General features: G+C 35.6%; 1 protein-coding gene across 2 annotated transcripts; it reads left to right on the top strand.

The window, feature by feature from the left end:
* Positions 1-27,570: 27,570 nt before the first annotated feature.
* On the top strand, positions 27,571-114,650 carry TECRL (trans-2,3-enoyl-CoA reductase like). 2 transcript variants are annotated; one of them, XM_036335258.1, is made up of 12 exons: positions 27,573-28,041; positions 56,857-56,908; positions 79,120-79,164; positions 84,963-85,066; positions 92,513-92,628; positions 95,747-95,852; positions 97,262-97,334; positions 97,697-97,740; positions 110,084-110,141; positions 112,451-112,536; positions 113,065-113,110; positions 114,020-114,643. In XM_036335258.1, the coding sequence occupies exons 1-12, from the start codon at positions 27,808-27,810 to the stop codon at positions 114,145-114,147; spliced, it is 1,092 nt and encodes a 363-aa protein (XP_036191151.1). In that variant the 5' UTR covers positions 27,573-27,807; the 3' UTR covers positions 114,148-114,643. The 2 variants fall into 2 exon arrangements, with proteins under 2 accessions (XP_036191160.1, XP_036191151.1); XM_036335267.1 differs by lacking the exon at positions 79,120-79,164 and having other exon boundaries at positions 27,571-28,041; positions 114,020-114,650.
* Positions 114,651-144,179: the final 29,529 nt, after the last annotated feature.

Raw genomic sequence — 144,179 nt, 5'->3', positions numbered from 1 at the left:
CACCACCATTCTTATAATTATGGCCCAAAGTTGTTTTATACTTTCTAACACATTTACAATTTCTACCCATATTACGTAAGTATCTTGCAACCTATAAAATATTAAAAATAGAAAAGTATGTCTACTAGCAATTCATTCTCAAGAACACCCTTACTATCAGTTTTTGGTTTTGTCTGTTGAGCATATTTCATTTACAGAAATGTTTTTATGAATGCATTTTTACTTTTAATAATTCAAAAAGAGAAAAAAATTAAGATTTCTATTTGAAGATTCACCTTAATTTGACAGGTAATTTTAAACTGTGGCTAGCCAAGTAATTCTAGAGTACTGATAATTATTACATGGAATATATAGTCAGGAACCACATAATGATATTTAGGTCAGTGATGGACTGTATATACAATGGTGGTCCCAAAAGATTATAATGAAGCTGAAAAACTCATATCTCCTAGGGCCATCATAGCCATTGTAATGTAGCATAATGCATTGCTCACGTGCTTGTGGTGATGCTGGAATAAACAAACCTACTGTGCTTGGTGTTGTATAAAAATATGGTATACTACATTTTTATTGTCCTTCTCTCTGTTTAGATATGTTTAGATACACAAATACGTACCATTGTGTTACAATTGTCTACAGCATTCAGTTCAGAAACACTGTCCAGGTTTGTAGCCTAGGAGCAATAGGCTATACCAGTGATCGGCAAACTGCGGCTCGCGAGCCACATGCGGCTCCTTGGCCCCTTGAGTGTGGCCACGAAGTTTCGATCGCACTGTACATGCGCGCCTGCACGTGGTATTTTGTGGAAGAGCCACCCTCAAGGGGCCACAGTTTGCCAACCAGTGGGCTGCACCATACAGCCTAGGTGTGTAGAAGGTTTATGCCAGTGCAGGCTGTGGTGTTCACACAGGGATGAAATCACAGAGCATTACATTTCTCAGGATAGATCTATCCCGGTCGTTAAGTGATGAATGACTGTATGTATATATGTACATAAATGAAAAAAAATTATTAGATATGACTAGGCAGTAACTAATTTTCTATGGAGACTTCTCAACAAGTAATTTTATGAAGTATTCTTTTTAAAATTAAATTAGCAAATAGTCATTGCAATTTTCTAACAGCACCTCATAAAGATTTCACAAAAATATTTTAGATGAAAATGCTCTATTTTAGCCTATTAAATGAAAGATAGCGGAGAATATTTCTGTATCATAACATTTCACAATAAATATAACATAAATCAATGATATTGATCTGCTCTTAGATCTTTGTATTAAAATGGGGGAATATATAACCTCACCTCTATTTTCTTAAGTTGTAAAAATTACAATGTTTTGCATCACGAGAAACATACTAACTTCCTTTCTCTTTTGTTATAAAATCTGTTTTGTAGCACTAGGGAGGCTACTCTCATTTACATGTTAATTGAAAAGAAAACAGTGGAAAAATGTTAGTATGATGATAAAAAAAAAAAAGAAGCCCATTCATCCCACCTAAACTCGGGTGTCATTTGTTCATTCCTGTTAGATAGGAAAATGACAAGGCCATCCAATTAATTACTCACATAGATTGCAATTTTGTAGCTATATACTGGCAAAAATGAGAAATTTATTAATCAATGAAGATGAAATGAATCATAAGCTCCCCTGCCCGCTACACACAATTTAAAGTTTTGTCTGATATGAGCTGAGATTTTTTTTTATAGATTGAAGATGCAGAAGCTCATTTATTTAGTCAGATTTCGTTCATTAAATTGTTTTCATCCATCCCTGTTGCTATGAAATCAAACTACTCTGAATATAATCATGTTCAGTTTTTAAGAGAGCAGGCTTATTACCCCTAAAGAATGGCTAGAATGCTGAAAACAATTTTTGATATGTCTATAAATCCCTTGTTCTTAGTATAATTGAAAAAATACTATTTATAAAGTAGAAGGAACAATATTCATATATTTAATCATATTGAAAGAAATTCTGGTGAAAATAATGGTAATGTTTTCTATCTAATAAATTTGTGATTGTGGATGAAGTAGTCTAGCTAATTGTTGGCTAAACAAAGCACCTATCAATTTTTTTGGTGGGAAAATATATTTGTAAGAACATACTTGACATACTTAATTCAGGTTGATTGTTCTTCTAAACTCCTGCATACTCTTTATTTTGAGATAGACTTACAAATGTTTTCCATTAAAATCTGTAGGGTTCTGTGCCTGATTGTAACAGTAATTTCAATATTACATCAAAATAATTAAGTGACATATGTATGACTCATCCTAAATTTATGATAGAAACCATTGTGACTTAGAAAGGGGACAAATAGGAAAATACCAGATCATTCTATCATACTGAAGGTAATATTATTAAGCAAACTATATAAAAAAAACAAGGTGTAAGGATAATATTAGTGGTCAGGAGATAAAACTTAAATAGTAATATTTCTATCTCTGGAACTTCATAAAATATATTAACATCGAGTAAGTCTATAAATAGCTTTTGGAGGTTTTCATTGAGCCAATTAGAAACATCCCCACAAGCTAGGCCTCTGAACAGAGTTTTAGAATTTAACAGTAAGAAAAAAAGTGAAGTCAGTAGCCAATCATTTCTATATCCTGGAAAAATTGTTCCTATTGTGCCAAATCTTGAAGGCAAAGTGTGAGCTCTCCATATAGTACCAATGCCTAAAGATATTCTCTAAGAAATGTGTCAACTCTCATGACCCCTACTCCTTCACCTCCATTGTGTATCCGTGCAGATCTTAATGGATTCCCCTTATTTCAACTCCCAGACTGCTTGAAGTCCACCAGCTCCCCTTTGATATTTCTGTGCTACCCGTAGGTTTAAAATAATTGTTCTCCTGGCCCAGTACTGGTAAGCCTGTGAGGTTAATATCTGTCTTCATAAATGCATGGTAAAGTATTGCTTTATCCTTGAAGGCTTTGCCGGCAATTGGGATAATACACCCTGTTTCATTGCACAATTGTTTCTAAAACCTTTTCTTACTCCTTGGTTTTTAGCCTGTGGAGCAGCATATAAAAAACTATGTCTATTATCACAACATAACTCTCATCTATCCATCCATCCACCCATCCACCCATCTATTCATCTATCCATCTATACATTATGTTAATATTTGTTGACCATCTACTGTATGTTAGGTGATGTTCTCTTCATAGGGGCTACAACATTACACAAAAAAGATCAAGTTCTGGCCATCCTGGGTCTCACCTTGAGGAGGGGTAAAGGATAGCAAATAAGGCATGTGTGATATGCAGTTATGTGATTCCTGGTAATATGAATAGGGATTCTTGGGTGTGTCTAAGAGGGTGATTTGTGAGAGTCTCTATAACAAAGTCACAGTGGAGCAGATGAGCAGAGAGAAGTGTGGGAGTGAGCATCTACAGTGCATGGAGAGGGTTTCAGAGAGAGGAAAGGACAAGTGCAGAGGCCTGGAACTCAGAGCCTGCTTGATGTGACCCCTGCCCAGAACGGAAACAAATATCACTGGAAGAGAATAAGCAACAGGGGAAAAAAGGTTAAAAATAAAGTCATAGAGCTGTGTATGTGGTGGGAAGGTCTCATGTAGCTTTGTGGATCACTGTAAAGACTAACTCACAATGTAAGTAAGATAGGAAGCCATTACAGTGCTGTTGCTATGCTTTCACTTTGTTTTAAAGATCTCTGACTGATATGTGGCTGTATGTTGGAAGCAAGGAGAACAGTTAAGAGAATACTAAAATAATCCAGGAGACAAATAACCTTGGTTTGTACCAGAATGCAGGAAGTCATTGGAGAGTGTGTGTATGTGAATGTATGTGTGTGTCTATAAACTTTTGAAGGAAATATTTATTGGCTATCATGATGATTTTCATGTGGGGTAAAAGGGAATATAGTCAAAGATAGCTCCAATTTGCATGAGTGTATTTTTGGGTTTATATGTGTGTGAATGTGTGTGCCATAGTAACTAGTCAATGCAGTTTCCATCAACTGATATGGCAGATTGAGAGAGAGCAGCTTTACAGAAAGAGTACCTGCTTTAGGGGATTTATTAAGTTCAATGTAAATGGAGATATCATATTTGCAGTTTGACACATAAACCTGGGTTTGAAGAGAGATTCTAAGTTGAAGGCTCACCTTTTGAAATCTGTGGCATGTTCATGGTATTTTCAATGACGAGATTCAATAAATTCAGTGTTGAATGCAAATAAAACAAGAGAATGACCTCTTCCTTTGCTCTAGACATTTCTAACATTTAGAGACCAAGATCTGAGAAGTTGGATAATAACCTACAGAAGAAACTGAGTAAAAGTGACTCATGAGATAGGAAGAAAACAAAGAGACTGGTGTTTCTGAAATCACATGAAGAAAGTTTATCAAGGAGGGAGTGATAAACTCTGTCAAATGCTGCTGACACTTCCAGTCAAATGAGTGCTAAACGGTTTGCATTGGACTTGACAATATAGAGGGCATTTGTGAAGAATAGACATGAAAGTCTGATCAGAAGGAAAGAGAGAGAGAGAGAGAGAGAGAGAGAGAGGGAGAGAGAGAGAGAGAGAGAGAGAGAGAGAGAGAGAGAGAGATATTCCTTTTCTCTAGTGGTTCTCAAACTTCCTAATGCTGCAACCCTTTAATACAGTTCCTCATGTTGTGGTGACCCCCAATTTCATTGTTACAAATTGAACACAATTAAAGCATAGTGATGAATCACAAAAACAATATGTAATTATATATGTGTTTTCCGATGGTCTTAGGCGACCCCTGTGAAAGGGTCGTTCGACCCCCAAAGGGGTCGCGACCCACAGGTTGAGAACCGCTGCTCTAGACTGTTACCATTCTTTTTTTAAATTTTTATTGTTGAGATTATTACAGATGTCCCTTTCCCCCCTGCCATAGCTCCCCTCCACCCAGTTCCCACCCCACCCCAGACCCTGGCCATACAACTGTCTGTGTCCATAGGTACTGCATACATGCATATAAGATCTTTGTCTAATTTCTTCCTGCAACTCACAACACCTCCTTCTCTCTGAAAATTGCCAGGCTGTTCCATTTCCATGCCCCTGATTCAATTCCATTCACCAGTTTATTCTGTTCATCAGACATTTTATTCATTTGATTTTTAGATTCACTTGTTTATAGATATGTATTTATTGTCACTTTGTTGTTCATAATTTTCTTCTTCTTCTTCTTCTTCTTCTTCTTCTTCTTCTTCTTCTTCTTCTTCTTCTTCTTTCTTCTTCTTCTTTTTCTTTATCCTCCTCCTCCTCCTTCTTCTTCTTCTAAAAATCATTCAGCATTTCCTATAATACTGCTTTGGTTGTGGTGAACTCCTTTAGCTTTTTCTTGTCTGTGAAGCTCTTTATCTGACCTTCAATTCTAAATGATAGCTTTGCTGGGTAGAGTATTCTTGGTTGTAGGTTTGTGCTATTCATCACTTTGAATATTTCTTGCCACTCCCTTCTGGCCTGCATAGTTTCTGTTGAGAAATCAGGTGACAGTCATATAGGTACTCCCTTGTAGGTAACTAACTGTTTTTCTCTTGCTGCTCTTAATATTCTTTCTTTGTGTTTTGCCCTTGGCATTTTAATTATGATGTGTCTTGGTGTGATCTTTTTTGGATTCCTCTTGTTTGGGGTTCTCTGTGCTCCCTGGACTTGTAAGTCTATTTCTTTCACTAGGTAGGGGAAGTTTTCTGTCATTATTTCTTCAAAGAGGTTTTCAGTATCTTGCTCTCTCTCTTCTTCTGGCACCTCCATAATTCAGATGTTGGTACGCTTGAAGTTGTCCCAGAGGCTTCTTACAGTGTCTTCATATTTTTGGATTTTTTTTTTCTTTTAGCTCTTCCTGTTGGGTGTTTTTTGCTTCCTCGGATTTCAAATCATTGAGTTGATTCTTGGGATCCTCTAGTCTACTATTGAATCCCTGTATATTATTCTTTATTTCAGTCAGTATATGCTGAATTTCTGACTGGTCCTTTTCCATTTTTTGGCATTCTCACTAAGATCCTTGAAGGTCTCACTAAGTTCCTCGGAGATTTCTAGAAGATTCTTGAGTTTTGAACTTTATATTCAGTATTTTGCTTTAATCCATTTATTTCATTTGTGACATGTTTCTTTGTTTCTGCATCTTGGCTGCTTCCCTGTGTTTGTTTCTATGTATTGGGTATCTGCTAAGTCTCCTTGAGTTGATAGAGTGGCCTTGTATAGTAGGTGTCCTATGGGGACCAGTGGCTCAGCCTCCCCAGTCACCTGAGGTGGACACTCTTGGTGCACCCCTTTGTGGGCTGTATGCACAGTTTTGTTGTAGTTGAGCCTTGATTGCTGTTGGTGTCAATGTGAGAAATGGACCTCCAGGCCAATTGGCTGTGGGGACCAGCTATGACTACAGTGGGAGAGCTGCTGTGCAGAAGACACCTGTATGGAGCAGGACTTGCTTCAGTGGGGCTTTGGTGCTCACTGAGTCTGCCCCTTGAGTGTGTCACTTATGGATGTGAAGAGTTGTAATATGGTATGGTCTCACACTGACCTCTGGGTACACTGGCTCTTGGATCTCCAAGGAGGTGCAAAGTCAGCAACTGCCTGGGGCCACCCAGCAGGAGCTACAGAGAGATCTGCAGATTCTTCCTCTTTGTATAGGGTTTGGAAGTGCCCAGATGAGGCCCAGCTGTGAAGCAAGGCAGGCTGGTGCTAGTGCTCGCCTTGGGCCTTTTATTGATAGTTTTGGGGCTCCCTGACCCAGCTGCAGCTTGTTTGACAGGTTTTAGGTTGAGAAAGGACAGGCCATTCATATGCAAAAGCCACTGCATATAGCTTGGCTGGGGTTGTAAATTGGGTGGGGCGGGGTCTCAGGTAACCATCAGGGTGGAGCAAACAGAAATGGCTGCCATTCAGCCCTGCACTGGGGAGGTCCCAGCATGGGAACAAGCCCTGCACTGGGGAGGTCCCAGCATGGGAGCACCACTGTCTGGAAGGAAGCTGTCCCCCACATTCCTGCCCCGATGTCATACAGTCCAGTTTCTCCCCATATGTGTCTGAGTCCCCCAGAGCTTTGCCCTTCACTGGAGCTCAGAGGAAGTGGGAGCTTGTAAGTTCAATTTACAGTGCTGGCCTTTTAAGAGGAGCAGCTGGGTCTCCAGTAGCCTCTGTGTCACTGATCCTCAATCCGCACGGGTTTTTACAGTCCTTAGTTCTTACTGCCTATAGCGACTTATTTCCCCAGCTCTGGGACCCTGGGCTGGGGGATCTGGTGTGGGGCTGGTACTCCTTGCTCCTCCAGTCGGCCTCCAAAGAGGTGATCACCCTCCTGATTATAAAAGCAGCACACCCGGGTACCAGACCAGCCCATTCTGAGCCTCTGCACCTCCTACCAGTCTCAATGCTCTTTCTTCTTTACCTCTCTAGTTGTGGTACTTCCATTCAGCCAACTTTCCCATGATTCTGGATGATAGTTGTTCTGTATTTTAGTTGTAATTTTGATGGGGTTGTGGGAGGCAGCAAGTACAGGTGTTTACCTATGCCGCTATCTTGGTTCCTCCTCTGTTACCATTCTTAATGCAATGTTATTTTAAGGCTTGATTGAAGCAATACTATTTCCCACCCCTGATTGACTTTGCATATATGTAATTTTCCTAATTTAATTGATAGACTTTAGATCAATCCTAAGACTTTTCCTTCTGGCTTTATACAATAAAATTCTCAATCACTTCACTTTTAGTTCAAATTAAAGTTATTTTAGTGATTAAAACAGCTACCCATGTGTAATAATTAATTATATAGGTTAACTTTGGTTGGTCATGATACCCAGAAACTACCAATCTAGATGTTTTTTTCTGTGAAGGTATTTTTAAGATAAGATTAACATTTAAATTCATGGACTTTGAGTAAAGCAGACTACCTCTGATTATATGGGTGGGCGTCACAGCAATCAGTTGAAGTCTTTAACACAAAAATGATAGTTCTCTGGAGGAAGAGAAACTGCAACTCTTCCTGGGGTCTACAGCCTACTGGCTTAGCCTGCAGATTTTGGATTTCTCAGCCCCATGATTATATGAGGTAATTTCTAAAAATCTCTCTCCTGATAGATAGATGATAGATAGATTGATTGATAGATAGATAATAGTTAGACATAAATATATATATATATACACATTACATACACACACATCCTATGCTCTGTTTCTCTAAAGAATTCTGGCTACTACAGAATAAGCAAACTCTGAATTCCATTTCAAGTGAAATTTTCATTCTCTTTTTTCCCTTGCCTGTTCCATTCTGGACACCTGAAATGGGTATAATTGTTTTTTTCTCTAATTTCCACCACTCTTATGTTTCTTTTTCTCGAAAGTTCTCCAGCTCACTAAGCATGGCTAATGATTCTTTCAGTGTTGGAGCAGTGGCCTGGCCAGGTCCCGGTTGACCAGTACTGTCATGATCTGTCACTGATGTTCCCTAAATTTAGTAGGTAATCAGACTCTATCACTTGTGGAAAGATTTGTGAACTTTCAGAAGCTGTCCTCCACTGGGGATCCCTCACCTGTATTTCGCTTAAGGGAAGTTAATTTTTAACCTGATGGCCACTTAAAATTCCTCCCCTATCTCTTCTGATATGCTTCCTCAAGGGGGCATTTAAAAATAGCTCCCTCAGCAAAATCCTCTTTTTTACTCGTGAGATACGGCTTAAGCATTCTTTGTCCCAACACACTCTAGGAGCTGTCATCATGAATGTACCTTTTATGACACTCTCTTCAAGTCCTCATGACCCCTCCTGGTTCAGTAAGCAGACTGCAGCAGACGAATAGCAAGTTCTCTTTGTCTTTTCATAAAGCCCCTTGGACTAGACTTGATGTTAAATTAAAAATAATTCTGTTCCTTTTCCCATTGTGAGAAAAGATAATATATCACAGAGATGTGACATTTGCCAAAGAAATTCTAACATTCAATTTACTAAGGTTTTAATTTACATAATTTTATATCCACAATATGAATGAGCCACTTGTGTTACAAAATATCATTGTTAAATTAAAATGAAGCAACATGTTTTCTTTTTATAATGTGTTTCTTCTGTGTACCTCAGAATTATAAATTCTAATTATAATGCTATAATATGTAATTTTAAATATAAATATTTATCTGATTCTTTGTATTCCAAATAAGAATACTGATTACAGAGTACTATTTGTTTTTTGGTGTATATGTGTGTGTTTACTTCCACTTTTAAATTTGGTCATTTCTGGTTTAACATTAGTCTCCTTTATTTCTTTAGAGTTTAATTATGTAATTCCATCAACCATTTTGAAGAAAAGTACATAAATACATAATGAGGATAAACTTATGTAATTTAGCAATTGTGTAAGGATCCTGGCAGTTTATGCATAGGACCTGAAATATGAATGAACAATGATGAGTGACTTTATGGCCACTCAAACTTAGAGAATGAAAGAGGGACTTGGGCATAAGGAAGTTTATAAAAAGAATGAATTTTTTGCCCTAGCCGGTTTGGTTCAGTGGATAGAATGTCGGCCTTCGCTGAAGGGTCCCGAGTTTGATTTTCGTCAATGGCAGATGCCCAGATTGCGGGCTCAGTAGGGGGCGTGCACGAGACAGCCAATCAATGATTCTCTCTCATCATTAAAGTTTCTATCTCTCCCTCTCCCTTCCTCTCTGAAATCAATAAAAATATACACTTAAAAAAAGAACGAATTTTTGAGACATTAATAATAAATGAAAAATGAATTTCTGTTAAAAACTAAAATATACATTTCTCTTTTTGAGTGCTAGAATAGATACTTCCTTTCTAAGAAGTTTTCATAAAACATTTTTGAAAGGACTTTGTAAGAGGGTGTTGTTGGTACCTACATTCACTTAATCATATTATCTTTATTTCTGTGTTAAGATTATGATGGAAAAAATTCTCAACTGGAAATAAAATCATTAATATATGCATTATGAGCATGAGCAATTCTTTAAAAATATGCAATTAGTACTTCTCACAGCCTGTGTTTTCATCAGACTGTAATCAGATGCCTTGTCTTCTAAACTTACCCAGAAGATAACCTGTTTGTCAAAGAGTAGAAGAAGGACAAGGAATAAATTTCTTTAGTAAAATTGTACAAAGATAAAAAAACATTTATATATAAAATTAGTGTATCGATTTATTTGGCTTAACTTTAAAGCAAAGGGTATTTTGCTGCCTATGCTACCATCATTACTGTTAAGATATAAACTGACAGTCTATTTTATTTTTCTTCAAAGTAATCTATCCCTCTCTCTTTTTCTTTCAGGTTGCTTTTATTTGGTTCTGAAGTTTCACTAAGATATATTTGGCTGTAAATTTTTTTTTTAATTCATCACTTTTGGGAATCTCTTGGTTAACAAACTGTGAGACTTGGTATCATTCAGAACAGAAATAAATCAAATAGAAACTAGAAAGATAATAAAAAAGCTCAACAAAACTAAGAATTTTTTTCCTAAAAAAAGATAAAAGTGACAAATCTTTAGCTAGGCCAAGAAAAAAAGAGAAGACTCAAAAATAAAAATGAAAAGGGAAACATTACAACTAATACAGAAATATAAAGGATCATAAGAGACTATTATGGGCAATTATACACCAACAAATTGGGTAAAACCCTCCCCCCCCCCAAAAAAAAAACCTCCTAGACACATACAACCTACTAAGACTGAATCACAAATAAATAAATTTAAAAATCCAAACAGATCAATAATGAGTAGAGAGACTGAAGCAGCACAAAGAAATCTCCCAAAAACAAAAAATCAGGAATAGGTGTCTTCTAGAAACTAATGCCAATCCTTCACACACTCTTCTAACAAATTGAATAGGAAAAAATAATTCCAAACTCATTTTACAAAGCCAGTTTTACCTTGATACCAAAACCATGTAAAGAACTACAAGGAAAGCAAACTATTGGCCAATATGCCTGATGAATATAAATGCAAAAACCTTCAGGCTGGCCCAAGATGCTGGTGCCTTGTGCTTTTCTAAATCCCTGCCTTTGTTCTTTGTGAGTCCTCAGAAGATCAGTGTGTGCAGAGTCCAGTTAGTGCCCCAAAGGAGGGGAAATCCAACATGCACACGCAGGCTCCCAGAGGACTAATCGCCTGCCCTGTCAGCTCCCAGACACAGGCTAATTGGAAGCCTGACTGTTAGGCAGCAACTGTGAAAATCCAGGACATCAGATATGCAGTCTAGCTTCTCTGAGGGAGGAGCAGGGAGCTGGGTGTTTTTGCCTACTAGCTCTGTGCTAAGCCTGGGGAATAGCCACTAGAAGTGCTTATGTGTCCATATAAAACCGCCTCTTTGTTTTCTGTGTCGTGGGGGACTCACAATTACAGAGCTCTGTCAGTTCCCAGAGCAGCGTGATTTGGTAATCAGTCCCTTGGGTGGCAGCCTTATTAGTTGGGGCTCTTTTCATGTGGACATGCTCCTACCAGGGAGAAGCTGAAGACTGTTTTATTACTGGGGAGCGCTTAGAAGAGAAAGCAGGGGAAGTGTCCACAGCCCTTTCAGGCTCTCAAAGGATTTAAGTCAGCTCCCAGCTGAGGGCTGATGAGAACCTGAACACTGACAGCAGCTGGGAAAGTTTGCAGTCAAACCCCACCCTGCTTGCTCTTTTTTGCCCTGGTGGTGGTGGTGGTGGTGAAGAATTTTGTATAAAGCTGCCTCTTTGTTTAATGTGGTCCCTGAGTGCTTTGCAAGTGCAGAACCACATCAGGTTGTTATCATCATAACTAGGTAGTTAATATTTAAATAGGAAGAAAGCAAAGAGGAAGCCAGACGTTATAAGCATGGTCATCTGGGCAGCTTCACCAGGAAGCTGCAACTTTACACTCCCCAGGGAATCACAGGCACATTCCCTACAAACCACTGGGGTAAGGAATATGAAGTGGGGTACACAAGGAAGGTGCTTGCCTGTAAGTCTAACCTGGGGAAAAGATAATTGCCTAGAATGGTGGAGCTGCAAGCAAATGAAATCCTGAAGGATTCATTGGTTAAACTCCTAGTGAACATCTCCAGAAAAGAATCATCTCTCTCTTGTTCCTCCTGCTTGTTTGCTCCTGCATCCTTGCACTCCCTTGCTCTGTGAAAGGGGTGCATGGCCCATGGCTCATGGCCCTTGGCCATGAAGACCCCACACACTTTGGACTACAGCTGGGAGCACAAGCTAAGCTGGCCAGATGCTGGACTGACATGGATTTTAATATGGAGCTAAGAGTCTGGGCAGTGGCTTTAATCCTAGCCCTGCTGAAGATAAGATGGGACTTCTTTCATGGCGAGATGGAGAGAGATGGGTCCTTGGAAGGGAACCCCCTTAATGTTACCTATCAGTAAAGCTTTCTGCAGCACCTTATCCTCCCATGGGGCCTCAGGAAATTCTTGTTCCTGTGGCACCCCAAGAAGCCCACGTTCATCAGTGACAGTTGGGGACACAGAGGCTGCCCCATGATAACAAGGTGATTTGGGAGCCAGTTCCTCGAGTGGCAGTCATAAAAGTTGGGATGCTAAATGTGCAGTCCAAACCCTTTTCTCCTCAGGAAGAAGCTGATGGTTGAGGGGTTCTCTTTGAGTGTGAGGCTCTTCATGGGGGGTGGGGATTATATTACTAGCCTGTCTCAGCTTTTCCTACTTTTTCCAACGTTGGTATTTTCTTAGTCACCCAATGTGTAGAAGTCACCCAACTGGTTTTTGGATTTTTCTCAGAGGGAATTGATTTATTCATGTGTGGATGTTTATTTTCTGTGTCTATGAGAGAAAAGAAAGTCAGGACCCTCCTACTCCACTTATTCTACTTTCTTGCTGGCATCTCTCTTACAGTTTATTTTTAAAAATGAGTTATCTCCAACTCAGCAAATTAAGAAAAAAAAAGAAAAGAAGAGCAATGTAATAATTAAAAGTATTATGAGAAGACAATTCAGAAAAAACATATGAATTATAAGAAAATTATTAAAATGAATAAAATATTTTCTCCAAATTTTAATTACAACACAAACCTACAGAATTTTTCAAAAAATTGATAGCATAATTCAAAAATTAATATAAGAGAAAGAAGCCAAACATACACAGGGTATACCTACAGGACAACCAAAGAGAAAGATTTTTCCTAGTTCACATTATGACTACTTATATGGCGATGGTAATAAAAAATACTGTTATAATTGTGCAGGAATGTGTAATTCTTTAGTTCATAGAATCAGGTCATCATTTATTTATACAGAAAATTCATATATACAGAGCTGTTATTACAGTGGAATAGTGGAGTATTAAATAAATGGTGTTGGATCCATTTGTTACCCATCTGGAAAAAACATGAATTTTTCATTATAACATAAAAATATCAATAACTAATGAATATCCATATCTGGAAGGCCAATTTAAAAAATCTTAGAAGGAAAGCTTTATTAATTCAGCAAATAGAAAGACTTATTAAAGATCCCAATATAATTAGGCAAATAAAAAAAAGATTACTTTGAAATTAAAAATTTATGCCTAATAAACACACTATCAAGAGCAAGATGTGACAAGTCAAAAGACTAATGAAGATATCAACAGTACACATAATCAATAAAGGATTTAAATACAATAACTATAAAGAGTCACTACAAATTATTTGAAGGTGCATTCAAATCAACAGAAAATATTAATAAAATATTGAGCTTGCTTTAATAAAAAAGAAAAACACATAAAATTTTGTGAGAATATGCTTACCCTCATCAATAATCTCAGAAATGAAAACTCAGATCACAGTAAAAATTATTTTACACACACTGTGTTGAAAAAAAAAACCTGTATGATAACATTAAGTACAGAAAAGGCTAGGCAACAAAGGCAATTTTTGACACCTCTGCTGAATGTTTAAATTCATGCAGCAACTTTGGAAAACAATTTTCACTTCACAGTACAATTGAACATGCCTGAATTTATGACACAGCCATTGTATTTCTGGGTGTTCAATGTAGGAAAATATTTTCCTGTGCATACCAAGAGTCATGGACATGCATTTTAATTGCAAATTGTTTGCAAAAGAAAAGAATTCAAAACAAAAACCAAACCCTGACAAACATAATAAAAACAGTGTCACACTTAAGTAAATTTTACTACATACGGGAAATGAAATGATATGCTCTGACAATGGCAAAGTCTAATAATTGGTGGCCATTTTTTCTATTGGAGTCACTGCTGACAACATGTGTGAATATATCTAACTCTCAAAAATGGAATGTTTGTGAGAGCATTCAAATCACAAAAGAATAAACACTGTTCATATAAATATCAAAAAGTGGCCCCCAAAACTCCACACAGTATGTTGTCTAGGGATAAATAATTAAAAATTAAGGAAAAATTAACTGAGGGAGAGAGCAAGATGCTTTTGTGGAATAGCACAAAGAGATCTTAAAATGTACAGGGTGGGGCCAAAACAGGTTTATAGTTGTGAGTACATGAAACACCGAGTTTATTCTTGATTTATTATTATTTAATTATTGTATTATTTTCTATATAAACAACTATAAACATAATTCCCCAAACCCTGCATTTTAAACAATGTTGTGTCATGTGCTATGAGATAATTCTTGCTTTTAATATAGAAAGGAGTATAGCTATGTTCTTGCTTGATGATACTTGATGATACTTGTTTTATTAATACACTTTAAACTTTAAAGCAATGTTATACATTGTATTTCATATTTATAATATATTTCAGAAATAATTGAAAGCCACATATACAATCACATGTCTAAATATGTATATCTATTTACACTATACCAATGTAAACAAACACAAACATAAATCCTTAACATATAGCTTCCATCATATAGGGAAATCTACATTTTGCTTATAACCATTTTTCACTTCTTTGCTTAGTTTCTACTGAACAAAGTTTGGAGTTGAAATACTTTTTACCAGGAAGTCATTAATTTTTTCCGAGAAAACTTGGCGTACAGCTTAGCTGTGCCCTCTATATGTTCATTAACTTGCTTAACCATCCTGGTTACAGTATCTAATTCTATTTAATAAAGATAAAACCAATTACACATGATTGCTTTGAGGGGCAGTAAACATGATTGTTTGTTTGGGGTGTATAAGACATGGCACCACAAAAAGTGTACAGATTTTATTTGCTATTTATTTTCCCACATTGGGACACCTCAGCAATGTGTATTTCTCAGCAAGCTCTATCCTTTCCTGCAGTCCATTTTGAAATTGTATTAACATATTCTGAAGCAAGAACATAGCTATTCTCCTTTCTATATTAAAAAACAAGCATTATCTCATAGCACATGACTTAGTCATTTGCTAAAGTAATGATGACACAATCAAAATATCTCAATGTGCTGGGAACATTTCCACACAGTGGATTTTTCAAAGTGCAACATGAGCTGCCACAGACAGTTGAAGATTATGATTAATGATAGTGCCTGAGAACTTATTAAAAAATGTCAGTTTATCTGTTTCATATTGGCAGTGGATCTTTAATCAAAATGTGTAGTTATAAAGTATAAAATCAGAAAAATTACGTATTTCAGTTTTTCAAAAACACAATCAGTGAAATAGAATATACATTCAAGTATGCTGTTTAAATAATATTTTTTAAAAGGAGCTTAGTTTTTTCTAATTAAATTTCAATCAGAAGAATAAGATCCTATTTTTGATAGGACTTTCCTGAAATCTCTTCAGACTTAGAATTTATAAAAAACAATATAAATGAATATTAATTGTTCTACTAATCTAAAGAGTATATCTTAAAAATATTAGCCAGACTTTTAAAAGTAGACAAAAAGTAACGTAGAATGAAATGATGATTTTGAACAGCATGCTTGTATAATGAATATGTTATTTTACTGATGTAGAACTTTAACACTTTAAGATAATACCATTATATACCATAAGACCACTAGAGATGAGCTCATAGGGGAAAGCAATTTCAAAGAGAAAATTCTGAATCTTCTGAAGCAGCCTTTACTACTAGCTTTGACTCTAAAAATACATGATCACTCTGAAAAGCCTAAGCAATCAATTTTTTAGTGCTGGGGGAATAGTTTCATGTCTCCATGTGTCCCTTACTGTGTCAGGCAGTATATTTATTTTTCTATATAGATTCTAAATTTTCATGTCAATATTTTATTCAATAAAATAACTGGATTAGAAGATAATTTGGTTTTGTCAATACAATAAGCACCAATGTTGAAAATATAAAATACTGAAGAATGACTGAGGATGAGTTTTATGATAGCAAAATTAATGTTTAGAAATGTGGTAAAAGAACTGTTATATAATTATGATGTGGATTAGGGGAAAATGAGAGGCTGGGAGATGGTGCATTAACTAGAATATGCATTGTATAATTTTTAAAACTGTTTTATAATTACTAAAACTTTTTAAATGAATTGTGACATATAAACATTTTTAAAAAAAATTTAAACTGTTGCTTTTGTGTTTGTTCTTAAAACCAGGAGGGCCTATATTCTTGTTTATCTCTCTTATTTTGGGGGGAAATTCAAGGTATCTGCTTACATTGATAATCAATAAATATTGTTATTCTATATTATTCTCTTGCATAATATAGTCTGCCAGAAAAATCAAGAAAAATATTCTAGAAACTCTTTTTAAAAACACTCAAAGGTATGAGAAAAATAATAGTTTCTAGACTAACAGTTTTTCTTTTCTGTCCACTCTGATAGCAGCAAAACAACTAATCTTAAGACTATCTTCAGCCATAGTGATTTATAAATCATTTAAACTTGTCTGCTTTGCTTCTTATGTAATTCATTTATGCATCCAATAAATATTCTTCATATGGCTCCTATACCCCTGGTAATTATTCTTGGTGTTGAAGATGCAATAAAAAATATACTAATTCCCTGTGGAGCTTACATTTGAGTGGAGGTGGGAGGGAGGTTTTAAAAATCCGTGTTTAGTGTTTCAAATGGTGATATGTGATCACAAGAAATAAAGGAGGACAAGGACTCAGACTTGTGGCCAATAGAGATGGACAGGTTAGGAAATGCTTTCTCTGAAATAGTGATATTTAAGCAGAATCCTGAAACAAAAATGTTTAAGTAGCCTTGAATTTCTCTGAGAACTGTACTCCAAGAAGAGTGAAGGCAATTACAAATCTGAGGGGAGACTTTCTTGGTGTTTTCTCCAGACAGGTAGGCCAGAGGGAAGGAGTGGAATGAGAAAAGGGAACAGTGGGGAACGACTGGAGATCAGGCCTCAGCAACACAGGACTCTGCAGGGGAGGGTGTCATTTTCATGTTTACTCCTCTGGGAGATGAGAAGAGCAATTGGATTACGCTGGGATTGGCTTTAGAGAAATAGGATTAGATGAAGGGATAGTGGTTTGGAGACTAATATCATATTCAAAGTGAGAGATGATGACGTTTTCTGAAAAGGTTGTGAAAATGCTGAGCCTCTACATATCCAACAGCATTTCATATGGACTAGCAGGTGGGTGTGGGAAAGTAGAGAGATTAGGTTGATGTATAAATTTTGGTCAGAAAAAATGAGAATAATTACCATTCTCTTAAATTTGAATAACTACCAGGAGAACATTTATTGAAGAAACTCAATTTTTAAAAAAAGTTTTATTTTTAGAATGTTGTATTTGACACGCCTCTTAGGTTAGCAATCCAAGCAACGTCAGTGACAAAACAGAACCAGGGAGATGGGATCCTAGAGAACAGATGAAGGTGCTTTGGGGGATGTGAGTTAACTTGGTTAAAGACTGCAGACTGGTTCAAAACTGAAGACTGAGGCTTGAAGATTTGATTTGCAAAAATGAACATCAATGATGATCTTGTTAAAAAACAACTGGGTATCAGCAACAGGCATGTTACATGATGCCAAAAGGGAATAAGTGTAAAGGAAATGGGACAAAGATTCCAGATAAAATTTGCAAGAGTTTCTATATAAAAAAGAAAATAAAACTTAGGAGTAGCTAGCTGAAAGAAGATATGGGGTAAAGATATTTTTAATATAAGTGGTATTATGATATATATATGTGTGTGTGTGTGTGTGTGTGTGTGTGTGTGTGTGTGTGTGTGTGTTGATATTAATGGATGAGTAAAAATTAAATTATAATACAGTAAAGAAGGGTTAATCGCTGGAAAAATGTTTTCCAGGAAAGAGGAAATGGGATTCAGTGTACAACTTGGAGGTTTTGACTTCAGGTGGAAGAATGGACAGTCTTACAATGTGAGTACAAAGAATTAGGAATATAGAGGCACAAAACTGGTTTATTGACAGGTATGGAACTTCTCTTACCACTTCTTCTATTTTCTTTTTGATATGTGAAGAGAGGAGTGGAGTTAAAGAGTTGGAAGAACAAGAAATGAGAAAGTCTCAGACAGATGTGTTCTGCAAAATACTGATGTGCAGGAAGTCAAGTGTGAAGTGCAAGGATTAACCTCCAAACAAAATTTCTTCCTATACATATTGGAGAAAATAGAAATTATTTTATAATACATAAGAACTTTCTGTTAACTTTGTAATTAAGAAATAATTTTGTATCTACACTTTGATAAATGTGAATATTTTACATATGTATAAACACAAATAATATTTTCTTTTTATTAGCATTTATCCTTCAAAGTTTTCATTTATTTTCATTGATTTATTTCAGTTTAAGTGCTTTTATTCCTTATTAGTTGGTATTCTAGTGTTAAAAAATATTCTTCCTTATTTATGTGATTGCAAAGACCAATAAGATAGCAGATACAGAAAGTGCTGAAATGATATGTCTTCCTGATACATGATTTTTAATTCATCTATTGTCAGACCACAAGACAGGCATGGCAGAGTTAGCTTGACTATTCTTGACTGGGTATTTCTTTTTTAATATAATGAAAGGAATATTCTGCCGGAACCGGTTTAGCTCAGTGGATAGAGCGTCGGCCTGCAGACTGAAAGGTCCCAGGTTCGATTCCGGTCAAGGGCATGTACCTTGGTTGCGGGCAAATCCCCAGTAGGAGATGTGCAGGAGGCAGCTGATCGATGTTTCTCTCTCATCGATGTTTCTAACTCTCTATCTCTCTCCCTTCCTCTCTGTAAAAAATCAATAAAATATATTAAAAAAAAAAAGAAAGGAATATTCTGATCCCACATACATTTTAGCCCAATATTGGTATTCGCTGTGCTTATTAACATAAAACTACATTTTACCCATTCTTTCTATGCTGTCTGAAGCATAATTATTATATTCCCATTTATTCATTAAACTTACTTGAGTGCTTGACATATTACACACTAAGTATTGTGCTGGATTCTTTCAAAAACAGATTAACTAAGATAAGTCCAAAGATTTAAGGAAAATATATTTCCTTTATAAAAACTATATAATACACCAACTAAATAAATAAAGTTAATATTCAGAACAGGGCAGTTTTGTATATAGAAAACATAATGACCCTGTGGTGGTCTACTTCAGACCTTAAGAGAATTATGTAACTCTAGGGATCATTGTGGCCCAAGAAATCCCTGAATGACTGGCCCCCTATGAATAGGGGAAAAGTGACTAATGGGGAAAAGTTATAGTGAATGATAGAGAAGCATGAACCTATGTATCAGTCATAGGTTTGTATTTTATTAAAAGCAAGCTCTCCAAAAAGCAATACACACACACACACACACACACACACACACGCATTTGTACACAGAGACATACACATAAGTGTTGTGTGTGATGCATCCCTAGATTTTGAAATTTTGCCACTTCAAATGTGTTTGTGTTGTCTACCATTTTGCAGTCACCATTATATTTTGATAGTACATACATACATCTTGTTGAATAATTTTAACTATGTAATGATGCATACTACACCTCTACATATATGCATTTAGATATGTATGTGTATGCTTGACCATAAAAGATGATACTGGGAAGTGAGTAAGTTTGTGAGCAATTGTGCAATTTTTTGACTATATCGTTTCGGTCAAGTTTCTTAAACTCTGTGTGCCTGTTTCCACATCCATAGCTTAAACCACCTTACGTAGTTGCTATGTGTATAAGCACCGAGTCCATTGACTGGAACATAATACACCTCAGGTGATCATTGGCTATTTTTTGTGAATACCAAGTACTTTAGTTTAAACATAACTTTGTTTTCCAAATAGATTAAATTATGCAAATTGTGGCATACGTGTATAAAAATAAAAACATGACAATCCCAGAGAATTTTAAAATAAGATGATATTTCAAATACTGAAAGTCAATCTCTTTGCCTCAAATTTTCATTTGAGGTGAAAATGTACCTCAAATATCTCAGTTCACCTTACTTCTTTAAAATGTTCATTGAAAATCTGAACAAAAATAATATTACTGAATTTTAAATTATGAGGCTGTACTGTTTTAGTCATACCTATTTGATGCATTTTAAGTTTTCTTGAAGACATATGAAACCAAAGAAATGAGCTGTCCTCAATCCCCAAACCCCCCAACAAACAAATAAACAAAAATAAAACCCCAAACAAATACATATAATAAAAAGTAAACAATGTTGTTAATTAACAAATTGAACCTTAACTTTTCACTTGATTATGATTTCCCCACAACTTACCAAATTCAGAGAAAACTGCATAGAGGATGTTTAATTTTGTTTCTAAATAAATAGGTCCCAAATATTGGAACGGTTTTTCAAGTTCTTCTTTCAACCTTGGTAAAGAAGCTCAACAATCCACATTATTCAAGGTAAGAAATCCCTGAAAGGAGGAGAAATAGGCATGGTCTCAGCTCCCAAAATAAAGGGCAGTATGTGCCAACATGGCATCAGAGAATGACTGTGATCACAAGACAGGCCTTGATGAGGGGCAGGCCTGAAGGATCTGGAAACTCTCCAGGGATGATTTAGAGAACACAAGAGAGGGCAGAGACAACCGCCCTAATGAAAGCATAGCATGCAATTAAGGACAATGAAGCAGGCAGAGCTGAGTTAAAGATTGAGATTAAATGGTGTTTTTGTGAGTTATAATGATAATTTTTTAAAATTTCATTAAATTTATTGGGGTGACATAGGTTAATAAAATTATATAGTGTCCAAGTGCTCAATTTTATAACATACCATCTGTATATTGTATTGTGTGGTCCCTACACAATAAGTTTGTAATTTGTATACATGGTTCAAAGAAAACATTTTAGTAAATATTTAAAAAAAGACAAAATAAACACAAATACATGGAACTATAACCTCATGGTTCATGGGTCAATGCTCAACAACTGATCCATACTGACTGGGCTGTACTGTCTTTTTAAATAGAGCAGCTACCATCTATAATAATAAAAGGGTTATATGCTAATTTGTCTGGACGTCTTCCGGATATCATTCTGGATGTCCTTCCTGACAAAACCAGGGCTGAGGGAAGCCAGCCTGGGTCCCAGGTGCCAGAGGGAAGCCAGTACTGGCAGCACAGGTCCTGGTTGCCAGAGGGAAGCTGGTGCTGGCAGCGGGGGAAGGAAGACCTACTCTTGGACAAATTTTTGTGCATCTGGCCTCTAGTTTATCTATAATGTGAGCTAATTTATTCATCATTATTTCATATTTATGATTATTTTAGATCAACTATCTTAATCTATTTTCCAAAAATGTAAAACTGAAACTCTGTCATAGTAAGTATACCAGTTTTTACTCTTATCCTTTCACAAGTGATTTATTTTATGTAACCAAAATAATTTTTCAATTATTATGTATAATTTTTCAATTATTATGTTTTAGTTGAAATGATAATATTAGTGGTTTTAACCACCTTGTAGTTTCAGGACTTTCAAAAGTTTGAGTAACAGTTCAGGCCATAGGGAAAGCACATATACTCTGGAGCAGGGGTCCTCAAACTATGGCCCACAGGCCACATGCAAATACAAATATTGTATTTGTTCCCCATTTTGTTTTTTTACTTCAAAATAAGATATGTGCAGTGTGCATAGGAATTTGTTCCTAGTTTTTTTAAAACTATAGTCCCGCCCTCCAATGGTCAGAGGGACAGTGAACTGGCCCTCTGTTTAAAACGTTTGAGGACCCCTGTTCTGGAGACTCAGAGAATAATTTATTTTGTATTGCTAAGTCCTTTCTATTCACCTTAAGCTTGCTGTTTTACAGCCCATTTCATAGTTCATTGGTATCACCAAAATTGGGAAAATTGAAGGAAAAAAATAAGACAATATAAACTTTATAGGGGAAGAGGATGTAATATACTTGCAAATATTTGGGGGAGTCAATTGAACTAGGTTAGGACCATGTCTGCGCATCAATGTGGTTATTATGTAAATGTCACTTTCCTGTGAACTAGTATAACCATTTGGATTGAGAAAGGTAGAAAACAGGTATAATCTGAATGCTTGAGTAGGGTGATAGGGTGAAGAAAGGCTTAGATTTAATTTGGGGAGGCATAAATCTGATTTTGGAGGCCAATGTTTAGGAAATACATTGTATGTACATATTGAATGGCTTCTTTTTTTAAAAGAAACTTATCTATTAGCTTTGTATGTATTCTATTAGATTTCATAAAAGTCTTTTGAAAGTCATAATGTGATCAAAATGACAGATAATGAAAAGCTGAAGATTACATATATGTTTAATTAAAACAAAAAACATCTTGAACTCATACTGTTTCCACTAGACAGTGCTATTTCCTAGACAAAATTACTGCTTATATATTTGCCTAGGTCCAAATATAGTGTATCTTCATATATATGTTGACATTCTCCTCACACTTGAACTTCCTAAACTCCTATTCTTTGTACCTAACATACAAGATTTTTTTTTCATGAGCATTGAGAAAATAAGTACCTAGGACAATTGGTTTGTCTTTGGCTTTCTATTTTGCTTTCACTTTCACCCACCTAACCCCAAGTTTGGTGACCTCCAGGATTTACTGTGGTAACATTTAGCATAGATTAAAAGCATCATTTTTATTATGAGGTCCTTCCTACTATCAAAGATGTTCTTAAATTCTGTGGTCACCTTACTGTGATATCATTGATTAATATTTAAGAAAATCCATTCATGTGATTAATCATTCAATAAACAATATTATGTACTTACTGTATACCAGGAATTATACTATTCCTTGAAGGTAGAGGGATGGGCAAAATTAGATACAGTTTCTTCCTCGTGAACCTTTTGGTCTGGTGAGTGACAGAATCATTTGTTAAATGCCACAAATATGTATGGATAAGTAGAATTCCATTATTTGACTAGAATGTTGATAAAAAATGTAATTATAACCTGGCTGATGTGGCTCAGTTGGTTGAGCATCGGCTCATGCACCAAGAAGTCACCGGTTCTATTCCCAGTCAGGGCACATACATGCCTGGGTTTCCAGCTCAATCGTCAGTACGGGGCATTCCGGAGGCAGCCAGTTGATGATTCTCTCTCTCTCCCCGCCCCTCCCGCCCTCCCCCCCTCCTTCCCTCTCTTTATAGTCAATAATAACAACATTAAAAACCTAAGCTTAAAAAAATAAATTACAAAATATACAAAAGTTCTGAACACATACCTCACCAAAGAAGATATAAAGATGGAAAATAAGCATAATAAAAGCTACAAAAAATAAAAATAGAAAACAAAAAAAAACAGATTCCTACTAGCTGGTTTTGCTCAATGTATAGAGCGTTGGACTGCAGACTGGAAGGTCCCAGGTTCGATTCCATTCAAGGGCATGTACTTGGGCTGCAGGCTAGATCCCCAGTAGGGAGCATGCAGGAAGCAGCTGATTAATCATGGTCTCTCATCATTGATGTTTCTATCTCTCTGTCCCTCTTTCTTCCTTTTTTAAAACTATAATAAAAAAGAAAAAAAAACAGATGCCTCCCATCATTTATTATTAGAGAATTGCATATTTAAAAAATTAAAATATCATGTCACACCTATCAGAATGGTGCACATCTGGAATACCAACAATACCAATACTGGAGAGGATGTAGAACAATAGGGTTCTCTCATTCACTGCTGATGGGAATGCCAAATGGTACAGCCACTTAGGAAGGCAGCCTGACAGTTTCTTACAAAGCTACACATAGGTCTACCATTCAGTCCAGCAATCACACTCCTAGTTATTTACTCAAATAAATTGAAATATATATCTACACAAAAACCTGAACCTGAATGTTTATAGCAGCAACCAAAATGTCTTTCAATGGATGAATGAATAAACTGTGAAATGGATATTATTTAGCAATAAATGAAAGAGTTTTTCAGTTGTGATAAAGCATGGAGGAAACTTAAATGTACATTACTAAATGAAAAAAGCCAGTATGAAAACACAACATATAGTATGATTTCAACTAGTGATATTCTGGAAGAGGCAAAACTATAAAGACAGCAAAAAGATCAGTGATTGCTAGGGGTTCAGGAAGCGGGGTGGGAGGAGGGATGTTTCAGTGAATTGCAGTGTATTTTCAGGTCAAACTATTCTATATGATGTATTGTGGTGGATACATGACTTTATGCATTTGTCAAAACCAATAAAACTATACAATATAAAGTCTAAACTTTAAGATATAGGCTTTAGTTAATAAACATCAATGTCGGCTCATCAATTGCAACAAATATTCCATACCACTGCAAGATGTTAATAGTAATAGCAAAAATTGTGTATTACGGGAGGGAGGAGGGAGGGGGGTTCTGTACTCTCAATAACTCAATTTTTCTGTAAATTTCTTTAAATTAAAATTGTTCTACAATTAAGTGTATTAGCTATTTAAAATGATATAAGAAGAAGTAGCACTTCGAAAGGAAAATAAATTGAAATAGAATGCTTTCTGTCAAAAAGATATGAAAAATACAAGGATAAAGAGCAATGATAGTCTAATTCACCTTTTACATTTTACTATTGGTAAATGCAACTAGAATAGAGATTCCCACTTGAAACTCTACCTTTTATAATAGTTTTTCATTTAAATATATTTTGATATTATAATCTAGTTTACAAAGTGATGTACAATTAAATAAACCTTAGTATTAAATAAACCTTAATTCAGGGTGTTATTTTCATTATGATCTAATAACCTTAGAAGAACACCTTAGAGAGAGAATATAAAACATTTTATTTTCACAACAACTTCAAAAATAATAATGAAATAATAAGTAGCATAATATCTGAAATAATATTTATTCTCCTCCAAAATGCTTTACCTTAGTTGACTGGTAGAGATTACAATTTCCTCCTGTTAAATAATGCCTTATACTCTCTTTTTTTTTTCCCTCCATTCTTTTGTGTGTGGGGAGTGGTAGTAGTGTTTATGCTATGCTTTTTATTTTGGAATAATTTTACAACAACACTGAAAAGAAAAATCAGAGGTTTTTTTGGGTGAACTTTCAACTCAGCTTCTTAATTTTAGCATCTTCCATAATCTTAGTATATCTACCAAAACTCATTACTTATCATTGATTCAGTATTGTCAATTAAACTATAGGTGTTACTCTTATTGTTTTTCCCTTAATTTATTTTCTTTTGTTCCAGGAAAAAAATCAGAATACCACATTGCTTTTTCTAGTCATGTATCCATATAGTCATTTTCCGTCTGTCACAGTCTCTGAGTTTTTCCACAATGGCAGATTTTTATTTGTTTATTTTTTTTTTACCACCCCAAGTCCAGCCTCCTTCCATCAGCATCCCAGTCAAGGCACATACCATCCCCTCTTTACCTCCTTCGACCTCCCCCCAACCTGCTCTCCTTCTGGTAATCACTGTACTGTCGTCTGTTTCTTTGAGTGTTTCTTAATCTGTTTTCTTTATTTTTTATATCCTTGACAGTTTTTAAGTGTTAGGTATTTTGTAGATTTCCTCCCAAGTAGTGTGTGCCTGATGTTTTCTCACGGTTAAGCTGAGGTCATGAACATTTGGAAGAATATGACAGATGTGAAGTTTCCTCAGTTGATATCAGTGGGTACATGATATCAACATGACTTTTCATGGTGATATTAGACTTGGCCTCTTGGTTAAAATACTGCCTGTCTTCCAGTTTTCTCCACTATAAAGTTTCTATTTTCTTTTTCCATTAATTAATTTCTGTCAGTTTGTCATTAAGTGAACACTACACTCAAGGGGGAAGTATCTCTATATATTATTTGAAGTTCTTGTGTAAGAAAATTCCATTTCTTGTCCCTATTTATTTATTTATTTATTTATTTAATCAAGTATACTAATAAAAGGGTAATATGCTAATTAGACCGGGAGACCTTCTGGGAGACCTTTTGGACATCTGTCTGGACAAAGCCATGGTGGCGGGACTGAGGCAGAGGTGATTAAGGGCGATCAGGCCGGCAGGGAGGGCCATTGGGGGTGAGCAGGCCAACTGGGTGGGGCAGTTAGGGGTGAGCAGGCCGGCAGGCAGAGGTGGTTAGGGGCAATCAGGTAGGCAGGCAGACAGGCAGGCAAGCAGTTAGGAGCCAGCAGTCCTGGATTGTGAGAGGAATCCGGCAGTCAGAAATCCCCTGAAGAGTCCCAGGTTGGAGAGGGTGCAGGCCATGCTGAGGGACACCCAGCCCCTCATGCATGAATTTTGTGCACTGGCCACTAGTGTATTTGTAATGGTATGGACTGTTGTTATTTGAGTTTATATTGTTCTTTGAATTAGAATATGTTATCATCAGTATTTATTTTCTTTCTTGAATTATTGCAGCTTTGTTAAGGAGAGATCTATAAATTTGGCTCCTGTGTCCTTTTGACAATTCCCTTTTTTAAATAGAAACTGTCTGTAAAGATACATTATATGAGCTGTAGTTATGTCATTTTAATATAATGCAATAATAGTTTACACAAGCCTTGCAATTAGCATCACATCTTTCTCCCCATACCCTTAATATACACTTATTAGTGATTGATTGATTTAGTACATGCTTATTGTGCACCTACTGTGTGCCAGACATGATTCTAGGCACTGGAGATAGCTTAGGGGATGAGATCAGAGATTTAACAAGATGCTGATGAAGCAGATCCTTGTGGACCTTTGAAGAGAACTTTGGATTTTTTGTTACATAAGATAGAGAGCCCCTGCAGGGTGTTGAGCAAATCATTGCATCATCTGCTTTAATATAGATCACTGTAGTTGCTGTGTTAAAAAGAGACTATAGATGGGCCAATGTTGATGCAGGAAGACAAGTTTGGAAGAGCAATTATAATGCTTAGTACTGATTTTGCATACAAGTTCAATGATTTTCCAGTGTAGAAATGTTAAAATCAGGCTTAATTCTTTTTCATTAAGTTATAAAATTGCTTTCTGCATATTCTAATCTAATAGACAACTTGCCACCTTCTGATCCCTGTATGGAGGGAATAATTTATTCATTTTCTGTCAGATAGATGTACATTAAAACATGCCACAGGACTTTATCTTAGGCAGCATATATAAAAATTATTATATAATAATGTATTATGTGTTTCTAAATTTAACTATGAGATTGCACTAAGCTAATTTCCAATACTTTTAAATATGAATATGTGCATAATAATATATGTGTTTGAAGATTAGTGCATCCAGAATTCAGAGATAATAAAAAAAAATTGTCTAGCCCATTCTTGCTTTGGAATTTCAGATACCATTTTAAAAGCAGAGATAAAAGGAGAAAGCAAGGAACAACTTGAATGCTGGTAAAGTAAGCCTCTACACTGCAGCAGTTCACAACGGTGTGTTATATATAGAAAGAAGATCAGTCATTGGTTTTAATCCTGCTAAATAAAACGGAACTATTGGAATGGCATGCCACTTGACCTTTCGGATTTCAGAAGCAGTATATAACTGGTGTGAAGGAAAAACACTTGCAAAGTGTCTTCTCTGACATGACAGATTCTCCTGGAGGTTCACACAATGTTCAAAAGGCAGAAGTCCCTTGTTTCAGAAAGCAAGAGAGACCTTTCTTCCCCAGGAGCTACAAGGTTCACAGCGAAGAATGACATGAGAAAATTTCAGTCTTTTTCCCAACTTATACTTTCAGCGGGCCCTCTAAAGTCAGCTCCCGCAGTGAAACATTCAAAAGCAGCTCACTTTGAGATTGAAATACTTGATGCGCAAACAAGAAAGCAGATATGCATTGTGGATAAGGTGAGTTTGTTTATTTAAATGTCTCTTCTTTGCAACAATGATGATGAATCTCTAAAATGCTGACCAGACTGTAGTAAAACACATTCCTGGCTTTTAGTGCTTTTCTTTTTTTAATGAGCAGGATAGATACTTTATACATAGTTTCAGTAGAAGAAATTTACTGCATTTCGCATAATCAATTTAAATGGTAGCTAATAAATATTAACTCGACCATTGTTGGGAGGCAAAATTTTCACTGTTCGCCTTCTCATTGTACATGAAAAAAATGCCTCCACATTTTTCTCTTCATGCACTTGAATATTCATATTATCAGAGAGTTGTAATAGTATTTGTAGAAAATAGCAAGCAAAGGTCACTGAAATTATTAAAAATTCTATTTAACATATATGATGAAGTCTCTCCATTAAAAATTATTTAATATTGATTTAATTATTTGTCTTGAAAAACGAACTTCTTGCTTTTTATAAAAGGTTTACTTATTTCAAAACCACAGTTTCTTGCTTTATATTACCCACTTATATTCAGAGCACAGATGTTTCACTGAAGATAAAATATATACTTTCTAGCTTACATAATCTTGTGTACATTGTAGATAACATATGCATGTATAATATTTCAAACACTTTTAGTCTTTCAGAAGTTTGAAAAGACATGAGTAGTTTAACTTATTATGAGAAATATTGATATTTTAAATAAAATATTCATTTATTTTTCTTTACTGAAGTTAAGTTTTTGCTTTTGTTCTAAAAATAAAAGTGAATCACTGATTCCATTTAACTAATCTCTAGCCCTGTTTCTAGATAAAAATGGAAGAGAAGTACTTGTTTACTGTTTTAATTGCCAAGAAAATAATACATATTCTCTTATTTAGTAATTATAACTTATTATTGGTTTATTTTGAGGTAATATTAACTTTTAATTATTGATGGAAATGAAAAATAAAGCACTTTTTCAAGTTCATACAGGACATAAGTGCAACATAGAATTAAAACCATTTTATGCAACTCTGAATCATATTATTTTTATTTAGTACCATTGGGGCCATATATACATGATGAATATATATTTTATGTGTAAACAATTATAACTTATTAATTTCATACACAGCATAAGCTATTCTGTCATTTCAGTAAAGATTTTATATTTTTGCATTATACAAAAACAAGACAAAAATAATGTAATCTGGAAGTTGCTGACACGTTTTGAATGCTCACCATTCAAAAAGCTTTAAAATAATACACTTAAATTAAGAAAACATGGCAATCAATTTGATGCATGTTAAATTGGTCAAGGATTTACAAAGATGAAGATCCTAAAATGAGACTGGTTATTGTATGCTTTCTGATATGTATTTAAACCTTGACCAAAAATCCACATTAAAATACTGAAAAGCAGATGTGCTCCTAATTGTTTTCCTCACATTTATATCTCATGTTATTGTGATTTCATCTGAAGCTAAGACATGGTATTTGACATTCTAGCAATATTTAAATTGCAAAAAAATTAAGCATCCAGAAACCCAGCATTTTGTGGAGATATGTATTTCGCTCAGGAATCTCATATTTGAAATGTAAGATTCCTGGTATTTGCAATTCCAGTAGCAAACTTTTAGGGGAAACTCAGTAAGCTAGACAGGGGATTAGTTTTGAATGCCTTACCAACCTTTATTGGACAATCAACACCATATGATATACAACTTATTACATACAAATCTTTGTCTTGCCAATAGAATTGGATTTTATTTAATCTTATTTTAATTTTGTAATATGGTAAATTATCTCACAGTGATAGCATGACTTTTAAAAGAAAAAATCTTAATTAATTTACTTTTTTGTTGTTGTTTCATGATTCTTACTAGTTCAAATTTGTAACCATGAGAAATATTGAGTTTGCTCTTCAAAATATTGTTTTTCTTAGACAAATTAATAGTTAAATTAACAGTAAGGTCATGTTAAGTGCCTTTCATTACATTTAGCTCTATCCAGCATACAAGAGAAGTGTTGCTTATGACGTAGTCCTTATCTTTCAGTAAGTACTGTCTAATAAAGTTACAGGTCATGTACTTTGGAAGTATGCATAGCTGCACCAAATCCCTGCCACACCAATCACATTTATCAAGGTTCAGGAAAGTCACTGAGTTGCTGAACCCAGGGCCATTATTTAGAATATAGGTTAATAAACATCTATTTGTAAGTGCATAGTGAAGAGGAGGAAAATGGTATTTAACAGGCTTAGCATAGTGCCTTGCACAGAATAGGGAAAATATTTTTGTAGTTTTAATAATCATTTAGAGAGATAAATTTAATGTATGTAAAAAATCTAAGAAAAAATAGGTTCATCCTTGTCATACTGGCACAGAATCAGAATTTCAATTTGACTTCTTAATAATTATACATTAACATAATTTATTAAATGTAAATGTTTAGGTATCTTGAATAGGATGTATGTATCTTAGTAATATATGCTGAGCTCTGTAGAAATTGTGTTTGTATCTAAATATTATAACATCAACTTCAGAATGGATAAAGAATGTACTAAGGATATTCATGAGACCAAGCCATTGAGAGAATTCCCTGGATTAAAGAAAATATATGGAATCGTGTTCTTCTACGCGTGCTCGCGCGCGCGTACACACACGCACACACACTAAACACTTTCAATTGCCTTAAATATCTTCTTTAGCTTGTGCCCCATTTCCCTCACTATTTCCATTATTTTCATTTCATCTGCCCATCATTTATCTTCTATTTTATCCTAACCACACTCCATTCAGGTATCTTCCTCTGTTACTTTCCAGGATATGAACTTGCTGAGGTCACCAGAGTCAGTGGTAAATACCTTGCTAAATCCAAAGGTCAATTCTCATACTTCATCTTACTCAGTATATGAGGAACTTATGAGCATTTGCCATTGTTAAGTACATCCTCTTTAAGACACTTTTGCTATTTGAGTTCCAGGATAATACTACACAGATTGTTTAAAATCAACTTTATGGGCTCCTCCCTTTTCTCTTGCTTCTTCTTTATCTAACTTATTAGGTGTGGACTGTCACCAACTCAGTCATCAGAACTTCTCATATTAGGTAATCATCTCTCTCTCTCTCTCTCTCTCTCTCTCTCTCACTCACTCTCTCGTCTATCTATCATCTATCATCAATCTATTTAATCTAGCTACCTATCTATCTGAATGTTTATTAGGCATCTCATAGTTAGCATATCCAAAACTCAACATTTGATAGTCTCAAAAACTGTTTCCACAAGATTTTTTAGGTCACTAAGTGGAATCACATTTTTCAAATAGCTCAAGGCAAGCGCTTAGAGGCATCACAACTTATCTAATCTCACAACACATATGCAATCCATCCTCACGGTTGTGCCTTCACATATATCCAGACAATGAAAAATTTTAACCACCTCTCCTGCTAGAACTCCTGGTTTTTTCTTCTGTTTCAGTCCTTAGTACCTTCAAATATATTCCCTACACTGCAACAGAACAAGCCTGTTATATTGTGTCAGATAATATCATTCACTACTCAAAACTAGTCAATGTTTTCCTTTAGGTCTTGACTCAACTGTCACTTCCTTTCTTGTGGCTTTTCCTTACTACTTATTTAAAATTTCAAAATCTGGCAATATATTCCATTACCATTCCTTGCTCTATTTCTTTAATAGCACTTATTTATTTTTTTATTTTGTTTATTATTTTGCCTACTTTTTTATGCCAGCTTCACAAAATCAGGGATTTGGTTTTTATCATTCCTGTATATCCAACATTTAGAACAGTGTTTGGCACAAATAAAACATTTAACCAATATGTACTAACTAAAACAATTACCCTCTAAAAGATATGTGTTTTTTATAATGCACTCTTGTTTAGCACTGATAGTGTTAAGATAGAGAAATATAGTATTTAAAAATAGATTTTACTATTTTCTAAATCAACTTGTCAATGGAATAAATGTAAATATATTCCTAGAAAAAGCATTTAAATCATCCATTCTACTAAATGCCCAAATTCCTCTTGGCTTGCTACAAACAATGATGTATATAATTTAACTTTGATTTAGTGTATAACTTGCTAAACAGTTACATTATAATTACAAAATCTAACAAGATTTTCACAAAGGTGACAATACAGATGGGGATATTTAACTAACTTAGTTATTTCCCATGAATGATAAAAAAATGACTAACCAAGAATAAGGTAGAGAATAGATTTATATATTGTTAAATATCATTCTTAAATATTTATTGGAACATCAAAAATATAATGGAAATATTAATTTTAAAAATTTAACAATGAATTATTTCTAGTTGCTAATTATCTCTGTCTCACTTCTATTTTGTAAAATGTCAGAAGCTTATCTTGAGATAAGTCAATGATTCAAGAGCATGGCTAGAACTCTAAAAGCTTGGGTTGATAAACGTTTCCAATATCATCCCATTCTTTTTTCTTTAATTTTTTTTCTAAGGAACTTGACCACAGGAGCCCTCTTTCTCCTATTGTTTAATTTGTTTTATGTCAAAACTCTCAAAAGCCTTTCAAAAACTCTTACAAATAAAATAAAGCCCTCAATAAATCTCCAATCCTTCTTACAGTAAAATACCAGCTCTTACCAGAAAATAGTAGAGAGAATTTTAGTGCAATAAGACTACATAAAAATTGCACTTTTAATAGTTAGAAATTTTGAGAGTCCTTAATTTCTGACATTACCACTTTTAATATTGCCTCTTGGGCAAGCTACTTAGCACATCAATGCTTCCAGTTGTTCATCTGTAAAGTGAGAATGGCACCTGTTTTAAAATGGCCTCATGACAGTTTTCTGAATTTCACATATAAATGACATTACTTTCTTTTTTTTCTGTTCTTCTCCATCATCATCCTGCTCCTCTTTTTTCTTCCATATTTCCTACCCCACCCCTTCTTCCCATCCCTACCTCTTTTCCCCCTCCTCCTCAGTGCCCTTTCTCCTACTTCTTACTCTGTAGCGTAATATACTAATAGTTGAAAGCTTATAAACTTTGGATTGAGTCATAGCAGAATTTATGTCTGACTGCTTTATCTTTTTCCATGGACATAATCCAATATCTCTGCACTTTATTACTATTTTCTATAAAATCATTTAAGTATTATTATTGCCCTTTATAGAAGAGAAATTATGGTGCAGAGAATTGAAATGAAGAACTTAATGTGTGTTAGAACCAAGTTAGGAACCTGGCCAATGCATGTTCTGTGCCTTGCTCTCAACTATTATACACCCACTTGACAGATAATGAGTTGTCATGAGCCCAAATTCCCATGCTCAGTTTGATCTCATGACTGAACAGTCAGACTTCTGACACAGACATTATGTTTCAGGATAAAGATGATGTTTTTAAGGGATGTCTACTTGCCCTTTTATTTGAGACAAAAGAAAGTTCTTAAGCATTTTTTTCTATCCACACTAATAATAGACAAATATGTAAATTGGCCATACTTTCACAATGCCCCACAGCCAATCAGGAAGGAATATACAAATTAGTGGGACAAAGATGGCAGTGGCCACAGAGCTAGTCAGAGTTGGGGGAGGCTTGGGTCACCCCCGGCGATGGAGGAAGCCAAGCTTCCCGCCTGCCTGGGCCTGCCACTGAAGGAGGTGCCTGTGGGCAGTGGCCACAGAGCCTGCCTGAGCAAGTGGGAGGCTTGGGTTGCCCAGGCCGGCAGATGAGGGAGGGGCCTGCAAACAGCCCTCAGCCCCTCATCCAGGCTGGCCACGCCATCATCAGTGTGAGGGTCCCCACTGGGGGGCATGGCCAGCCTGCAAACAGCCATCAGCGCCTCACCCAGGTGCCGGGAGCCGGTCCATGCTTGCTGTTTCAAGGGACCTGGCATATATGGCATACTGTTCTTAATATGTTTGCTCACCTTCTTGGCACTATGTGTTTTAACCAAGGTCTCTGAGAAAGGTTGTTTCCCCAGGTAGGGATTTTCCCCTGAAGTTAGGGAGGGAATAAAACCTCTTAACTAAGTGCCAGGTGGGTAATTAATCACTTTAACTATGAACAATCATGCTTAAGCTACATAATCTTTACTCCCTGGAATGGAGATAAGAAACGCCCTAACCTTTGAAATAGAGATTGATAGGATTGGAATCAACTGGTATAAATACAGATGTAAGAAGACAGAACACACAGAACTAGAGACAGAAGAACTTCGCTGGAGAGAACATGGCAAAAGATCCTGGACTGAACCTGACTACAGAAATGGGCAAGAGAACCTGACTAGAACCTGATGACTGAACCTGGCTGGAGAACCTGGCGAGGGAACTTGGCTACAGAACCTGGCTGGAGAACCTGGAGAACCTGGCTGGAGAACCTAGCAAGGGAACATGGCTACTGAACCTGGCTGGAGAACCTGGACTGAACCTGGCTGGAGAACCTGGACAGAACCTGGCTGGAGAACCTGGAGAACCTGGCTGGAGATCCTAGCAAGAGAACATGGACACAGAACCTGGCTGGAGATCCTAAGCAGAACTTCGCTGGAGATCCAGACCAGAATTTGGCTGGAGATCCTGGCTAGAGATCCTGGTTAGGCTGCTGATCAACTGAACGCTGTCTCCGTGTCATTCCTTCTTCGCCGACTCCATCCACACCTTTGGGGACCCCTGGACCCGCTGGGGCTGGACCCCGGCATAGGGTTCTCCAGCCAGGTTCAGTCCAGGTTCTCCAGCCAGGTTCAGTAGCCATGTTCCCTCGCTAGGTTCTCCAGCCAGATTCTGTCCAGGTTCTCCAGCCAGGTTCTGTAGCCAAGTTCCCTCGCCAGGTTCTCCAGCCAGGTTCAGTCATCAGGTTCTAGTCAGGTTCTCTTGCCCATTTCTGTAGTCAGGTTCAGTCCAGGATCTTTTGCCATGTTCTCTCCAGCGAAGTTCTTCTGTCTCTAGTTCTGTGTGTTCTGTCTTCTTACATCTGTATTTATACCAGTTGATTCCAATCCTATCAATCTCTATTTCAAAGGTTAGGGCGTTTCTTATCTCCATTCCAGGGAGTAAAGATTATGTAGCTTAAGCATGATTGTTCATAGTTAAAGTGATTAATTACCCACCTGGCACTTAGTTAAGAGGTTTTATTCCCTCCCTAACTTCAGGGGAAAATCCCTACCTGGGGAAACAACCTTTCTCAGAGACCTTGGTTAAAACACATAGTGCCAAGAAGGTGAGCAAACATATTAAGAACAGTATGCCATATATGCCAGGTCCCTTGAAACAGCAAGCATGGACCGGCTCCCGGCACCCAGGCTGGCCAGGCACCCCAGCAGGGACCCCCACATTGAAGGGGGTGTGGCCAGCCTGAAAATAGCCCTCAGCACCTTACCCAGGCTGGCCATGCCCCCATGGGGTGAGGGTCCTTGCTGGGGGGCTTGGCCAGCCTGCAAACTGCCCCAACCCCTCACCTAGGCCGTCACTATCCCTGGTGGGGACCCCCACCCCAATGGGGGCATCGCTGGCCTGCAAACCACCACAGGCCCCTTGCCCAGGCTGCCCCACCCCACAAGGGAAACCCCACCCTGATCTGGGATACCCTTCAGGCAAACCAGCCAGCCGCCACCTGTGTACCAGGCCTCTATCTATACTAAGAAAAGGGTAATATGCTAATTAGACTGGGAGACCTTCCAGGAGACCTTCTGGACATTCTTCTGGACAAAGCCATGGTGGCAGGGCCAAGGTAGAGGCAGTTAGGGGCCAAAAGGGGAGGGCAGTAGTGGGTGATCAGGTCAGTGAGAGGGCCATTAGAGGTGATCAGGCCGGCACGGGGTCAGTTGTGGGTGAGCAGGCCATTAGTGGGGGTCAGTTGGGGGCGATCAGGCTGGCAGGGGGGCATTTGGGGATGAGCAGGCCAGTGGGGAGGGCAGGTGTTGGCAAACAGGCCACCTGAGGGAGTAGTTGAGGATGAGCAGGCCAGCAGTTGTGGACAAGCAGGCCAGTAGGCAGAGTGGTTAGGGGCAATCAGGCAGGCAGACAGGTGAGCAGTTAAGAGCCAGCAGTCCCGGATTGTGAGAAGGATGTCTGACTGCCGGTTTAAGCCTGATCACACAGGTATCGGGCCTAAACTGGCAAGCAGACATCTGCTGAGGGGTCCCAGATTGGAGAGGGTGCAGGTTGGGCTGAAGGACACACCCCACCATGCACGAATTTTGTGCATTGGGCCACTAGTTTTTTATATGTAGACATAAAATAACATTAGTTAACATTCAAACCTAGAAATTAAGAAATTTATTTAAAGTCCCTTTTAATAATAAGTTAAATACAAAATGTGCTATCAAGATCTGTATCATTAAAAGTTACAAAATTGAGATGTTTTTACCAAAAGAGATGATGAACAAAGTTGTTTTCGGTGAAACCAGGGGAGCTCCAACATCCACCCCTCTTTTTGGATGTACTTGGGAATTTCATAATACTGCAGGCAGTTCTAATTTTAAAAGAATTAGTGCACTTAGATTTATCTCATAAAATGTAATTTTATTATATTAACAGTTATATGTCATGAGAGGAAATGTGGCACAGTGGTTTATGTTCTGAGTGCAGATATATTTGTGCCTTTATTAGACACAAATAATTTTTTGCAAAATATTACGTAAATTTGCAAATTATTGTTTTGTTATCTATGTTACTGAACTACTCTGACTCTTGGTATTCCTTTATCAAAAGTAGGGCAAATATCTGTCTTCCAGGATTAAGTAAGGATTCTATATTTGTAACTAAAATGTAAAGCCATGTGTGCACATGATTAGTTGTGCACAAATGAATGTAATATTTTAGATAGTGCCAGCATATTACAAATATGATTATTCCACTGAAGTGAGGAAAATAATGGAATTAATGCATCTCTAATATGACTATAATATTTAAGCACTTTTAAAATGATAGTCATTATTAACATTTTTTGAAATGATTCGGAAGCATTTTAGAATTGGAAAGCATAGTCACAGAGTCAATCTTTGTAGTATCAATATCTATCTTTTTATAACCAACTCTCTTATCCTAAATAATATCAACCTGTTACTTATATTATGGTATACCATGAAAGATGCCAGTGAAGGTATAACCATTGCATACAATGTAACAGTAAGGAAAAAATAAACTCTAGAAAACAATGCATGAATAACATTTACAAAACAAATTTTAAAAAGCTATTTTTATTTATGCTTAAACTATAAAGAAGACATAATTTCTATCTACTAATACATGAGATACAATGATACTCTATTTAGGAAGTCTACATACATAAATAAGTTTTAGAGGATGCATCTAGAAGAGTTGAACTTTACCAGATTCAGTGGCTCTCAAACTCTCTGTTATGAGACTTTACAGGGGTCCTCAAACTTTTTAAACAGGGGGCCAGTTCACTGTCCCTCAGACCGTTGGAGGGCCGGACTATAGTTTAAAAAAAATCTATGAACAAATTCCTATGCACACTGCACATATCTTATTTTGAAATAAAAAAAAAAACAAAACGGGAATAAATACAATATTTGCATGTGGCCCGCGGGCCGTAGTTTGAGGACCCCTGCTTTAGAATATCATAATGAAGTATTTATTAGTTCTTTAGATATTTGTGGAGATACTTCTCTAGTGCTCTATTAGGTGTTTGAGATAAGGCATTCACTCATACAAATGCAGTTCATATCTTCATCGATTTTATTCTCTCCTGCAGAAGTCAAACAATGTAGATGTAATTCTAAGTGCAAAGATATCTCGATAGTGAGAGAAAAAACAAGGCAATTTTGAGTGGTAAACAGAGATAACTTTTTGGTGAAAGGAATATAATATTGCATTATCATTTTATTTAATTAAATTAAGTTTAAGTAGGACTTTACTGTTTGTATATATAATATATTAATAACTTCTATGTGTAAAACTGTTATGAAATTGTCAAAATAATAGTTGTTAAGTGGAGAACATGTTGCCAGAAGTTGAGCTGTGGTTCAACAATAGACAAGAGAAACTGAAATAGCCAAATTCTCACAGGTCCTGGAGGAAGTACACGCCCTACTCTGAGGGCTAAATGGAGGTCATGGCAGAGTGCAGACAGAGAGGAGGCAGGATCTGCGGCACATGCCTCTTTCAGGGTCCATGGATGGAATGCTTTCAGATTCCTGCGCTAAAACTGAATTGATCAATTCAAAGAGCAGGATTTTAGTAAACCCCAAAGGGGTCTTATCTAAGGCGCACACAAGGACAATGGACTGGGAAGCAGAGGGGCTGTTGATCACAGTGCTGCTGGGAAAATTATATCAGGAATGTACATTTACTTGTGACTCTGGGGGCCACTATCAAGGGCAGGGTTGGGCAACCCCTGGCACGCGTGCCAAACATGGCATGCCAGTAACTTTTGTTGGCATGCGAAACACTCTCTTATAATCTTCCATTTACAATTTTTTTCTTAATATTGACTTTTTTACTTTTCAGATAAATTCAGTGTAGGTGCATCTTAGATAAATAAATAATTTTACATAACAAGTTATCTTAAAGACCATAGGCATGGATTGACGAGAGAGGGGAAGAGCAATTTCTATGCCTCTGCCTTAACTCTCCCTGCCTTCCTAGATCCGACCAGTGTTTTGGTTTCATCCACATACACTTGTGAATCTTTGTTCTCAGTGATGAATTTTGTTAAATCTCGTAATAGGAGTAGCCTGACGGATGAAAGTAGTAGCTCGTGCATATCTCTGAAGGTCACAAAATATAAACCTGATGTAAAATCTCTGTCATCAGTGATACAGCAGCAAAAGTCCCACTGATAATATCAAACGGAGTCATAAAGTTTTCTGTCGGACTATCAGTGTACATGTATACATTAAAAAATAAATGTATTTTTCATCATCATATACTGTGTTTTTGTCACTCGAATGAATTTTATTATTTCTTCAAGGTTCTTCACATATGTACACCTTAAGAGATATCAAGTAGGTGTAACATGTTCTCAAAAAATTAGGGTTGGCATACAGAAGAATTTTGAGTCAGAGATTTTTCTGGTTTTGGCACGCACTCACAAAAAGTTTGCCCACCCCTGATCTAGGGTGTGTGCTAGCATGAGGGGCTGGTGTCAGTTTAAAGTCACTGTAGAACGTTGATACTAAGGCAGCAATAGCATGGAGTAGCTTAGCTAAACTCTTGATAAAACATGAAGATGTGCATGCTGTACAATTATCAAAAAGTTGATGATGAAGGGATTCATAGTTCTTTTGAGAACTAACAGCTCAAACAGAAAAGATAAAGACAGTGCTTACATAATACATTTCTGGAAAATACTTTTGTTTTGACCTTTTGTTTGATTTTTGTTTAGAAATTAAAGGCAAATGATATATTATGCATCTACCATGTTAAGATTAACATTTTACTGGTACTTTTTGGAAGCCTAACAAATAACTATCCAAATAATTACTTAATTTGTTTCTGTGACCTTAGTGAGTTCTTAACACATTTTTATTGTTCCTCTTATGTACCTTAGTGCTCAACGTTATTACTGACAAAGTTATTACTTCTCTGTAACTATTCCTCATAAAATTAGGAGTTAAAAAATGAGCAATAACTTAAGGCAAAATGAAGAAACACAAATTCCAGCCCTAGACAGTTGTCCTCTCACATCGATATTTCTCTGTCTTTTCCTTCCTCTTCCACTCTCTCTAAAAATCAATGGGAAAAAATCCTCTGGTGAGGATTAAAAAAAAAAAAAATTCCATTACTTTATATTTTAAACTAGAGGCCCGGTGCATGAATTTGTGCATGGATGGGGTCTGGCTGGCCCACCCTGATCTGGGGGAGGGGCCACAGAGGTTGACTGGCCAGCCCCGCCCTCGATCAGAGTTGGGGGGCTGAAGGGAGGGGCCATGGGAGTTTGGCCAGCTGCTCTGGAACCAGTTGGCCTGCCACAGTGCACATCATAGTGACCGGTCATTCTGGTCATTCCAGTCGCTTGGCTTTTATATATATAGATTATTTAAAGACTTCAGAGAGAGGTTTGAAGGGGCAATATTGCAGCAATTGGATACTAATATTTATATCACATTAAGACTTTTCATGCGCTCACACCTCATGTTTCTGGACACAAATGTGGCTCACTGAGGTCTTAAGTCTGCATTATCAAGAGTATAGGCATAATGAAATATATTTTTGCTAGAATTTGTATAATAACTGCATCTAAATTCAACATAGCCCTAAATTATACATAAATATAAGTGATCTTTGATTCATGTATATTAACATTGCATCTTACTTTCTGCTGTGAAAATTATGCTATTTGCATGACTACATTTCAAGAGCTCAAAGGTTTAGAGGGCAATCATTGTGTGAAGTTGTTACCCCTAAAATGTTTTCACAGTTGGTTATGATTAAGTACAAACTACAAGAATATCTTACAGGGACATCATCCTAGAACACTGTAAATCCTTCATGCCTCCTTTGCTCTCTTTTTTTCTTCTTTCCTGATTGTTTTTTCCTTCATATCCATTAAAAAATACGAATTTTTCAGTTGTTAGGCACAGACACTGTGAGCACCAGGATGAAAAACAAATCAAACAAACCAAATACAGGGTGGGGAAAAGTAGGCTTACAGGTATGAGTACATAAAACAGAGTTTATTTTTGTTTTATTGTTTATTAATTATTATATTGTTTCCATATGAATAAGTGTAAACCTACTTTTGTCATATCCTGTATATTCCTTTCCCTTAGATGTTCACAGTATTGTGATTGGTAATGACATGTAAGTAGTCCCACACAAGATAGTATAACACAAACTAAAATAGGTATGAACAAAGTGGTGCTGAGCCCAGACAGATAATATTCTTTTCTATTGACTACACTGTGAGTGGCTATAGAAATCTCTTCCAGTTATAAACAGTCCCAGCACACTGGGGGACCATCGTGGGGATATTTCTAAGAGTAAAGTGTCATCTCTTAAAGTAAACATGATCTCCTCTCAATGCCCTACATCCTTAGCCTCTCAGGCTTTGACTGAAGGCACATTGCTAGAGAGACCCCTATGGAGAATTTAGGAAGGGATGTGAAGATGAGTTCCCTACCCAGAAGTTTTTCAAAGGTGCAAATGTGTCAGGCTCCATCCCATTAGTATATTATATTTTATTAGTGGATTTTTTTATACTGACAATCATCAAATAATTTTCAATCCCTGTTGATCTACTGGGATTCAACTGAGTAATCTGAGCCCGGAAGTCTGTAGCCACATAAAGCCTATGAATGTCACACTCGTTTATTTCCCTATGAGAAGTTAATTCTCTTTGACAGATTTATTTTGAACTGCCTATTACATCTAGATAACAGATATTTTGAGACTTGATCTTAGTCTTATATCAAAGAAGGCTATACCTCTGCCTTCTTATAAACTCATCATTCTAACATCATTTTGTGAAAAGAGCAAATCCATTATTACCTATCCTTTTTTTCTTTTCTTATTGCAGTTTAAGTGTCTCATTCCACACTTTTACTGCCTCCAAACACTTAATATTGCTTCATGTTTGGGTGTTTCTAAGTTTGCCATTATTGGTTATTTGATTTTAAAAAATCAAAGTGTAATATAATTTGTAATTTATTTTAGCAAAACACTGGATGAGTTACTGGCTGCCTAATTGAGTCCTTCATGGTCAACACTGATCTCCCTGCCATTGAATATAGATTTATTACCTGCTTCTCATAAACTTCATTTAATAAGATTATGTTATAATCCAAATTTAATTTAATCAGGAGTTTAACACAGAACCCTGAGGCCTTTATTTAGATGACATGCTCCTCATTTTTATAGATAGGCAATTTCAAAAAGCTCTCACTCTAAAATTTTTCATAAATTACTTTGATTTAAAAAATATCTTATGTAGAAAAAAAATTAACTCTTGATATGGTAAGAAAAACATAAACAACAGAATAGCCACAACTGAGCTGTTCATTGCTGAAATAAAATCTGCTTTATTTTAAAATGGTAAGAAAACATTTGAATACCTTTTTATAATTAAAAATAGATTAATAAATACACTTACTTGCTTTTATTTTATTTTTAATTGATTTTTAGAGAGAGGAAAGGGAAGGGAGAAGGGAGAGACAGAAACATCAATGATGAGAGAGAATCTTTGATCGGCTGCCTTCTACACACCCCCTACTGGGGATCAAGCCTGCAACCCGGCTTGTGCCCTGACCTTTTTCATCTCATGGCACACAAACTAATTACTACAATTCTGGGGCACACCAAAATATATATATTTTTGCCGATTTGACAAAAAAAAAATGCTGTAATTTTGATTTGTTCACACCAGATGGCTACTGTTGTGTTGGCTGTTGCCATGCTTTTACCTGAGAATCTAAGGGAAAAAAGGTCAGTGCCCCTGGCTAAATAGTCAGTATTGCATGCTTTTAACATTTTTGTGGTACACCAGTCAGTTGTGGCACACTGATTGAAAATCATTGACTTAGAGGAAAAAAGTAAAAGTAAAACGTAAGTAAAAATGCTGTATAGAGACATTTCACTTGATAATTACCTGAATTAATCAATCTTAAAATATGATTCTCTAGGCTAGTTTAGTTCTATTTCCTGTGTCCCCAAACTGAGACATCAAGAGCTCTTGCCAGGTAGAAGCTGTGCACTGGATATTATGTGTGTATGTGTGTGTGTATTTTCACACCTCTGCAGCTAATTATTTCTATTCAATTTATCTTATATTTTATTTCTCTCTGTGTCTTCATTGTTGAACACATTCCTTTTCCTCGCAAAGTTTACTGACAGTTTTTGTATTGCACTTTGCCATTTTCCTGTAGAGTGAATTTCATGTGGTGGTTGTTTACTTTTCCTTACCAATTAAATTTCATTTCTCTAAGTAGGGTAAACAGTATTCTGGAGACATCTGCTCATTTCAAGAAGTTCCTGAGGAAGTTTTAAAATCAGCAATAGTACCAATTTTTATTTTTTATGTGTGAACTATTGCCTTTGCCTAATTATGTCTTTTCTAATTACTCACATATTTTGCATCAGTCCTAAAATGAGTAGACAATGTGCCCAGCTCTAAAATGCATAATATGTAGGTGATGGAATAAGCAATGTTTTAAGATATGCCCATGCTGTAGCCTCATGACTATTTATCTATGAGGTTGAAGAGGCAAGTGATTGCAAGATCAAAGTCTCTCTTCCAATGGAGAATCACCTATGGGACTAATTATTTAATGAGCTATAGAAAGAGTCCAACCTTAGTTTATCAAGCTGCCAACTCTCTAAAATCTCTTTCTGTTTGGACCATATCCAATTAAGCAATAAATAATTTTATTCTCTATCTCCTCACTGAACTGTTACCATCCTAGTCACCATCACCTCTATAAGGTGGACTGATCTAAATGAGTCTTCACTGAACACCCACAGTGTATGTAGGAACACAAATACATACGCTATAGTTTCTATCAGCTGTAGTTACAGCCCATCTGGTTCTACAATATCACCAGGTAAAATGCCTGGAATTCATCAGTGCAGATGAAATGGTTTTGTCATTACATGATCATTTTAATTGTCACCTAGATTCTGTTTAATTTACAGAAGCCAGATTGATTCTTTTGTAAACCTAAGGTATCATGTCATTCCTCTGAAAAAAACCCTCCAACAAGTACACAATTCACTCATATCTCATATTCTAAAAGGTTAGATCTTTGCACCCTTATCTCTCTGTTCATATCTTTATTCTATCTCTAAGTCACTCTACTGCAAACCCACTGGCCTGCTTGCCATTTCTCAGACACTCTTAGCATGGTGATCCCTTTGAGAAGTGGAGAAGAGGAATACAACAAACATTTGCCAAAATAATTTATTTTGCTATAGAGCTTCAGCTTCCAAGAACCATTTAAATTATTCTTCTCTTGTTAGGACAAGAAATATATTTTAGGAAAAGGAGTGTTCTAATTAGATGGATTATAATATTATTTTTAAAGAGGTAGGTAAAAATCTTACTTTTTGAGAAAACCGGCTACCCATATTAGCTCATTTCCCAAAATATACTCTCTGTCTTACTGTGAGCATTTCCTTGAATCACCAGTGGAATAAACTACACATTTTAATATTTTATGCATGATAAGTTTGTGTGTGTGTTTTTGCTGAAATTCAGTTTTACTGTATCGTGAACTTTTTCAAAAGCAAATATAAAGTATCTTGAATACTTATGTAAATGTCAAATATTTGTGAATCAGAAATAGTTACAAAATGAAATGCATAGCATGTTTGTTTCACAGTGATGCCATTTTTGTACATAAAATTTGAATTTTTAAGTGCCTTTTTAAAAGTTACATTTAATCAACATGTCTCTTAAAATACCATCAGTAGAACAAAAAATAAACAAATTAATTAAACAACAGAATTTTAAACTTATAGTTGATTTACAAACCTGATGTAAATTTTTGAAAGGTGAAAGTCACCCTCCTGAATTTTTTTGCAGCTTTTACAATGAAATAACCAAGCTACAGTCATGAACCACTTAAGTACAGGGATACCTTCTGACTAATGCATCATTAGGTGATTTAGTGAACATCATAGAGTGTGCTTACACAAACCTAGATGGTAAAGCTGACTACATACCTAGGCCATATGGAATAGCCCAGTGGTCAGCAAACTGTGGCTCATGAACCACATGCGGCTCTTTGGCCCCTTGAGTGTGGCTCTTCCACAAAATACCACGTGCGGGAGCACACGTACAGGGAACGTTGTGGAGTGAAAGAAGATGTAGTGTTGAAGATTGAAAAAGGTATGTTGAAATGGTTTAGACACATAGAGAGGATGAACGAAAGGAGATAGACGAAACAAGTATACAAGAGGAGTGTGGATGGGAGAGTTGGAAGGGGTCAACCTCAGCGAATGTACCTCAATCAGATTGAGGACATTTTTTAGCAAAGGCCAGCTTAGGAGTATCCTAATTAAGTTAATAGCGATGTGCCTACCTATATAGTTTAAGTTTAAAAAATTTGGCTCTCAAAAGAAATTTCAATCATTGTACTGTTGATATTTGGCTCTGTTGACTAGTGAGTTTGCCGACCACTGGTATAGCCTATTGCTTCTATGCTTCCAGCCTGTTAGGCATATTACTGTACATGGTAACATGAGATTATATTAAGCACAAGAGAAAATTGTGCAGTCTAGAGACGAGATGGACACAAGATGTATGAGGCATGCCATTTTACAGCAAACTTTTTAATATGTAGAAAAAATACACTCTACAATAATGATAAAATGTATAGTATAGTAAATACACACACCAGTAACAAAGTCACTTATCATCAAGTATTCTGTACCGGTAAACGATTGTATGTGCTACACTTTCATTTGCCTAACAGGTTTTTTTAAGCAGCATGATCACAAACACACGACTACTGTGTTGTGCTATGTTGTTAGGAAGGCTATGATGTCACTGGGCGATAAGAATTTTTCAGCTCCATTATAATTTTGTGGAGATCATCATCCTATAAGCAGATCATTACCAATTGAAATGTCTCTATACAGCATTTTTACTTATGTTTTACTTTTACTTTTCTCCTCTGAATCAATGATTTTCAATCAGTGTGCCACAACTGACTGGTGTACCACAAAAATGTTAAAAGCATGCAATACTGACTATTTAGCCAGGGGCACTGACCTTTTTTTCCCTTAGATTGTCAAGTAAAAGCATGGCAACAGCCAACACAACAGTAGCCATCTGGTGTGAACAAATCAAAATTACAGCATTTTTTTTTGTCAAATCAGCAAAAAAATATATATTTTGGTGTGCCCCAGAATTGTAGTAATTAGTTTGTGTGCCATGAGATGAAAAAGGTTGAAAATTCCTGCTCGAAATGATTAATTTTTAATAGTTCTTTAGTTTTTGATAGCGAACTACTGAAAAACTGAGTATCTTAAAACAAAGACCATTTATTTATATCATTATTCTGTCATTTTATCATTTAGTTCTCTGCTGGGCTCACTCAAGTATGTGCAGCCAGTTGCCAAGTAGCTGGGTGACCCTCATCAGGGTGTTAGCTGGGAAGCTAGGTCAGGCTTCTCCACATGGTGCTGATCGAGGGTGTGATCAGAAAGAGTAGAAATATATGTATGGCCTCTTGTGTCTTAGATTTCCAACTTGGACAGCCTCACTTCAACACATGTTTGTAATCAAAATACATCAGAAGTCAAGATAAATTTAAGGTCTGAGAAAAAAAATTCTACCTCTTTGATGGGGGAATCTGCAAAATACTGTGGCTATTTTTCCAATCACCACAAAAGTATAGCATAATATAGTATAGTATAGTATAGTATAGTATAGTATAGTATAGTATAGTATAGTATACATTTATTACTAATAAATAGTATATATACAAATACACAAAACAGATTGATAGATAATACTGTGACAATTATTTTACTCTTCCTCCCAAATCCTACGAACACTGAGCCAATTATTACTTATCACACTCATTATTTTCACTATATTTTTGCCTTTACTCAAAGTATAATTCATGGCAATACAATTGAAGATATGTATAAATGCTATATTTTCCTCTTAAAACTGAAGAAAAAGTGACTTAGCGAATATCCCTGTCATTTTCACTGCAAATCATCAAGTATAAACCAATTATGCTTTGATCCATATGTTTTCAACAGACTTACCATTTCTTATTCTAAAAAAGCCTTTTTTTTTTCTGGTTATCATTAGGCAATTATATCAGTTAAAATGAACCCTGAGATATTTTACAGATTATAATTAAGGAAATTCAAACTAGATTTAAAATTTACCACATAGAGATTTTCTCCCTCCAGTTTCATCTGCATTTACATTTTAATAAACACTATTAGATGTAGAATTTTTCTAGTTAATAAATATCACTTTTTCAACAAAATAAATATAAATTAACTTGGAGTATGCACACATACATTTTGTCCTTTTCCTATTATCATGATGCTAAATCATTAATCCATGGGTAATAGACCCAGTCGGTTGTTACTTTCTTATAATAATACCTATGAGCATTTGGGGTGGAAAAAATGACTGTCATTTGATTACTAGCGTTATTTTAAAACATATTTTTATGATTATTTCTTAGTTTCACAGAGGTAATACTATTTTATTTGAGATGGTCCTTCAGGGTTTATACAGAAACCATTTCATTTAAATATGGCTTGGGCTTACTTATTTATTTCAGTAATACCATGTTGCACTTAAACTTTCCTGCATGCAAGCACTATTTTCTTGGTTTCACAAGATGCAATAGAAAAGCATAATAAAAGTCATCTAAGAAGTAATTATAAATTTTAATTCCAGTAGGCTTTTATTTTATTCTTAAACATATGCTCTTAATTCTGTGGTCTTTATAAACTCATCCAGTCCTAAAGTATTCCAATCTAGGTTTCAAAACATAAATTCTAAAAATATTCACAAAGAGAATTCACCATGAAAAATTTTGTGTTCTTAAAATCTGAGTTAGTTTCTAATTTGTAAAATATTTCTCCTTTTTGTATTTTGTTAGGATCTCAAAATCTAATATCAATTACACTTAAAAATTTTTAAATATGTTATAATTATATATATGTGTGTGTATTTATTACAATATCAATAATGTCTGGCCTATATACCTAAATAAAATTTACATATAATTTATTGGAAATAAAAGTATTTATATAACTGAAATTTATTTAGATAAATATATTTTTAAATATATGGTGAATATTTTAAAGAAATTAATTTATAGGAGGAACCAAGATGGCGGCATAGGCAAATACCTGTACTTGATGCCTCTCACAACCACATCAAAATTACAACTAAAAGACTAGAACAACTATCATCCAGAACTGTGGGAAAGCTGGCTGAGTGGAAGTTCTACAACCAGAGTTAAAGAAGAAAGAACATTGAAACTGGTAGGGGGTGCGGAGCCATGGAACGGGCTGGCACCCGGGAGTGCCGCTTTTTTAATCAGGAGGGAAATACAAGCTCCTGCTTGCTCTCAGCTCCAGTGCCAGGCAAGACTCTGGGGGACCCAGAAACGTACAGGGAGAAACTGTACTGTTTGGCATCAGGACAGGAATGGGAGGACAGCTTTCTTTCAGACGGAGGTGCCTGCAGTAGTAATTTTTCCTGCTCTGGGACTTCTCTGATGCAGTGCTGACTGGAATCATTGCTTCTAGCTCTGCCCAGAAGATACCCTGAGAATCTGCCCCATCCAATTTACAACCCCACCCACGCTGTCCACAGCGGCTTTTGCATAAGAATGTCCTGTCATTTCTCAGCGTAAAACCTGTTAAACAGGCAGCAGCAGGAGCCTGCCTTGCTACACAGCTGGGCCTACTCTGGGCACTTCCAAACCTGAAACAAAGAGGAGTAATCTGCAGATCTCCCTGTATCTTCTGCTGGGTGGCCCTAGGCAGTTGCTGACTTTGTACCTCCTTGGAGATCCAAGAGCCAGTGTACCCAGTATTCAGTGTGAGACCATACCAGATTATAACTCTTCACATCCATAAGTGACACGCTCCAGGGACAGACTCAGTGAGCACCAAAGCCCCACTGAAGCAAGTCCTGCTCCATAGGGTTGTCTCCTGCACAGCAGCTCTCCAACTGTAGTCACAGCTGGTCCCCACACCCAATTGGCCTGGAGGTCAATTCCTCCCAGTGATACCAACAGCATTCAAGGCTTAACTACAACAAGACTGTGCACACAGCCCACAAAGGGGTGCACCAAGAGTGTCCACCTCAGGTGACTGTGGAGGCTGAGCCACTAGGCCCTATAGGAGACCTACAACACAAGGCCACTCTATCAACTCAAGGAGACTTAGCAGATACCCAATACATAGAAACAAACACAGAGAAGCAGCCAAAATGCAGAGACAAAGAAACATGTCACAAATGAAATAAATGGATTAAAGCAAAATACTGGATATAGAGTTCAAAACCACAGTTATGAGGTTTCTCAAGAATCTTCTAGAAACCTCTGAGGAACTTAGTGAGAGCTTCAAGGATCTTAGTGAGAATGCCAAAAAAATGGAAAAGGACCAGTCAGAAATTCAGCATACACTGGCTGAAATAAAGAATAATATATAGAGATTCAACAGTAGACTAGAGGATCCCAAGAATCAAGTCAATGATTTGAAATGTGAGGAAGCAAAAAACACCCAACAGGAAGAGCTAAAAGAAAAAAGAATCCAAAAATATAAAGATAGTGTAAGGAGCCTCTGGGGCAACTTCATGCGTACCAACATCTGAATTATGGGGGTGCCAGAAGAAGAGAGAGAGCAAGATATTGAAAACCTATTTGAAGAAATAATGACAGAAAACTTCCCCTACCTGATGAAAGAAATAGACTTACAAGTCCAGGAAGCACAGAGAACCCCAAACAAGAGGAATCCAAAGAGAACCACATCAAGACACATTATAATTAAAATGCCAAGGACAAAAGACAAAGAGGGAATATTAACAGCAGCAAGAGAAAAACCGTTAGTTACCTACAAGGCAGTACCCATACGACTGTCAGCTGATTTCCCAACAGAAACTATGCAGGCCAGAAGGGAGTGGCAAGAAATATTCAAAGTGATGAATAGCAAGAACCTACAACCAAGAATACTCTCTACCCAGCAAAGCTATCATTTAGAATTAAAGGTCAGATAAAGAGCTTCATAGACAAGAAAAAGCTAAAGGAGTTCATCACCACCAAAGCAGTATTATATGAAATGCTGAAGGGTATTCTTTAAGAAGAGGAAGAAGAAAAAGATAAAGATAAAAAATTATAAACAACAAAGTGACAACAAATACCTATCTATCAACAAGTGAATCTAAAATCCAAATGAATAAAAAAATCTGGTGAACAGAATAAATTGGTGAATCAGGGGCATGGAAAGGGAGTGGACTGACAATTCTCAGGGGGAAGGGGGTGTGGGGGTGTGGGAAGAGATTGGACAAAGAGCTTACACCTATGGATGAAGACAGTGGGGTTGCGAAGACCTGGGGTGGAGTAGAACTGGCTAGAGGGGAGCTATGGGGCGGGGGGAGAGGGACATCTGTAATAATCTGAACAATAAAGATTTAAAAATAAATCAATAATAAAAGCAAAAAAAGAAATTAATTTATATACTAATGCTATTTTCTTTTTGAACTGAAAGGACAATTACCAAATGTGTTATCTATAATAATAAAAGCATAATACGCAAATTGACACAAAGGCCAAACAGCAGAATAACCATCTGGACGACCATGCTATGACAACCACTGGAGCCAGGCCAGCCAAGGCGAGTGTGATGCGACTGGTCAGGGGCCCAGTCATCACCCCATGATCACCCTGCAGAGGGAGGCCCAGGTCAACAGCCAGCAGGGCAATCGATCAATTGGGGGGCTTCACGATCACCCCAAAGAGGGAGGCCCAGGCCACCGACCAGCGGGCTGTGGCAGGTGGGCTGGGCCTCTCTCTGTGGGGCGCAATCAACCACTCCAAAGAGGGAGTCCCAGGCTACCCTGTGGCAGCATAGTGGTGGGTGGGCAGGGCCTACCTTTTTGGGGCTATCCATTGCAGGGCTCCTGGACTGTGAAAGGGCACAGGCCAGGCTGAGGGACCCCCACTCAAGTTCATGAATTTTATGCACTGAGCCTCTAGTCTATATATATAAAAGTCTAAGTGACCAGCCAACTGGCCGATCATTCTACCGGCTGACCAGTAGCTATGACGTGCACTTGCCATCAGGGGGCAGACACTCAATGTAGACGTGGAAACCACAAGCATAGGAACATGGAACAGATTGATGAATCTCAGTGGGAAGAGGGTAAGGGGAGGGCAGAAAGAGATTAACCAAAGCTCTTATATGCATACTAGAGGCCCAGATTTGTGCACCAGTGGGGTCCCTCAGCCTGGCCTGCACCCTCTCACAATCCAGGACCCCTGGGGGGATGTCAGAGAGCTGGTTTTGTCCTCATCCCTACAGCCAGGCTGAGGAACCCCACTGGTGCACGAATCTGTACACCGGGCCTCTAGTTGCTATATATAAAGAAACATTTGCTATGATTAAAAAAATTAGCTGAGACTGGTTTGGCTCAGTGGATAGAGCATCGGCCTGCGGACTGAAAGGTCCCAGGTTCGATTCCGATCAAGGGCATGTACCTGGGTTGCGGGCATGTCCCCAGTGGGAGATGTGCAGGAGGCAGCTGATCGATGTTTCTCTCTCATCAATGTTTCTAACTCTCTATCTCTCTCCTTTCTTCTCTGTAAAAAATCAATAAAATATATATATATTTTTTTAAAAAATTTAAAATCTACTAGTATATCTGAGTGTGTGTGTATATATATATATATATATATATATATATATATATATATCCTATCTAATAAAAGAGAAACATAGTAATTGGCGTACGACCGCTACCCTTCCCATTGGCTAATCAGCGAGATATGCAAATTAACTGCCAGCCAAGATGGCGGCCGGCGGCCAGGCAGCTTGCAACTAACATGAGGCTTGCTTGCTTCAGTGACGGAGGACTCCAACGTTCCCCACCTGTCTTGCCGGCCTCTGAGCCTGCAGTTTAAGAAACATTGTAATGAATATAGAAGCTAAACAAAACCCCAGAAACCTGCTTTCAGGGAGGCCGGGTACTTAGAGCTGGAGTTATACAGTGTTTTGATTATAGAACCGAAACAAACCAGATACCTTCTTTCAGCAGCATAAGCCTCAGAGCTGGAGCCAGAGCTAAAGCTGGCCCAGAATAAAAAAGAAAAAGAAAAAAAGGAGCAGTTGGGAGCTTCAGTCGGCCTGAAAACAGCCCTCAGCCCCTCACCCAGACTGGCCAGGCACCCCAGTGGGTACCCCCACACTGAAGGGTGTGTGACCAGCTGCAAACAGCCATCATCCCCTCACCCAGGCTGGCCAGGCATCCCAGTGGGGACCCCCACCCTGAAGGGTGTGTTACCAGATGCAAACAGCCATCATCCCCTCACCCAGGCTGGCCAGGCACCCCAGTGGGGACCCCCACCCTGATTCAGGACACCATTTAGGGCAAACCAGCCAGCCCCCACCCATGCACCAGGCCTCTATCCTATACAGTAAAAGGGTAATATGTCTCCCAGCACTGGGATCAGCGGAGCCGAGAGGACTCCCGGCACCGGGATCAACGTGACAGGGGGCAGCGCCCAAACCCCCTGATCGCCCTGTGGCTCTGTGTGTGTCAGAGGGCGGGGCCACAACCTCCCTATCCGCCCTGCTCTGTTCATGACAGGGGAAGGCGCCCCAACCTCCTGATCAGCCCTGCTCTGTGGCTGATAGTGGGGAGCTCCCCAACCCCCTGATTGCCCTGCGGCTCTGTGTGTGACAGGGTGCGGCGCCCCAACCCCCCGCCCCTCACGGGCCCTGCTCTGTGTGTGATGGGGTAGAGCCATAACTTCCCCATCAGCCCTGCCCTGAGTGTGACAGTGGGGGCGCCCCATCCCCCTGATCGACCCTGCTCTGTAGGTGATAGAAGGCTGTGCCCCAACCCCCTGATCCGCCCTGCCCTGAATGTGACAGGGGGTGGTGCCCCAAATCCCTTATCGGCCCTACTCTGTGAGTGACAGGGGGGAGCTCCTCAACCCCCTGATCAGCCCTGCTCTGGGCATAACAGGGGGGAGCTCCCCAACCCCTTGATTGACCCTGCTCTGTGCATGACAGGGTACAGAGCCCCAACCCCTGATTGGCCCTGCTCTGTGCATGACAGGGGAAGGCGCTCCAACTCCCCAATCGGCCCTGCTCTGAGCCCAACAAGGGGCTGCACCTAGGGATTGGGCCTGCCCTCTGCCACCTGGGAGCAGGCCTAAGCCAGCAGGTCGTTATCTCCCGAGGGGTCCCAGACTGAAAGAGAGCACAGGCTGGGCTGAGGGATCCCCCCTTCTCCCAGAGTGCACAAATTTTTTGTGCACCGGGCCTCTAGTATATATATATAATTTTAAATAAACAAAGAACTCATTTAAAGAATCCATTGTGATATGTAAATAAATACAATTTATATGACATAATTTTCCAATTTCTTATAATTATAAACAAAATCCAGTTTAAAATATTTAAACCTATTAATACTGATTTTTTTTTGCACACTCATACTGTAGTATCAATTTTATTTATATTGAAAATCCTTGGTATTCCATAAAATACCATACATATTCTGAGTTTATAAACAAATTATATAGGCAGTTTATTTATATTTTAGTTACAATCTGATAATTATTATAAAATAATAGTTGCTTACTTAGAAAACTCCCTGCCATTCTGAGTTAAACTCTGGTAACTGCATTTCCTATTTACTAATGTAAAATATTCTAATGGAAATTCTCAGGGGTATTTTTCCCACTTTCCTGAATTAATCAATCTTAAAATATGATTCTCTAGGCTAGTTTAGTTCTATTTCCTGTGTCCCAAAAATGAGAAAGCAAGAGCCCTTGCCAGGTAGCAGCTGTGCACTGGATATTATGTGTATATGTGTGTGTGTGTATTTTCACACCTCTGCAGTTAATTATTTCTATTCAATTTATCTTATATTTTATTTCTCTCTGTGTCTTCATTGTTGAACACATTCCTTTTCTTCGCAAAGTTTACTGACAATTTTTGTATTGCACTTTGCTATTTTTCAGTAGAGTGAATTTCATGTGGTGGTTGTTTACTTTTCCTTACCAATTAAATTTCATTTCTCGAAGTAGGGTAAACAGTATTCTGGAGATATCTGCTCATTTCAAGAAGTTCCTGAAAAAGCTTTAAAAGCAGCAATAGTACGAAATTTTATTTTTTATGTGTGAAATATTGCAGGACCTATGTATGGGGGAATTTCAAGTAGAATCTAGTTTGTGAAAAATTTTTACTATATCCATCAACTTAAATGTTGGATAAAGGAACGATGATGACCCAAATCTCAAATATGAACAGTTAAAATTTAGAAGTACATTTTTTATTCAACTAAGAAGTATAATTTACTTGTCTACTTAACATTATAAGATGATTTTTTTCTGACGAGAAAAATGTTAATGAGAATTTCAGGATTTCAAATTTCTTCCATCTGCACAATTAATAGTGATATGCAAAAATGATAGTTTGTCCTTTCTAAGTGGTTGTAAAAGTGGCTAAAAAGTAAAAGTTATTATGAATAAACTTCCTGATGAAGCTACTGAGACATGAATCTAGTAATCATAAAGCTTTACATGCTCTATTAATTGTCATCCTTTCCTCTCTTCCTGCTCTAAATACAACTAAAGCCGTGAAAGAGTTGATCAAGCAGTCTTGTGGTTAATTAAGCTTAGTTGTCTAAAGCATTTAGTGGTTAATTATTACATTTTTTTTCTGCTGTATTTGACTAAAATTGCTACAAAAAGAGCAGTTTTCAAAGGTTTATTCAAAATCAGCACTTTTCTAACATGTGAAACTAAAATGTAATTAAAAATAAAGAAAATGTAAAACTTTGTTAAAAGCTTGCAATTAACAACCCTCTTTCACATGTAGGTTTCTTTCAGAAGTACAAACTCTTAGCCTTGAAAGCTGGTAAATTCAGAAAAAAGTTCATATGTCAATTAGAAGATTGTAATTTAAATTATTCTAGTTTTAAGAAAAGCATACAGCTTTCCTACAGAAATCTATTTTTGAAAGAAATTTCACATGACATTAAGGAACTTATATCTGTTTTCATTTGACTTTGCACTCCCAGCTTTACTTTTCACTTCAAAATAAGTTACTTTAAAATTATTTTCTAAATTTATTTTTATTGTTTACATTATTGCAGATATCCCCATCCCCCCACCCCTCTTCCCACCTCCACTTAGCCCTCCCCACCCCCGTCCTTTGTCCTTTGTCCTACACCACACTGTTGTTTGTGTCTATGCGTTATTGTGCCATTAATTTTGAAAGGCAAACTCATGAATTTTTCAATATAGATAAAGAAAGATTTTTAAATTTCTTTTATTTTAATATTAGAAATGGTTAATTCTAGTAAATTAGGTCCAAATAATTGTTCAGACCCCTATACACAGAAAAAAATCCAAATAATATATCTAACATGGATTTTGTGAACCAACAGTAATTTTGGATGGGAGTTTTAACAACACAGCTAAATATAGGGTTTAGATAGGTCTTTTTTCTGATGATATTCTCAAGTAAAATTTCCCTTTTTGTCCATATATATTAATTTCAAATTCTCAGGCTTCTCTGTTATATACAGAGTGGGGCAAAAGTAGATTTACAGTTGTGAGTATGCAAAACAGTGTTTACTTTTGTATTATTATTTATTGTATTATTTTCCTTATGAGCAACTATAAACCTACTTTTTCCCCACCCTGTAAACACTCTTTATCTTCTATTTGTTTGGTGTGCTTACTTATCTTTTAACAGATAATCTCAGTTATTTGAAAACCAGAAACTGAATATTATGCACAGAGAAAATTCAAAAATTCATTTTAGAGATATTGGTTAGGATGAACTCATATAATAATACCATTATTACTATATTTAAATTAAAAATTTGGAAAGATATATATATATATACATATATATATATATAATGCTGTGTCCCTCTGACCATCCAACCGGTAGCTATGATGCACACTGATCACCAGGGGGGAGACACTCAATCCACCAGGGGGCAGATGCTCAACACAGGAGCTGCTCTGACATGCACTGCTCATTTACAAAGAAATGGCATCGCAAACCTGGCGCCGACAAAGCAACACTCAGCTTCCCGCAAGTGGAACACAGGCCCCATCAACACCCTGGAGCAACACCCCACCAACTTGCAGCCAACACTGCCAAGGCCTCATGGCACAAAATGCGTCCTATAGTCCAGCCCAGTCAGGAAACAGTTGCTGTGGGCTCCACATAATAACGTTATGTAGCAACGCCCCGCTTCCTCTCTAGCTGCTATGGAGTCTGGCAACTAGCCTCCTTGGAGTTTCTTCAGCCCAAGAACACAACTTGCTATATAGCCAGGTGCAAACATTTTACACTTTAACCAAATGTCTGTTAAGTGTTTTCCTGTGGCTCATCTCATTTGATCCTCACAGAAGTCCTGGAGTAGGTAGATAGGAGACTTGGTAGAACCCTATTTTCTTTTATTAGCCAGATAATGGAGATGTAGAAAGCTCAGAAACTTGACCCAACTGAAAAGAAGTAAGAAATGGTGGATCTTGAAAATGACTTCAGGTTTTCTCACTGTGTAGAATATAGTCAAACACTGCTGCAGTTAAATATTTTACCCTTTGTTCTCCCTGCATGATCTACAATAATAATCTGCTTCATGTTGATATTTACTGCTGTGTTGCTGACAATTACCTGAAAGAGAAGTTGGGGTGCTTTACTGGGCTGGAAAAAGTTTAGCTAAATTAGAAAGCAGGTCTCATTAAGCAAGTTTATTCCATATGTATAAAGGGTTAAGTTGACTCACGCATTCGCAATACATATAAAGCTCTTGCTGGCAGTAATCACATGTGTGTGTTTCAATCTGTCATTATTGATCATGAATTTGGTTGACACTTCTATTATAGAGAAAGGGCAAATAGCTATATTAAAATATTTCTTATAATTAATTTTCTTTCAATCTTCACGAATCTGTGCACCAGGGCACTAGTGTGTGTGTGTGTGTGTGTGTGTGTGTGTGTGTGTGTGTGTGTGTGTATATATATATATATATAATTTCAAGTTGTCAAAGCAACAATGACTAAAAAGTTAAACAAAACGAATAGACTATTTTATAATAACTTTACACTTCAAACATATTGTGTTTTCTTACTAAATATACAGCAAACAGATAAACACCTTTTCCTTACAGTAATTTTTTTCTATTTTCTTTTCCTTTGCAGATGATGCAAACGTCTACTATTCATGATATTAAACAAAAGTTTCATAAAACATGTAAGTTTTATATATACATTTGAATTTATATTATAGACTTATTTTTATCAAATTGGTTCAAAATCATCTGTAATAATAAGTTCTATATTATGATGGAAAGAATGTGTGGAAACCATATCTTAGCATGGAACTCAGAAATAATATTATGCTAAACTAGAGGTTTGATGCACGAAATTTGTGCAAGGAACTTGGCTCTCACAACCCCAGCTTTGTCCAGAAGGTCGTCTGGAAGGTCGTTCAGCTGTCCAGTGTAATTAGCATATTACACTTTTATTATTATAGATTTCTCTTGACCATGAACATTCTTGCATCTTAATCTTATTCTTTTTTTTCACAAAACTGTTTTCCAGCTAATATTTGAACAATTTTTGTTCTAACAGCATTAATCAATACAAAGTACAAAAAGCATTAATCAATGTTAAATATTTCTTTATATTTAATCACCATTTTAATCAAAGTTTTTTACTTTGTTTTATATTTATTGTTGTCAAACTGCTTCCACATAAGAATTATTTATACATTTAAATTATATTATTTAATTTTAATTATAGATAAACATTAAGAGAGGTCATTATCTACTTGAAATATTTATATGAAGTTTGTATAAATTCGAATTTTATTTTTAAAACATTTTAACAAAGTTTACTCATAAACATACTGAAACTGTAATTGCTAGGAAGAATTTTTCAATAAGCATTTTTAGAACAATTTGATAGGTTCATAGCAAAATTGACAGAAAATAAAGTTCCCATTTACCCTCTCTCCTCATATGCATAGGCTCCCCCATTATTAGTATTCCATATCGGAGTTGTACATTTTCTGATATCTAGTAATCTACATGGACACATTGTTCTGATCCAATGTCCATAGTTAACATATGAGTCCATCCTTGGTGCTCTACAATCTATGGGTTTTGCTAGGGAGAATTTTCTTTTCTTTTTTCATGTATTGTTATCTTGGTAAACAAAACCACATACCATTTTAAGTTTATGGTTTAATAGCATTAACTATATTTACATTGTTATGAAATATATCCAGACCTTTCTCATCTTGCAGATATGAAACTCTGTAGCCACTGAACAATAACTCCATTTCTTACTCCCCAATCCCGGGTAACCATCATTCTCCTTTCTATTTCTATGAATTGGATTACTTTAGATACTTCAGATAAGTGGAACCAGACCATATTTGTTTTAGTTTTTCTTTTCTTTTTGACCAGCTTATTTCACTGAGCTTGATGTCCTCAAGGTTCATCCACGCTGTAGCATGTGTAGAACTCTCTCCTTTTTAAGGCTGAATAATGTTCCATTGAATGTATATACTGCATTTTTAATCCTTTGGGTTTAGTTGAACATGTTTCTTTTCTGAAAATATTCCTAAAGCTCACAAATTAGAACATTAAGCTGTTTAAGGTGTTTAGGGTAAAACAGGTATTTAGAGTAAAATAGATATAATTGTTTTTATTATTTTCATTATTTCTTTAGGAAAAAATAGAATCTTTACTAAATACTTGCTGCATATATGACATTATATTAGGTATAGTGATTAATTGACAGTGGAAGATATCCCTGTTAGCCTTCAAAAAAAAAAAAAAAATAGCCTCATGAGGAAGTTAGTTAAAATAGTCAGTGTATCTAAAACTGATAAACATTGGGGAGAAAATGATTTAGAAGTTTTGATAGGAATAGAAAGCATAAACAGGTTGGAACAGAATTATCTGAAATACGCTTAAATTCATACAGAAGTTTTATATTTATGTGGTCCAGAGCCCATTTTTAGTAATTAGACAAGTGAAGTTAGGTAGTTTATATAAAAATCTTAGAAGTGTCCAGTTTCAGAAGTGGAAAATTGGATAAGGACAATAATATGGATAGTTTTAATAGCCAATTATATATATCAAGATTTAGGGATTTCTTGACAACTATTATTTTACTTTTCAAAGCACAGTTTTAAACTTTAAAAACTTTCTATAAATTATAACTTTATTCATTTTTTCAAAAGTACCTTTATTTTGAAAATATATCCATCACTTATAGAAAAATTATTTTCAGAAAATGTTGCATTTATACTATACTTTAAACATGTATTGATCTTCAAATTATATAAAATATAGACACAAAAACTTTTTTTTGCTTGTATTATATTACAGAGAATGATCTCAAAGTTAATTAAATCGGACATTGTGTTTGATATGTTTTCCAAATCAGAAAAGGAAACCAAAAAAAAAAAAATGTTAATACTAACATGATGTGACTGTACATACAGATTTTAAAGTTATATACTGATTGCCTTCATATTTTATATCTTTAGCATATTTTAAGACCAGGCAACATTGAACATTTTATTTACATTTATAAAAATATTTAAAAAATAATCATATATATTTTACATATAGTTATATTTATCTAACTACAATTGTTAGGTTTTTATAAACTTCTTTACCTTCTGATGACAAATTATATATATTATGACATTTATGATGCTGTTTATTTCCAAGCCCTGAAGTTATAATAAGACTTGTAACCTTGAAAGAAAAAAAATAACTGATCGGAAGACTGGTTTTCTGAGGGAAGAATGCTCTTTACATCTCTTTTATCTCTGGCCTCTGTTCCCTTAGGTGTTCTCACTGATCTTGATTTCTTGTCTGCCTACTATTTCTCTGACTTCTGCTAGCTTTACATTTTTCTTAGTTTTATTTTGGAACTTTTTTACCTTGATTTTTCTTGTCTTAAACAATGACTTTCTTAGGTTCTTCCAAGATTTATAATTTTTCAGTTCTGCTTTGTTATGAGTCATTTTTTAGATTACCCTGGTAACACCAGCAAAGAGATGGGTAAGTAAATACAAGAGGAAAATGCAATTACAATATTAGCTCTTAAGGGAAAACAGAAAGAGCAATGGTTTTCATAAAGAAGAGACACCTATTAAACTATAAATTATATACATATATATATACACACACACACACAAATGTATTACTTTCACCTATTTCCCCTCATCTCATTTAATATTCCAAAAACTGTATATGTACATAATAATTTAAATCTGTAATGGTATATTCTACTTTGTAGATTTAATTGATCAAAAATCAAAATGTTTGCCAAAATAACAAATGAATTCTAGTGAAAAAATTCTACCTGTATGTTAGAAGTTATTTCTCTATGCTTTATCATATTTAAAATTATTTAAGTTTTTATAATCTAAGCCTCTAAAGAGAGGGATGAATGATGGGATAGTTTGCACTGATAAAATAGAAGCTATACTAATAAAAATAAAGAATTTCTAAGCAACATTGGAATGAATATACTCTTTAGAAACTGGGTCTTTACTCTTGTCATCTAAGGAATCTGTAACAGAAAATGCATAATATTGCCATTACACAAAGTTGTATAAAGGTAGAATTTCATCCACACAGCTTTTTTAAATTATTTTTTTTCTAATTTTTTAAAACTTCTATTGATTTTATTGTTATAGGTGTTTGGCTATCATATCATGGTACCCTGAAAGGTATTCCAATGCCATGCATAATCTCAAAAAAGAAACTAGCTACCAACTAGCTATTATGAATATGATTGTTTAGTAGAGCTTAGTTCTGTAATTATAATTAAACCACAGTTTTAGCCCTGAATTGTATGGCTCAGTAGGTTGGAGCTCCATTCCTTATACCAAAAGCTCTAGGGTTTGATTCCCAGTGAGGGCATATACTCAGGTTACAAGTTCGATCTCTGGTTGGGGTATGTGAGGCAAGCAATCGATGTTTCTCTCACATCAATGAACATGTTCTTGGGTGAGAATTTAAAAACAAATAATGCAAATATGACTAGAAAGTGCTAATGAAATTTCTCTTGTGAGACTAATCTGAGAATAGTGTATGAACTTAAGTTAAAAAAGGATGACAATCAGCTAAAGTGTGATTTGTGCATTAACTGTCATAAAAGTTTCTGAAAGAAAAGAAAAATCATTTTGCCTGTGGCTTGTGTGTTGCCTATTTGTTGACAACACCATAAAGCATTTCAATGTTTATAATCTCCTGGAGTACTTGTCTCTGCAGTTCCCAGGAAAGCCTTGGGAAGAAAGCAAGTGAAAGAACAATGAAATTAGCAGAGCAAATGTAGGTTAAGCCACATGAAGGTATATATAATTTATTGTGACAGTTGAAATGCATATAAATCTTGCCAAAAAGCCAGTAAAAATATAAACAATGGTAAACTTTGAAAGGTTCCAGGAGAGTAACTCAAAACAAAGATAACAGACTAGAAGGATTTATCATATATAGCATAGAATAATGACTATTCTGTAGGCAATTTAAAAGGAGCCTCCTGGACCAGGCTACAGAATTTCCTGATCTCTCAACAAAAGAAGCTCGAAAAATGATAAATGCAACCACAGAAAGAAGTGGCAGAATGATTTTCTTAGAAAAAGCCCTTTGTTTGTAACTCAGGAAGTAGCTAACATTCTCTAATAGTTCATCTGGCAAAAGGAATTATGAGCTTTGTCAATAATTTACAGGGAAATGTCATTATAATGCAGTGTTCATAACATAGTATCGTACTATATTTCATTAGTGTTTGCTATTTTGAAATTTAGCTAAAGATGTATAGAATAATATAATTTTGTTTTCTCCAAGTCTTCTTAACTGCCTTAATTATATCCCTTAAATTTCTTACTTAAGCCAGTGTTTTCTTTATGCCTTTAATCTAAATCACAATATAAACCACTGGCACATATTAGTATCCCAGTGTTGAAAATGTACTTCCTTTCACTGTGACGACTTTAGAATATTGCTCATATTTACATTGCTGTATACTTAATGTCACTGGATACTCAGAGAAGTGTTGAGGATTCTATTTACCTATATGATATATGATATATGATTGTTTACAAAATCTTATGAGAACAAACTGTTAGGAAGGGTCAGTTGTTTTGATAGTCAAGGTCCATGTAATAAAACTGTCATAACTAATAGCAATTCCTAAAATGCATGAGGTGTTATCCTGTCTGTAAATTGTTTTGTCCCTCATGGCACAAAGCATTTAAACCTGTGAATTGCTGTGCAATGTCAGGGTTATTTTGATCATCTTTTATGATATTGTAATGTTACCCAAGTCTGATTCTATAAAATAATTTTGTTTCATAATCCTCAAGCATCAAAACGGTTGGGTTAGCAACACTTAAACTTGAACAAATATGTACATTATACATGTTTCAAATATTAGAGCAGATAGTCTATCTATAGCAAATAATTGATTTCCATTTTATATTTGAGTATGTGACTGTGTGACAACATTTAAATTTCCAGGGGAGATAGATGACTGGAGAGTGAGAAGGACTGGCTATCATATTGTAAAAAGGAATCTATATATATAAAAACCTAAGCGACCATTACTACTGAACGACCTGAACAAACAGATTGACCAGTCGACCAGTCGCTATGACACGCACTGACCACCAGGGGGTAGACGCTCAATGCAGGAGCTTCCCCCTGGTGGTCAGTGCACTCCCACAGCCAACCTCCCACAGCTGGACAACCTCCTGCAGCCTCTCCCCCTGGCCGGCCAACCCCCGATAGGCCTCGATCATCGGCCAGGCTGAGGGACCCCATCTGTGCATAAATTCATGCACCAGGCCTCTAGTAGTCTCAATAGTATGATTTCAGGAAGCACACAGAGCACTAAAACCACTGGTACAAAGATCATATATCAAAATTTAATAAATATTCAATTTTTTTCTTTTTTATATATTTTTATTTTGGCAGCTACTGTTTCTGATTTAAGTTCATTCATTAACAGGATTATGGACATGATGTATGATGAGTAATACAAAAAGGCAAGAAAGCCTATTAAGATGTTGCTTGAAGCAGCATTAGTCTCCTCTCTTCTCTGAGATTTTCTTCCTTAAGGAAATTTTCAGAAAGACACAAAATGCATCACAGTGCAATTCTAAGTAAACAATCTAAAAGCAAACACATGAGCTTTTAAAATGCTTTAATGACTGCATTATTGTAAGAAGATGTCATAAAGAAGGTTATCTGTTTTCACATTTACCTAGTAAGTAAAAAACATCATTTTTATATTTTACAAAAAAGTTTATATTCAAATAGTTACTCAGATCCTATTATAAATTTCTTGAAAATGCAAATAGTATCATTGCTAAATCCAGACATGCTTAATTATATCACACTATTTTCTATAATTCCAAAAGATAGTAGTGTGCCAATGCCCCATTTTCATGTATGAATTTTTTGACTTGTATATAAGTTGTTGGCACAACATTAGATTAAATAAATTATTCTTTTTGCAAGAGAATAACTTCACTCTTTACTATAATAAAATACAAGATAAATTTCTATTTTCAGTTTTTACTTTTTGATTTTTAAAGAGGGGGGAGAGAGAGAGAGAGAATGACATCAATGTATTTTTCTACTTATTTATGCATTCATTTGTTGCTTATTATATGTGCCCTGTTCAGGAATTGAACTGTAATCTCGGAATATTGGAACAACGCTCTAATAACAGCTACCCGGCCAGGGCTCAAGATAAATTTCTAAAATGCAAAAACTGATAAAAAATAAAACATTATCCACCAATTATTAACATTTTCACCAATGTGGAAATACCTCTGTGTTCCTATATACACAATTTTAAATATTTTGATAATTATTCTCTAATAGATTTCCCTATAAACATATGTTCTTGATGTATTTTTGTGTAAAAATGTATTTATCTACATGATAAATATTAATGGAAATATAGTATACTTTTGCTTGGGGTTGTAATACACATTCTCTGGACACATACTTTAATTGCTTCTATCATAAAGTACTATATGCTTATTTATTCAACAATATTTGGTGAATATTAAAAAAAATACTTATGGAACATTTACTATGTACTATGCATTGTGGTATTCACCAGAAAAATATATGTTTGTGAACTTATTTAACTGTATTTGTAAGAATATTTTTTTTAAAAAAAGCTTTTATTAAGAACTAGAGGCCCAGTGCATAAAATTTGTGCACTGGGGGGGGGGAGGTGTCCCTCAGCCCAGCTTGCACCCTCTCTAATCTGGGACCCCTCAGGGGATGTCCAACTGCCAGTTTAGGCTGGCCTGCCTGCCTGCCTGCCTGATTACCCTTAACTGCTTCTGCCAGCCTGATCACCCCCTAACCACTCCCCTGCTAGCCTGATCAATGCCTAACTGCTCCCTTGCCAGCCCGATTTCCCCCAACTACCCTCCCCTGCCAACCCAGTCTCCCCCAACTGCCCTCCCCTGCAGGCCCAGTCACTTCCAACTGCCCTCCCCTGCTGGCCTGGTCACCCCTAACTGCCCTCCCCTGCTGGCTTGATCACCCACAAATGCCCTCCCCTGCTGGCCATCTTTGACCACATGGGGGCAGCCATCTTGTGTGAGGGTGTGATGGTCAATTTGCATATTACCTGTTTATTATATAGGATAAGCCCATTTGAAATCCTAACATGTATTGCTAAATTTCTTCCTAGTTTACTTCAGGATGTCTTTTTATTCCTTTTCTTCAATAACACTCAATATAACAACTTAATTTTTATAATGATGAGTGAAAAAAAGATTTCATTTAGTATTAGATTCAATTTATTGCATCACTGGTGAATTACTTTTTTCATACTCTTAATTGTAACTTATAAGTATATTTCTGGAAATTGCCTGTTCATTGTCTTTACCCACATATTTCTCCATTTAGTTGTTTTCATTGCTATATGTATAAAGTCTTTATAAATTAATGTACACATCACAGACACACTTTCCCAATTTGGCTGGAAAACTAAATTTTATAGATCTAAATTAATTAATTACTTATTCATTTTGTATTTTCTTTAGCTTATATAAAAGTATTTTTATCTAATCTTTAAAAATGTTGATTTATGTTTTATTCTCACTTTTTTTTCTCTGTGTGTGCTCTCAATAATTTCCATGATTTAGAAACTATCACTAATGAATGAAAAATCAAAACTGTTTCCTTCCCAAAATTTGTGACTGTATATTAAACAGCCAATGTGGCATCTCAATATCTGATCGATCTTCCAGACACCTTTGCAGAATTCATTAGTATTTGACTCACAAAGCTGCAGTAATAGATTCATTGTGAAAACATTCCAGTTTCTTTTCCAAGTTCTAAGCATTGGTGAAAATTGAAATGAAGTAACTCTTGAGAAAATAAATAGGAAAATGTATTTCACAATGAATTATCTTGCAGTGTGCAAGTACCATTAAAATGCCTGAGGGTTGCCCTAGCCAGCCTGTGCACTGAAGTGTCCCTGGTTAGATTCAAAACTATGCCCGAGGGTTCACGGGGAAGATTTTCAATATCAGAACTATTTATCTGCCTTCCCTGAAAACTGTGTTTGGATTTATTAGTATTTAAAGTATTGTGATAGTGAGAAACCATATTCACCCCGACATCTTGTTTTGTATTGAAGCTGTTGGGTTTGGAAAATGAAAAATTAATTTAAACTTGTCTAATCCTAGAATAAATGAAATATCTTATTTATAAGAACAAGTAATTGTGTATGTATATGGCTGTGTAAGTATGTATATAAGGTAGCCATATTATAAGTATTTTTATTAAAATTCTTAGTGTGTCACAATATTGTTATTTGAAAAGGGTCTCTGACTATTAACTAAATGACTATTAAAAATATTACCAATTCTATAAAATTGGTAATCTGAAATCTCACAACCACACTTTAAATATGTGAAATTTTAAATACTTATAATAGTCTCCTGTTTGATACATTTTCTCATATATTGACCAGCTCTGTATCCTATCCCTATCTCCCTACTACCTCCAGTATCACGTTCAAGTTCCTTATGGCACATATGGTCCTCATAATGTGTGTATGTGGGTATTTATTCTGGTGGGAGCATAAAAGAAACACAAAAAACCCAAACTACTCAGTGATAATTGATATAGAAGTTCCTGCTGTAAAGTACATTCGGGGAGCCTTAGAAAGCATGGAGATTTGGACAGTTAAGTATAAATAATGTTCAAAGTAATATTGGGAGAAATGTCTTGGTGATGATGGATGGTCTGGGAGACTTGGACAGCTACTGGTGTCCTATATAAATGGCAATATAGGCATTATGATCAATCCCAGTAGATCCCTAGGACTATGGTGGGCAATTAGATGAGCAACCTGATTATAAACTTAAGCCAGTGAAGATAAAGACATAGTGAGGTTGTACTCTGTATGCTCTTCTTTTTGTTCCAGATTATTTTTGCTTTGTGTCTTGTATTTTACTAAATATGTTTGTGAAATTGGCTTGTTACTTTATGCCTCTCATTTTCATACTTTTTTGAATATTGGTTCATACAGCTTTAAAATTATCCATTTTTAGAACCACGTCTGTTTTCCTGCAGAAGCCTTGCTTGCGGTCGCTGATTATACAGTGCTATAGCACTCTGTTTTTCTTGCTTGAGTGCTTCGTAAGAGTAAACTCTAGCAGATGCATTTTCTTCCCAAGGTCAGCAAAATTATACATGTTGGGTGCTGCTTTGAGTGTTAAAACTTTTGTTGTTGTTGTTGGGTATGGTATTGGAAACCGTTCTGATTTTTCAGATACATAAACACTATCATATATATTATTCCTTACTGGCTTTCTTGAATTCATCTTAGCTACATCACTTAATTTTATGTAGGTGGCATTTTTAAGACTGCAGAGAAATGGTTTACAGAGAATAAAATGGTTCATTTAGTTCCAGTGAAGTAATGTAGTAAGTGAATCATTTCTAACAAATAAAACAACTGATTTAACAATATTAAATCACCGGCAAGTATTTTAGTACATTAAGGCAGAGTTTTGTATAATAATATTTGATGTTTATTTCTTAAGAGAAAAGAAACAGAATTCACGTGCCTGCCTTTTTGTTAAGACTTTTAGGCTTTTAATATTTGGAAACACTAAAACAATACTGTAGTAACTAATGAAGCAATATAACCAAAGTGCTAATGCAAAGTGCACAGGCAGTCTGTCATGCCATTATGTTCCTGTCTACCATCCCTTCACCTGGTGAATACTTCCTGCCCCTTAGTTTTGTTTGTACACATGAGAACTTCCTATTGGAGCAAGTCCTTCCCTGAAAGAAAAGGAGAAAGTTGTATACACCTTTGGATAACAGAGCAAGGAAATTGGTGGAAGCTATTAAGAAAAGTTTCATACTTCATAGAATTATGTAATTTTATTAATAAAACTGTGTAATTTAATATCCTGTTTATCAAAAATCTAAGATTCATCCCTATTTCTATATTCTTCCTACATACAGAAGTATTCTTTCTACATTCAGAATACTTTAAATCCAAACACCTTCCAGTGTACGTTATTGTTGTCCAGCATCTTATTTATTTGTGTATATTAATACAAATTAACTGGTGTCTTTATTATCTGCATTATTATTTTATTTAAAATCGTCCACATATACAGACGTTTCTTTGCTTAACATCGTTTTGTTTATCTCATCTGCTAGGACCATAATCAATTTGTTTTTCTCAAAATCGATCCATTAGAGGGATGTTCATCTACTAATAGAAAAGGTCTACTGGGTATAAGATTTGGTACTTTAAATGATAATGTCCTTCCTTTACATTTTCCTTCAAAGACACCACATGTCGCTTATTTCTCCTACATGAATTTCTGGAATCTTGAGAAATTGAACTAAGCCATGTAGAAACATATAGAACATTGTTTTGTGTTTTTTCTACTAAACTCTTGAATAGAGCCAGCTCTGCATAGCATACTTTTCAGAATTATATTCTGTTTCTATTTACATTCATCCCATCTTACCACACCAGCTACAGAGAGCTCAGATTGTAAATAATAAAAATTGGTCACCAATTTCTTTCTCTATGGTTCATTATAAATATTCCATCATTTAAATTAAGTAATGTGAGGGAAGGAAAATGGCGGAGGTATAAACAGACGTGTCTGGTGCCTTGTCCTGGAGCAGATAAGGGTGAGCAGCTGAAACGGGTAACACGCAGCCCGAATAGGCAGAGGATTTTCAGCTGAGAGACTGTCTGCAGCTAGGAAAGACCGAGAACCCCCAGGAAAAAAAAAAAAAAGGACTGTTGGAGACTGCAGCTGAAGCCTCTCCTGGTGCGCCAGCTCAGCAGCGGAGACTGCGCCATCTTGGGTGATTGTTGCCGGCATCCAGAGACCAGCTACTAACCTGGAAACAAGGGATCTCAAGCAGCGTGACTGCGTGAACTCAGACGAGCACTGCTTCTTCTCACGGAAAGGTTGGACATCCCCTAAAGGTGCAGTTTGCAGGTCGGGTTGGAGGGAGGACTGAGCTCGCGCGCGCGGGGCGGAATCTGTGCCCCACAGAGTCTGCAGCCGTTGGGATCAGCATGACCCGTGAGTGGGGAAGGGGCCCCACAGGGCTGCTAGCAGAAGGGAACGCGAAAAATGAGCCCATAGCTGGACTGGATGTAAAGGAGCAGCCTTGGACTTGCCAATCTGCTGGCTGCTTGGTGTCAGGGGCGAGTGGGAGCGCGGAGACTGCGCGCGAAGACTGTGCGCAAACCTGGAAGGTGGAGGCTTCCGAATTCGCACAACTATCAGGCTCTTGTTACAGTTCCCCTTAGATCCGTGCATTTGATGATTAAACCCAGTGCATGGGATTCCCCAGTTGGGGTCATTCGCAGAGCCTGTAGGGGAAAGTTCTTTTTGGGGATCCTGGGAAACAGCGGGCAGTGGCAAGGAACCAGCTCTGGGCAGTGGTCTTTCCCAAACCAGTTCCAAATACCATAGAGAAAAAAAAAACAAACAAAACCCTACTGATAGAGAGGACTTATAGCCTCGGAGGTCAATCCAGACACACTGCCACCCAGAGGCAGAGCCACGAACTGTCTCTTCTGTGATCACAAATAAAGGCAGTCTGGGAAACAAATACAACCTGCCTTAAAATCAGGTCTGTGTTTACTGCACGAGGGACAGTGTATCGCAGGGAAGTTCAACACTTCCCTGAATGCCTGGCAGGACTAAGGCGTGCCAAAAAGAAGAGTGGAAGATCTGAAGCACCTTCACTTCTGAATATTTTTATATATATATTTTTTTAATTCTTTTTTCACCATTTCATTAAGAACCTATTTTATTTTTTTATTTTTTATTTTTTTCATCACTTGATTTTACCTTTTTAATTACTACATTTTTTAACCAGTATTATTGCTATCCTTTTACCATTTTTTCAAGTGTCATTTTATTTTTTATTTTTTTAATTTTTCTTTATTTTATTTTGGGATTAGTGTTCTACACTCTATTTTCATCGTTCCTTTAGCATCATTTCTCTCTATCTCACATTTACCCTTAAGCCAAAACTCTCTTCCTCACTTTTCCCCTTTTGTTGTCCTGTTTCTCTTACCCTATTCCTGCTTTGGATTTTCCCTATTCCTTCTTTCTACCCCCTGTCTAAATTTCACCCTACTTATATATCTAATTTCCAATCCCTCGCTCTAAATCCATATACACCTCTCTCTTATCTTTCTTCACTATCTAATTTTTTTTCCTCTCTCTCTCTGTCGTTTTGCTAGTGTTTGCTTGATTTTGAGTATATTGGGGTTTTTTTATGCTTGTGTGGGAAATTGTTTTGTTTTTCATTTTCATTTTTCTGTTTTGCTTACTTTTTCTTTATCTGGTTATTTTTGTGCTTCTGTTTTCCCTTGCCTCGCTTGATATTGGTGGTTGTTTGTAGTTTGCATTAGTCTCCAGGGATCTGCTGCTGGAGTTCATTGAGATTGGTTGCGGTTCTCTTGGAGTTTTCTCCCCATACAAATAGCCTCTTCCCCACCTCTATTTCATTCTCTTACTTTTTTTGTTTTTTTGTTTGTTTGTTTTTTTTTTTGGTTTTTGTTTTGTTTTGTTTTTGTTTTGGTTTTTTTTTTTTTTTTTTTGTCTTTTTGTTTTTTTCTTTGCTCCCTTTTCCCAATATCATTTCGGCACTCCTTTTTGTTTTTTATTTTTCTCTTTAATCTTTTTCTCTTTTTTCTTCTTTATCCCCAAATTCTCTTCGTTCGGGGGGTCACCTTTATTTGGGGTTATTAATATCGTGAATGCATTTAGTTCGGTGCCTTGTACGTTGTGCCTTGTTGTGTTGTATTTTGTGCCTTTGAATCAGCGCAGCAGAGAGAGAACTACATAACCAAACACCTTGAGAAGAGAAATCATGGTGAAACAAAGAACCAACCCAAATATGAAAGAAAAACAGGCATCATCAGAAAAGGAAGTAAACGAAATGGAGGCAATGGAGGCAAGCAACCTGTCAGAGAAAGAATTCAGAGTAATGGCCATAAGGTGGATGAAAAGAATGGAAGACCAATTCAACAATATGTGTAGGAACCAAGAGGAAATGAAGAAGAACCAAGAGGAAATGAAGAGAAACCAAGAAGAAATGAAAAATGACATCACTGCCATAAAGAACTCACTAGAAAGCATCAACAGTAGACTAGAAGAAGCAGAGGACCGCATCAGCGAGCTAGAAGACAAGGTAGAAAAAAATACCCAAACAGAGCAGCTTCTAGAAAAAAAAATTAAAAAGCAGGAGGAGAGCCTAAGAGAACTCTGGGACAATGCTAAACGAAACAACATCCGAATAATAGGGGTGCCAGAAGGAGAGGAAACTGAGCAAGGAATAGAAAACCTGTTTGAAAAAATAGTAACAGAAAATTTCCCTGATATAGGGAGGAAAAAACTCACACAAATCCAAGAAGCTCACAGAGTCCCAAACAAAATGAACCCAAAAAGACCGACACCAAGGCACATAATAATTAAATTGGCAAACACCAACGACAAAGCAAGAATCTTAAAAGCAGCCAGAGAGCGACAGAAAGTTACCTACAAAGGATCCCCCATCAGACTAGCGACCGATTTCTCAACAGAAACACATCAGGCAAGAAGGGAATGGAATGAAATATACAAAGTCATGCAAAGGAAGGGTCTGAATCCAAGAATACTATACCCAGCGAGGCTATCAATCAAAATTGAGGGTCAAATCAGGGGCTTCACAGACAAAAACGGTCTACGGGAGTTTATTACAACCAAACCACCAATGCAAGAAATGCTAAAGGGTCTGCTGTAAATAGAAAAAGCAGGAAACAAGGAAGGAATGCAGCGGTGAAGAACAAAAATGGCAACTAACCAGTTTCTATCAATAATAACTTTAAATGTAAATGGATTAAATTCCCCAGTAAAAAGGCATAGGGTAAATGAGTGGATAAAAAAACATGACCCATATATCTGCTGTCTACAGGAAACCCACCTCAGAAAAAAAGATGCACACAGACTGATGGTGAAGGGATGGAAAAAGGTTTTTCAGGCCAATGGAAGTGAAAAAAAAGCTGGGGTAGCAATACTTATATCTGACAAATTAGATCTCAAAGTGAAGGACATAAAAAGAGATCAAGAAGGCCACTTCATAATACTAAAGGGAGCAGTCCAACAAGAAGAAATAACTCTGGTAAATATATATGCACCCAATATAGGAGCACCCAAATACGTAAGAAATCTTCTGGAGGAGATCAAGGGAGAGATTGACAGCAATACAATCATAGTAGGGGATCTTAACACCCCATTATCTCCACTGGACAAATCCTCTAAACAGAAACTCAGCAAAGAAACATCAATCCTAAATGACTCACTAGATCAGATGGAATTAGTTGACATCTTCAGAACATTTCACCCCAAAGCCACAGAATATACATTCTCCTCAGGTGCACATTTGTCATCTTCAAAGATAGACCATATATTGGGTCACAGACAAAGTCTCTTCAAATTCAAGAAAATTGAAATCATATCAAGCATCTTCTCAGACCACAAAGGCATAAAACTGGAAATCAACTACAACAAAAACAATCCAAAAAAATCAAACACATGGAGACTAAATAGCATGCTATTAAACAACGACTGGGTTACCAATGAGATCAAAGAGGAAATAAAAAACATCACGGCAACAAATGACAATGAAAACACAACAATCCAAAACCTATGGGACACAGCAAAAGCAGTCTTGAGAGGGAAGTTCATAGCTCTACAAGCCTACTGCAAGAAACAAGAAACAATGAGAATAAATGACCTAACTCTACAACTCGAAGAGTTAGAAAGAGAGCAACAAAAAAGGCCCACTGTAAGCAGAAGGAAGGAAATAACAAAGATCAGAGCGGAGATAAATGACATAGAGACCAAAAAAACAATACAAAAGATCAACAAAACCAAGAGCTGGTTCTTTGAAAGGATAAACAAGATTGATACACCTCTAGCCAGGCTCACCAAGAAACAAAGAGAGAGGACCCAAATAAACAAAATCAGAAATGAAAGAGGAGAAATAACAACAGACCCCATAGAAATACAAAGGATTGTTAGAAAATACTATGAACAACTCTACTCCAACACACTAGACAACCTGGAGGAAATGGACATATTTCTAGATAAATACAACCTTCCAAAACTTAACCAGGAAGAATCTAAAAATCTCAATAGGCCAATAACTATGGAGGAAATCGAAGCAGTAATCAAAAAGCTTCCAGCAAACAAAAGCCCGGGGCCAGATGGCTTCACAGGGGAGTTTTACCAAACATTCAAGGAAGACCTAAAACCTATCCTCCTCAGACTATGTCAAAAGATCCAAGAGGAAGGAATACTTCCCAGCTCATTCTATGAAGCCAACATCACCCTAATCCCAAAACCAGATAAAGACAATACAATGAAAGAGAATTATAGGACAATATCCCTCATGAACATAGATGCCAAAATCCTCAACAAAATCCTAGCAAATCGGATCCAGCAGTACATCAAAAAGATCATACACCATGACCAAGTAGGATTTATCCCAGGGATGCAAGGATGGTACAATATCAGCAAATCAATAAACGTGATACATCACATAAACAAATTGAGAGAAAAAAACCACATAGTCATATCAATTGATGCGGAAAAAGCATTTGACAAAATCCAACACCCTTTCTTGATAAAAACTCTCAGCAAGATTGGAATTGAGGGATCATACCTCAACATAATAAAAGCCATATATGACAAACCCACAGCCAACATCATAATCAATGGGCAAAAACTGAAACCATTCCCCCTAAAAACAGGAACAAGACAGGGATGCCCCCTCTCACCACTCCTGTTCAACATAGTACTGGAAGTACTAGCCGTTGCGATCAGACACGAAGAAGAAATAAAAGGCATCCAGATTGGAAACGAAGAAGTAAAACTGTCCTTATTTGCAGATGACATGATACTGTACATACAGAACCCTAAAGACTCCATCAAAAAATTATTAGACTTAATAAATGAATTCGGCAATGTAGCAGGATACAAAATTAATGCTAAGAAATCCATGGCATTTCTTTACACCAATAGTGAACTTACAGAAAGTGAAACTACAGAAGCAATCCCATTTACCATTGCACCAAAAAAATTAAAATACCTAGGAATAAACTTAACTAAGGAGGTAAAAGACTTATATGCTGAAAACTGCAGGACACTGAAAAAAGAGATAGAGGAAGACATAAACAGATGGAAGAATATACCGTGTTCATGGATTGGTAGAATCAACATCATCAAAATGTCCATACTACCCAAATCAATTTACAGATTCAATGCAATCCCCATTAAATTACCAATGGCATTTTTCACCAATCTAGAACGAACGCTCCAAAAATTCATCTGGAATAAAAAAAGACCCCGAATAGCTGCAGCAATCCTGAGAAAGAACAAAGTAGGTGGGATCTCAATACCAGATATCAAACTGTATTACAAAGCCACTGTTCTTAAAACAGCTTGGTACTGGCACAAGAACAGACATATAGATCAATGGAATAGAATAGAGACCCCAGAAATCGACCCAAACCACTATGCCCAATTAATATTCGACAAAGGAGGCAAGAGCATACAATGGAGTCAAGACAGTCTTTTCAATAAATGGTGTTGGGAAAATTGGACAGATACATGCAAAAGGATGAAACTAGATCACCAACTCACACCATACACAAAAATAAACTCAAAATGGATAAAAGACTTAAATGTAAGACGGGAAACCATAAAAATACTAGAGGAATCCACAGGCAGCGAAATCGCAAACATATGCCGAAGAAATTTCTTCTCTGATAATGCTCCTAGGGCAATGGAAACTAAAGAGAAAATAAACAAATGGGACTACATCAAAATAAAAAGCTTTTGCACAGCAAAGGAAACCATCAACAAAACAACAAGAAGACCCACTACATGGGAGAATATATTTGCCAGTGATACCACCGATAAGGGTTTAATGTCCAACATTTACAGGGATCTCATGAAACTTAACAAAAGGAAGATAAACAATCCAATAAAAAAATGGGCAACGGACCTAGATAGACACTTTTCGAAAGAGGACATACAGAAGGCCGAAAGACATATGAAAACCTGCTCAAAGTCACTAATTATACGAGAGATGCAAATCAAAATGACAATGCGTTATCATCTCACACCTGTCAGAATGGCTGTCATCAACAAATCAACAAACAACAAGTGTTGGAGAGGATGTGGAGAAAAAGGAACCCTTCTGCACTGTTGGTGGGAATGCAGACTGGTGCAGCCACTGTGGAGAACAGTATGGAGCTACCTCAGAAGACTAAAAATGGAACTCCCATTTGACCCAGTGATCCCACTACTAGGAATATATCCCAAGAAACCAGAAACGCCAATCAGAAAGGATATATGCACCCCTATGTTCATAGCAGCACAATTCACCATAGCTAAGATTTGGAAACAGCCTAAGTGCCCATCAGCAGATGAGTGGATTAGAAAACTGTGGTACATATACACAATGGAATACTATGCTGCGGTAAAAAAAAAGGAACTCTTGCCTTTTGCAACAGCATGGATGGAACTGGAGAGCATTATGCTAAGTGAAATAAGTCAGTCAAAGATAAATACCACATGATCTCACTCATTTGTGGATTATAGAGAACAACATAGACTGATGAAAAGGGACAGACCCAAAGACTGAGAAACAGCAATCAGGCTATCAATCCCCAGAAGGAAAGTAGGGGAGGGCGGGGTTAAGGGGAAGAGATCAACCGAAGGACTTGTATACATGTATATAAGCCAAACCAATGGACATGGACAATAGGGGGATGGGAGCATGAGTTTGTGTGTGGGGGGGAGGTTGGGGGTTAATGGGGGGGATGAAGACACATTTGTAATACCTTAACTAATAATAATAAAAAAAATTTAAATAAATATGAACTTTAAAAAAAAATAAAAATAAAAAATAAATTAAGTAATGTCTTTTGTTTAATTTTTTTAATTACAGTCGACATGTAATATTATATTAGTTTCAAGGGTACAACATAGTGATTAGACATTTATATAACTTATGATCACCCTGATAAGTCTAGTACCCATCTGATATAATTCATAGTTATTGCAATATTACTGACTATATTTCCTATGATCTACTTTATATCCTCTTGACTATTTTTTATAACTGACTCTTAACAGCTCTTAGTACTTATCTTTCCTAGTAGAATTGGTGATACCAAGAAAGGGTAAGGACAAAGCAGCAAGTTTTACATAGAGTCTTAAGTGAGGAATTCAAGGTTCTAAGTAATCAAGGTTATTAATTATTTCTGAAAATGCCTCCACTATTTTTATGTCTCTATTTCAGTAATATGAAGCATAGATTTCATATTATAATCAAGAATTATCAATTATCTTACAAATTATATCCTCACTAAGTAACTTCATCTTTATAAATATTGGTCTGTATGTTTTGATTACTAATAGGGTCTATATCTGCATGCCACCATTAAGTCAAGAATACAATATTTCACTTGTCTATTGCCAACTTTTATCATGTCTAAAATTGGACCTCTGAAAATACAAGTTGTGCATTTAAGTTAAAATGTGTACTGTTGATCAACTTCCTATAGAAGAAGCACTAATCATAATAAAAATGATAGCCTTAACATGCTCTTAGGTTAAAAGAAAACAAGGGCAGGCATCTGGCCTATGTACTTAAGCAAATCTGGGATATAACATATTTTAGATGATTTAAATCTAATATAATTTGTATCATTGCCCTCTTCCTTAATAATTCAAAATTTGAAATCTTTTTGAAGAAGTAAAATATTTAAAACCTTTAAATCTATTTTATGTTACAGGATTTCATTAAATCACTGCGGATAATTTTTTTATGTAAAAGCTGTATAATAAATAGCTTCAGGACATTTTAAAAATGTATTTTTAGATCCATAGAATTAAAATATTTTTATTCTGATAGAGAGTATTAATCTTATAAAAACAAAATATTGAAACAAAAGTTCAAAAAACAATACTTAACCTATCTAAATAGAATTTATTCTAATGTGTTGCATCCAGTGCTATGACACTATGACAATCTATTTCTACTCCAGTCTATTCTTCCCCTCTCCTCCCCTCCCCTCCCCTCCCCTCCGCTCCCCTCCCCTCCCCTCCCCTCCCCTCCCCTCCCCTCCCCTCCCCTCCATAATGTTGAGAATAACATACTGATTACATTTTTTAACTTACTAAAGGGTCACAACCAATAGTTTGGAAAATGCTACCTTTTTAAAATAAATATATTTGAATTACATGGATACATTACATATTTAGAAAGTTATTACATAGTGATATGAACAATTCCACTTATTAAGGAAAAAAACTCTAAAGCTTGGCTAAAATATGATAAGAGTTATACAAATCAAGTCCAGCATCTTAGATAATTTAAGATCCTGGACAATTAGATCTACTACATAATCATAATTCAGCTGTCAGACAGCTTTTCAAGTTCTATAAACTCAGCATTATAAATAATCTTCTACTCATGCTGCTAAAAATCCTTTTGTAACCTATGTCTTTTAACCTTTATAGTCCTTTTTCCCCACCATTCTTCTAGCCTATGCTATCTCACTCCAACAAATACAGAACTTTCAGATAATGTATATTTTGTTCTTTTAAAAGATAACTGAGGGAATTAAAAATAACTGAAATGAATCTAAAAGCTAACATAGGCAATTAATAACTCTCTTTCACTAGCATACAGTGTTCAAAGATTACAACCTATAAAAGCCAAGTGTATTTCATAAGTAGTTTTATAGTTTAGCCATGTTGAAAGAATTGGAAAGACATGGATTTTCCTGAATGTGTTTAGAACTTCTAAGTTCTAATTATTCATCATCATTGTGGATTCTGTCAGTATTTACTTATGTGGATCATAGACATATATATTTGCTTAGAATTATAGATTTAGTTTTACAATGACATTTCCACCATTAAAGGCATCATAAAGCACTACTGAAAATGATGACTTACATGAATATTATTGGAATGGTCAGAATATGATAGCTTATGTACATTAATCACAGGTGCTCAATGACTATTTGTCCAATATAACTGGATTCTCATAAGCTTTGTATTTCTTCAATACCCAAGATGGGAAACTCAATTAAAACTATAGAAGTTTTTCTTGAATTTTTTTGCATTATATCTTTTTTGGAAATAGATTTTCACTATGAGTAATAAGGTAGATATTTTTAAATATTTTTCAACAAATAATATTAGCATATATTCCAGAACAGCAAATGGTTATATAAATAATAACAATTGTATTAGTAAATAAAAAATAAAAATAATGTGCCTTTATCTGCATATTTTCTAATTTAAAAAAAAAATGAAATGCCAGAGTTAAACACATACACCTTCTTCATTTGCCATGCTATTACATATTATATGTAAATTTTGTTTACATATAATCCTAAATAGCTTTTTACTAGTGCTTATAATTTTTGACTTATGAGTTATTTTATCATTAGTACTTCCATTTATAAATTGTCTTTTTGCAGTAAATTTAGAGAGAATTGATTGTAATAGTCTAGTTATGTCACATTATCACCATTCTTACTGGACACTTTAAAAAGTAATGTTTTAAAAACAAAATAATTGTGGGATATTTCTTCAGTAATACTCTTAATTTGTTATTTATCAAGTTTCTTTGTTCAAAAGTGGACCACATAGTCAAGAATTAAATTTTCAATAGACTTTAAAATAAGTTAGAATTCATTTTAGAAGAAAATAATTATATTCTGGTAATTTTAGTATGGCAGTATATAATGAAGATTTTGATTTTCTTATCCAGATAGAATTCTTTAGTAATCTGTTTATTCTTAATGGTAGTATAAGTAGGAGACACTAAAGTGATGTCTCTACTACGATCAATATGCCCATAATATTAAAAGTAAGTCAATAATACATATTATTCAGATAAAGTGCCTTACTCTTACTAGAGACAGTAACCCACTTTCACATGCCAATATTAAATACATTTTACATGAGCTCAAAGTCCTCCATTTTTTTTATCTTCACCCAGGGATATGTTTATTAATTTTAAAAAGAGAGTGGAAGCCAAATAGCTGGTTTGGCTCAGAGGACAGAGCATTGGCCTGAGGACCAGAGGGTCTCAAGTTAAATTCCAGTCAAGGGCAAGTACCTTGGTTGCAAGCTCCTCCCTGGGCCAGGCCCTGGACCAGGCTCCTGCAGGAGGCAACCAATCGAAGTATTTCTCTCACATCGATGTTTCTGTCTGTTTTTCCCTCTCTCTTCCACTCTCCCTAAAACTCAATGCAAAAATATCCTTGGGTGAGGGTGAGAGAGAGAGAGAGAGAGAGAGAGAGAGAGAGAAACATTGATGTGAGAAAGAAACATTGATCAGTTGCCTCCTCTACTAGCCTTGACCAGGGATTGGACCCACAACTTAGGTGTTCCCTTATCGGGAATTAAAACCCACAACCTTTTTGGTGAATGGGATGACACTCCAACCAACTGATCCACCAGTCTGGGGCAAGTCTTCCAATTTTAAATGAAGATGTTTAGGCTATTTACTGAAGAATAGCTTGTACAAAGTGCACAAGTCATACATAGATCACATACCTTGGTACATGTCCAGAGAATGGATGCATCTACATACCCAGTCCCTAGATCTAAAAGCAGAAAATCACCACCCCTTAAGCTTCCATCTTGCTTTCTTCTCAGCACCCTGCAAGGGTAACCACTATTTCCATTTCTCACAATAGGTAACCATTTTACTCACAACCTAAAATCTAATCTGTCTTCCAATGAAAATTTCTAGATTTTAAAATGTGTTTTACATTTGTACTGACAGTTAAATGTTATTTTTCATTTACTAGATCCTAAGTGGTGCCCTTCCCAAATTGGCCTGCAGCTAGAACATGGTAAGAGCCAACTTTCACTTATGTATTCATTTAATCTGGAATCCTTTTTTTTGTCATCAATAGCTCATATTTATCACTCTTTAAATGGCAAGCATTGTAGTAAATGCCATAAATATATTACTACATATGATCCTTCCAACATGCCAGTGCTCAACTTTTATGAATGAGGAATTTTAGTCTCAAAGAGATAACTTTGCCACTCACTGTCAGTAGTGTATTGGAGGCAGGATCTGAACTAATATCTTTCTGTCTCTAAAGCTTTTATTGATCTAATAGAGGCCCTGTGCATGGATTTGTGCACTTTGAAAGAAAATTAATTAGAAGAAATATTTTAATATTGCTATTCCCCCTTTCTCTATAATTGAAGTGTCAACCAAATTCATGATCGACAATGACAAATGGAAACACAGGCCTGCAATTGGTGCCAGTGAGAGCTTTATATATATATAGATAAACTTGTTTAATTACACCTGCTTTCTGATTTAGCTAAATTTTTTCCAGCACAATGGAGCACCCCAACTTCTCTTTTAGGTAATTGTCAGCAACACAGCAGTAAATATCAACACAAAGCAGATTATTATTGTAGATCACGCAGGGAGAACAAAGGGTAAAATATTTAACTGCAGCAGTGTTTGACTATATTCTGCACAGTGAGAAAACCCGAAGTTATTTTCAAGTCTACCATTTCTTACTTCTTTTCAGTTGGGTCAAGTTTCTAAACTTTCTAAATCTCCTTTTTCTGGCTAATGAAAAGAAAATAGCATTCTACCAAGTCTCCTATCTACCTACTCCAGGACTTCTGTGAGGACCAAATGAAATGAGGCACAGGAAAACACTTCATAGACATTTGCTTAAAGTGTAAAGTGTTTTCACCTGGCCATAAAGAAAGTCGTGTTCCTGGGCTGAAGAAACTGCAAGGAGGCGAGTCACTAGGGAGAGGAAGCTGGGCGTTGCTATGTGACATCATTACCCAGCACCCACAGTGACCATTTCTGGGCTGGGCTGGGCTGTGGGCCGCATTTTGCGCCATGGGTCTCAGCAACATTGGCTGTGATTTGGTGGGGTGTTGCTCCAGGGTGGTGGCGGGGCCTGTGCCCCACTTGGGGGAAGCTGAGTGTGGCTTTGTCAGCGCCAGGTCTGTGATGTTGTTTCCTTGTAAATGGCCAGTGTACATTATGACAGCTCCTGCATTGAGTGTCTGCCCCCTGGTGGTTAGTGCATATCATAGCGACCAGTCAGACAGTTAGAGGGACACTTAGAATATTAGCCTTTTATATATAGATGCTTCTGCCTTCTATTATGTTCTCAGGAGTACAGGTTATCTCTTTATCTTTTTTTTTCCAGTTTTTGCTATATCAAACCATGATAAGTGAACTAAACAGGAGCAGAACCAATTAAATTACAGAGGGGATTGTTATATCCATTATTAAGCTTTAAGTTTTAATTCCTATTCTCTATTTTAAAAATTTACAAAAATATAATAGTTAAAAATGAGTTCTGCTAAGGATTACTGTTATTGACATTGGACTAACAAGCCCCTGAAATTTGATTTGTTAAATAAAAGTTGTGGATAGATTGTAAATTTTAGAGGAATACTTAATCAAAGTCCATAATAACAAGGAGCATCTATTAAGAAATTCCAATCTCTAAATTTTTCAATACAATGGTGAGCTGCATTTTTTTTCTGGTGTTTTTTAAGTATTTGGACTACCATTTTTCAGATAACATATTCACATATGGACACATAATAACTTCCTTGCATCTCTCTCAGATGTTGCAGTTGTTCTCATTGCTATGGTAGACATTTTTCCTTTGCCTGAGACCTCTATCTTGAAAACAAAGAAATCCATGTTAGAATCACATGTTCTTGATAGTCTCGAATTCTTCCAAGTTCAAACGTTCAAGACAAATTCTCTTCTGGCTAGAGTTTAAAAGGGAAATCATTGTCTCGTTTATTTTTGTCTTTGCGGGGCCTAGTGTGTGCCAGGCACATAAATGCCTTTCAACACATGGATTGTGAAATAACAGAAAATGAAATAGGAGTAGTATTTTCTGAAATTGACTCATATAAAGAAGACTCTGAGAATGTCACAGACATCAATGTCAAATGTAATTGCAATTTGAAGGGCACTCTAAGGGGCTGGGAAATATGTGTCAGTTCAAACTTCCTGGTGAATGTGAACTTTTTACTTTCCCCACACATTTATTTACCTGGTTGAGTGTACCAGTATGTGACCTGAATGAAATTCAGCCAAGTGTCCTTGGATATGAATGTGATGATGTATTAAAAAAGAAAAAAAAAGGTTCAATTAACTTAGTAAGATAAGTATACAATGGTTCAAAGAAGAGTTTATTTGGGGTAACTAAGAATTTTAAAGCTGACTCTCTGCTTACCTATCTACAGAGTCTTTTTTGTTAAGTGGAGCTGATAAAGAACCTAACTTATTTTTTCTAAGATTTTATTTATAAAACACTGTTGTTATGATTTGCACATGGTAGATGCTTTAACAATCATAGTTATAACTATAAACACAGTTATAATATTAAGAAAAAAAACTTAACAACAAAATTATTCAAGGCTTGAATATTTATGTATATATTTACATATATAACAGAATATATTTGTCAGAATGATTATACTACAAACAATGATATCATGTGAATTTAGTCTTTTACAGTTTCCCCACACAAAACTCTTCACTAAAGCATAAATAAATTGCAAGCATTGGTTTTTATGGGGTAAACAACAAACATTTATTGAGTTCAATGCTTTGCTAAGCTTGGGTAGATGGAGTTGGCCTTACTTGGCTAGGCTTACTAGTAGTCATGCAGCTGTAATCAGTTGATTACTTGTTGGGGACTGATTGTTCTAGGATATTCACAATTGCAACCACTGCTCTAGTTCTATGTGGTCTCTCATGCTTCAGGAGAGTATTATGAAGTTGTTGTCATGGTGGAGTCAGGGGTATAAACAAATAAGCACAAGCACTCAAGAATTCCTGAGGCCCAAGTTTGGAACTGGCATCTGATTCCTTGCCTTGCATTCTATGTGCTAAAGCAAGTCACTAGCCTAGCCCATATTCAAAGGGTGAGGAAATAGACACCAATTCTTATTAGGAGGAATTAAAAGCCATATTGTAAGTTGATGGATATGGAAATTGTGAAGAATCACAGCCATGGTTGCAATAAATCTGTCATACAAACTGAACTCAAATGTGTGCTCCTTTCTCACTTCATTAATTATCAGGACTTCATAATGTCCTGGAAGTAGAGGGTTGAATTTCTGATTCCAGGAATCATTGGCTTTCGACAATAGAGAGGTAAAGCATGGGTAAAGTTGGCCCATGTCTTCCTATCACTGCTCCAACCATCCACACCCTTTATACAACAGCTTTGACAAACCCTTAGGCTCAGAGGTATACACGTTAGTATCTGGACCAGCCGTGGGCAAACTACGGCCCGCGGGCCGGATCCCCTTTGAAATGAATAAAACTATTGAAAAAAAAGACCGTACCCTTTTATGTAATGATGTTTACTTTGAATTTATATTAGTTCACACAAACACTCCATCCTTGCTTTTGTTCCAGCCCTCTGGTCCAGTTTAAGAACCCATTGTGGCCCTCGAGTCAAAAAGTTTGCCCACCCCTGATTCTGGACCCTTATTGAGAGGAAATGCCCGTGGAAGATGTATTGCTTGAGTTAACTTATGCAGAAAACGCAAGCGCCTTAATTGGCTAAAGTGACATAGGAAATAATGGTATGGGCTCACATTAGACATGCTCTCTTGACCCCACATATTCCTCTCCCTTTGGAAAAGGACATAGGCATGGAACACCAAAGACAGGGGTCCCTGATAACTGAGTCTAAGAGTGGTATAATCTATCTATCTATCTATCTATCTATCTATCTATCTATCTATCTATCTATATCTATCTATCATCTATCTATCATCTATCTATCATCTATCTATCTATCTATCTATCTATCTATCTATCTATCTATCTATCATCTATCATTTATCTATCTATCTATCTATCAATCTATCATCTATCATTTATCTATCTATCTATCAATCTACCTATCTATCATCTATCATTTATCTATCTATCATTTATCTATAAAAGCCTACATGACTATTATGACCTGATGACCGGATGACCAGCCTATAGCTAAAACATGCACTGACCACCAGGGGGCAGATACTCAACACAGGAGCTGCCCCCTGGTGATCAGTGCACTCCCACAGCCAATCTCCTGTGACTGGCCAAGCTCCTGCGGTCCCTCCCCCTGCCTGGCCTGACTGATCGGCCCTGATCAGGACTGCGTGAGATGGTCTCTATCAGCCCCGATCACCGGCCAGGCCAAGGGACCCCACCTGTGCATGAATTCATGCACCAGGCCTCTAGTTAATGATATGTCTGGATTCTATCAGGTTGTTTTATTCACATATCATATTGATGGAACCACATTTTAAAACATAATGAAAGCACTCTGTTTCTTGAAGTTAGCAAAAAATAGATCAAAGAGTAGAAACTGATCGCTTCCCCAAGGATGTCCATAGGGCCATGTTGGAAAGATGTTTTCAGTACACTTTCAAGGAATGAAATGCCATCAGAATTCTTTTTTTTTTTTCATTATTAACATATCATGTTGTTATACGTGATTGTCACACCAACATTGCTGACCATTTGGATATCAAAGTCTTTACCTTGATACATACTTCCCATTGATGTGCAACAAATTATCACAAATTTAGCAGCTTAAAATAACATTTATTAGCTTGAAGACACAATGTGGCTGGATTCTCTGCTCAGTAATCTTTGCTGTATATTTCTCTACTTTGAAATTCTGGAGTGCTAGAAAGTTCTGTCTTTGTTTCCATTGTCTTCTTTTAACACTGAATACATAAATAACCTCATCAAGCCTCATGATTTTAAATTTTAATGATTTTCAAGTACCTATAGAAACATCTACCCAACTGCCTACTGAACAGCTCCCACTTACTAGTAAATGTCTGACTGTTATCACACACTTACCACACCCTAACTAAAATCTGAATTTTCACCCACAAATCCTGCTCCTTTCTCAATCTTTTTCATGTCAGTTAATGAGGTTGCAATGCACCTAAGTGCTCAGGCCAAATATCTAAGGCCAGTATCTCACTGAATCCTTTCTTCTCAAGTCAAATCTACTCTATGTTTAAAATATATCTGTGACTGGTGAATTTTTAACATTTACACAACTGCCACTTTAATCCAAACAAACATTATTCACCTCTTGACAAATTCTAAGTTCCTCCTAAATAATCTCCTTGCTCTTTCCTCCCTTTTTCACACAGTATGCACTGTGGTCTTTTAAAAAGGTAAACCCTGCCACTCCCCTGGTGCTTTGCAATAACCATTGAAATCATTTTACCCCAAATAATTTATCCTAGAATAAAATCATTTAGAGAACAATTGAGATGTTTATGTACTGACACCCAAAATTATACTTTAAAAGTACCTTATATCATATTTTATCATGACATTGTCTAATGTTACATTTTCTTAGAACACAATAGAATATTAGCTATTGGCAGTCTACTATGTTTAGATAGCATTGGAAAATTACTGTGCATTTGCAAATTTGCTAGGTATATTTTATAAAATGGGTATATTCACATTTTATTTCACTTCAAAAATGTACTATACATCATGATTTCTGTGTTAAATTCATCTTAGATTTTGTTGGTTGCTCATAAAATTTATTTATCACTTTGCTTTGAAATTGAATTAAAATAATATTTCTTATTATTTAAGGTGGGCCTTTTCTGAAGGACTACATAACCATTCAAAGTGTTGCGGCATCCTCCATTGTCACCCTCTATTTTACAGACCTCGGTCGGCAGGTCAGATGGACTACAGTAAGTATTAGTTTAAAATGCAATGTAAATGCCCCCACATTATGATGTGAAATATTTGCTGTTGTGAAATATTTCTGTCAAATAATTTATAGTGAAACAAAATATTGTACTGAATGGTGTGTTAAATTGTCCCTATTTACTATGAGCAGTGGCTAACATTCCATACAAGAATTGGAACAATGGAAGAAGGAACAATTGAAAGAAGGAAGATAAATTTCTTTTTATATGTTAGTCTATCCAGTGACTGATGGCCTCATTTCTGCTCCCTCTATGCCTTGTCAGTTTAAATGATATTTATTCAGCTTTCTTTCTAGGAGCCTGGTGATAAAGAAGATCTTTTTTGACATTGGAAAGAAGGGAGATAAAATAGTCAGTAGAAATGGTCTAATAGGGAACAGGCATTTTGGAAACTAAGAGTAAAGTAGTAAGACCTCTTTGGATGTTGTTTGGGCTCTACTTGGAGGAGAAGCTATCGAAGTGGTAGTGACTATACCCAAGTCATTAAAAGAATGCAGACTACACTAAAAGACTTGGAGGACTCAGAAACAGAGAAAATACTTGACACCAGTTCACAAGTTTTGTGCTATTTATGAGTAATGGAATATATTCAGTAACAAGAAATACTAAGTGATATTTAGAAACAGAGGCAATGAAATGTTTAATCTAATAAATACTTTTGACACTGATATACAAAGAATAATGCAATCATTATATTTTTCAGTTAAATAAAACTTATTTATATTGTTTAGACTTTAAAGATTTTTTCTGATTGTATTCTGTTAGATATCTGTGATGTGATTACACTTTTAATAATTTCTATTCAAAATGGCTTTCCATTTTGCCAGCATTAGCAATCAAGGTTATCATCTATACTGCTTTGATTTTTCCTTTTATATAACAGCAATCACTTTTTAAATTATTACAAGCAAGATATTTTTTGCATTATTATTTAATTCTCAAAAAGGGAAATTCAAGTTTGTGTTCATTCATTAAAATACTGTCGTCTCATTCTCTATTTTTCTAACAATTTCTCCTTTAACATATATAATCTTCCTGCATATCATATATGTTACATATACATTCACTTTTTTGCTACTTTAATTTCCAAAGTTTTTTGAGCTTTTGCATATTAGGTTGATGCACTAAAAACTGAGTTTAGAATCTTTATGAAGTGTATTATAATGTTTATAAAACAATCTATTGACAAAGGCATTGGGTAAGCAAAGGGTTTAATACTTAAATGTGATATCCACAGATGTTTGCTAAAAGAGATTTTTGAAAAGCAGATTTTGATCTGCAAAGGTTAAAGTATTCAGAGTCTTTGTCTACATTTATGATGAAAAGGGAATTCTGTCTACAGAAGTTGTCGAAAGAGTAAGTGGCATTAACTGTGAGTTCATTAGAAACCCCAGCTGCACCTTTGGATAAGCACTGAGGAGAAAAAGTACTAAGGTGGAATTCTATGAAAATGCTACCAGAAAATTATAGCCTATCTGGGAGGAGAGTCATTTAGGTGACAGAGAGAACTCTGGAAATAGACTAGATATTTTTAAATCAATCCTATCGTTCACATAACCTTTTCATCCAAATGAGTCACTCCTATTAAATGCTAAAAATATGCACATTACCTCCTCTTTATATCAACTAAATTATAAATAAAAGAAATACTTTATCACACATAACATTCTTGCTTATTTATAAAATATTAACATGCACTCTTAGAATAGAAGCATTATCATAGTGAAGTTTTTTTGTTTTGTTTTTTTGTTTTTTAGAAACAATCTCTTTAATTTAGCAAGGTCAATAATAACACTTAATATGTTTTATCAAGTAAGAGTGTGTTGTCACAGGATTATTGAGAAAATTACACTTATTGAAATACTTAGGAGAACAGGTTAATATTATAAACTTCACTGTATAAATGCTAATAACTAGACTAGACTAAATATCTTAGTTTTCATCACTGTACATTCATTCATATTGCTCTGTGCAATTTATCTGTTGCATAGATTCATGTATATACCAGCAATACCAGATACAGAATTTGTCCATGCCCATAGGGGACTCCCACATGTCACCCAATGTATGTTCACACACTCTCTTCCCTACCCTGGAGCAACCACCAATCTGCATCTCTATATTTTTGTCATGTGGTGAAAGCTATATAAACAGAGTCAGTTTTTTGAGGTTGATGTTTATTTTTCTAGAAGTATATGATATACCTTTGGGATCCATCTGGTTGTTTTAAGTATCAATACTCAGCTCTTTTTTTATCTAATAGTATTCAGTTGTATGGATGTAGCAGAGCCTGTTTAACCATTCAGGCATTGACAGACATTTGGGTGGCTTTCAGTATTTTGCTATTACAAATATAGGTATTATATTTCAGTGTATATAGGTATTTCTGTAAACATAAGTTTTTATTATCTGGGACACAGTGTTGAGTTTCAAGAGTACTTTTTCTATCCTAGATACAAATTCTCTATCTGACATGTGGTTTATGAATATTTTCTCTCACTTTTCAACTTGTCTTTTCATCATGTTAACAAAATTTTGTTGTTACTGTTGTTGTGCAAAATGTTTTCAACTTTAATGCATTCTAATTTATTAATGTTTTTTCTTAAGAATCTTGCCTTCCTTGTCATATATAAAAATGTTGCCTAGTGCTAAATCTGGCAGTTTTGCTCCTCTATTTTCTTCCAGTAGTTTAATAGCTTTATATTTTACATTTTAATCATAGTTTCTTTTTACCATAAAGGATTACCTATTTTTTATTGCCAAAGTTAACATTTTCTTTTAATTTGCCTCATGTGTTTCATAATATATTTTCTGTTTTGTTTTTTCCTTGCCCAATTTTGGATTTATTCTGGTACTTTCTTTTCTTTTAGATTCCCTATTATTTTTGTAGTTATAGCTTCTTTTTTAATAACTCTAGTGGTTACCCACATCATTACAATATGAATCTTAAAATATTAAATACTAATATAATTTGCTTGATATAAGTTTACTAATGGGAAGAGACTTCATAGATAGTTGAACGACTTTTAACATACTTGAGCTCCTCCTGGCTTATGTCCTATTGTTGTGATATAGTCTAATTTTTCTAATTTTTTATATTATTTAAAGCAACATTATATGGCCAAATTTTATTTATACTTATCTGTTTATGACATTTCAGTTCTTCTTAATGGTGAGCTTACATGTAGAAAAATTATTCTTCCTGAATAACATCTTTAGTGTTTATTGTAGTTCTGCCACTAATGAATTCTCTCAATTCTTGTTCATGTTAAAAATGTGTTAATTTAACTTTTATTCTTGAAGAATATTTTTGTAGAAAATAATCCCATATTGGCAGTAATTTTTGTCTTTATTCACAAAACTTCATTATTTTGATTTTTGATGTCCATTGTTTCTGTTAAAAAGTCTACTATATGTCTCTGAAATTAATGTGTCTGACTTTATAATTTTCTTTTGATTGATTATCAGTAGTTAGACTATGGTGCTCACAGTTATGTTTATGTTTCTATTTATCCTACTTTGGTTTTAGAGTGTAATCCTGAGCCTATGGTTTTGCATATATATTTAATCTAAAAAATAGTTAGGATATTCTCTTTATCTTCTGATTCTTTATTATTCTCTTTGTAATCTCCCTCTGGGGTTCATATTACATTTCAATATACCTTGTTTCATAGTTTTCAAATATCTGCTAAAATTCTCAACTTTGTCTTTTATTTATTTTTTAAAAAATATATTTTTATTGATTTCAGAGAGGAGGGTAGAGAGAGAGAGAGATAGAAATATCAATGATGACAGAGAATCATTGACAGGCTGTCTGTCTCTTGCAGACCCCCTACTGGGGATCAAGCCAGCAACCTGGGCATATGTTCCTGATCAGAATCGAATCTAGGACCCTTCAGTCCACAGGCCAATGCTCTATCCACTGAGTTTAATTGTCTAGGGCTGTCTTTTGTTTCTTTACACATATAAAAGACAAGTTTCTTTTTCTTAGTATATCTCTGATAATTCTGTTAGGTAAATCTTCAGTTCATCTATTTTGAATTTCTGCTCTTTCTCTTGGTTTTGGTCACAATACCTACACTTCTTATATAACTGCATATTTCAGCCTTAGTGAAGAAAAATTTGCAAAAAAAAATTAAAGATAGCATGAGGCTGAGAGTAATGTTATCTTCTTCCAAAGGTAATTTATCATACTACAGATGGACCAATGGCACTATTAGGTCCAGGTCATTTTAACCCAATCAGTGATTCCAGCTGAGCTTCTGTCCCTGCAAAGATAGATCTATTTGAGACTTATCTTCACTCCTATGTAAGCCCTTGCCCAAAATTATGTAGATTATATAAGGCCACCTCTACCTTTAAAAGATAACAAGGAACAGTTTTAAATCCTTGCATTCTCAGATACCTTCAAAAGATTTGGTGCTCTTATCAGACTGTGATTAGGCTTCAAGTCCCAGGTCAATCACTACACTAAAGCTCTGTTTAAAGAGTCTTTTAACTTTCTCGTTTTTCAATGAGTTAGTAACTCTTTGAAGCCTAAAAAATATTTTGCTCAGTTTTTCTCACTGATCTCATTGGAATGTTTTGTTTGAATAGCCTTGAATAAAAGTCTGCATTATATGTTATTCATATAGTGGTTCAATTAAACACACAAACAAAAACCTTCTTCTAATATCACAGTAGCTTCAATAGTACTCATTGAGTGCAATGTGATATTACTATTGGGAAATGTTTTCGTAATTTTAGTTTGTAGGTCGATCTTCAGAAGATTAAAGTTGGCATTACTTTATTTTCAACATCTGCAATTCATTTTGTTCTCCACTATAAATTTCAATTTTAGAAAATAAGTAAATCCAGCAGCTAATAATTAAAAAGTTATTTTTCAAGAGAGAGTGAAATGCACTAAGCACAGCTTAAACATAGGGATTCTGTTATTGCCTACTTCCTTTTACAACTTAGACACAGTGACTTGAATGTTCCATAGAAGTTACAAGAAATCACAATTATCTACTTTTCCCAGTAGAAGGAGTGAATTTAATGTTTAAAGCAAGACATTAGTCTAAGACACATAACTTTCGATAATGGAGAAACGTGGATGTAATTCGATATTGGAAATAAATTGGAATTTACAAGTGAAGATCTTCAGAGAAAAAAGCAAGTGCATCTGCTTATTCTGATTATAGAAACTCTATTACATTTTTGAATTATACTAGAGTTTCTAGGCCTTGTAAATTTGTCTGACTTGCGTTGGCTTATACCTGGCATATTTGCTTATTATTTTGGTTTTGGTTTATTCTCCTTTTTTAGAGAAAAGACAATTTCTTTTTCAGAAGGCTATCATTAATATTTGTCTATATAACCCTTCTTTTTATTTATTCTGAAACCATTTTCTGATTACATTTTATGTTTATTAAAGCATATCTTCTCTCTTTTATTTGCGCCAAATAGACTTTTTCTTGAGAGATGCATTGTCCAAATGTTAGTTCTGGTCATTTCCAAGTGCTTTATTCTTGAGTACTGTTTTAACCCCATGTTTTAGCGTGAACAATACTTTTGCTAGAATATCAGGCCTTCTAGAACATATTACTATAAGCTAGCTGTCTCTCTCTCAATTTATTTTTAGGAGACGATGGAGAGAAGATTGAAGTTTAATTTCCTCTGATCTAAAAAAACTTCACGTTTGTGACGGCATTTTGATAACCTAATAGAGAGTGGTGTTTGGTCCAGGTTGACTGTTGTTCACAACATTTTTCATATCTGATGTATTAGCAAGAGCATTTGCTCAAAATTGTTTTGATTAGATGGTGTTGAAATAAATATTTTAAACTTTTTCTTGTAATAAACAATCACTTTCCTCATTATTTTAGAGTATTAACTAGACTCTATTTAGTAGACATTCAAAAGTGGTAAATATTTTTCTTCATACCTAAATAATCAGGCATGTTGCATGCCATAAGTTAATATTGTCTTTCAGTAAAAAGGTTGCTTTTATACTGAACTTATTAGATGTTGCATCATTTTACATTTTTTATTTATTGATTTTAGATATAGATAGATATAGGTAGAGAGAAACATCAAGTTGTTGTTTCACTTATTCATGCATTCTTTGCTTGATGCTCACATGTACCCTGACTATGGATTGAACCCACAACCTTGGTGTATCAGGACTATGCTAAAACCAACCGAGCTATCTTGCTAGGGCCCTTAGATGTTACATTGTTTTTACCCTCATGTACAAGTCTTCCTTGTCTTCTGAGATGATAAATATTATTAAAAGGAATAATTATAACTAGAAACTCCAACATATATAAATAGCTACTTATATGTGTATGCATATATACATATAATTACATATGTGTATGTGCATATATATAACATATATATCATATATTATAACCATATAACTATACAAAATATTCACCAACTACTGATAAATACAAGTTGTACTTAATGTTCACAGTTGCATATTTGAGAAAAACATGCACAAGTCTTCTTTCTTGGAAATTAATAAAAATTGGCAAAGACAAGGTAGGGATGGCAGTCAAATTTATCATTGCCATGTGTGTCTCCTTTCTTCTCCCCATGAATGCATGCAGGTAAATTACTTTCCCTTCTTTGAAAATTCCAGGGAGTAACTTTAACCTGGCTTTAGCATAGAAACCAAACTGAATAATGGACAGCTACTGGATTGAAAAACTATCAGAAAGCAGTTAGCTGCATAATTTTTTGCAGTAATATGGTGTGGTTTCTAATAATATTTTCAAATCTTCTGATTGTCTCTCCATAGATGAGATATTTGTCACTATATATAGAGTTGTCCTCAGCTCCAGAATCAGAGAGAAACCCTTTAAATTACCCATCCAGACTCAGAATTAAAGTCTAAAACTTTCAAAAGAGAGAACTGTATTATATAAATTTGAATCAGGGTAGAATCAATTGTGTTCAACATTACATTGTCATAAAAAGACTAAAAAAAAACCAAAAAAGATAAGTCAGGAAGGCACAGTAGCCTATACCATTCAGTGACAGGGACAGTTCCCATAGAAAATGGAGTATATATGTGTCTGGGAGACATGAAGAAATGTATTTATAACAGTTTGGTTATTTAAACAAAAACTCCCTGCACTATTTATGAATAAATCATTACATTAGGTTTAATATTTATTTTTATTTTAAATTTACTATGTATATTTGTCCACTTTATTTCTTGGCTATTTCTTCCAAGGGAGAATTCTTGTTATTTGCATCACCAACTCATGCAGTAGGCTAAATCTGTAGATATACCTATGGATAGAGCAAACCTTAATAACATCTATAAACATTTATTGTTTATTCTAAATTATTTTCTTATTTTCAGGTATAATATCTAAACCTTAATAAAATCTATAAAAATGTGTTCTTTAATCCAAATCACCTTCTTACTTTCAGGTATTTTTGGCTGAATACACAGGACCCCTGTTATTATATCTCCTCTTTTATTTGAGGATCCCATATATATATGACGTGAAAGAGAGCTCTAGAAGGTCCCGTCACCTAGTGGTACAGTAAGTAATACATATGGCACATATAAATTAATGCGTTGAACAAGGATACAGATATTATGTTAATAAATGTTGTTTGTACAATCAATTTCCACGCATTCAATTTTAGGGAAATATATTTAGGTAACCACGAATAATGTTTACATACCAACTTGCAAATTTATAAGCAAGGAATTCAATATAATTTAAAATAGAGGTAATTTAAGTTATTAATACTTACAATTAGCAAGAGAAATCTGGAAATTTAGAAATATCAAAAAAGCTTAACATTATAAAGTGGAAAGGCCTTGTATAGAGTATAAAATATAAAGTATTTCTCTAAAAATATGGACAACATTGCATAGGAAATACATGATTACCTAAGTCATAAACAGGGGGGAGGGAGGATTTTTTTACAAGTTTCCTTTAGTAAGTAAAAATCCAAAGTAAAATTTTACTTTGAAATAAGACATACAGGGAAAAAAAAGAATAGAACAGTCATAAAAACAAAAACAAAATAAGCAGAACATACAACTATGGCATTTTGTGGAAATAATTAGTCTCTCTCTCTCTCTCTCTCTCTCTCTCTCTCTCTCTCTCTCTCTCTCTCTCTCTCCCAAAATAAAGAGAAATATTGTTCAAGATACTACATTGAGATGTAAAAATGTAGGATTAGCAATTTAACACGAAGAACCTGATTAAATGAAAGCATTCTAAGTGAGTTAAGCAGATTTTAGGTCTTAGGGATACTCGAAGACAGAGAATGACTTGACTGTGAATTTGTCATCTCAAATCAAGCTTTTCCTTGCCCTTAATGTCTGTACTCCAGCCGCACTGACCTCCCTCCTTGTCCTTATGCCTCTCATGTTCCCCTTCACACCAGGCATTTACACATGCCATCCCTAATCCTCTCCACATCTCCTCCCTCTTCCTTATCTCTCACTCAAACTTCAAATAGAAGCTCAATATTTCTTACTCAGGGTAGTCATTGCGATTCCTTCCATGACAAATATGCTACTAAAGTGCTTTTCCTTTATACATTTTTACTTTAAAATTATATATTCACGATCATTTGTCTTTCCCTCTATACAGTTAAAGTTTTATCATGATATACTTTGATGTTCCATCTATCTTCACTGCTTAACACATTGTCTGATTTACAGGGAATATACAATAAAAATGTTTTGAATGGTAAGGTAGATAAACGAATTGTATACATATTTATTTTACAATGCACTCTTTTAGAGTATAAAAGAGAAAAACCTGACATTGATTGGAGCTCTGAGGTAACTTTTCTAAGAAAGTTGCATTTGAACTTTTTTCTTTGTTTTCTGGAAAGATGGTCAGGTCAGTATAGAACAGTTTGCTCAGGGGTCTTTGGACAATAACATACGTCTTTCTTTTTGTTAAGTGAAGAGAATAACCAATTCATTTGGAAAGATTATGGGGTGAAGAGTTCATAAGGAGAATGCAATTACACTCAATTTTTAGACCAAAGATATAACATGTACCAGATTTATAGCACAGCATGAAAAAGGGACACATCCTCACCTCCGCCTGGTAGTCTCAAAGCAATTGGATGACTGTTGGTTACTATTCTTAAACACAAACACATCATATTTTATAACCTCTCAATAATAAATGTATTTTTGCAACGTAGTTCAAAATAGCAAATATGTTGACTTTATATGAAATCATTCCAGAGCAGAAACACACAAATACCCAAACTACTTCTGAAATTTAAGCGTCTAGTAGAGCTCTATAAAATAATCACAAGACTCCTAAGGCAAACTAATTTCAGGATGGATGGTATACTTTCTTATGGTTAAAAAGATCAAATTTCAGATGCTATATTCACTTGCCACATACTCTAATGTTAATTTTCCCAAAACGCTTTGAATCAAATCACAGTCAAAGTATTTTTCAGGTAGGTTTAGATTTATATGTGACTCAACAGCCACACAATTCTTAGAAGCCTCTACATACTATGGCTAAGGCCAAATTACTTGCAGGATCTTTCTTTCCATCCGCAGTGAAGGGTGGTCCACAGCTTGATATAATGGTTATTCTTCTATTCAATCAGTAGTACTTAAGATAGAGGCTACATACTCAAAATTACCACGGCCCCTCCCACCAGAGGGATTGAGTAAACCAGCTGCACTGTGGCTAAGACCACACTTCCTTACAGTTTCTTGCTGCATCATCAGGAATGGAAAAAGACACCAGAGAATCTTTTCTGCACTCAGCATTCATAGTTTGATTAGCTGCCTTAAATGCAAGAGGACACATTAGATATTTAGATACATTAGCCCTGTTTAGTTCACCCACCTCATTAACTCTGTATTTTCAGATCATCCCTCAGACACACCACCATGTATGTAGAATTTCTCCTTAACTAAGCCCATACTAAATTTCATGTACACTCTCCATGTCAATAAACTCTATTGTCCTCTATTTGTTACTTTCTCTAAGTCCTCCCCAACTCTGGGAATTCTTCCACTGTGACCTGAAAATTCAAAGTCCATTATTAGCAAAATCTCTTCTCTCTTCAGCATTTGTCTGATTATTGCTTTCATATTCTTCCTCAAGAATACCTGATACACTGCCTCCCTTGAAGCTCTGTAAAGTTGAACTTACTTTGTGGATAAAATAAACAAACACAAGTTGCATTGGCTCCATAGAAAATGAAATTCAAACTTAATTTATGGCACTTGCTAAAGGACAACCAGACAATGAAAAAGTTACTCTGAATATTATAAAATGTCATATGCATTCTAAGTAGGTTTTGGATATTTTTAAAACTTATAAATTATCTGCTTCAATTTAGAGTCATTTTGATATGAGCACATTTGCAATTATTATATTCTGGAGCAGGTGTGAATATATAGCCTATGATGGGTATATAATATATTTCTAGTGTCATCAGAAGTAAATTTATAGAGTGTTTTAACAGTACTTTCATTTTAAATAAGTTTTTAAATTTCTAGAATAAAAGTATTTAAAAAAAACACCTGTGTTTTGATTACTGGAAATACTATTTCCTAATATAGAATATCAGAGTGAACTAAAAAAGAAATGCATAAGGAAAGCCATATTTTTAGAAGGGAATTTAATGTGTTCATGTTTTTGTTTTTGTTTCTAGCTTGGCCTGCTTCTGTCATTGTATACACTATATTCGATATCTTTTGGAAACCTTATTTGTTCACAAAGTTTCTGCAGGGCATACACCTTTGAAAAATTTGATAAAGGTCAGGATTAATATGTTTTACAATTTTAATTATTATTGAGATATTTTGTGTATTGAACTATTTGCAAAATAATGCAAACATGGTTATTTTCTTCAAGTCTAGGGTTTTTCTTGTTGTGTTTTTGTTGTTTTTGTTTTTTTGTTTTTGTCTATTCAACTTATCAGCATATCTTAAACAATCTGTTCTGAAATACCATTCCTTGGAGCTGCCTTCATCCAGTAACAGTACATAGAAACCTTTTATTTTGGAAATACTTAGCATTGAATTCAGATTCTTTGAAGAGAAAGAATCTCATATATGAACCCTCCTATAAATATACATTTGTGTGATTAAAATAATGATACTGCATCCATTTTTATGATGTTTGTGTTCTTCAAATAAAAGGTAAATGCATCAAAACTCAGAGGGAAAGCAGGGGAGGGGAGGGGTGAAGGGGAAAGATCAACCAAAGGACTTGTATGCATGCATATAAGCATAATTGATGGATGTGGACAACAGGGGGTGAGGGTGAGGCAGGATTGGGGGGATGAAGGGACATTGGGGGGGATAAGGACACATTTGTAATATCTTATTCAATAAATGGGAAAAAATAAATAAAAAGTAAATGCATCAGTTATTAACTGTTAAATAACTATCAAGAAAATAGGAAATTTTCTGAAACATTGATATGGAAATATACATTAGATAACATGCCACAATTCAAATGTCCAATTCAAATTTATTTTCCATTTCAAAATTTACTTTCAATATTAATATATCCTTACTAAAATCTTCCTTTTCCCTCCAAAGATCTGTTTTCTAAAAATTTGAACAAGGCAGCCATTTAATTGTTGTCATTTTAAAGAAATACTGAATTCTATAATTCTTAGAAACCTCAAAAATCATTTAGACTAGCTTCTCTTTTGACAGAAGGTATTAAAATGTATTATACAGGACAAGATTGGTGTTATAGCCTAGGACTTCTAAAATTAGCCGATTGCCCTTTCTAATCAATCAACATGTACTACTACTAATGGTTCAAAAATTCATTCTTTTGTTCATTTACATTTGGGAAATGATTATTGATATATCTTATCTAATATATAATTTATTATTTTATTACTTCGTATTTCTTCCTGGATGGACAAAATTATTCTTGCAAAATATACTTACATTTACTCTATATCATGAATACCCATTTATATTAATAAGGGTTGAGCAAAGAAATGCATTACTTGAATGATATTAAATAGGTACTTTTAAAATGTTAATTTACTGGGTGAAGAAGCATTTCATTTATCCAACTTAGAAAATGTATACCATTTTTCATGTAAATCTATTGTAGTGTGACATATAAATGTATGAAATGGTTTAAAATGATGGGATATATATACAAACACATTCTAAATCTTATCTTGTGTTATTTGTAGGGCTGTGCCTTTTATTGGGGATTCACTTCCTGGATTGCCTACTACATTAATCACCCACGGTATACACCACCATGTATGTAGAATTTCTCCTTAACTATCCCCATACTAAATTTCATGTATACACACTCACATAAAACTAAAAGAAAAAAGTGGAATTGTTAAAACAAATGGTGAGCTTATCAGATAATTATACGTTTTAGTACTTTTGTATATTACAACTTCCCCACCATGAACAAGATGACATTGGGACACTGTATTAAGTTCCATTTTAAATGTTTTTAGATTGAAAAGGTATCATTCCAAAAAGTCAATTATATAACCTTTAATACTTTTGATTAGAGGGTAGTGATATCCAATGAACCTTGCCTGAATTATGTGTGTAATGTGACAATCCAAAATATGGGTCTTTACCTAACATCTTCTCCTCTTTTCTAGCATTTGGAAACAGGCAAGTCACAGTATCAGCTATTAATTTTCTGGTATGTATGTATATATGTATGTATGTATGTATTATTATTATTAGCTAGTCATGCTCCAATTGTGATATTATTAAAATGCAAAACAGAATATATTTGAGTATTTGTCTATTAGATAATGTGACCTATTTTTATATAAAGTGCCTAATGGTATTAAATGAAGTATATAATATGACTTTGCATTATTAAGTCATTAATTCTCTAAATCTTTTAATCAAAATGTTCTACTCATCTATGAAGGATAATTAGAATTGTTTTGAGGATAGTAAGACTGGAAAAAAATTATACTCAGTAATTCTCATTGTCTGCAAATTTACCAACTTATATTTAAGAGCAAAAAGTTTTACAAGTTTAACATATGAAAATCCAAAACCATTTTAGCATAATTGTTAAAACGTAATTATGAAAACATAGTCAGCTTTTTTTTAATGAAACATGGAATATTTCCTAATTGTTCTCAGTTTAGTGTTTCAGATCATTTTATTTAACTTACCAAGTGATCAACCTGGTAAGTCTAGTACCATTTGGCACTGTGCATAATTATTACAATATATTATTGACTATATGCCCTATACTATATTTTACATCCCTGTGAGCTTTTGTACCCTCTCCCCTTATATTGAATTTATTGGAGTGACACTGGTTAACAAAATTATACAGGTTTCAAGTACACGATTCTAAAGCATATCATTTGTACGCTGTATTGTGTGTTCACCACCCCAACTCAGGTTTCCATCCATCACCATTTATCCCCCATACTCTTTTCCACTTCTAGCTACCTTCCCTCCTCCCAGTTCTCATCATGAAGTAATTCATGTTGATGCTTTTATTGCTAACCTATGCTGTACCAAGTCTAATACTCTCTGTGGAGTAACTACTTAGTAAATTTGAGCAAATGGAAGAATGAATTAATGGATAAACAAAAAGCACATATTTGATCTTTATTTAGATGTGTTTTTATATCACATCTGATTGTTTCTCTCATCCTCATCTTCCTTATGATTTCATTATTTTTTATTTTTTGTAATTTCTTTACTGTTATTTATTCCTGTGTAAATATTTACACACCTCCGTTTTCTTGATTTCTTCCATTTCTCCAACAAAGTATGACTATGAATACATGGCTCTAGTATAAAATAATTTTTTAAAAGTTATAGCTTTTTAAAACATCATGTCATTATTGTTACAATATTTTTCTTAAAAAGTTAAGCAAAATAAGTCAGACATGAAAAAGTCAAGAAGCATTTGACTTCACTCAGTGTGGTATATAAAACCGAAAGCAACAGGTAAAAACACACAAGAAAAAAAACAAACAAAAGTTCATAGACACACACAACAGTATCGTGATTACCAAAGGGAAGGGGGTGAGGGTAATAAAGAGTAAATGGGGTCAAGTGTGTGGTGACAGAAGACTTGACTTTGGGTGGTGAACACACAATGCAGTACACAGATGTATCATAGAACTATACACTTGAAACCTGTCATTTTATTAACCAATGTCAGTCCAATGAATTTAATTTTAAAAAGTTAAAAGAGACATATTTTAAAACAAGCAAAATTCTAGTAGTTTGCATTATACATCCCCCCACTACAGACTTTAAAAAATTCTAATTTCTTAAGTTACTAATGCTTCTTTTTCACACATGCCTTTGTTAATCAATATTCTTTTATATATTTCCCATGTAAAAATTAATAATATAATAATAAATAGAAGAATTAGGCAAAGAGTAAACTTATAAAAACAGTTGCTATCTTCTAACGGCCAAGATGCCAAACTACATAAATATTGATACAGAGAAGCATAGATTATGCCCAATATAGATGTACTGATAATTTTAACTCCACATTTCTAGCACATAACAAGCATTGTCTGTTTCAATCATAGACTTAAAATAAGACAGAAAAGAATAACCTCTGCTTTTAATTATATGTAGCTTTGAGGGTATGGGAAAACCTTAATTAAAAGTTAAAATTTTGAATGTAATTGTATTTCATTGCAAATAGAAATTTAGAAATTATACAAAAGGTCCATTGTGACTCTTAAAATTGTCAATCGTGATGACAAATTATAAAGACCTTCTAGCTCTGGGATTTCTTAATCATTATCAATGTAGAGGAGACACTTAATTTTCATAAATAAAATATTGTATTATGAAAAGAGTTTTATGAAACTGATTCTAATATTCTAATAGAGGATGTTAACAACTAATGAATTGATCTAACAACTAATGAATGCATGTATAATCAAAATCATATAGTTCAAGGTTCATCTTTTAGTTTTTTCATTCATAATAACCAAATCCAAAAGTGTGTACCTTTGAGATTTATCACAAAGAACATATGTGAAAATAATTGGAAAGAATAAGTAACCTGTTTTTAAGCCCAATGCATTGTAAATTATTTTATATTAAAAGCATCAGTATATAGGAGAATCAATTGTTATATATAAGGAACCAAGGGGAAATCCCTGGGTCAGTCTTCCATAATTTAAAATTCAGGCAGACAAAATGGTTATCTTAATTGCAAGTGCTAACTTTCTGCTAATAAAATGTTATGTTTTCAAAATTTCCTATTCTTCATTTACTGATCTCTGTACTCTCAACACAAGGGGCAAGGGGACACCATTCATTGAAAGTTGGTTTTACTCAGCAATTACTGAGAAGAAGAAAAAAAACAGCAACAGTTTCACAAGGATGATATAGATAGTGCCATACCATGGACTTTAAAGGGAGTGAGACTTTCCATTTCAGTTTGGGCGTGGGATGGAGAAGAAAGCTTTCCAGAGATTGTACATACACAGTGGACCTGAAAGGATGCACTGGATCATCCTCCCAAAATAAAATGGTATACAAATTTTAAATAATGCAAAATTACATTCTTACAGCCAACCATAGTTAACAATTCAGTCAACATTCATAGAAATCTAAATGTAGTCCATAAACTAAAATCAAAGTAAACCTGAGAGGCCCTTGTTAAATGAGAAAATTCAGTGTTAAGTAACAACAAATATCCCTCTGTTTTCTCATCACTTCTAAATGACACCAGGTGCACTAAAAGCACTTTGAGGAAACTCGTGTGGGGTCATTTGGTGCATATATCTTGTACAAAGGACATCTCATTTCCTTCGAAAATAATAAGTGAACTCCAGAAAGAGTGCACCTCTCAACGTTGCAGAGAACAAACTGTGTTTTGTTGTACCTGGCATTTAATCCAACTACCAGACCCAATGGGCATGAGTTTATGTAAACTGAGATGAGTGATAACTAAACATTTCAACCTCAGACTTGAGTGTTTTGGTGTAACATATAAAATGCACTCAGGTGGGACCTTAACTGAAGTATTCTGCCCCTGCCCTTGGTTTATGTTTAGTACTTTGTTAGAAAGTTTCCTTTTCATTAAAAAAAGAGAGAGAGAGAGAAGAAAAAAATAGATAACTACACAAAAACCACACTCCATGAAGTATCTCTGCCTTTCAGTAAAATAATATAGGGAGTTGGAAGGAACACTATTCCCACTCTTGTAATAAAAACTGACCTAACTGCCAAAAAAAAAAAAAAAAAAAAAAAAAAGGCAGATTATCACCTGGTAAGAAGATGATATATTAGAACACTGCCTAAATATGATTGTAGTTAATTTTAATTACTCATATGTGAATCATCCATTTTGTGAACTAACCATTAAGAATTATAATTTTCTTTTGTGCTCACTCTGTGTTGTTTTTTTTCTATTGCTATTCTGAGGTTTCTGATATACTAAACAGAATATACTGTAAGCACACAAAAATAAAACCCCTTTTCAATGGATTCCTAATGCATTCAAAAGTTAAATAATAATAATACCTTGTGGAAAATCTTTTATTTTGATGAGTTTTGCCATGTTTACACAATATTATGAGAACTATATCATTACCTTCTCCCTTTGTGTTAATTCTTTCAATATAACCTTTTCCTTCACATGTGTGTGCTATTACAAAATCTACAAGGAAAAAAATCAAACAAGTAGAATCAAATACAGTATTTATAAAGACATCAGAATATCTTTCCCTACAATTTTTACTAGTAGATGTTACTTTGTTTTTCTGCTGAATATTCTGTGAATATTGTGGAGACATGGTAATCCAGCCTCTTCATATTTCTATGACCCCTTTTCATCCTCTGAACCCAACTCCACTCACCAAACAACCAATAAAAGCACCAAATTCACAATTGCAAAACAAAACAAGATTTATAATTTTTAAGATTCTGTTATTGTATAACTAACATTTCTATTTTCTTTATCTACTCTTCCTCTCAACTTTATTCTGAATCTCTAGAAGCTATTTTGTTCTGCTGATTCTTTGTACATTAAACATTTCACCAGAAAAATAAATGTTTCTTCCCTTACTGTCTCTTCAACAATGTAGGCTATGGGAGGAGTAGTTAATAACATACAGGTTTGTAAAGTACAGAACTAACTCCTCTCCTTGGTTTGCCTCTGTCTTCAGTCTCATCATTAGTTATTCACTCACTTAGGTTAAGTTTTTTTATTAAAATGCAAATATTCTCAGAGAGTAATAAATAATCCTCTCATCAAGTAGTCATACCTTCTCCTGTAACATTAGCTGGGAAGGACTTTGGACATAGGACAGGCTTTTTTATTAGAGGAACAATGTATCATCGCTTTTAATTAAAGTAGGGGAGAGTGTGGCCTGGTTGTGGAAAGCACAGAAAGGCTAGGAAACTGCTTATGAATATTTGGTGTTTGTGGATGAGATGAGAGGGAGAGAAGTAAAGTATGCCAATGTTAAGTGCTTTTATTCTCAGCCCTCTCTTTAAATTTGGTTGTGGTGATTTTTCAGATAACTATTATTAATAAAAGTTTACATTTACTTTTTATTAAAGACAAAAAAATCCAAGACTCTGTTTTTTCCCAACATTTGTCAGTTTAGTTTCCTCTCAAATCCTGAGGGAGATAATCCTATCCAATAAAAGAGAAACATGCTAATTAGCATACGACCTCTACCCTTCCCATTGGCTAATCAGGGTGATATGCTAATTAACTGCCAGCCAAGATGGCGGCCGGCAGCCAGGCAGCTTGAAACTAACATGAGGCTTGCTTGCTTCAGTGACGGAGGAAACCAACATTCCCGCCTGCCTTGCCAGCCTCAGAGCCTGCAGTTCGAAACATTGTAACAAATACAGAAGCTAAACAAAACCCCAGAAACCTGCTTTCAGCGAGCCGGGATCTCAGAGCTGGAGTTATACATTGTTTCGATTATAGAACCCAAACAAACCAGATACCTGCTTTCAGCAGCAGAGGCCTCAGAGCTGGAGCCAGAGCTAAAGCTGGCCCAAAAGAAAAAGAAGAAAAAAAAAAAAAGGAGCAGTTGGGAGCTTCAGTCCCAGCCTGAAAACAGCCCTCAGCCCCTCACCCAGACTGGCCATGAACCCCAGTAGGGACCCCCACCCTGAAGGGGGTGTGACCAGCTGCAAACAGCCATCATCCCCTCACCCAGACTGGCCATGAACCCCAGTAGGGACCCCCACCCTGAAGGGGGTGTGACCAGCTGCAAACAGCCATCATCCCCTCACCCAGACTGGCCATGAACCCCAGGAGGGACCCCCACCCTGAAGGGGGTGTGACCAGCTGCAAACAGCCATCATCCCCTCACGCAGGCTGGCCAGGCACCCCAGTGGGGACCCCTACCCTGATCCAGGACACCCTTGAGGGCAAACCAGCCAGCCCCACCCATGCACCAGGCCTCTATCCTATATAGTAAAAGGGAAATATGCCTCCCAGCACCGGGATCAGCAGAGCTGAGAGGCCTCCCGGCAACGGGATCAGCGTGACAGGGGGCAGCGCCCAAACCCCCTGATCGCCCTGCGGCTCTGTGTGTGACAGGGTGCAGCACCCCATCCCCCTGATCAGCCCTGCTCTGTGTGTGACAGGTTGTGGTGCCCCAACCCCGCCCCCCATGGGCCCTGCTCTGTGTGTGACAGGGTAGAACCATAACCTCCCCATCGGCCCTGCCCTGAGTGTGAGAGTAGTGGCACCCCAACCCCCTGATCGGCCCTGCTCTGTGGGTTATAGAGTTCAGCGCCCCAACCCCCCACCCCCACGGGCCCTGCTCCGTGTGTGATGGGGTAGAGCCATAACCTCCCCATCGGCCCTGCCCTGAGTGTGACAGTGGCTGCACCCCAACCCCCTGATCTGTCCTGCTTTGTGTGTGACAGGGGGTGGTGCCCCAACTCCCCTATCGGTCCTACTCTGTGAGTGACAGGGGGGAGCTCCTTAACCCCCTGATGGGCCCTGCTCTGTGCGTGACAGGGGGGAGCTCCCCAACCCCCTGATTGACCCTGCTCTGTGCGTGACAGGGGGGAGCTCCCAAACCCCCTGATGGGCCCTGCTCTCTGTGTGACAGGGGGTGGCGCCTCAACCTACCCATCAACCCTGCCTTGAGTGTGACAGGGGGTAGTGCCCTAATCCCCTAATCAGCCCTATCCTGAGCGTGACTGAGGGTGGCATCGCAACCTCCCAATACACCCTGCTCTGTGCATGACAGGGGGCGGCGTCGCAACTCCCCAATTGACCCTGCTCTGAGCCCGACCAGGGGCTGCACCTAGGGATTGGGCCTGCCCTCTGCCACCCGGGAGCAGGCCTTAGCCAGCAGGTCGTTATCTCCCGAGGGGTCCCAGACTGCGAGAGGGCACAGGCCAGGCTGAGGGACCCCTCCTCCCCCCGAGTGCACGAATTTTTGTACAACGGGCCTCTAGTTTTATTATAATTGGTTATAATCATACTTGTTTTATAGCTAAAACTGAGTTACTCCTAACTAAACTCATTACCTCAATTAAAATCAGCAGCTACTTTAACCATAAAAATAATTTTTGCTAGAACAGATATCAAAACCAATATAAAAATTATTCCTGAAAAAAATAATTATCTTAAGTGTATTTTAGTAATAATTAATTACAGAGTTAGCATATATAAGGTATCTCTTTTAATTTTTTTAAAAATGTGTTGTATGATGACATTCATATACTATATTCTTATACTGGGTGTGCACATTCTTGTGTTACGCAACAGTTCACAAAAACTCTATGGATTAAAAATAAACTTTAGGATTCACCAAGATGGCAGCATAGGTAAACACCTGAACTTGCTGCCTCGCACAACCACATCAAAACTACAACTAAAAGACAAAACGGATATCATCCAGAACTACAGGAAGGCTGGCTGAGTGGAAGTCTGACAACTACAGGGAAAGAGAAAAGCTCATCTAGACTGGTAGGAGGTGCAGAGGTACGGAAGCACATGACATGGGCTGGCTACTAGGTATGCTATGGTCTTTTTCAATCGGGAGGGAGATCCAAACTACTAACTGCTCTGAACTCCAGTTCCAGGCGAGACTCTGGGGACCCAGACTCATACGGGGAAAAACTGAACTGTCTGGCATCAGGCCGGAATACAAGGGGGGCTTTCTTGCAGAGGTGCTTGCAGCGTTCACTGTTCCTGCACAGGGTCATGGGACACAGAGACCCAGGGACCTATCCGGGGCAGGGCCGAGGGGCAACCATTGCTGTTTGCACCACCCTGTGATCCAGAGACCCCACCCCACCCAATTTAAAACCCCACCCAAGCTATGCACAGAGGCTTTTGCATATGAATTGTCTGGCCTTTTGCAATCTAAAACTGACAAACTGCAGCTGGGTAAAAGAACCCCAGGACTTCCAAAAGAAGGCCTACGGCTTGTCAGCAGCCTGCATTGCTTCACAGCCTCACCTCATCTGGTCACCTCCAAATCCCAAACAAAGAGGAGGATTCTGCATATCTCTCTGTAGCTCCTGCTGGGTGGCTTCAGGCAGTGGGTGATTTTGCACTTCCTCGGAAATCCAAGGTCCAGTGTACCCAGTGGTCAGAGTGAGACCACACCAGATTACAACTCTTCAGATCCATAAGAGACACAAGCAGGGGTCAGTCTCAGTGAGCACCAAAGCCCCACTGAAGCAAGTACTGCTCCATAAGGGTGTATCCAGCACAGCAGTTCCCCCTTTTAGACACAGCTGGTCCTCACAGCCAATTGGCCTGTAGGTCAATTCCCAGTGATACCAATAGCAATCAAGGCTTACCTACAACAAGACTGTGCACGCAGCCCACAAAGGGGTGCACCAAGACTATCCACCTCAGGTGACTGGGAAGGCTGAGCCACTGGACCCTATAGGACACCTAGCACACAAAGCCACTCTATCAACACAGGGAAGCAGCCAAAATGCAGAGACAAAGAAACATATCACAAATGAAAGAAATAGAGGAAAGCAAAGTACTAGATATAGAGTTCAAAACCACGGTTATAAGGTTACTCAAGAATCTTCTATAAACCTCCAAGAAATTTAGTGAGACCTGCAAGGATATGAAAAAGGACCAATTAGAAATTAAGCATACACTGACTGAAATAAAGAATAATATACAGAGATCCAACAGCAGACTAGAGGATCCCAAGAATCAAGTCAAAGATTTGAAATACGAAGAAGCAAAAAACAACCAACTGGAAAAGAAAAAAGAAAAAAGAATCCAAAAATATGAAGCTAGTGTAAGGATCCTCTGGGACAACTTCAAACATACCAACATCCAAATTATGGGGTTGCCAGAAGAAGAGAGAGAGTAAGATATTGAAAACCTATTTAATGAAATAATGACAGAAAACTTCCCCTACCTGATGAAAGAAATAGACTTACAAGTCCAGGAAGCTCAGAGAACCCCAAACAAAAGGAATCCAAAGAGGACCACACCAAGGCACATCATAATTAAAATGCCAAGGACAACAGACAAAGAGGGAATCTTAAAAGCAGCAAGAGAAAAACAGTTAGTTACCTACAAGGGAGTACCCATACGACTGTCAGCTGATTTCTCAACAGAAACTATGCAGGCCAGAAGGAAGTGGCAAGAAATATTGAAAGTGATGAATACCAAGAACCTACAACCAAGATTACTTTACCCAACAAAACTATCATTTAGAATTGAAGGTCAGATAAAGAGCTTCACTGATAAGAACAAGCTAAAGGAGTTCATCACTGCCAAACCAATATTATATGAAATGCTGAAGGGTATTCTTTAAGAAGAGGAAGAAGAAGAAAAAGATAAAGATAAAAATTATGAACAACAAAGTGACAACAAATACATATCTATCAACAAGTGAATCTAAAAATCAAGTGAATAAAAAATATGATGAACAGAATAAACTGGTGAATATAATAGAATCAGGGGTATAGAAAGGGAGTGAACTGAGAATTTTCAGGGGAAAGGGAATGTGGTGGTGCGGGAAGAGACTGGACAATAATTGAACACCTATGGACAAGGACAATGGGGGGGGTAAGGACATGGGTGGGGTGGGAACAGGCTAGAGAAGAGCTATGGGGAGAAAAAAGAGGAACAATGGTAATAAACTGAACAATAAAGAATTATTTAAAAATTAAAAATAAATAAACTTTAAGTATTCCCAGAATGTGCTAATAAGTCAGAACAAGTAAAATAAAGATAAATGATTTTAAGCAATAAATTAATTCTTAGAACAAAGTTTATACAATAAAATATTAATTTCATACAAGTAAAATCATAAAATAACATTTAGTCTTCATATTATACAATTATATAAATGAACTATTTGAACTTTCACCTAAAATCTTACAATCATTCATTTTCAAAAGTAAAACATATTGGATAAAGCAAAGAAAATAAAATGGAGCAAAGGAAGGCATAATAAGTAGTGCTGGTACAACCAGACATACACATTTTAAAAAATGAATCTATACACAGACCTTATACCCTTCACATAAATTAACTTAAAATAGATCTTAGATCGAAATGAAAAATACAAGACTATAAAACTCTTAGGAGGTAACATAGGAGAAATCCTGGATGGCTTTAGGCACGGCAATGACTTTTTATGTACAATACCAAAGATACATCCAAGAAACTAGTAATTGCAAAGCTACTTCATTGAAATTAATAGCTGCTCTGTGTAAGATAATGTCAAGAGAATAAGAAAGCAAGCATAGACGGGAGAAAAATATTTGCAAAAGACACATTTGATAAAGAACTGTGATACAAAATATATAGAGAACTCTTAAAATTCAACAATAAGATGACAAGTAACTAAATTTAAAAATGGGCCAAGACTGTATCAGACATGCTACTAAAGAAGATATACAGGTGGCAAAATGTATATCAAAATATGCTCTGCACCATTTCTCATTGGGTAAATGCAAACTAAAACAACAATGAGATATCACTATTTTTCTATTAGGATGGTGCCCCTGAAGTTTTAATCAGGGATAGAACCATTTATTAAGTTTGTGGCAGTGACTGAATTTTCTAATCTTACTCCTGAACCAGGAGGTGATTATATCAACCACTTTTATCTAAATCAATTAGCATTGCAGACAGTATTGGACTCATTCCCAATACTTAAGGTGAAAATTACAAATGGTTACAATTGCTCTTAAAAATCCACTAGGGAGTTAAATTGATAATAAACTAAGTATCTCTAAGTACATAGATCTAGTTTTTTTTCTCCCACCTCCAGAATGTAGATACACATTTCAGCACTATAAGTACTGATTAGGTTAGGGAAAGAGCATCTAATGATAAATTATGGCATTAGTATATGGCTACTCTACTGGAGTAACTGAACCCAAAATGCTATTTTATTCATTGCTCATACTTTGGGTAGAACACTAATTTTTTTAAATATTTAGTTTTGTTGAGGAAAGTAGGAAGAATAAAATATTTTGATGGTTGAATGAGTTTAAAATATTGATATTCACAAAGTAAATATGTTTTACCAGAAGGAAAACCATATTTTCTAAACCATAATTTACTACCAAAGATGTGGTAGATTAATTTTCTTATTAATAAATATTTTATCATATATCCCATTTTATGATGTCACTGACAGTGATGAAAAATAAGTATGACAGGGTGTATGGACTGAGAGATGAGAAAAATATATGAAGACCATACATATAAAAATTAATTTGGTATTTCTTTGCAGTATTGACAATGTATGAAATAGAAATTTAATGAAGTGAAATGAATGTAGAATAATTCTCTGGAGAAGTTTCTATTGATGATGTTGGTAACTAAAATTATCATAATAATTTTGTTGAACAATTTCTAACAATACATGATTTTATTCAATCATCATAAAATACCTATGAGACAGGAAATAATATTGCCATTTAGATGTAGAAATGGAATTTCAAATATCTAAATCACTTGAGTCTCTAACAAAGAGGATGTGAAAGAAAGTGCATTCCAACACAAGTGCATCCAACTGAAAGCCCACACTCTTAACCACATTAACACATAAATAATTTCAACTATAAAATTATTATCTGAAAAAGCAAAATTCAGCTTAATACTTTGATAACTTGAGAAACTAGGAGCATCTTCTGCAATGATAGTAATAATGTTATATGTGAAGAAATTTATACAAAAAATGCTGAAGCAAAAAAGAACAAATTCAGTTATATTTTAAGAGGTTAAAAGCATTAAAGGCACTAAGTAAAAATGGATATATTATAGTGAAAATTGAATGACTCTAAACAATAAATATTTTGGATAACATAACCATTATTAATACCATAGTGTGTGTGTGTGTGTATGTGTGTGTGTGTATATATATATATATATATATATATATATATATATATATATGTATATATATATAATACATACTTCGTGTTAAATAGGATAAGGTGTGTATGACAGCCAGAGAAAAGGGTTATGAATTCCTAGGATTGTATGTTGCGATTTTGGAGCATTAGCCCCAGGAGATGTTGGTAAGGCTTCAGTTTCTTAGAGGGTCATGGTGCCTCCTAACAAGGACTAAGTCGAGTATACTGACTAAGGAGTCAGATGACAGACAGCAGCCAGTAGTACTTACAAAAGTTTTCTAAATTGACATGAAACCAGCAGGAATCAAACTGGATTGCTACTGTGTTAACCAATTTAGAAAATGGAAACCCATGTCAAGTCTATCTTTAGCAGCATGACTTGTTTCTTCAGGACATAAAAGTGTACGCCTGTAACAAGTACAAACCAGATAATCAGCACAACATGATTTATCGGGCAATTTGAACCTACTTAACAAACAGTCAAGAATATCTTCAGAATTTCTAACTCAATGTGACATTATTTTGATCCTATATATCACCATAAACAATTTCTTTTATTGTGATGATGCAAAATTTCCTCTCCTTACACAATTAGAGTAATAAAATATCTATTGAATCTTTAGGGTTAATATATTGTCTGGATAGTTATCTATCTATAGAATATATTTTTAAGAGGCACAAATATTTTACAGATTTGTGAAGCTGGAAATCATTTCATCAATGTAGTATTGGCTCATCCCAATCACACAGGTGAGTGCCTTTTTATTTTAATCTCCTCTAGAGTTAATTATGTTGTTATTTTTTAAAAAAGCCGTAAGTAGAAAGACAAACACTGGATGGTTTCCCTTATATGTGGAAGAAAACAAACAAAATGAAACAAAAACGATAAAGAGAAATTAAAAAGAGAAGAAAAAAAAGGACAAAACCAAAAAGTGAGTGTAATCTTGGGTGAGGTTGTTCCTTTCAACCACACATCCTTCACAGGGAGTGCCAAGCGTTGAAGGTTCTCTGTCAGCAGTATTCCCTGAAGTGGTGGAGTAAACTCTTTATGCTTAAAAAATTTAGGTGGTGAGGCATTGTAATGCAAAAAAATCTTCAGACATTAATTTAAAAGAAGATTTATTATAAACTAGAGACCCAGTGCACGAATTCGTGCATGGGTGGGGTCTGGCCAGCCCGGCCCCAATCAGGGCGGATCAGGGCTAGGCCTGTTGGGAGAAGGAGAGGGTGGGAGGTTGGCCAGCCGGCCTGCCCCATTGGGGCCCAATCAGGGCTGGGCTGGCTGGGGGGCAGGGGCAGGGCAATTGGTTGGTGGGCCCTGCCCCCAATTGGGGGGGGGCTAATCAGGGATCAGCAGCTGGGCGAGGGGCTGTGGGAGGTTGGCCAGCTAGCCCCACCTTTGATTGGTGTGGGGTGGCCAATTGGGGCAAAGCTCACTGGAGGAAAGGGCTGTGGGTTGATCGGGGTGGTGGGGGCCCATCAGGGGTGGGGCTGGCCAGGGGAAGGGGCTGCAGGAGGTTGGCCGGCCTGCCCCCCTGATCGGAGTGGGGTGGCCGATCTGGGGTGGGACTGGCTGAAGGTAGGGGCTGTGGGAAGTTGGCTGGCTTGCCCCACCCCCAGATCTGGCCGGTTCTCTGGCCACAGTGGGTGTCATAGCCACCAGTTGTTCTGGTCGTTCTGGCGTTCTGGGTGTTGGCTTTATATATATAAAGTATAGGTTAAGAAAACATGATGGGAATGAATTAAATTAGAAATACCTAAACTATGCTATTATTACAATTAACAGCAACTATGTACACTTAAGACAATATCTATATACATGTTTCTGTGTCACAACACACATATTGGTTATTTAATCTGCAAACTACATGTGGAAGAAATTTGTATTTGTGGATCCCTGATCAGCCACTACCTCCAGGGGTGACGAGTCATAAAGTAGAGGTTTTAACCCAGATTACCTTGTATGCAACTTTCACCTCTGAAATTCAGTTACTATGACTTGAATAGCTTTTTCAATTATATTTCTTTTGATGTACATATGGGCACTACACAAATATGTTTGTATAAATGTTACAAAGAAAATCTGTAATATTAAATGGCATGCATATGCATTCTTATCTTTAAATGAGTAGTGTATGAAATCTGTCCAGAACCAAATATATTTTTTACTTTGGTATTTCGACAACAGTTACAATTTTGAAAACATACTGACATTTCATTATGACTTTAGAATTATAACTAAAGAGATTAGTTTATGTGTTTATCTGATTAAATCCTGCTAGGGAGAATAAACAATAATATAATTCACATTTACTTTTTACAAATGTCACGACTCAAAGTTCAACTTGAAATTATTATAAAATTGTTATCTAAAATGGTTCCTGAAAAAAATTGAAAGGTGAAATATAACTAACAACAATCAAGTGACAATATGCTAAAGATAATGAGAGCTGTAAATAACAATCATGATTGCTGAATGGATATGTTATGTGGTATTTCTGAATATTAACTATATGGATATTTACTGTAATCCTCTTATGATACATTTTTACAATTTTCTCATATAAATGACATCCTTATAAAATTCCCTTTAGATTTTCACTAAGTTAATAGAAAAGAACATTTGAGGTATTTAATAATCTCAACCAAAATTATCTTCTTTGACACTAAAAGAGTACAGAAAGAGGCATGCAAATATAAGAATGAATTTATTAATCTCAGTATCCAATGCCACTGCAACTATTATGCTATTTAAAGTAACATTTATATTTTGTTTTATTTAAACTCTTAGAGAAGTAATTATCATGGTTTATTCTGTGATTTTACAGCAACATAACTATAGACATGGTCAGAAAATGACAATTATTCTATTTGAGTCAAAAGGTCATAACATTTGAAAATGGTTCTCTTGTGAGTAATTTGTGAAATAGGTTTCTATAAATACATGATGACATTTTATCTGGTATATAGTTGTTCTAGGGAGTTAGAATTATATAACAAATATATGTTCAAATTTGTAATATATAGCATAATTGACATTTTACTCTTTTTGATAAAAGGAACTAATGCCTGTTTTCCAAGTCCAAATTACAACCCCTTCACATGGATGTTTTTCCTGGTTTCATGTCCTAACTATACCTATGAGGTATGCTATTATGTGTTTATATAATAGATCTTTATTTGATGATATAATAAATATATACATTTACATATTTACTTGAGTTGTGGATTAATATATGATAATATGGCATATCTGTAGATATAATGTAGTCAGAGTTATAAATTATGATATGATTTAAATTAATGTATATACACAGAAAATTGGAACATTTCAACCACAATTTTCCCTGGGAAAAAGAATATTTGTGCATATATTTATCTATATTTAAATAAAATTTTACAGTCTTCATGTACAATGTATTGAGATGTTTTAAGATTTTATTTTTGTAAGAGTTTTTGGAACAATGTCTTCCATTTCCATATGAATATGATGCTGTTTTATAGAATTTCTTATGATTTAATCATATTTAATACAAATTATTTTAGGGAAATTTATTTCTATCTGTAATTTTTCTAACGTATTTGAAGCTTTGGATTACCTATTTAATGTTACAAGTGAACAAATTAGTAGGTAACTCAGAGATAAACGTTAATTTATGTTTTCATCTAACAGATTGGATCATGGATTAGTTTCACAGTAATGACACAAACACTGCCAGGTAAGACCTAAGGTTATTGACAATTGAAGTGAATGTATCTTTAGAAGTGATTTCTGAGAATAAGTTAGCATATATAGTCCTAAAAGTTTGTCATATTTGCAAAAGGATTTTATGCTTTCATTTTTATTTTGGATTTCTAAGCAGTTTTAAAACATAACAGTGGTGGCCAAAAGGAAGAGGGAACGAGGGGGAAGGAATAGGGACATTTGCAATAGTGTCAACAATAAAAATACATATATAATGGAACATTATTTACTATGTATTGCTATGTATTGTGGCCTAATCCATGCCAGGAAATGTAGATAAAAGTAGTGGTAATAATGCATCTAACATGAAACTTAATCTTGTGCGTGGACATAGGCGTGCATGTGCTCTTCAGTTCCCCATGAGTGTCTGTGAAGGGAAGGCTGAGAGCATGAATGCATAATCTTGCATATTGAGCATGCAAGAAAGACACATTTCAATTAAGGGCATGTATTAGAAGGGATATTTGTAATATCCATTACATCCATTTTTTATTTCACTGCACAAAATTTTTGAATCGTAATTAATATGGTTTGTCATATGTATTTGTATGTATGTGTGCAGAGATATATTACATGCATACGAAAATTTTATTAAAATTCGAGATAAATAAGTTTTATTTTGTAATATATTTTGGCAATGGGATATGAAAATGTGGATTTATTTTGAGCTGTGCTATGTACTTTCTCTGCTTATGAAACCATGCAATAAATATTGATTGAACATATATAAGCTAGGCAATTAATATGAGTAAATAAAATTGATAGAAAACTATGAAACATTTGAGAAATACTTTAAGAGTAATATATGATAGATTTTTTATAATATAACTTGCTACATCCATCACAGAAATAAGAAAGGATAATTATTTCTTTTTTCTTCTAGTTGGAATTTTTACACTTCTGATGAGTATCCAAATGTCTTTGTGGGCACAAAAGAAACATAAGATTTATTTGAAGAAATTTAATTCTTATATGCATAGAAAATCAGCAATGATCCCATTCATATTGTAAGAAAAAAATAATTGATCTATTCTCTGATATAGAAAAATATAATTTAGACTCCGTCCAGGATGGTTGACTATTATGTTTCAGAAATTCACAAATAACAGTATTTTTACTGAATAAAAATGATATAATTTAGCTAAATTTAGAGTAATAGATTTGAGGCAATTGAAAAACATAAATTAAAGACATAAGTAATGAAAAATAGCATCCAGTATATTTGCAAGGAATTGATCCTTAGACAATAATTTCTAATTTCATTAAATATTCTATAATACTGTTGGTTTAAAACAAGTGGAATATCTGAATCCTAAAGTAAATATTTTTTAAAGTTGTGACATTTAAATCGCTTGAATTTTATACATTATTTTGATAGCAATTAATTTTTCCTTATTGTTCAAAATGTTATTGACACGTATATAATGTCTTACGTTAGTTCAATTTGTTGTGAAAAATTTACCTATATTAAAAGTGAAATACTTGTAATTAGTCATGTATTTTATTTATTTCTATACATACACTGTATGTTATCATTCTAAAATTATAACAATTAAAATATCTTCTAGATATTATTTAACTAAATTTAATATATAATATATACTAATTTATATATGCATCATGTTTACATGTAAATATACATATATATTTATAAAAATGTACATTTGAAATGAATTATATGGAATGATGAAGAGAGTGCACTGGAGATTTTTTTGAGATGTACAGTGAAAGATTTTTGCTTTACTTTTACATTTTTAAATTCTGATGCCTTCTCAAGCCTTGTGCGTGTGTGTGTGTGTGTGTGTGTGTGTGTGTGAATATGCACATGTATTTTGACAAGGAAATGGCTGATAATGCAAAAATTAGAATACATTTGTTAAATATTTAAAAGAAATTCTCAGTGTCATCATTTTAAAATTGAGGTTCTTTAGCTTGGTTAATTTTAGAAGCTGTCCAATTCTTAGACATATACACTATAGATAGAGATATACACATAACAAAATATCTTAATTAAAGCTTGCTAGTGTATTATATATGTATTTGACAAAATATACTTGGTAAAGCTAAGTCGGTATGCATTCTGTGAGTAATTATTATTGAAATATGTAGTCAATTATTAACAATTAATAAAAATAATCCTTTAAAAGCATTATCATTCCCAAATATAATTAAAATATCACAGGGGAAGACAGCAACAAACTTGAACTCCCTCATACCCATTCAGCAAAATAGCATGGAATCATGCAAATCTACAGGAAGTACTAATGCATTAAACCACAAATATCTAATACATCTGTGTAATTAACTACCTGGGAGAAATATCCCTTAGTAAAAAGACAAAGAGTAGTTTCTGTTTTCTTAACTGGATCCTGACTGATGCGAAACTCGGAAGTTCGCACATCATTGCGAGACTAGAAGATCTTTGTTGCAGCAAGGATGGATGTGATACATACACTCTTCCAAACAAAGGCTGGGAATAATTTTACGCAGGAGTGCACAGATACAATTACAAATTACAGCTTCTATCTCCAACTCTCTTACTGTAGGAATTATTATAATCCCTGACAAGACAGAGCTTTGCACCTTCCATTTGAAGTTTGTTAAGAATAGTTGTCAATAACGTAGATATTTAAATTTTGCAACCATAAGAAAGCATACATGATTCAATAAATTCACATCAGAATTTTATGACTGTTACTAGATTTTTGATTACATATAATATTAAGAAATCTTATAGTTCACACTTAATCTAATCAATGCTCTAATAGCTTTTTAAATAATTGCCTAGAATAATACTTTTTCTAGCCCCAAATAAAAATGTTCAGTGTTTGTAAAACACTACTTTTTTATCTCACACATATTTCTTCACACATTTCTTATTGTTTTTTCAAAAAAAATTAATATATATTTTATTGATTTCAGGAACGAAGGGAGAAGGAGAGAAAGGTAGAAACATCAATGATGAGAGAGAATCATTGGCTAGCTGCCTCCTGCATGGCCCCTACTGGAGCCCACAACCTGGGCATGTGCACTTGACCAGAATCAAACCTAGGACCCTTCAGTTTGCAGGCTGATGCTCTATCCACTGAGCCAAACTGGCAAGCATTCACATTTTTTATTAAAAGTAGCTGGAGAAGGGAAAAATATCAAAAGAAAAAGATGAATCAGCTCCCATCCCACCCTATATTATCACAGAATACCGTTTCTCTTCCCACCCCGTCCATCCTTTCTACCTCAAGCCAATGCTTTAAAGGTGTGTTTGGATTGTTTGCAAGTGTTTTCTAAAAATCGTTTGGCTAAGGTTGAATAAAAATAGACCTGCAGTACTTTTGTCTTTTAACAAAGTTGTGTCTCTGACTCATTTGCAGACACACACAGCAATTTTAAGCAATGCGATTTTTTTTAAGGGGATAATAGAAATATCATAGCATGCCCGGTCTGTGTGGTTCAGTGGTTGAGTGTCTACCTATGAACCAAGAGGTCACTGTTCAATTCCTGGTTGGGGCACATGCCCTGGTTGTGGGCTTGACTGCCAGTAGGGGGCATTCAAAGCTTGAAGAATGTCTCACAGAGATTGAAGAATGAAGTCGCAGACAAAACAATTAATGGAACCAAAGTTTATTGGGAGAAGCCAGCCCTGGAAAAGGTTCAGCTGGGGTTCCAGGAGCAGGCCAGTGTCTGGAGCTTCCTTTCCATGTTACAGTCGGGAATAGTTTAGTATCCAAGTTAATTAAGTCTAACAGCCCATGTGTGGGGCCCACATGGCCATAAGCCACGAGGGCACAGGGGATGTGCTCCCCACAACAGGAACATCAGGTATCCATTGCGTGCTGCACCGAGGGAGAAGGGTCGGGAGCCTGTGCTATTTGTGTATATGTTTGCCTCACTGCCTTGTGATTGGTAATCTGCACACTGTCTGTCTTAGCAATAACCATACATTTTAAAGTTTATGCCTCTCGCCTGCACCCTTCCTTCCCACCCCAGTTGGGATGTCTTAGCAACTCCACCTAGCAGGGTTCCTGGTTTCACTTCCGCCTCCCATGGTCTGGCCCCTATCTACCTAGCTTTGTTTCTGACTCATTAGCATCAAATAATTTTTAAATAAATAAAACATTCCTATTTTTAAAGCGTGTATGTTCAATCATACTTCTCTATAAAAATGTTATGCCCATTACCTAAGCTGAATCTAATCATGAAATTCAATATTAGAGTTGAATATTTTGTACCTTGACCTTTAATCTTCCAGTAATTAAACTTATTTTTAAGGTCTTTAAATTTAATTTTAAATAACTACTATTCAATACATGTTAAATTTTAGCAGTCCGTGTATTTCAATTATAACATTTGTGCTTATAAAATAAACTAAAATGGTCTGTGAATCAATAAGAAGTGTTTCATCTATTTTTATTTTAATAATAAAAAAAAATAAAACCTTTTTGGTTGCTCCAGGATATTAGAAGTGATTATAGCAAATGTTACTTTATAAGTACAATTAAAGGCATTTATATAGTTTTTGCATAATGATAATAATTAAAAACCATTTATTTTAAAGGCTGCTTAAAAGTTAATTTTCACACAGGTGCATATTGAAGCCTGTAATTAGCCTTCCTTCAGAGGAGGTTTGGTGGTGGAAATATACAAAAGCATTCCCAGAGGAAGAAGTTCCCTGCTGAAGTGAGATTTTGCTTTTTAACTGTAGTTTGATAAAGTTGCTTAAAACATGTGAGGGAAAAAATCGCTCAAAATTATTTAAAAACACAAAACCTAGGGCCGAAACCGGTTTGGCTCAGTGGATAGAGCATCAGCCTGCGGCCTGAAAGGTCCCAGGTTCGATTCCGGTCAAGGGCATGTACCTTGGTTGCAAACACATCCCCAGTAGGGGATGTGCAGGAGGCAGCTGATCGATGTTTCTCCCTCATCAATGTTTCTAACTCTCTATCTCTCTCCCTTCCTCTCTGTAAAAAATCAATAAAATATATTTTTAAAAAAATAAAAAATAAATAAAAACACAAAACCTAGGTTATTATATTAAGTGAAATAAGTCAGACAGACAAAGACAAAACACGCCATGATTTCATTTAAATGTGGGATGTTAAAAATATAACAAAAGACAATAAATAAATGAAACAAAACAGAAACAGATTTAAAGATGTCAAAGAAAAGATATGCTGTAGTTATTGCTATCTCTTACATTTGCAATTATTTTTCCTAATAATTTTTATTATATTTATACTAGAAGCCCGGTGCACAAAATTCATGAACAGGTAGGGTCCCTAGGCCTGGCTGGCGATCAGGGCCGATCGGGGCCTTCTGGCTACCAGCCAGGGCCTTCCTTCATTCTGAGCTGCCTCCTGCTGGTCAGTGCCCATCATAGTGAGCACTCAAATTCTGGTCTCCTGGCTGAAATCCCAAGGGGACACTTTGCATATTAGCCTTTTATATATATAGATTTCTTAATCTTAATTGCTCATGTTGATTTTTAAATATATTGTAATGGGGGCAACTTTCTTATTAGCATACTTGACCTTATTTTAATAATGTTGACAGTGTAGCTGGATATTATGTTTCTAAAATGAGCTATTATTTATGTCATTTTACTGAAAAAGGAGGGTCAGTTCTTCTTCTGAGTCGTATAAGCAAAGGAAAATAAATTTCTATAACTGAACTAAGAACACATTTCAATATTGAATACAAAGCCAAGTGTTTCAATATAGTTTTTTAAAAAATAAAAGAAGTCATGTTATTCATTTTCATCTGACCTTCTCACTTTGAAAGCGCTCACATATTTATTTCACTTAAGAAGATTCATGTTTCTGATACTCTTCTACTGGAGCCTATTGTTCCTCTTGCTCTATGGCACTGAAAAGTAGATTCTCCTTCCAATTATAACATTTAATAAGTACTGTTCTTAGGTCAACTCAAGCAGCTGGAGGAAACAATGGGCTGCCTGCATCATTAGTGTAAGACACTATACCTAAGTGTATTTCTTCTACAACTATATTGGTTTAAGTCCATAAGCCCAGATTCTGCTCAAATTCATTTACCTGGTATCTGAAATGAAAATATCTGAGTAGCTGGTGGCTGTAATGGACCTTTGCTGTTTAATAGCCAGATTCTTCTAAGATGGAATCACTGATACTCATTACATCTCATTCAACTCATTACCCTGATCAATGCAGTATTGTTTTTATGGTTCATTTACCAAACTTTCTTGAAACTGAAATCATACCATTTTTGAGCTAGAAAAGATTTTACAAATGATGAGATTAAATTTACAGGAAGTTAAGTGTCTTCTATTTTATTCATTCTTCTGAAACTGGACTCTTATTTTTAACTTAAATGTTACATGAGGATAATTAGAAATATGCCCTATTATCTCTCTTCTAGACTACCCAGACCTATTTGTTAGATGAACATACTCTAAGTGCTGGATTTTGTGGTTTTAAATACTTTGAAGGACAAAACCATCCAAACAACAAAATCAATCAAGCAGCCAACAAAAACTTGTTTGGGCTTTTACAAAAGGCATAAAGTAAAAATCAGTTGGTGCCCTGGCGCAGATATTTGAAAATCTTGATTCCATGACAACCCTAAAAAGAACTTCTATAGCTGCCCTATTCACGGGTCACAGGCTGCTATTGGAAGCATAAAGAAAAATTCTGCTTACAATATTCATGTGTCACTATGTTATTTATTGATTTTAGCAAAAGGCAGGGTTCTGCTGTCATTTCTCTTAAATCATAACCAATACTTTCCTGCATGTGATATGAAAATTGTCTTTAAATGCTAACTTAAAAACTTTTCATCCAGAAATAAAATAATTTTAGAGTCTATGTTACCACAGTCACATTAAAACATGTTATTATTTATTTATTATTATAGGAAGTGAGAGAAAAACAGAAAAAAGGTTATATTTTCAATCCTAATGTCATAGCAACAATCATTTTGCTATTAATGATTATTTTGGTTCATGGTTCCATTTTTTAATCTACTGGTATATTTAAATCTTTTCCGCAAAAAAAAAAAATCATATGCCCAATTGTGCATACAATCTCAGTGGATTTAAGGATGCTAAAATACATCCATGTATGTCAGTGAATCACAGATTAAAAAATACCTGCCTGAATTAAATTCATAGATGAAAATATCATTATTTACTTAGGAAGAGGATGACATTCACTTTAAATACCTATGATTGCACCTCACTGTAATTGAACAATCAACAGCTGCAGTTGATTGATAGGGCTTTAAAATTTTTAATAATGCCATGTCTCAACGAGGACAACACCAAATCCACTATTCAAAGTCAATAAATAGTGATGTAAATATTCAATATTATTTTAAGTCTTTTGTATTGTCAAGAATGGATTTTATGATTTTTGAAATATAATTCTGTCAGAGAAGTCATATTACTCAAAATTTACATTAGGAATATTTGGAGATAAATATATTTATAGTTTGAGCAGCATAAATAATGTGTGTGGATTTAAGCCAACCAGCAGTCTATTCTGAGCAGCTTGGTGACGGTATAAGGAAGGAAGGGCTGGTTGTGAGCAGTGTTTACTGTGGTTCTAACCGACAACAGCAGCTATGAAATGCACCGTCTTAATGAAGAGGCAGCAGTTCTACAGCTGCCTGTGGATACATTACAAATGTTTTGGGAAAGTCACAGTAATTTGTTTGCTTCTAAGGGAAAACAAATAAATCTGAGATTTCATTGCCTAAAAGAAGTGAAGTCCACAAAGTGTGAATATTAAAACATTCTTCAGGCTCTTTGTAATACTAGTTCCATTTATTCTTTCTATTTTTCATTCCTTAAGCACTGTATTATTAGCACAGAGCAAAGGGAATAAATCCTCACATTTGTTTGACAAGCTAACGTTCAGTACTGTGAGCCTCCATCAATTTGAATTTCATGTACCACAATTTCCCTTGCTATTTTACATAAGGGGACCCCACACATTTACCAGGTTTCCATAACAAATATGGGAGAATATTTAGAGCATATAATGAGTCGATACACAAGAGATTGTGAGAGCGTAAGTCAAGGTAATTTGCCAATTATATGTAAAATTAGACTTTAATTGAAAATGGGCTGAGCATTTCAAAAGCAGAAGTGTAGTATCGAAGTTATTTCCAGTTAGAAGGAAGATGCATGTGTGACAGAAATTATAAGTAATGAATCATTGAAGCAAGGAAATAGAATCAAATATTTTTGTGCATAGCGATTTTGTAAGTTAAAATTGAGTAGAATCCAAAGTCAAATAGCTTCCCAGTTTCTTCTCTTTTTAATTTCATCAACATGATTCTGTGTACCATGGTTCAACAAACTGTGGTCCATGGACCAATTCTGAACTACTAACAGCTTCTGTGTAAATAATTTTATTGGAACACAGTGACTATCACTGTGGAAGGATTGAGTAGCAGCAACAGAGACTTATAAGACCTTCAAAGTAAAGCATTCATTATCTGACCCTTTACAAAAAAATGTGCATCAACCCCATTCCAGATGTCTGAAAATCAATGAAGGTTACATTTATGTTTTTCCTTTTGCAGATTTCTTATGTTCACGATCGCGTATCCAATGATATAGTCCTAATATTAACCTTGAAAGTTAAAAACAGCTTTATATTCGCCACAGATATTTTAATATAAAAAGTGATAAATTCGTAAATGTATGAGTCAAAGTTTTATGAGGTAGGTAGAACGACTAAAGCAGCGATAGGGCTAAAGAGTTTATTGTAGAAATTGGGATCTACATAACTATGAAAGGAATTGGCTAAGAAAAAGTCACAAAGATAAGAATTGTGAAAAGTAAGGTGCAATAATTGTCAACAATAGGCTGAGTCACTGACGTAGTTGGGCAGATGTGAGTTTTAAGGAAAATCCTAGAAGTTGTGCATGTCTCTGCCTGTCAAAGTGAAACCATGAAAGGAAAACTGGTGGAATTTGCTGCCTTTGAAGCAACTTCAGGAAAGGACCTGGCAGAGAAACGTGAGTTCATTATTGGCTGCTGGGGCCAGTAGTATGAAACACCATCTCTATTCTTTTTTTCTTTTTTTTTTAATGTTTGTTTTGTACAGGTTATTTAGCTTATCAACAGTAAATATGGATTTCATATATTTTTCTCTTATAAATATACTTCAAAATCTTATTTGCTATTTATAGATTAAGTAAATATAATTTAAAATATTTAAGAATGGATATAGTTTTATATTAAAAATTTAATAAAAATAAAGTGTATATGTAATTTTTAAAAAAAGTCTATCCAAGCTAAAATCTTACCTAAGTGGGTAATTAATTTTTACATTAATTAATGACATTTTTTAAAAAGCACACTTTTTAAAAGTAAAGTGTAGGTGGGAATGATAATGAGAATAATCTCATTTTTGTATTGTAAGCCTGAAAAGATTGCATTTTATTTTTAGAGCTCGGGATATACTGATTGCTTTAAATCTGTTTGTTAGAGGAGAGGGGTGTAAAAGAGGAAAGAAGAAAGTTCAGAATGAACAGCAAATGAAGCTAAGTTGCTAAGTTGAATCAATGGAGAAAATGCCACAGGCCAGTATTCAACTAATCAGGGATAACATGAATGTCCTCATTCTGTCAGAAAATATGTACAACTTGACCTCTCCTTTTATCAGGAACAGCAGGATACACAGCTTGGCCATTACTTATGTACAAATAAGGAGGACATTTCTTTCAGGCAATGACATTCTTAAAGCGTGCTCTTATCATGAAGTATTCTTCATGCCAAAAACATTTACAATAAAATATTAATAAAAATTATAGAAGCATTTCTTTTATTGTACATTTTTCCACTAATAAGTTTTTACATTGGATTTTAAGGCAATAAAAAGGCATAAAACTTCCTGTTTTAAAGCAAACATAAGTTTATACAATTGCTAAGCCTTCTGTTATAACTATCCACACTTAGCCTGTGCTGGGAGAACATGTAAATCTAGCATTTCCAACTATGGTAGAATCATCATTGTTTTACACAGTTGATGTACAGCATTAATAAAACAAACAAAAAGTAATCTTCATTTATATCAGAGTATGTAAAATATAAAATTACAAAATAACTTTATAGAGCAGACTAAAATGTTTTCATTTTAAAATATTTATTTAACTTAAATAGAAAGTAAGAAAGAAACCAAGATGGCGGCATAGGTTAACTCCGGAGTTTGCTGCCTCGAACAACCACTTCAAAAATACAACTAAAAGACAGAACAGACATCATCCAGAACCACAGGAAGGCTGTCTGAGTGGAAATTCTACAACTAGGAGGAAAGAGAATAGCATACTGAGACTCAGAGGAGGCACAGTGCTGAAGTCAAATACTAAGGTGCGGAGTGCATGCAGAGCAGGTTGGCGGCTGAGGGCGCGGTTGTCTGTTTTAATTGGGAGGGAGTCTCAGACTCTGAGCTCCAAATCCGGGTGAGTCTCTAGGGACCCAGACTCAAACGGGAGAAGAAGGACTGTCTGGCTTCGGTCAGAACTCGAAGGCAGCTTTCTCTCTGAGGTTTGCAGCGGTTGCTGGGACTCTGAGACGCAGAGCCCCTGGGGACGGGACTGAGAGCAGCTATAACTGCTCGCTCAGCCCACCCTGTAGATCCCCTGGGACCTGACCTGCACAAGCCCTGCACAGAGGCATTTGCCGGATAGCCTCAGGCAAAGGGTAGATTAGCATCTCCTTAGAGGACAGAAGTTCTCTCACTGCAGACACATCTGATTCTCACAGTCACTTGGCTTGGAGGTCAAATCCCCCCAGTATTACCTACAACAATCAAGGCTTAACTACAACAAGAGTGCGTACAAAGACCACTAGGGGGTGCACCAAGAAAAAATAAAAAAATGAGGAGACAAAGAAACAGGACGCAAATGTCAGAAATGGAAGATATAGAGCTCAAAACCACACTTTTAAAGTCTTTCAATAATTTTCTAGAAACTGCCGATAAACTTAATGAGATCTACAAGAAATCTAATGAGACCCTCGATGTTGTGATAAAGAACCAACTAGAAATTAAGCATACAGTGAATGAAATAAAGAATATTATACAGACTCCCAACAGCAGACCAGAGGAGCGCAAGAATCAAGTCAAAGATTTGAAATGCGAAGAAGCAAAAAACACCCAACTGGAAAAGCAAAATGAAAAAATAATCCGAAAATACGAAGATAGTGTAAGGAGCCTCTGGGACAGCTTCAAGTGTACCAACATCAGAATTACAGGGGTGCCAGAAGAAGAGAGAGAGTAAGATATTGAAAACCTATTTGAAGAAATAATGACAGAAAACTTCCCCCACCTGGTGAAAGAAATAGACTTAGAGGTCCAAGAAGTGCAGAGAACCCCAAACAAAAGGAATCCAAAGAGGACCACACCAAGACACATCATAATTAAAATGCCAAGAGCAAAAGACAAAGAGAGAATCTTAAAAGCAGCAAGAGAAAGAAACTCAGTTACCTACAAGGGAATACCCATACGACTGTCAGCTGATTTCTCAACAGAAACTTTGCAGGCCAGAAGGGAGTGGCAAGAAATATTCAGTGATGAATACCAAGAACCTACAACCAAGATTACTTTATCCAGCAAAGCTACAATTCAGAATTGAAGGTCAGATAAAGAGCTTCACAGATAAGGAAAAGCTAAAAGAGTTCATCACCACCAAACCAGTATTATATGAAATGCTGAAAGGTATCCTTTAAGAAGAGGAAGAAGAAGAGAAACGTAAAGATACAAATTATGAACAACAAATATGCATCTATCAACAAGTGAATCTAAGAATCAAGTGAATAAATAATTGGATGAACAGAATGAACTGGTGATTATAATAGAATCAGGGACATAGAAAGGGAATGGACTGACTGTTCTTGGGGGAGAAAGGAGTGTGGGAGATGCGGGAAGAGACTGGACAAAAATTGTGCACCTATGGATGAGGACAGTGGGTGGGGAGTGAGGGCGGAGGGTGGCGCGGGAACTGGGAGGAGGGGAGTTATGGGGGGAAAAAAGAGGAACAAATGTAATAATCTGAACAATAAAGATTTAATTTTTTTTAAAAAAGGAAGTAAGTGGTTTTAGAGAGGTTTCTTAAAATTTTCTGCAAGACTGTGGCTTCTTTTTGACAAAAAGGAGAAATGTAAACTAGGTCACTCTCTGCATAAAAATTTCCTTACTGATTGGGAAAACCACAACTAAAAATTACGTGTTATTTCTTTTATTTTAATTATATAATGTAGGCCTCTCAATTCCTTATTAAAAAAAAAAAAAACTTCACTTATTGATAGTTATCAACCAAAAGAATGGCAATACACAGTTTTGTATAATTTATATCCTTTAGTTCATTATTTAAATGTCAGCAATTAGATTAAAATAGTTTGCAAACTTGGTAACATGATGATTATAACACCATCATAATAGTATCTTCAATATTTTTTCTTGCATAATTTTCTAACTTCATAATACAATGGTGCTTGCTTATTTTCTCTAGCACCTTTTTATAAAGTAGTTCCAAAATACCTTATTATATGTATTTAACATTGTTTACACACAAAAATTTACTCATGTTTAAGGTGTTAACTAATACTGCATTAAAAATTTCTAGTTCAGGTTATTATCACATAATTTCTTAATTATTATCTCTTCCTAGCCAGTTTTCAATCTTCCAGTTCCTTCATCTTCCAGACTATCCAACACATAAGATTCACATCAAAGTCCTTTTTCTCAACCACAGTATAGAATTAAGTGCTTCTACTTTGGGGAAGGCAGATCAGAGTTTAAGCCAATCAATACATCAATTATCTATATCTCATATTTCTGGTCTGCAATATGAACTAATTACCTTTATATCATAAGAGTTTATTAAATATTAAACAACTTGATATATGTAAAATAGTTAAGAAGACATTTAACATTAATAATGCATTTAGTAATAGTTATTGTCAGAATATTTCTGCAGGACTGTGGTTTCTCTAGCACTCAAGTATTAAACTAAAATCAAATTCTAAAGGCTATAAATTTAAATATTAACTAATTGTTACTTTGTTCAAGTACCTATACTTCGGAAAAATTAAACCCTGTGTCATTTTTTGGAGTAGATCTCAAAAACTGGTGATTTAGTGCATCCATCATTTAATATGATCAAAATTTTAGCTTATCTTCAAAAAATTGAAAACATTTTGCTTTAAACTTTAGTGACTGTGTCAATCAAATGTAATTACTTTTCATCTGTGTTCTTCACAATTTTGTCTACAATGCTTATTAATGTAGTAGACCTATATTAAGTAACATGCCATAGGATAAAGAAAAAATTTCTTTCACATTGATGTTTATATTATAGAATGACATTTTCTTGGTTCAGGAGAGATATTTAGAGAATGAGGAGGCACATAGTGTTAACCTACTCAGTTAAATTAAATTAATTGTCCAGTGGAGCAACCAACTTAGGCCTAAATCTATTACATTAAAACAATTTTATGTATTTGTCACCTACTATATTAAATTTAATTCAAAATGCCTCTACTTGAATATGTTTCATCTCTGATAGCATTATAAGCTGTTTAATAGCAGAAATGCTTTCTTATTTCACACATTTTACATTGCTTCTCAGTCTAGAGTCTTTAAAAAAAATTGTTAAAGAATAAATAAGAAAAATAAACACCAGACTTTTGGAAATATTTAGTTATAAGAAAAACATGTCAATTCTCTCAAAAAATTGGTATATATATTTACATTTATATTTATATTTATATATTTATATTTATATTTATATATTTATATTTATATTTATATTTATATTTATATTTATATTTATATTTATATTTATATTATTTATATTTATATTTATATTTATATTATTTAATTTGTTTTCTGCTCTCTCTGGAGAAAGATGATTATATCCCACCCATTGTTGGGTGACTTGCAATGCCTCACTAAGGGAGAAGTATACTTCTACACACTATTGAAGAAAGCATGACCATCTTTGGCCATTTGTGTAAACGAAAAGAAATGAGGAAAATTGATCTGTGCTATTTTGCAACAGAAACTTCAAAGCCTTCCCTTGGTTTCACCATGCACTTTTCCCTCTGCTTCACAAATGAGAGAAATTCCATTTCATTAATGTGGTTCCAGAATAAGTAACAAACAGAACATGGCCAAAGCATATGTATGTGGTATGGACACGTGGGTAAGATTTGGGGATTGTTATAGACTGAATGTTTGTGTATCCCCACCCTCCAAATTAATATGCTAAAACTGAATCCCCAATGTGATGGTATTTGGAGGTGGGCATTTGGGAGATAATTAGGTCATGAAAGTAGAGCCCCCATGAATGGAATCGGTACCTATATAAAAAGAAGCTAGACAGCTAGCAGGGACAGACACTCACGAGACCCCAGGTCTACCAACACCTTGATCTTAGACTTCATTGCCTCTACAAGCATGTCACACTCGTGGCCAGCGGGCCACATGCCTAGTTTAAATATCTTTTGGAAAGATAAATGTTTCCTGTTCAAGATAGCCTGGCAATTTGTTATTGCAGCCTGAACTAAGGCAGGGGTTGGTACTAAGAGAGGTACTGCTGTAAACAGTAATCCAAAATATGAAAGCACCTTTAGAAATGAATATTGAGTAGAGGCTGGAAGAGTGGTGAAGTATAAGAAAGAAAGAAAAACCTGATATTTCTGTGAAGGGTATTTGAAAGCTGATTCAGGTTAGGTCTCAAAGGAAAAAAGAAGAGCTCTGGAGAGTGCTTCCATCTTTCTAGAGGATACGTAGATAATCCAGAACAGAATGTTGGTAGACTTAAGTACGTTAACAGAGATTCTTCTTAGGTCTTAGATGTAAATGAGGAGCACGCTACTAAAAACTGAAGGAAGGTGAAGCTTGTTATAAAGAACTTGGCTGAATTGTGTCCGAGTTCCAGTGTTTTGTGGAAGGTAGAACTTGTGAGCCATGAAATTAGATATTTAGCTCAAGAGATTTCTAAACCGAAGTGTTGCAGGAACAGAGTGGTTTCTCCTGTCTGCTTATAGGAAAATGTGAGAAGAGAGCAATAACTTGGAGGCAGAATTATTAAGCAGAAATGAACCAGAACTTAAGTTTGGGAATTCTCAACCTATCCGTATTGGGAAAAATGAGAAAGCATGTTCACAAGATGACATTAGGAGTGGGGCTAAGCAACCATGTGATAAGATCAGTGTGTGAACCAGGGAATAAATCAGTACCCCAGGAGGCAAACAGCCAGTTTAAACTAGATACAAAGGAAATTAAAAGGAATAAAGGAAGGTTATCAGACTATTTGGAATATACAGGATGGGACCATAATGCTGCTCGGCTGTATATGCACTCTATTCTTCTAGACAAGGAAAGAATGACACCCTCCTTCCCCTCCCCAAAACAATTCAGAGATTTCAGAGATCATCAGGGCTACCTCCTCAGTTTCAAAAGGAGCCATTGCCTGGCTTTCAGCAGACCTCTGCCCAAAGCTGGAGGGACCCTACCCTGTCCTACAGAAGCAAAGAGCCCTCACCCAGCCACATCACAGAGGCTAACCCACAGCCCTAGTGGGATTGGAGGGCAGAGTGCAAAGCCAAAGAGGATTTTACAGTAACCAAAATATGTTCTAAGCCACGCAAATAAGCATTTCATTTAATCCTTAAAATTTTCAGTTATATAAAATTTCATTTATTTTCTGAGAACTCATATTCCTTACAGAGAGGCACAGAGAAGGGCTATAAAAGTTATAGCTGCCTATTTTTATTTAGATATAGGTGGTTATTATTATTCAGGAACTATCCAAAAATGAAAGTTTCTTTAATTTTTTTCATTTCTTAATTTCCATATTTAACACATTCCTGTAAATTTTCAAGAAAATCATCACTTTATTTAAATCGTAAAAGGTGTTTCAAAATAAAAATGAGAATATATAGCAGCTGTAAAATTTATTTAAATTAAATCATTGTGAAATATGCTTTTTGGTAAGCATTGTACAAGAACACATTTGCCTCAAATTGAAAAACAAACTTTTACAGAGACAGGCATATTTCAGCCAACATTTTACATAGTTGGTCTTTATGTATTCTATTTCATACAAATACATGTTACAGTATTAGTTGTTCAGTCCACTAAATTAACTCTCTTGCAAACTAGAATTTAAACAAAAGCAGGTGTTATTTCTTAATGGAGCACTGTGAGCCTATTTCTATAATGAGCTTTCTGCATTTCATCAGAGTTGTCTGCTACAAAAACCTTCAAGAGAACCACACATTTTAAATTGGTTCTTAATGTGAGGACCTTTGAACACTTAGATTATGAAAAGACGGTTTTAAATTCCATGACATTTCTGTTGAAGCAGCAGGGTCAGTCAAACATGTTTATTACCAAAGGAAAAAACATCATTATATTACATGATTAACTCAGTAACAATCCTTGAAGGCATGGAATCATCCAAATAGAGGGCATGGGAATTTCTCATTCAACTGACTTTGAGGATAGGAATAGACATTGCAAAGAATTTTCATAGACAGTTTTAAATATCAGTTTATTTTATGTTGAAGACTTCTTACTATGGGCATGTTAGCATTTAGTGATATTTGGATTATTCCACCACTAGTTTTGTAAAACAAAGACACAATTAACAGAGACACAACTATTAATTTCTAAGTTATGTCAACATGCTAAATCTGGACAACTGTAACCTCAGTTCTTATCCTTTACCTCTAACTAGAGACCTGGTGCACAAAATATGAGCATGGGTAGGGTCCCTAGGCCTGGTCTGCAATGAGGGCCGATCTGTGGGGCGACTGGCGGGTTGATTGGAGGGCCTCTGCTGGCACCTGACTTGGCTGGCCTGGGGCCTGCGGGCTGGGGGAAGATCCTGCATTGAGCATCTGGTCCCTGGTGGTCAGTGTATGTTATAGTGACTGGTCATTCCACCAGTCATTCCACCGTTCAGTTGATTTGCATATTAGGCTTTTATTATATAGGATAAGTATTGTAAAAGTAGTAATGCAAGTGAAAAGGGCTCATATTTAACCTCTAGGAGAAATGGGAAGAAGTGAGTCAAAGGGAAATAGCCAATATTTGGTAATGCCAAAGGGAAGTAATGTCCACATAAGAGAGATAAAAGGCAAAAGAGTAAAAGGAACTTGTAGAGAAGAGGTTTAGGCTATGAGGGGATGCTTGAATAAATTTGAGTGACAAAGTAGTCATGTTTAGCAGGATTATTCAGAAATGTTTGGAAGAAAGGGTTGCATAAGAACATGATAGGAGACATTTTGGGGCCTCATATTCTAAGATCTGTAGGCCAACTTCATGGATTACCTATTGAGAAGATAGAAGAGGGCTAGGCAAGTCAGGGAGAGGACCATGGGGCGGGAGGCAGGAGCCTGGTGGCGGGAATGGACCATTGCAGATGCAGGCAGAATGCAGGTTGCTGACTGTGTCCTGCACCAAGAAAAAACAAACTAAAGGACAAACAAAAGGACGCAGACGGAATCTAGCACTAGCTGGGAACAGCGGCGTCACCTAGGACCTAAAGTAGGAGTCCTCAAGGTCACCCTGCTGGTAGGAACTAGAGCTTTAAAATGGATGTTGCTAAGACAGAATTCCTTGAAACAGGAGCTAGCAAAGCATGTATCTACCCCTTAAAGAAGAGGACTACTGTCCTGTGTCTTAGCATTATAATACATAAAAGGTTGGTTAAAAGTAACATCAGATTTCTTGGGATATACTAGTATTCCTAGAAATTGGATCACTGGGTCAAATGGGAGTTCCATTTTTAATTTTTTGAGGAAACTCTAAACTTTTCCACAGAGGTTGCACCAGTCTGCATTCCCACCAGCAGTGTTCTGGGGTTCCCTTTTCTCCACATCCTCGTCAGCCCTTGTCAGTTGTTGATTTGTTGATGGTAGTCATTCTGCTAGATATGAGGTGATATCTCATTGTTGTTTTGATTTGCATCTCTTGGATGATTAGTGACTTTGAGCATTTTTTTCATATGCCTCTTGAACTTCTCTATGTCCACTTTTGTGAAGTATCTATTTAGGTCACTTGCCCCTTTTATAAATTGGATTGTTTATCTTCCTTTTGTTAAGTTGTATGAGCTCCCTATAAATGGAACTCAGAAACTCCAATCAGAAAGAATATATGCACCCCTATATTCACAGCAGTGCAACTTACAATAGCTAAGATTTGGAAACAGCCTAAGTGCCTATCAACAGATAAGTGGATTAAAAGATGAGCTACATCTACACAATGGAATACTATGCTGCTGTAAAAAATAAAGAACTCTTACCATTTGCAACAGCATGGATGGACCTGGAGAGTATTATGCTAAGCAAAATAAGCCAGTCAGAGAAAGATCAGAACTACATGATCTCATTAATTTGTGGAATATAATAAGCAACATAAACTAATGAACAAAAATAGATCCACAGATATAGAAGCATTGAACAGACTGTCAAACTTCAGAGGAAAGGTCAGGGAGGGTAGGCAGGGGGGTAGAGATCAATCAATGAACTTTTATGCATATAAGCATAACCAATGGACATAGACAATAGGGGGGTGAAGGCCTGAGCTGGGGGGTGGTTAGGCTGGGAGAGGTCAATGGGGGATAAAGGGTGTAGGGAGAAGCTATTGGGTTAAGCCTCGGACTGACCTGTTGGCAAAGCCACAAACAAGTTCCAGCTTAGAGGGCACAGCCCTCTTAGCATAATTAGGCTTGACCTTATGACCCTCCTTAGATCTTATCTGGGTAGCTAATGGAGGTGCAGCAAGCCCTACCAAAACAAGTGAAACTCACAAGAACATTGTAACTATGGTAACCACTACCTTGTTTACCTCTGGCTATAAAATAAAGGATCAGCTTGCAGTCTGGTCTCTTTCTGTGGCCTCAACCAGGCACAGGAGATCCACCTAGAGACCCAGCTTATTCTCTTTGTCTGTCTTTTCCACATCCTTCACTACCCTCCCCCTCAGGCTCACCGAATTCTTGGCTGTGCTGGCACGGCACAAAAGGGGACATATGTAATACTTTCATTTAAGAGAGGTAAAAATAAAAAGAAATAAGTAAATAGAAGTAGCATCGGGAAAAACAGTGAAGGGTAAAAAAAAGAACTAAAGCTGGTGTATACTGTACATACAAAGAGCAATTATTATAAACTATGCTGGGTGATGGATGAGTGGGGGTGTCTATTAAGTCTCCCTCTAGTGGTGAATTCGATGATATATAAAACAAGGCAGTAATTTTCAATAGTATGGGCATAAAGGGTAAAAGATATTCAGAGAGTGAGAAAAGTAATAGGTGAAGAGTGCCTGAATGTGGTGAACAGTTGAGATGAGAATGGAAATTTTGCAGGATAGAGAATTAAATATTGTTAAAGAGGAGATAAAAAATAAAACTATATTGTATAGAGAAAATTTCTATTATATTTATATATTCTTGCTAATTTTAGCTAAAAATTGAGAAGTCAGAAGGAAATAAACAATAGAGTAATAAGAGGAAGAAATTTAAATAGAAAAATAAGTTTGAGTTTTTTATTTGAGGTTTTGAAGCAAGAAAATGAGACAATGAAACTATTAGTGTAAAGATCAGTATGATTGCATTAATTAACAAAATGCAGAAACTTAAAAAAAAAATAGGAAGCTAAAGGCCCAGGTAGGAAACCAGTAAAATTCCAATGGAATAGGATGAGTATAGTTGAAAGTGAAAAACCCTGTGTGATAATCGGCCTTCACTAGTATTAGCGACCAACATTTAGTAATAGCATTTAGTGACCAAATAGTCATGAGAAATAAATGAGGGTTTGTGATTTTTTTGGTCTGAATACAAAGAAACATGTCAATAAACTTAAAAAATAAAACAAGAAAACACAAAAGAAAATTTATTCTAGAGACAGATGTTCATATCCGTATGCTCATTTTGGAGGTGTCAGAAGTTAACAGGGAAAACATTAAGGTAAAGTTAGGTGCAATAATTGTACAAAAAAGGAGATCAAAATCAGGAATTGCATTTGGGTATCATCTCTGAGAGATGATAAATGAGATGAGAAAGGACAGAACTATAAACACTGAACTTTGGAGGATAATAAAATTTTTATAATATCTAGACTTTTAGAAAAAAATCAACTTAAACAATTTATAACAACAATTATATGTCAGTGTTCTTGGAGGGAATAGGTAAGGTAGCAACAATTTGAAAATAAATTTATAATGCTTTGTGGTACACTGTCAAAAATCCTGAAAATTCAGATGTTAGATTAGACATTTTGAAAAAAAACAGTCTTTCTTTAGCATTTAAATTATATCTAAAAGTATATATAGGGATGGGCAAAGTAATTTCACAGTTGTTTGTATGGAAAAATACAATAATTAATAAATAGTAATATAAGAGTAAACTGTGTGTTTCACATACTCACATCTGTAAACCTACTTTTATCCACCCCTGTATTCAACCTATACATAATCTCTTTGGAGCTATGCATTTGTAAAACAGATGTGACAGCAGATGGTAGTAAACAATACATTTTTTTTATAACTGATTAACAACTTTTGCCAAATGCCAGTGGTAATAAAAGAATCCATTTTATCTTGGACTATGAGGAATTAAATATTCAGTGATAATAAAGACAGCTATTTTAGGTTACCTGAATATCGCTCATTTGTTGGTGTAATGTTAAATAATAGCAACTTGGTCTAAACTTAACTCTGCTTTTACATTGCCATTTTTTAACTGGTAAGGCATTTATTGTATTTCACAAAATCCAGATAAATCTTTAATCAATTTTGTCATGCCTTGAATATTTAGAAAGCAGGATGACAGACAGAGAAAAAAGAAGTAAAATCTGCCCAGCGTAAAGCAAAATTTATTGCTGTAATTTTACAGAAGAGTCCCTTTGATGTCATAAACTCCAAGGGAAAAGCATGAGCAGTTTATTATAAAAACATAAGAATAGTGAGATGAGATTGCAGCCTTTATAGTGTTCCACACTTTATAGTGGATAATTCATTCTCACCCCTCTGTAGAAAATAGTAAATTGATTTTGATTTCACATGTAGCGGTCCCATTAATTTTCAAAGCATTACCTTATGAAGATCAAAGTAGTTGAATTCGCTGACATCAGCTTTACCAGTGAGAGTTTATCACTCCCTAAAGCAAAAAATGTACTATTATCAAGAAACACATCTGCAAGTCCAACTATTGTCAAAAAAATTGTGACATATAAATTATCTATGTTGATGTATCCACTTCACTAAAACTGTTAACAAAATAGTTCAAAACTCAGAAAATGAGAGCCTTTCCTTTAATGATACTATCAGCTTCATAGCTTTTTTTATTGATGGGAGTTTTTATATTTTCTATCATAACATATGCATGTTCACTAGTTGTGTGCCACTTTTGTTTACTGACAAAAGCTATTTTGGAGATATTAGTGGAGATTCAAATTACTAAGTCATCTATTTTACAATAAAATAATTTTCTATTTGATTTTGATGGATTTGTTTGGGTCAGAAAATGTGCCCCAATGTGTATGAAATTTAAAAATAGTTAAGACAGTTTGGTATTAAAATGGATCTATATATGAAATTTAAAAAATAACATTCACTTAATGTATTAAATCTGTAGTAAGAGGCATGTGCCCTAATATAGTGGAGGTGTTAGTTTATATGCCTCTCAGATTTTCTTCATCTAAACTTATGAAATGTGGGGTTCAGGGTGCAGACTTTTCTTTCTGTGGGTTCTTGTCCTCACGAAGTGTGAAGAATAAATTTGTGGACAAAAAGACTACTTGAATAAAAAATGCAGAAGTTTATTGGAAGTAGATAAAAACTCTATCTGGGCAAGAGTGACCCCAAAAGGGACCCCATGGGGAGGGGCCCCACAATGGGAACAGCCTGCTCTCTCGCTCTCTAATCTATGATAATAAAAGCATAATATGCAAATTGACCCAACGGCTGAACTGCCGAACTTTCAGACTACCTCCAGGATGAAGCTTGGGCTGCAAGGGCCAAGGCAGCTGGGCCTGTAAAGGCCTACTCTTGCACGACTTTTGTGCATCAGGCCTCTAGTGGGAAAATAAATAAATCCTGCTCCATAGGCCTTTGTCTCTGGTTTATATATGCTGCAGTTCTTTGTCTGTACCTGACCCTTTCTTATTGGTCCCTTTCCTTAATTTGGGCCCCATGTTTTCCTCGTTGGTCATTCTGCTACATGGTATTAGTTTCTTAGCTTAAAGTCCATATGGTGTACCCCCTCTTCCTCTCCCCTTATCTTGCTGGTTGGAGTTGCCTTTGATCTCCTCGCTCCTTGGTTTATGGTTGTTTTAATTTCTCAGGGCAGAAAAGTTTCCATCTGCCTGGACCCCCTCTTCTTGAGGCATTTCTCTAACCTCTGTATAAGTAAGATAAACATGCTGGCATCTTCAAGTCTCCATCTACACATTCCTCTCTCATGGAACCTCCTCATTGCCTAAACCTTCCGAATTAAGCTAGCTAGCTAATCTTTTCACTTATACTCAAGGAAAAGTAAAATGGACTTAACACTTCAATCAATTATTATCATCTCATGTAAAGTCCAGAAAAATACTCAGAACCTTTAGGACACAATAAAAGTGTTTTTTATCCCAGTTTTATTTATTTATACTTATCTAAAAGTTTCACCATTGAAACTTAGAGGACATGGTATATTCTTCTATTTGTTCATGTCTTCTTCTATCTCTTTTTTCAGAGTCCTGAAATTTTGTTAGTACAGGTCCTTTATCTCCTTGGTTAAGTTCATGGATTGGTAGAATCAACATCATTAAACTATCCATACTACCCAAAGCAATCTATAAATACAATGCAATCCCCATTAAAATACTAATGGCATACTTCAAGGACCTAGAACAAGCTCTCCAAAAAACTCATCTGGAATAAAAAAAGACCTCAAATAGCTGCAGTAATCTTGAGAAAGAAGGACAAAGTTGGAAGGATCACAATACCAGATATCAAGCTATATTACAAAGCCACTGTTCTCAAAACTGCCTGGTACTGGCACAAGAACAGACATATAGACCACTGGAACAGAACAGAAAACCCAGAAATTGACACAAGTCATTATGCTCAATTAATATTTGACAAAGGAGTCAAGGCCATACAATGGAGTCAAGACAGTCTCTTCAATAAATAGTGTTGAGAAAATTGGACTGATACTTGCAAAAAAATGAAACTAGACCACCAACTTACATCAGACAAAAAATAAACTCAAAATGGATAAAGTACTTAAATGTAAGATGGGAAGCCATAAAAATCTTAAAAGAAGCCATAGGCACCAAAATAGCAGACATTTGTCATAGCAATATCTTTACCGATACACCTCCTAGGGCAATGGAAACTAAGAAGAAAATAAACAAATGGGACTACATCAAAATACAAAGCTTCTGCAAAGCAAAAGAAACTATCAACAAAACAACAAGAAAGCCCACTGCATGGGAGAACATATTTGCCAAAGTTATCTCTGATAAGGATTTAATCTCCAAAATTTACAGGGAACTCATACAATTTTAAAAAAAAGGAAGATAAACAATCCAATCAAAAAATGGGCAAAGGACCTAAATAGACAGTTTTCGAAACAGGACATTCAGAAAGCCAAGAGACATATGAAAACATGCTCAAAGGCACTAATCATCAGAGAGATGCAAATCAAAACAACAATGAGGTACCATCTCACACCTGTCAGAATGGCTATCATAAGCAATCAACAAGCGACAAGTGCTAACGAGGATGTGGAGAAAAGGGAACCCTAGAACACTGCTGGTTGGAATGCAGACTGGTGTAGCCTCTGTGGAAAGCAGTATGGAGTTTCCTCAAAAAATTAAAAATGGAACTCCAATTTGACCCAGTGATCCCACTTCTAGGAATATATCCCAAGAAGCCAGAAACACCAATCAGAAAGGATATATGCACCCCTATGTTCATAGCAGCACAATTTACCATAGCTAAGATTTGGAAACAGCTTCTAAGTCAGTGGTTCTCAACCTTCCTAATGCCACGACCCTTTAATACTCAGGGTACTTGTATGTAGGTGTATCTGCATGTGGGCGGACCCGCCTGGAGACGGATAGAGGAGCGATGTCTCAGTTCCTAAGACCATCGGAAATATGTGTTTTCCGATAGTCTTAGGCAACCCCTGTGAAAGGGTCGTTCAACCCCCAAAGGGGTCGTGACCCACAGGTTGAGAACCACTGGCCTAAGTGCCCATCAGCAGATGAGTGGATTAAAAAACAGTGGTACATCTACACAATGGAATACTACGCTTCGATAAAAAAGAAGGAATTCTTACCATTTGCAACAGCATGGATGGAATTGGAGATCATTATGCTAAGCGAAATAAGCCAGTCAGAGAAAGATAAATATCACATGATCTCACTCATTTGTGGAACATAATGAACAACATAAACTGATGAACAAAAACAGATCCAGAGAAGCATTGATCAGACCGTCAAACCTCAGACGGAAGGTAGGTGAGGGTGGGGGTAAGGGGAGAGATCAACCAAAGGACTTGTATGCATGCATATAAGCCTAACCAATGGACACAGACAACAGGGGGATGAGGTCATGAGTGGGGGGGTGGAGAGTATTGGGAGGATAGGACACATAAGTAATACCTTAATCAATAAACTAAAAATAATAAAAGAAAAAAATAAATGTATGCATTTTTCATATTTTTCCTTACTTTTTTTGTACATTATCCTTATCCATTCTGGAATGCATTATTTCCATCAAACAATTGGAGAAAGATATAATTTCCATGAAATATATTCTCATGTCATTAACATTTAGCACAATATGAATCATGCCTTTTCCTTCCTTTGTTTATAAAAAAACAAAGACTGAATGCAGTGGAAATGAATTAATAGTGTGTAAACAACAATGGTATTTGTCACATATATTCTAAATAGTGGCAGATAATTTATCTTCATGATACCAAAACAGGAGAGATGAATAAATTATAGATATCAGAGTCATTAGTTATGCTATAATAATATGCATTATTAGAGTAAAGAAAAATTTTAAAAATAACATGTTTTGGGGATGATTTATTTGTATTAAAAAGGAGGATCTTATCTGAACAGATTGCTTGACAAAACTAAGCATGAACTAACAATAATATATAAGGGATATTTTATGTTAATTAACTCACATTCAAACATCTGTGTGCTTCTGAATATAGTAACTCAACCAAGAATTTGCAGTAACTCAAATTGCAGAACAAAACCATTGGGTGATATATTTTTTACTTACTTAGAAATTTCCAACCAAAACAATGCAAAGCTTTACTTGAAGTCAACTGTGAAAAAAGCCCATTTACCACTATATTGAATTATTACTACTCAACTGGAGAAACTTTTGTATATTATAGTTATTGAGATTCTTCTTATATAAATGTTATGGAAGAAAATAAAAATATCGATATTGTAAGCATATGGATATCTGCATCCAATTATTGCATCAGTGATGTCCCTGTGATGTCAGTCTGTCTTTACTGTTATATTTATTCATGTGTGGTTTCAATCTTGCTAATGGATGACATTGTCATATTGGGAGGAAAATGATACTCTCATTTATCCTTCACACAATATAATGAGAACTCGAGAAAGAAATGGCTAAATAACAAGCAGCAGACACAAAAGTAGAGAGCAACACCAGCAGAAAATAACTTCAAGCAATGGTGTGACCACACAGTCACTATCAACTCCATATTTCTATTGTTATTGTTACTATTATATTTTAAAAATCAATCTTTAGAAGAGTTGCTTTTTTTGGATTAGAAAAATATTGCAAAACATACAGTGACATCCTTCTGAAAGGAAAAAATGAAATATCTCCCTTAAGTTTAGATTTTTTTTTTGGTCTGTCCTTGTTCTTGTTCACTTCTTAATGAAATCTGAACTGAAATATTTTCAGTGGCAAGAAGAAATGCAATTGGACATATTATGACTAAATTATTTACAATTATATAAATATTGAAATGAAAAAAATGTGATATAAGTGACAAATGGTCAACTAATTACCAGATCTGTAATATATCATCAAGAAAAAAAAAAAAAAAGAAATGTGCTATAAAAATGTAGACATGGAAGCATTCATGACTACGTTCTATGTATCTAAAGCAAACACCACACCCAAGTATTCATTTCTTTACCAATAAAATTACTACAGAGCTTAATATCTTATAGCTATTATTATAAATTAATTTATACTATGTAATTACTTAGACATGAATGATACATGATTGTTAAATTATTTTAAACATTGGATGAAACAAAACCATAGCTATGACTACAAAGCTCATATTTGAATATACTTTTTCACTAGTATCTTTAACAGAAATTTAAAACATATATAGGGTGTCCCAGAAACATATATACACACTTTAATAGCTGAAAACTCACTTAATTTTCACGTTTAACTGATTTGAAACCTAACTAAGCTCTGAATTAAAAAAAAAAAATTATCCTAAAGTGCCACTAGACATTTTTTTAATGGTGATGTATAAAAGCTAAAGTTTATGGTACAAAACCGGCAATAGTCGATGAATGGAGGGCTTACAAATACCGAATGAAATGATTCTTGATGTTTCTGATTCCATTGCTTCACGTTATCAGCAGTGCCTGGACCAGAATAGTCATCAGTTTGAAAACAGGGATTGAAAAAATATTATTCATTTCTGTAGATTCTCCTAAATATTGAAAATGAAGTGTATGTTAATAAGCACTGCCTTTATAGTCATTCAAAGCACTTATACATTAATTTAGGACACCCTGTATATTGAGGTATCAAAAACAGCTAGAGAAATCTGCTGTAATCACTACAAAAGAATCTGAAAATATATGCATAACATATCTCTAACTGTGAATTTGGATAATTTTACTCAGTGGCTGAGGGGAGGAATTGCTTTTAAAGAATAACAATATTTGTTATCTAAAAATGTAAATCATTGTATACTCTAATAGGATAAGGGAAAATGGAGTCTTAGGGTTAAATTAACTTCTAAACATTAACAAGTCACACAGGGATGCTCGCCCAATTGTCATGCACTTGGAAAGTTTTTACAGTCTGTCTACAACATACATTATTTATTATTTTTATTATTGGTGAGTTTGGTGAATAAATATATTTATTCCATCCTTAACTTTTTCTTGGCTGTACACAAATAAATACTTAAAGTATAAAATATTTAAAAGTTAAGGTTGCTACAGTCCACAGCATAAAATAAACTGCAAAATACTTTTCTGTCCCTGAACACCTAGTTTTTATGTCCATAAAAATTCATTGTTTATTTATCTTAGCAATTTTTATGTATATTCTCTTGACTTATATTCAGGAAGAATAATAAAAAGAAATTCATTTTTAGAAAATCTAAATTACAAATCCATTTTGTATTTACTTTTATAAAGGAAAGAGTTTATAAGTAAATCTGTGTAATCATTGAGCAGCATAGCAGCATTTAATATAGTTACTTTATACAGTATTTGTTCTATGAAATTACACTTTTGGATAAGTTTAATACCTCCCAGGATAAAATGTGGGGGTGAATATTTCTTAAAGAACACACCCATCTTTGCATTCTGAAATGGCAACTTGATGAAACACACACACACACACACACATATATATATGAGTTCCTGAACTTCTTCTATCTCATTAAATTTTCAAATTTAGTGATAATTATATCTGACTGTTTTTCCAAGTATACTTCTCTTTTTATCCTCACTTGAGATATGTTTTTATTGATTTTTGAGAGCTAGAGACAGAAAGATGGGTGTGAGAGAGAAACATCAATTGGTTGCCTACCACAGGCTCCCAGACTGGGGATCGAACCAGCAACCTAGGTATCTTGCCCTGACTAGGAATTAAACCCACAACCTTTTGGTGTATGGGAAGATGCTCTAACCAACTAAGTCACCTGGCAGTGCTTCCATACACTTTTGTAATACAATTGAGCAGATGATTCTGGTGCCCTGTGTTCCATTCCCATCCTGTGTTCCTATTCTCCAAGCAGAAAATAAGCAGTTCTGTAGGCATCTTAAGCTGTCTTACAGGTATCAAGCTTACATAAACCACAACCACCTTGAAAATGGAGACACAGGTTAGCTTTTCCTCCTTGTCTGGTTCTTTTTCCCCTTTCTCTCTGCCTTGCATCCTGAAGTTGCCTTCCCAATAAAATACTAGGAATCAAGTCCTTGTCTTAGGTTCCTTTGTATAGGAAACCCAAAAGAAAACACTTGTCTCCCTAAAGAAACTAACAAATCAACAGATTTAAGGTTTAGTTCAATGTAATTAAAACCAAGTCTGCAGAGAGAGAAAACGTGGAGCTAGAGAATTCTCCCTACAGAGCCTCCAAACGCTCAGGAATCTGAGGCATTGCACTTATCTCAACTGGTTTCCTGGTTAGGCAGAAAAGCAAAACAAAAAACAAAACAGGTAGACTGGATAAAATCTGACTAAGAATTTGCTTGGCTAACCTTCATTCCATTGTCTCCAAACTGGTTTGTTCAGAAGGTTCTCCAAATCACCTCTCCCACTCCCCACCCCCTGGCCCCCAACACACAAGCACACACAATTTCACACGAACTGACTATTACAGGTTTCTGGAATGATTGAATCAAGAGAATCTCTGGTTTCTAGGCAAGCTGCAAGTGGAGATGCTACTTAAAAACAGAAAGACTAAAAGAAAATATATACCAAACATATGTCTAGGTAGTCATTTGAAACTAGCGGTAGCCAGGCTTTTACTGGCTAGGAAAAAGTTTGAAAGATTCCTTTCTACTCTTGGAGAAGTGGTCACTGCAAGAAAAAAGGTAAGCAGATTCCAATAATTGGCCAGCTGCATCAACCACAGAGGGAAGCCTACACCTTGGCAACCGAATTCTATGCACATAAAATTTCCAGTCAACCTTTTCCTCTCTGACTAAAAATAATTAAGGCTCGGACAAAGATAACCACATATTCTAAGAAAGCTTTTGATTAAACATTGAAAAATAAATCTAAAAACATAAAACTCAAGACATAAACAACTCAGGGAGAATAAAAAAGTAGAATTTCAATAAAACTGTTCTAATTTCATAAATAAATCAGAAACACACACACATCCTACTTAAGAAATAATACAAGGGAAAAATGGAAAAACAATAAAACAAAAGTAAGGCTCTGGTTAATTGGTTTCCCCTAATGTTAGGCAGGCCTTGAGGTATATCTCAAGGATTTAAAATATGGGAGAAAATCTGTAAATAATAGAAGTGTTGAAATATTCAATTGAGGAGAACTCACAGATGATGGGGCAGAGGCCATGTGCTCAGAAAAGTGCCTTCTTCCCGAGCCCAGGCCCCTGCTGGCCACTCCCAGGATTTAACAAGACCCGACTTGCGCCTGGCCAATCGGCAGGGCCCACAGCCGGCTCCCCTCCCCTCACTATTCTCACGGGGGGCACTCGGTTTCCGGTCGCTGCGGCGACTGGAGGCCCGGGTCGGGTTAGCTAACTCAATAAAGGACCTTCTGCTTTTGCATCGGACTGACTTCCTGGCATGGTTTCTTGGGGATCTTGAATTCTGGGCATAACATTTTGGGGGCTCGTCTGGGATCCCCAACACCATGAGGAGGGACCCCCAGTCCGGAGGGCCTGACTGACCGCGGTAGGTCTATGTTTTGTTTGTGTCGTGTGTTTTGTTTTGTATCTATCCGGTGTGAGCTCACTTCTGAAATCTGTAAATGCCTGTAAATGCCTGTAATAATGATCTGAGTGGATGCACAGGATGAATAGGCGGGAGGAGCCGGGGGACGCTCCGATCCTCCATCTGAAGGGGTATAGCTTTGCTTCCGCGGAGTCGGAAGGTCTGTAGGAAACCCCTTAATCTGAGACAGGCAGGAGGAGTAGGGGGGCTCCCTGATCCTCCATCTGAAGAGGGGAAAATTTGCTTCCGCAGAGTCGGAAGGTCTGTAGGAACCCCTCAATCTGAGAAAAGGCGGGTCGCTCCTGCTGGTTGGCGCGCAGCCATCGTCTAGCTTTCGGTTTTTGCTTCCATGGAGTTGGAAGGCTGTACTTTTTTGGGCCCTTTAGTTGTTTGTGTTTCCGTTTTATTTTGTGGACTTGCTGGATTAATAATTTCAAGGAGATTGGGGGAGGCTTTAGAGCTCCCTCAGGAATGGGGAAGTTGTTAGGAATTGAATGGATTGTTTAAACTCTGAATAAATGTCTGGTGAAAGTGTGTGAGTGTGGAGGGAGGGGGACTGCCCTCCCCCCTCCTTTGTGTGGCGGTAGGGCGGCCGCCTGAGTGAGGGTCTGTGTAAACAGGTCACCCCCTCCCCAAGTAAATGCGTCTGGGATTTCTATGCACGTGTAAGGAGAAAAGCTGGCTTAAAACTAATGTGCGCACCGTCCGATTTTGGATAGGGTTTTGGGCTAGCGTCTCCTTTCAAATGTGCAGGATAAATCCCAAGCCTAACCCATAATAAAGAACAGTTTTTCCAAAGAGGGAAAAAAAAAACAACACAAAAACTGGTCCTTTGTTAATTAAGAAAGCTTTTCTTAATGGAGGGAGGAGATAGTCGCCTCCTGCCTGCAGGAAAATCTTAAAGAATGTCATCAATTTACATCTGAAAAGACCAGGGAGGCCAAAAACCTGTCTTGCAAGGCTCGAATGTGGTTCTCCAGAGCCACTTGAAAGTAAAAAGTAATTTGCCTCATGAAAAATCTAGAAGACAGAATTAAATCTGTTGGTTAAGTATTGAGAAATGAAATCTAGAAAACCCTGCTTTCCTTAAACTAAGGACAATTAAAGGTTATGTCAAAGTCTTTAAAAGGATTTCAGGTAGAAACTGTGGTTTCATACTGATCTTAAAGGGCTCCAGTTACCTTGCCAACTCAGTGTTTGGGAGACCCAGGATATGCCTAAGTTTAACCTAGGTTCTAGATAATGTGTTTACTTAAATATGTATCTTTGTTGTTTAAAATTGTTTAACTAGTGCTAATCACCTAAAAATTAAGGCTAAAAGTTCTAGCTACCT

The sequence above is a fragment of the Myotis myotis genome, unplaced genomic scaffold, assembly GCF_014108235.1.
Source record: "Myotis myotis isolate mMyoMyo1 unplaced genomic scaffold, mMyoMyo1.p scaffold_m19_p_1, whole genome shotgun sequence".
NCBI lineage: Eukaryota > Metazoa > Chordata > Mammalia > Chiroptera > Vespertilionidae > Myotis > Myotis myotis.
Note: the sequence above shows the minus strand (reverse complement) of the source record. Positions and strands in the feature narration are given on the sequence as shown.

What these genes read in the sequence shown, in the direction of transcription:
- TECRL (XM_036335258.1), top strand. Translation starts at nt 27,808, where the DNA reads ATGTTCAAAAGGCAGAAGTCCCTTGTTTCAGAAAGCAAGAGAGACCTT. An exon ending in GGCAGGTCAGATGGACTACA is followed by an intron (nt 85,067 to 92,512) that starts GTAAGTATTAGT and finishes TCTTACTTTCAG; the next exon opens with GTATTTTTGGCTGAATACAC. An exon ending in GTCCTAACTATACCTATGAG is followed by an intron (nt 112,537 to 113,064) that starts GTATGCTATTAT and finishes TTCATCTAACAG; the next exon opens with ATTGGATCATGGATTAGTTT.